This window comes from Diorhabda sublineata, chromosome X (genome assembly GCF_026230105.1).
Source record: "Diorhabda sublineata isolate icDioSubl1.1 chromosome X, icDioSubl1.1, whole genome shotgun sequence".
NCBI lineage: Eukaryota > Metazoa > Arthropoda > Insecta > Coleoptera > Chrysomelidae > Diorhabda > Diorhabda sublineata.
The window spans coordinates 31875901-32015621 of NC_079485.1; the positions used below are offsets into that span (position 1 = coordinate 31875901).

A 139721-nucleotide genomic window follows, 5' to 3' on the forward strand; every position below is an offset into this window, starting at 1 on the left:
TCTACATTGCATATCATATAGCAAGGTAGTAGAATTACATAACAATCCTACTAACGCAGTTTATTGGAACTGATTAACACTTCCGAAGACGCGTTTCTGCAAGGATCGCTTATTCTTATCATGCAATTTTCTCACAATGATCATCACTTGATTGAAGCTCCATTGACAATTTGTTCATTATTTCATAGAAATAATTCCTAGGAAAATCATTACATTCATAAAAATAATATTCATCCTGTTTATGCGTCAATATAATTATTAATTTATTGTGTATTGTGCTACGTAATTTGAAGGTGAAAAAATGTTTATACAAGTCCATATTCTAAAGTTCGCATTACATAGAAAGCTAGTGCTGGTCTACTAGCCTTCTGACATCAGTATACAATATTGTAATATTCCGCAGCTACTGAAGAAATATACTGATACCACAACCAGACTTAATAGTCAATCTTCGGTTAATCTGGATAGTACCACAATGAATATCAGCTAACAACAGAATCTGTTTGAGGTTTCCAAACCAGTCACTAAGTAAGACGTCAGTAAAAAAGAAATATTAGACGGACTCTGATACTAAAGAACTGCACCAAAGAAACTTATCTAATCCTTTATTGTTTCTTTTGACTTTTTATTTCTTAGCGTTTATATACAGTGTGTCCACGTAAGTTGACGGCATATGGGAGTAAAGAACCTTTATTTTTGACAATATCGAAAATTGTTATAAAGAAAAGATGTTTAGAATTAAAAATAGCTTTCAAATAGTCAACATTGTTTATGTCAGTGCATCCTAGAATAATTATGCATTAATGTTTAAACTTAAATTTCCAACGTAATCGCAGAGAAATTGTAGAAAAAAATATTTTTTTAATGTAAATAAACAATGTTGAATATTTGAAAGCTATTTTTAATTCTAAACATCTTTTCTTTATAACAATTTTTGATATTGTCAAAATAAAAGGTACTTTACACATTTTTTGATAAACCTCCTATACGACTGAAAAAATTTGACTCTGATGATTGAATTTTGATTTTGGACCATGCAGAATATTTTTTGAAAATAACGTTTTTTCATAAAACCACTAATAAAAAAGTTTTCCATATGCCGCCAACTTACGTATGTTTCTGTTGATGAAGTAAAAAATTAATTACTTTTTGTCAACATTCATCGCTGAATTTTTATTTTTAATTACTCAAATCCGAGATTTTTATCCAGCAAGTATATTTAGAATGAAGACTAGTAGTCATCATAGATCTATTTGTAAATATAATTAACGATATTAAAATTAATATTTAGGTAGAATTATTAAGAAATACTGTGACTGGTAGACTTTCCTTTAAAATTTTTAAAAAATCTAGTTCAGCTCCCATATTGGTAGGGCTAAGACCTTTCAAATAAATGTTCACTATTGATGGGCTGCCAAATGGATACTAAATAAGGTGGTGACTTCAAACTTGAAACATATACTTTATAGAGTGTCTACTTTCTAATACAGTGGTATTCTTTGAGCAACTACTACATCTCTAGGTGAGACAAGGTACTTCTGGGACCACCCCCGTCAGTAATCCTTCACTATTTGATATACTGCTACTCTCATACTTAATGTTCGGATATCTTAAAACGTAGGCAAGTGAATTTTTTCGTCGATATGTCACACTAAAGACCTTTTCGGAAGGTATAACTCGGATGCAGGTAGATCACCTATTAGTGGATCACGGATCGATATTCAGATCACGTTTTCAAACATCGCGTTCAATTTTCGGTGGAAATTTCAAATTTAAAACATCTAAATGTTCAATAATAGTCATTGAGCAGTTATCAAAGATTTGCCCATTCATACATATTTTGCACTGAAATTTAATACTAATAAGCTCAAATGATGGAAAGTTAAAAAGCCGCAAAGCTCAGTAATCAATGACGCTGCTCATCAAAATTAATAGTAGGAAATCATTTAAGGAGAATAAATAACTTTGAAAGTTCAAAAAATCATAGAGGAATGAAACAACCCGTCAGCTGATCACATTTACCCACCGGTCTACCAGGGTAAAAAAGGTCATCCCATATAACTATGACCTTATTAACTCGATCAGTTTCCAAACAACAATGAATGTGATCAGGATTAGCTTCCTAGCATTCAGATCATGATCAGGTTAATCTCAGAAGTCCTCGACTGAAATTTGACCGCTCCATTTTACCCCATAAACGTGCTACAGTGTTTTATGTGTTTGGGATTCCAGAGGTTCTTCTATGCTGATACGTTTTAATGCTGAACTCTTGTTCCATCACGATAATGCACCTACAAATTCGTTCGATATTATTCCAGAAAAATTTGCCGAATTCTTTCTGATCTATTGCCCTCATTCATCATATTCACTTGATCTGACTCTCCGATTACTCCCTCTTCTAAATAAAAAAATTGCCTGACAAAAAACGTTGGCTGAAACGTAATTCTACATCAAACTCAAATCGTTAAACGGTACACGTAATACGCATACACACGTAAGCCCACAGTATACAGGGTATATTAGATAACTTTGATAATATATTGTATTGAGAATAGAAAGGAAAATGCACCAAAAGCAACATTTATTTTCCATATTGATGCTTAATGTAGTGTTTTTCATTACTTAGGTACCTATTTATACGAAATCAATACATTGGCCGATCTAAGAGGGGAAACTTTTGGGCTGAAGCCTCCCCAAAACGTCTTAAATTTTTTTTCTAAGAAAGTAAATTTTATACAAATATAATTAGTTTGGAATTCATCAAATATAGTTTTCATATAGTCATATAGTGTAGCATGCCATTCGGTTTGTTGCGTTTTTCTTCAAATATTTTTTAATATTCCTTTGTTCACGTATTGTGGCACAGTAGTCACTTCGAATTTATTTATTCTATCATTCGAGTTTTTGAAGAAATTATTTCGAGAAATTCAATTAAACCTCGAAATTGATTAGAATTCTTCCTTTATCTATCTGCACTTCAAGTAAAAGTAGATTTAAATAAATTTGTGGTAATTTTATTCTTTATATTCGCTGGTAAATTTTCTTTACTTTTATTTTATTGTGCTCACAAAAATTTCAGTTATTTTTCTGGATTTCCTTTTGTGGCAAGCAAATTTTCTATAATAGTTTCCGTGTAAATTCGTATTTTCTATTTATTTGAGGAACAGATCTAATAGAATAAGACCGAGTTACTTCACTCCTAATAAAGTCCCTACTAACTATTATTTACAGAAAAAACCAAAAACTCGATGTCTTCACCTTGTAGACAAGTAAACCTACGATTAAATCGACTTATTTACCAAATAAGTTATTAGGCTGTCACATGTGGCAATTAAAGAGTTTAGTACAAACTTAGACCTTTAATATACATCATAAGTGGTTTGTTTATTATACGTACTTATATTTGTTTAGTTCATTTTTGGAAATATTCGTCATGCAAATTATTAAATATTTAATATGGATGCTTTCCAAGGTTTAGAAGATTTGTTTGATGAAGAATTGATAGAGGAAAAACAGAAAATTTCAGAAGAACGAGCTTATTCCTTTCGTCGTAAAATTGACAATCACAATTTTTTGTCCAATAATGAAATTTTTTGACCGTTTTCTTTTTCCTTTCCCATCAATTATTTTCAATATAAACTGTAATTTTCAGACCAACAAATATTTCTCCAACTAGTGACTACTTCAACATTAACCTTAACAAAACAAGTGCAAATATAATTGCGCACAGATCGTTGCCAACAGTAGACATAATTAAATGAAAAATACTTATTATTTAGTTCTGATTCAAACCAACTAGAGTGAAGAAATGGTAAACATTTATTCGACAATTAAAAGCTCCTACTAAAGTTATGTGGCTAATAATTGTTTGGCACTTTATTAGAACGTGAATAAACCGGCCCTAAAACATATTCCTGTTTGACTATATTCCAAAAAATATATACATATTCAGTTTTTTTCTATTTTAGAGCATGAGCTCCTTTTGACCAAATCTGTTCTTTCTACTCATTCTTTCTTCTTCCGTAATTTCCATCTGTGTTCCCATTTCCTTCTTCATTATATTTTTTTACCGCAGCTCTACAGCTGCCAGGTTGGGAGTTTCCACATAAATCACCAGACCAAACTCAACCTCAACTCTGGGAATCCAGTTGAAAGCTGCAACTATACCGGATTTCCATAGCCTTAATTTTGATATATAGACAAGTCTGAGTTGTTTTTAATTTATAACTGCTTTTGTGCGTTGTGCCCTTTTGGATACGCAGTTAATGCGAATTTATTATTTTTTCAATAAATTTGTTTGTTGCTTAAACATTTTTTATTGTTATTAGCAATAAATATTAATTTTGACAATCGTGTCCGGGAATAGTTTTAGATTGTTTAATTTTTATTACTTTTTAACGTCGTTCGTTAAAAATCTGGTGGCGTCCAATTTATTATTACTTGTTCACCCAATCTGAGTACCAGTTTTCATATACTTTAACTAATGCCGAATACCACTTCCTGAGGAAGAGTCTCCTGCCGGAGATTTAAGGTTATACTAGTTTCATTTAAATCGAGGACGCACATACAGCGACTCAGTGATCCTTTTACAAAATTTTCCCCTGCTCAGCCGCCCCACCAAAATAAAATTCTAGATCCGACACTACACTATTATAAGGTTTCCTTTTTTCTAATCCATTCGAAATGTTTGTACTTACTTTTTATCCTAACGTGTGAGATGAATTTAAAACACTCGGTATAATTTTTCACTCAACTCTCATAATTATCTAATTTATAACACTACCGCGAACTTAGCTGTCTTTCTTCCCCACGATTGTTTATCAAATATTATATTATCTTACTTCTTGACTGGGATATTTATAGGATGAAAATTTTCTAGAATATTCGATTTCCGAGAAATAACGAGAAAAAAGTCGCGCTCTATTTGGCTAGACAGATAATTTGTAATGACTTCTTTGTAGGTACTGTATCATTAATTGTTTATTAATAATTTTTTATTAATGATTTTTTTGTAGCATAGTATCTCAAACTATGACTTGTTACGATAAATAATTAAACATGTGTCACCTACTTTATCGACATATATCGAGTTCGAAAATTAGTGAAACTATGTTTAATAGCTATTATAAATTAGATTCACTTGAGCTTATTAATGATTAATATAGAATCACAATTGGTTTATTATCAACTGGAAATTAACAATTATTGCTTAAAAGAATTACATAGTTTGTTAAAAGTTTTAACTCAGCAGTTTTAAATGTCAAACATATTAAATTCGTAAATTTCAAGCGATGCAATATATTTAATTATGTCTGAACGTATATTAATTAATAATTTGAATATTTTGTAGATAACATATCGGGTTTTTCAGTACAGATTAACCCACTTTCAACATTGTATCTTGAAAATAATTCCAAAAATCTCATTTTTTTCAATAAGTACCAGTTAAAAATAACTGAGTAAACAACTACAATCAAAATAAGTAAGCATGGTGGTATGAGGTAAAAAGTTTCATTTAAAAAAATAGCTCGAAATGGAAATCATTATAAAGGATGTCTCATGTTACAGCCGACATACAGTAGATACGTCTAGGGGCGCCAAAAATTAAATTTAAGATAGCAGTACACTATATGAGACTGTAAAGGGCATTAAGTAATGCTATAAGGCGATCGAACCATTCTAGGAGGTTAATTAGGGGTGACCTAACCTTAAAATTTCACAGAAGTTTTTTATCTGTCCGTTATATTATAATTCGATAATTTATTTCTTAAACTCATTTTATTTATGTAATTTTCACCATTTTCAATGAAAAGTCGAATAACCATAAGTTTTCAATAATGTTGCTTAGAAAGATACAAAAAAATCGAGAGTTGACTATGAATTTATAAATAAAATTCCAATTCAGTTCTTCAAGTGATTAAATTGTTATACTTTTTTAATGAGTCGAAACTTCTCATTGTTGTAGTAATTTTTTTGTTGAGAAACGGTTACAAAAACGTGTCAAACGGTAATAAATGCAGATTGTTTGATGGCTATAAAATGATAGCACCGAAATCAATCCAAATATCAAAATAACCAGTTAAAAGTTCTCTTCCCTAATTAATTCCTTGTATTTTTCAGCAGTTATTACTAAAGTTAAGCTGCCTCTGGTAACCAAACGTTAACAGACTTTATTTAAAATTTTTGTTGACTTTGCATTTATTTCTGTTAAAAAACCCCTGGCGTGGGAAAAGATTATTCATCCAACCACATTATAAAATTGATTAAATTTGCGTATTCTTCCAGTTCATGCTGCTTATATTGACAGGATTCGTTCACTAATAATTTGTTTTGTTTTTCAGTATTTCAAGCTGTAATAACGGATTTAAAAAAAAATTACGTAAAGTTGTGCGGTTGTGTTCAAGTCAACATCAAATTCTAATATTTTTTCCAGAGTTTTCAGACGCTTCGCTTTTCCTCTTAAACTTTTACAGGATAATAATTATTTCAAAATATATTTTTAGTTGGAAATTGATACTCTGGATGCAACGCTCTCTTATATTTATTATTCTTCATTATTCTTCACGTAAAGTGAAAATATTTCAAAATTGTAATGTTTTCTGTATCGCATGTTTGATAAATAATGTCAAACGTGAGTCATACCAATGCAGTGAGTTGATTTATCACAGTTTACCACTTGACAATGGATCACTGAGTTTCCCAGATGGTCCTTAAAGTTCTCAAAATAGACGAGGAAAATCGATATTTACTTTTAACAAACATAAAGGATGTCTCATTCGATGTTTTTCACGAAAATGACACTCGGACGTACAAAAACGAAGGTAAAGGCAAATCAAAGAATATCAAAATGTTTCCAGACCAATACAGGACTAAAACAGGGAGATCCTTTATCCACTACGCTGTTCAATAGAATGGATACTACGTGAAATCGGTTTGAACAGAACAGGGATACTAAAACCAAGAACAACGCAGCTACTGGTATACGCAGACGATGTAGTAACCATTTCAAAATCGAAAAATGAGGTTAATAAAACCTTCGGAGCCTTTATAGAAATTGCAGAGACAGGGAATCTACACGTTAACGAAGATAAATCGAAATTCATGATAATGACAACCCCACAAATGAAAAGAACAAGTTCAAAGCTATGTATATCTTGATGTGGTTATCAAGGACGACGTTGACGAAATCTAGAAGCAAGGATGACGAAGGAAAGCGAATAATTGAAAGCTCTAAATGCAAATCCAGACAAGCTAGCTACATCTATACAAAACAATAATAAGTGAGCTACGGAGGTGAATCGTGGATTCTTAATACAGCAGAAGAGAGAAGTTAGATGTATGGGAAAAAAGAATACTTAGAAGGATACTAGGGAGTAAAAAGGAGGGGGATTTATGGCTGAGGAGAACAAATAATGAAATAAGGAATCTATTTGGAGAAGCAAAATAATAAGATCCAAAAGAATCGAGTGGTTGGATTACATACAGAGAACGCCAGATTTTAGATCAACAAAAAAAATTATGTACATAGAACAAGAAGGAAAGAGAGGAATTGCAACTGGAAAACGGAAGCAAAAAATAGGAAAGAGTGGAAGGGAATCACCACGCTATAGGCCTAAAAGACCTGTGTGAAACAACTATATATATATATATATATATATATATATATATATATATATATATATATATATATATGTTGTTCACTCTGTATATATTTCGTATGTAGTTATTTTCGTACATTTTTTTTCATCTTGATTAATTACAAAATTAGCGGTCAAATTATAGTGAAAAAAAATGTTTCATACAAATTTTTATAATTTTTTCGTTAATGATATAAACATTTCGCTCATATTGATTAATTTCTGATAAATGAAACATAATTATTTGGTAACCTTGATCATTTCTTGATATCCAAGGTTTAATAATTCAACCTTATATAGTTAACAACCAGACAGCGTCGGTAGGACCAAGTGATTAAAAGATCCCAGCAGTTGAATTATGGGAGGCACCACGAAAAATAATCTGCCTCAAATTGAAGGACTTGTTCAGCGAAATCCCAGCTGCTTTTATTTATTCATAAAAAATAATAAAAACATACTACGGCCACACAGGTGCGGCTTTTTTTGGTTGAATATTAAGTTGGTTTGGTTTTTGAATTACGATAAAGCTAAAAGCGTTGGATAAATAAATATATTTTCAAAATTTAAAAATCAAATTATATTATTGTGTCTTTGAATGGTCATTACAATAAAAATGGCAAATTTACTAAATCGTGAAGAAAAAATAGAACTTGTGTTAATTGTTGGAGACAATTACAAAACACATAGAGTGGCCACAAATATTTTTAATAATAGAAACATTAGGCATTCAACAATTACAAAAATTTTAAATAAATTTAAGGCTTGTGGAAGTATAGAACATAAATTTAAGAATAAACGCCGAAAACGGGTTGCGAATGAAGACACTAAGAAAAGGGCTTCTGCAATCCAAACTACTTCAGATAGTAAAAATACAGTGGCAAATATTTTGAAGGGTAATAAATCATACAAATTTGTACACACGTTACTACCAAGGGATTTCGATATCCGTTTTGAATTCTGCGCTCTGATCCAAGAAGTTGGATGAAGACCCGTTTTTTATAAAAACTATAATATTTTCCGATGAGGCAACATTTTATTCATACGAAACTGTCTCATCACAAAATTGTCGCTGGTGGTCTAGCAGTGATCCAAACTTTGTAATAAAAACTCGGAACAAATATTCTTTTAAAACGAACGTATGGTGTGTACAAAAATAAATTGGCTGGACTTTTTTTCGACATTCCTTAAATGCCGCACAATACTTACAATTATTAGAAAATCAAGTAAATGATTTTTGCACGACCTTCCATAGAAAGTAATTTGGTTCCAACAAGACGGTGCTTCCATCCATAGTACATTAAACGTTAGAGTACTCATTGAAAATATGTTCAAGGGAAGGCGATTCACAGGTATTCAGATATTTTTTGTCCTCCTAGGTTTGCTGATTTGACTCCTTTGACTTTTTTATGGGGTTACTTAAAACAGCAGATTTATCAGCGAGGACCATTTGATAATGTAGACCATATTGAGAGGATTATTTCTGAAGAATGCCAAAAAATTACTCCATATATGATATTGAAAGTAATACAAGAGATTGACAAAAGAACAATTAAATGTTTATAAAGAGAATGTGGATATGTCGAAGCTGTAGCATTGAATTATGTTTGTTTCTGTTTAATAAATATTCTTTGTATGGATTTTTAAATTTCTACTATATTATTATGTATTCGTTACGTATATAAAGTGCAAGGTTGTTCAAAAACAGTAATAAATAGAAAGGTTATCATATTTTTAACAGGTAAGAGAGATAAATTTTATCCCGCCAGAAAAATTAATACGGAACGAGTAGAAAATAGTCACAAAACCAAAATTTTCATAATAAATGACTGTAATTATATGTTTAAATATAACTTTTAATTCAAAACAACTTGGATATCTGATGATAGTATTTTAACTTTTGGACCATGCAAAACTTTTTATCAGAAATAACTTTTTTTCTTCCATATGGTTCCAACACACTGTATATCTGATGTAACGACCGAGATGCTCGGGGTTTATGTTATCAGTTCTAAGGTGCTAAAAACTGTGTTGAACAGCTTTAAAAGCTGTCAACGAACAACTATGTAGAATTTGTGTGGGTTCTTGGACATTCCGGTGTCAAGAAAAATAAAAGGAATGACGGGTTAACTGTACGAGTACACTACCGATCTTCCCGATTCTCGTATTCCCATGGGATGTTTTTTAAAATTCTAATAAATAGAGAAACATCTCAAGCATGCTTTTCGGCATCTCTATTAGTGGATTCCAGTGGTTTTATAATTCAAGTCAAAAAGCACAGTGGGTGGAAATCCAACACAGTTGCGGAGGGTTACGTACACGATTCAATAAAAAACAAAATGGATTCCCCGTAGTGAAAATATCAACAACTAGTTCGACTTAAAGCAACATTGTAAATATTCACGATCCTACCAACACTCCAATCCAAGTACTAATACAACTATAGACGATGTTATTTCTTTGAACTCGTTAAATGCTGTCAATTCAAGTAATGTAACTTCTTCATTTCATATTAGTAATACTATCAGTTGTACTTTCAATATTTTTTAATGGATACATGTCTTATTTTCATAATCAACCATTCGGGAACTTAACATAGCTGACATGGAAGGGGATTGGGTCTTTACGTAAATATTAAATAAAACACTAAGCTTAGTTGGTCATATTATTTTTCTTTTCTTTAATTATAAAATTAATAAATATCAAACGAAAATGTGAAATAATATTTTTTGTTTTCTAAGGATGCAAATCGTATGGAATCCATCATTTTCGTATGTGGTCGTAGGAAAAGTATCTTACGGTTTATTTATTATTGTGGTGGTATTATTTGCCAAGTCACCGATCTATTAATATCGTCAGATATTTCATGAAATACAAAAACAAGTAGCGGATAAATTATATTGAAAAATAAACGTCTGTACTTACGTACATCGATGAAAAACTTGCGTTCGGAATACGAATGATGAGTAATTCATGGCATTCATTACTATAATCGTTCGTTTTTATTTATTAATCGCCAAAACTCAAATTTTTTTGTATATGAATGGTAACTATAAGGTATAGTCAAAATATGTCAAACGTTTTATTAAAAATTGAAATTGAAATTGAAAAATTCTTCAACATTTTATGAATCATAAATCATTAAAATGATAAACATCAATATATTATGTACTGTAAGCAATAAATAATAATTTATACTATCAATAAAATTCAAACAATCGTTTTGTCATCTTGAAAAACATCAAATTCTAATGAAATTATTCAAAAAAACCAAGAGAAAACATCATAGTACTGGTGAGTAATTTGTGATATATAATCCTGGACAATGAGATATTGATTTTTGAGTAGAATCAGAATATGAAATCAGAAATTTCACACTACATTATACCTACGGAGATATTTGAGGCTATACTATCAAAAAAAAAGGTTCCAGATACTTTTAAGGTTATGTGTCTTTTCTAATAAATGGCCAATACTCATTTCAAACCTTTATCTTCTAATATTTTTTTATAAATTTGTGAATTCTGAATATAAATCATCTATACTAATATTGAGTCTATACAAATTTAGTTTATCTATAATTTTCTCAAAATTATCGAATGTGACCGGAGATAAACAGCTAATTAAAGAAAGCCAGTTAGTCTGATTGAAAACCTAATCATTTCTCTCTAAATATAAAGTTGTTATATATATATATATATATATATATATATATATATATATATATATAACATAAATAAATTTTGTATAACCATTGGACAGTCAACATCCATACTAACAAAGTAGTTATATACAAATTAATGTCCAATTAAGTAAAATTGTATAGTTATATGTTATACCTGATTACTTCAATTTTATTAAAGTTACAACACCAAATCAAGGTCGACGCGAAAAAAGGTTATGTTTTGAGAGCGCACACACTCTCATGTCTGTCAGTTAGTGACTTGACATTGACAGATTCGTTCAGAAACTCAGTGTGATATATCTAACTGCACTTAACAGTGAGCGCCCTCTGACTAAATAAAAACAAATTTGTGTGAGTCTAGTATAACACATATTAATGGATTTGCCTTTAAATGCTGAAAACAGGAAAGTATCTCAAATATCAACTATAATATCAAAGGAAAGTAGAAGCGCGAGTTACGAACCTGGATACTGTTGAACTTTTGTAAAATAATCAATTGTAAACTCAGCATTTATTTTATTATATATACTTATATCTTATAGTGGGTCCACACGATACAGACTTCCATAAAATTCTATAGAATTTTATCTGTGCAAACTAGACAGTACAGACAAATGTCGGTGCGATCCGAAAGTCGGAGTATGTATGTAAATCTGCGTATTTATCGTAGCTAAGAAATTTAAATTGTATTTTCGAACGAAAAGTAATGAAAAGACATTCTATCCAAATGTTGGGTAAAATTTTCTACTCCGACTTCATAGTCTGTTCAGATATTTGTATGAACAAAAGTCTGTATCGTGTGAACCCACCATTAGATTTAGACTACGATTTTTAGTTCAGATTTTGGTGAAGATTTTTAGTACAGATTTTGTTCAGCTAATATTGTATTTAAAAAGTTATTTGTTTTTTAAAAAAAGTTTTTCATCGTGAAAACACGTAATTTGGCGCAATTTTTTCTTATATAATATGTGCAGATTGGTTAAGAAAATTTATCATTTCAATGTAAAAAGGTGTGGGGTGCTTGATCAGTATTGTTGTAAATATTTTACGTTAATACAGATATAAGTTCAATCATTAGAAGCACCCCACGCAATTTTACATTAAGATTTTATCTTCTAAAGATCATTCAACCCTCATTTGAAGAACTATGAAATTATTATATTAACTTTCAGTACTCTTTCCTATTGTTAGTTTGCAAACCTATTATTTAGCTTGTTCTGTGCGTATATTGCCTCTATTCTAGATTCAGTGACTGATTCAAAACCTAATTTTGTATATTTGGTTATTGTGGATTGTTTTTGAGAATTTCTGTGAATTGTTTTGATCGCTATCTCGTTTGTTTACTATCTCATATTTCTAATTTCGATAAGATGATGTAAGAAGATCTAATTATTCTGATTAGTCAAACTCGTTTTTTTTTTCCCGGATTATAAGAATTTGAACATGACAAAAGTGTTTTTCGAAGATCACAAAAGAAGACAATGCATTCGTGTTTTTGTGAGAAAATAAGCATTTATCACATTATGATATATTGATAAAAGCGGTAGAGTAATAAATTTTTGCTATCCATACAAAACTAATACATGATGAAGCATCCAATGAATATTAAAATATTATCTTTAACATTAATTTTGTCTATTCTATCAGGATGCGTTTAGAATCTCTTCTATTAGGGGGAGATTGAAGATTAAGTTATTACGGTAGTCACTGACGATGTTATGAGCTAAATAATGAAAAAAGGTCGATTCCAATCGCAACCTGATTAATCGATTCATAAAAAAATCGAGGTCTACAATATCGATTTATTTATTTGTATTTACATTGTAAATATGAATCCATTTTATGGAAAATAAGGAAGATACAATAATAAACAATCTCTGGGATCTTTCACCGATAAAATCAATTTTTTAGTTCAGGGACTTAGATAATACTCATATAATATCATGGCTATCATTTTTTCAAGAAACGGAAACTAAACACACAATCATCTTACCAATTTTTGATCAATCAACCCCGGCAATAACGTAATATTATGAACACATTTAGTAAATTGTAAACGATTTTACGATTTTTATTCGAACAGAAAAAATCAAATGTCGATTTTCAATGGTGGAATATCGATTTACTGAATCGATTTAGTAAAACGTATCGATTTAGAAAATCTATATATTAATGAAAATACAAAGAATAGTTTCCACGTATACGAAAAATTGGACGTAGAGGTGATGAATAGAATAATAAAAGCAAATCAAATATAGTAGACGTACAGATTAAACAACTAAGGATAATAGGGGGGAAACGAGAATGGATAGGATGAAAAATGAGGTAATTATAGAGGAGCTGTACCAGGAATCAAAATAAGCTGACAGAAGCAGAGAGTTATAAGAATAGAAAAATAAGAAGACTCAGGAAAACTTGGCTACCGCAAGTGGAACAGTAACACGAGGGAAAATAATACAGCTGACGAATGTAGTAGCAAAATATTGGAAAGAAAAAATGGATAAAAGAAAAATGAAAACTAAAATCCCAATACTCTCTTATTCTAAAGTGCATAGAGGGCTCTAGAGAGGATTTTTTGAAACTAAATGAAGTTTAAAAATGATTTTTGTTATAATACAGCTTCGGGATTTTACCTAAAGAAATACTAATGTTAACAAAATATTGAGAAAACCAATCACATAAAGATCCGGAATAGAAATTTGAATGGGATTTTTTTATATCTTTTCATTGACGCAATTAATAATTACGGTTACAAATTGGCTATTAGCGTTGTGATGTAACGACAAGCTTTGCAGTTACGTTCACTGACATTGATTTGCATTATCCTTTACGACATGACTCACCGTATCCTGTCAATAAAATGAAAATCCAATTATTATAATTTTACTAGTAGAACAGCTTCCTATTATTGACAGTTTATTATACAGAAGCTGAGAAAATCCATTTTTTTAATGACATTCTATTAGTTTGAATTTACGGTTCTGGATATTTGAATAAATTAACGAGCATATCATTTAAATTTATTTATATAATACTTCGATAATACTATTGTTGCGGTTTGCTTCAAATTACATAAATTACGAAATGACGGATATCGATTTTATCTATCAAGGCTATTTTATGAAAACGTATAGACTACTCTTTTCTCGGGTCACGTTAATTTTTTTTAAATACTACTAATTATCGTCATACAGCTCCCTGTAAAGCAAAGGGCATCTGACTGTGTTTTATCAGTAAATATTTAACAAATCGTCAGTCCACGTGGACTCATCTTCGACACGTGACGTGGTGAGATTAATTTAATTCATAAATTAATATTCATAAATATTAATATGGGCGTTCTTATATTCTTATATTTTGAATATATTCGAATGTTTAAAAAAGGAAAACATTCAGCAATCTGTTAAAATTCAATCATAATAAGAATTGTTGAATTAACTACAGTAAATAAATTTTTCTTTTATCGAGTAACGTGGATCATTCACAGAACCAAAAAACATGTAAAAAAAAACTGAAATCAGTTGACAAAGCTACTCAAGATTTTATACGTAAGACAATTCATAGTTTATAGAGGGCGACATTAGAAGTAATACAGCAAAAGGTATCAAATTATCATAGAAACATTACGTCAAGTTTTGTCAGCATGTGGTTTCAAACACAAAAAAATTGGATCATCAAGGATAGTTCGATGGCGACAAGATAAAAGACTACCGAAGTTCTAATAGGCACATAATTTATCTACATGAAACATGGTTTGACAGTCACGATGTAGTAAATTTCGTTTGGGTTGTCAATAGTAAAAATTGCTGTTTGAATGAGCCATGTTCTGAAAGGAACCGCATTCTAATAGTCCACTCTGGAAGCAAAGACGGTTTCGTACCTAATGCGTTATTAATATCTGCTAAAAAAATTAAAAACTATGCAGCTGAGTATCATGAAGATATGACAGAAGAATTATTTGAAAAGTGGTTTAATGAACAGCTTTTACGTAATATTCTACCTCAGTCAGTAATCGTTATGGACAACGCATTCTACCACTCGCGGCAACTCCTTAAGATACTCAAATTTTAGTATTCCTCACAGCGGTTGTAAAAAAGGCCCAACAAATAAAGAATTGCTTACTGTTATTAAAGGTCTAATGGAAATTTATTATATTGACAAGCTGTGCAAAGAACAGGCTCATACTTTTCTCAAACTACCTCCTTACTATTGCATATTTAACCCTATAGAGTTAATATGAGCAAACGTAAAATCAGAATTACGAAAATGTAAACAGTCTCCAGAACTGAGTGAAGAGGTAATAGAACTCGTAAAAAAAGTTCGAGCAGCAGACCGCCAAGAGCTTTGGAAAAACTGTTATCAATGAAGAAGATGTGGTATCACCCTATTTACAACCCTTCATACTTCAATCAAATGACGAGTCTAGTTCAGACGATTCTGACTACCATAATTATTTATAAAAATACCTTTAAAACGTTATTTTTTCTTTAGTATTATTCATAAGAAATTTATTTTCCTTTAAGGTTTTTGCTTTGAAATTTCGTTTTCCAAAAAAAAACGAATGGGATACAAAAAGTTCACGTCTGGTACCCTGTTTAAACCAAACTCCCTCACAGGCAGGTACATTTTTCTCGTCTATTTACGTTTTATAATTTAATATTCAGATAAATATTGTCAAAAGTATTTATAAAAATAATAAATTCATAAACTGTGGTAGATCAAACAAAATTATCGGCAAGGGTTTTTATAATCTGCAATTGAAATTGGACGAACTATAAAACGATAAGGTCTTCATGCATCACTTTGTGGATTTCATCCCATTTTGTTAACTAAGGTTCTCCATTTTCTTCGTTTTTTGCTTTTTCTGTAGCCTCTTTCCACACTAACTTTGGTTATTGTATCGTTTAACCCTCACAGCTCCGATAACCTTGAAAATTTAGTATGTTGTAGAAGTAATCAAGCTGATTGATTTGATATGCATACATGGGGCGCGGAAATCACATCTTCAAATAGTTTTTTTTGTTCAAAATTACATATTTTTCAGAAACCGTTTATCCAATCAAGATGACATCATTATCTAAGGAATTTGTACAAAACTTAGTAGTCTTTGTTTAAATTTTTTATTATATTTGTATGATATATTTCCATATAAATTTGGAGCAATTCATTAGTCACTAAAGTGAAATCAGAATGATTCCACAGTATAAATTTTTCGAGCTTATTAGCAATCGCGATGCAATTATTGACCTAACCTAACCTAACCTAACTACACTTTATACAAGTTATCTCATTTCTGATGACTTTATGTTTAATTAGAAAATTAATAATTGAGTGTTTGCAACATATCAAAATTTCAATTTTCAAACCTAAAAAACTATGTAAAAATATATATTCTTGTTCAGCGTAAAAAACTGTACAACATACTAAATTTTCAAAGTCATCGGAGCTGTCAAGGTTAAACGTTACAAGTTTATTTGCTGCAGATCTTCGTCAATAGCTCTTCTCCAGGTGGTTCATAAGTTCTGTCTTTGTTTCGCCAATTGTCTTATAATTTAATGCAAGTTTGTTGCTGGTTTCTATAATCTATTTACATTTTCGCTTCGTAATCGTTACGTTTCTCTTCTTCTGTTTTTTTTTTAGTCAAATATTACGTCATCAGTAAAAAGTGGGCCCTTTTTTAACGAATCATCCTGTATTACAAAGACATAGAATATACATTTCGAACTATGATGGAACCTGAGCGATAAATTTTATACTGCTGAATGACTAACACAAAAAAATGACCCTGGCTCTATGTTATCCTGAACTGGCGGATTTCTTTAACGTAATAGTACGTAATAACAATATGATCATCATTTAGATATACAAAAAAACAAAATATACAAGGTTTCTGGAGTCAAAACAACATGAGAAACAATACAAAGATAGAATAATACAGAGCACTAAAATTATACAAAAACATTTTTACGGAGAATTCTTTACTAATTAATCACGCAAAACTATAAAAATGGGTAAATGTTGTTTTTGAAGGACCCTGAACTTTTACTTTTTTAAAAGAATTACTAACCATGTTTCGAGGTTTTATAGCTCAAAAATTTTCCATATTATATACGAAGGTATATTAGTTTTTTTTTATTATTCCACATTAATTATGAATGAAAAACAAAAAAATATTATCCATATTAAGTGTTCATGTTTGTCAATCAATTAATCCTATACAATACAAAAATACGATTTATAAACATTGTAATGAATAAATATATTTGTTTGATGTATGTTTGTAACCTACTTTAACAACAACAAACAAATAAATGTGGAGCACCACGAGGGGTACATTCGTGATTTGTCACTTAGTTTCCAATATCTAAATTTACTATGTCTACTATCATAATTTTCTAGTGTGAAATCTCGCATTACAATCAATCAATTTTTAAAATTATCTTCCATAAGGAGTATCGATAAAAGTTACCTACAGGGTCTTTAATCAAAGTCAGCAATGAGTAGAAATGGGCAAGAAAGTTTTTCTTTTATTTTCTTTTTGTTTCAAAATCCATCCTTCATCATCAATGTGATCCTGTCGAACAGTTCGATTCCAGATTAAATATTGCATATGTGAGATTTTAAGGGTTGATACAACGTTTTCTTGCAAGCCAATAGAATGTGGAGTGCCCCAAGGCTCAGTACTAGGCCCTATTTTTTTTTCTCTTTATAAATGACATCAGTAGTAAAATATGTCTATTTGCAGACGATACTAGTTTCCCTTGGAACAACCTTGATCTCACGACACTTCATAGGACCATATCTAGTGATCTAGATCACCCTTAAATCATGATACCATTCTAATCTCCTCTAAAACAAAAGTTTTATCATATAAAAATACATTGCAGCCCTTTTTATTAAATAACACCACCATCGACGTCGTTAAATATGTAAAATTCTTAGGGCTTGTTGTGGACAATTCTTTGAAATGGGAGTTACATATAATACGAATTAAGTTCCTCCTATTTTGCGCTAAAATCAGTTTCCAAAGAACTAAACTTAGCCACCTCTATAACAGTTCATTATGTTCTTATTGAGTACGTGTGGTGCGACTCAATTGGAGAGAATCTCTAAAAGATTCAAAATATCGATTATTCCTTCCTTATTTATCTTTGAATCTGTTTATTCTTAGAAACGCGGAGCACGACCTTTATCTACCTACTCCACTTTCAGAATTAGTTAAGTGCTCAATATTTTACAATGCAAAAAAATGCACAATCACTTGCCAATTGTGTACCTTCTACTCTGTAAATGAAACTATGAGACAGATGAAAAAGGTAATTCATTATGGATTAAAAGTGGCAGTAGAATTTTATTTTCACGACCGGATAGTGAGGCAACGCTGATCATAACCAATTTAAGTGTCCGGGGTCACGGCGGCGATTCAAGAGAAATGAAAACAGTGATAGATGTTTAGCATACTGCATGTGCAAATTGGCTGAATCGTGCACCACGACAATATACCGGGTTATTTTGTTGGTTTTATGGCAAAAAATGCATTTCAGATTCCCGCATCCACATTATATTAGAGTTTTCATTTTTCAATATGAAGTAACTTCTCAAAGCAACTTATCATGGTGGTAAAGAAGCTGCAACTATTTCTAATCGTGAAATCAACATTGGAGTCATTGTTTAGAGTTAAATGGAGATTTTTATAAAGAACGGCAATAAAATTTGATTAGAAATTTTATTGTCATAGTTCGTATATAATATCTGATTTTGAATTGCCAAATCAATCATTTCTACCCTCAAACAAAACCTTATCCAAGAAAATAACTGGATCAAACGATTGCACTATTTATCAAACTATCACTAAAACAACATTCGTAATAACACTGTCTGACGAAAGTTCGGAAACTGAAGGTGAACCAAGTCATCAATGACTGTTTTAAGTAAGAAATTGAAGAAAGTGAAACCACAGCTCAAAACATTTTCTTTGGAGCCATCAAAATTGTTAAAAACTTTTCTTCCTAGGCTTTCGCCAGACTTTTTGAAAAAGAGTTTGGGTTTTGCTGTGCCTAGCAATGGCGATTTTGGCGAAAGTTCAGGAGGCATGTAGAAATGAGATCTCGCAACAGTTCACCTTCAATCTCTGAAGATGATAACTTGATTATCGAAACACGCGTTAGACAGTGTAGCCGTCAGTGTTGGTGTAGTGTGAATAGTGTGTTTAGTATAAATATCACCAACGGTTCTGGAAAATCCAAGTTAATTATTAAAATTAGCCTCGTAATTTATACTAATATATTTCACAAAATATATCTTATTTTCAAATTGAAATATATTATCAAGAATCTTCTTATGACAAATATCAATGAGTAATATTCACTTTATTATAACATAAATGATATTTTTTATCTGACTGAAGTATGTAAAACATTTTGAAAAATCTCATTCACATTGAAATTCAACACTTACTGATGATAAATGTATTTACTGTAATCCTACAAATATGATAGTGCGGAAGCAGTCAATGCGTCCGTGTGCAATCAATTCCAATCCAAATATTCCCGGCGTTTTTTACAAAAACTGGTAATGTTTTGTTTGAATCGCAATTGTTTAAACAAATTATGAACAAATGGTTTTGTTGGCTCGAAAAAATTTTTTTGCGAATATGACCCATTTTCAGAAGATAAGGTCTTTTGTCATTTTTCCCTATTATGCATATTTAAAAATTTTTGAAACTCGAAAAATCGACGATTTCTACCAACTTTCGATAGTAATAACTTTTGATAAACTGAACATTTTTTAAAATTGAAAAATCGTACATGTTTTTTGAATCTCACTCTACAAATTGGTATATTTCGATATTCGTACAGGTCCGGCGTTTGGCACTTATCGCTATTGACAATTAAGCGCTTTCTCAACGTTACAGCGCGTGGCGACAAGCCTCGATCACCGCGCGCCGATCGCAGATAGCTCGGTTTGAATTTACTATCTACCTTTAAATAAAGATCAACAACAAAAGTTTGACATTAACATTAACACTATCATTCCATTACATAAGCTCTCTAAGTACACAATAACTTTTAGTTGTTTCATTACAAGTTGATTTTATTGTTATTGCTTTAAGAATTTATTAAGTCAATTGAGAAAATGAAATGGAAACGTTTCGTGAGTAGCAGTAAACAAGACAGTGCTTGTTTGTATGTTTTTTTCTGCTCGCATGGGCACATAGTAAAATAAAAATAAAATGCGCGCCAGAACCGAGCCGCCTGCTTTCTGCGCGCTGTGATCGAGGCTCATCGCCACGCGCTGCAACGTTGTGAAAGCGCTAAATTGTCAACCGCAATAAGTGCCTAACGCCGGACCTGCACGAATATCAAAATATACAAATTTGTAAAATAAGGTTCAAAGAACAAGTACGATTTTTCAATTTTAAAAAATGTTTAGTTCATCAAAAATTATTAACATTTATTATTAACAACAAGTTCAAATTTGTATTATACGGAAAAATGACAAAAAACCTTTGCGATTTAAATAAAACATTAGCAATTTTTCGAAAAAACGCCGGACATATTTGGATTCAGCGGTTCAATTGATTGCACACGGCAGCATTGACTGCTCCCAGACTATAAGATATATTTGATTGTGTTTTTGAAGATATATTGTATAAATCTAAATTTTATACAAGATCTTTGATAACGGGTTGATCATATCGCAGAATATACTAATTTTCCAAAGGATAAAAACGAGTTGTCTTTGAAAAAACGTGAGATATAAAATTTTTGAGAAAACGGCCTCATTTTCTGAGCAACTTATATAATTTTTTCGAAAGATTATGTGAATGTTTAGGCAGCTTCAAACGTAATCCAGACAAATCTTGGTAATTATTCTATTTATTTCAAAAAAACAAATCAAACAAACAAAAATTTCTAAAAACTAGAATGTTTTATATATATCTTGATTTTGTTTATAGTTTTATTGGAATTAATGGAATATTGAAGGAAAACATGATAAAAAATAGGGTCTCCCATTAAAAAAAACTGAAAATATTTCAACTGATAGATTAACTCATTGGATCTAGAATTATGTCTAAATTATTGTGCGTAAGAAGTTAATTAGGCCATAAAACAACTCAAAAGTTAGAAACAATTAAACACATTCAAAAAATAACTTTTGTTTTCATGCTCATAGGTCGTAGATTATTTTTGAATTATTGAAAACAGAACCTTAAAGAGGGGGAAGCTCATTAATAAAAGTTCATATTCCCAGAATTGTACCTTTATTAATTATAAGTTTAATTCTATACTGAAAATTGGCCTCCGCGAGCCATTAGGTTGAGCGTACCACCTCGAAAACGAAAATATTTTAAGGTACTTTAAGTAAATTGAAAAATTTTATGTTCTAATTACTTTTTTATTTGAATAAACTTTTCAGCAAACTAGACGATTGTTAAGTATTCAAAATTTTCGAAAACTCTCTTCATAATTCTAACCTGAAAGAATGTTTAAATTTTAGTAAATGTTTGTTCACTTTGTGGAGCCCTAAAAACCACAAAAAAATGGAATGAATAACATAAATACCTAGACTTTATGAAGAGCCTATATTGATAGACTATCAATAAGTGACATGATAATCATCAATAAACAATGCTTTGTGACTATTCTCGGCGATTCCTTTTTGTGCGGATCTTCGCAAACCTTTTCCACCTCTCTCACTCTACTTAAATGAATGGTTATTAGAAAAAAACAAATCGTTTAACATATTTATTAGCTCTACGAGTTAAATCTCATCCAAAAAGTTCCACGTCAAAAAATTCGTTCCTCAATTTGGACTATTTTAATGTTTTCAAAAAAAAATTATTCTCAACTTCGTAGATAACTGTTAGCAGAATACACTTCAGATAAAATGCAGACTGTACAAAAAGACTTTTGATAACGATGATAATATCATTACAACCGACAATTGTAGGAAGTGTGATAATGTTATATCACGCAATTTGTCTCCCCTTTATCTGATTTTTTTCAAATTTTAGGTACTACTTCTCATAGCATGTATGTATGTATACCATATACACTGCGACCCAAAAGATCTATTGTGTCCCCTTTTCTAGTGAATCCAGTGTTAACATCAATTCCATTCATTTTAAAAAATCTAGAATTTGGGACGGCTTCAATTACCAGAGATCTTCGTCTTCTATTTCATACGCACCCAAGTCTAGTGCTCTGGAGTTCCGTAGTGTTTTACACTTCAAAAGAATGAGGATAAAGGCTTCGTCTCGGTGCAACAAAACCTGCACTCCACATTATCTTCTAAGTCTAGCGTCTTCAGGTGTCTATTGAGGCGACAACACTTTATGTGTTGATATATTCTATGGTTATTGGTTTCCGAGAGTGTCTTTGCCTGTCTCAACCCCTTAGTGTTCTCTCTATTGTTCTGTAATTGATACTACAACAGGGTTTAGGTCCTATTTCAATGTGTCCTGGATTCTATTGAAAGGTAACTCCATTCTTTTTATTTAGCTTATCTAAGCATTCCTAAGTTTGTATTTTATAACATCGGTGCTTGGAACTCTAATGACTGCTTGGCTGTCAGAAAAGATGATAATCTGTTAAAGATAATTCATTTTTAGGTTGAAGTTAACACATTTTCCAATTCCTAGGCTTTTAGACTTTTTGTTTCTAGTCCTCATCATACCATGGCATTTATCTATGTTTATTTTTTGTATGTTGTTTTGATCCTATTTGCTTGTGTAGCTTTTTAAAAATTTAATATTATCAAATGATTAATTTTTTTGGTGCTCTCTGTATTTAAAGCAATTATTGATGAAATTTATGAAGACAGTGATGAATATACTGAATTTTTTTTTCGAAATAAAAGAACCTTTTGGTAAATAATTATTTTGTAGCTGGTTTTTATCCAGTTGCTGCCTCATTTATTCAACTTTCTCAGCATCCTCAAATGGATATGGCGTGACATATAAAAATAAATGTTATTCAAAATATGTTGGCACAATGAATGTTTTTATGAAAAATTATTTATGGATTTTTAAATTTATATCGTTCTCCTCTCCGTAAGGAGTTAATTTAAAAACAAAAACTGGTTAATTAACCACTTTGGCCACATTTACGATTTTCAAGTACAAAATAACGGTATAATAACGGTTATATAATCAGAAAACTTATCAGTAAAATATTACTGCAATTACGATTAGATCGAAACTATGGACATGCAAAATTACCTTGTTACTTCAAGAATTACCTTGAGATAATATCGTAATATCTATTTTTATTTTTCTAATATTCATTTCGGACTAAAGAACTAAAAAAAAACATGCATTTACGGTAGTCCCAACAAACTCATTTCAATTTTAAAAATCCCCACAATAGGAAAAATTAGTAATCAATTATAATATCATGTTTTCTAAAAAAAATATTGCATCTATATTTATACATGGTGTTTCTAAATTCATGCGACAAAATATGGGTGGTAATTACGCCGATGAAATTAAGGTCTTTCCTAAAAATTTCTTCGGCCCACCCTTTTCTAAATCATTTCTTAAAAAGTGATGACTAGAATTGAGTTTCAATTTTTTTCTAAAATTTCATCAATGCTGTAATAACTACAGCCCTCACTTTATTTCACATCAAAATCCTTTTTTCATATAAAAATATTTTGTATTATTAAATTTTTTCCCAAAACGAGTAGCCGGATATAAAAAGGACACCATAATTTATTGTTTCTTTAATACATTGAGTAGAAAACAGTAAAGATGTAAAATGTGATACAATTCATAATAAATGCTGAAAATACGACCTCTAGCCAAGGTACATGCGCGTAACTTACGTGTCATGGATTGACATACAACAAACCGTTGATATCAACTATGAGTGTTGAGTAGACTTATGATTCAAGATTGCTTATTTCGCCCCCGTATAATGTAATAGGATTATTCAAAAAATACCAATAGTTAGTCCTTCGCCAGTCACGAAAATTTCAAGTTTCTAGCTTTAGTTGAATTTTAGAGAAAAAAAAAATAAAACTCAATTTTAGTCACCACCACCTTTTAAGTGTGATATCTCGCAAATGGGTGGGCTGAGAAAATTTTGTTGAAGAGAAATACTTTATTGTCAAAAAATTTTTACAATTTGTAGACAAAAGCTGGCAAAAACTAAAAAACCAACATACAAATAACTAGATAATTTATTGTACACACAAAAAACCACAATGAATAACAAAATTATAGGTAATAGTAATAGGACATAATTAGTATATAAGTCCATAGCAAAATTAAACCTTTTTGGCAGTGTTCCCGGAATTAAAGATTATTATTAGAGCAGAAGACACTTTCTAGTAAATATGGCCTCAAATTATTGTGAAAAGCAGGAAAATATGTTATAGATTTGATTTAAATTGGCAAGTGATTGTGCATTTTTTTGCATTGTAAAATATTGAGCCCTTAACTAATTCTGAACGCGTTCCTAAGTGGATAGCCGTGCAACGAAATTGGAGAAACGTGATTACGAATTAGGCAAACGGATGCAACGATGTTTAAGGAAGGAAGAGTCAGAATTAGTAATCTTTTAATGAAGTCCCTGCTGTTTAGTCCTATTAAATATCTAACAGCTCTCTTTTGTAGTTTGAAGATTCGCTCAAATTGAGAGTCGCTCCACACGTTATAGGAAAGACCCATCTTAATTTAATACGAGCAATCACCTCCTGAATGTTGTCACATGAATTTAGAAACATCCTATATATTTTCATAAAACCATTTAAAATTTTGTTTCACCGTTACCTATGAGCAACCACCTCACCGCAGTATTACATTTAAATAAACAATGAACTCAATCCATTCTCTATAACTACAAATTCCTCTATTGCAGAGGCGATTAATTCATAAACGCTGCAGTGCTGCAGAGCTCTCAAATAAATTAAATAATAAATTAAACCAAAATAATTTTATTTTGTATTACTCATACAAAATAAAATTTTAATACTTCGCAGTCTCAGTGGATAAACAACTCTGTAAAGCCGACCTTTTGAATAATCTTCCCACCTTTCGATCCACGTTGTATTATTATTCATTTGTTAGAGCCGAAGTGCTCTGCGCGCTCTTTTGATGGCCACCGCTAAAATCCCGGCGGTCTAAAACAGTGTGACGTGATTTAACTGGAGAAGTTAGATGCATCCAGTCCAGCGCAACGCGTAATACACGAAGGTGCAATATAGAAGTTGAGAGATTTCGTAAATATTATAGAAATAACTCAAATCACTAAAAATATTTATACCAGAAACGGTTGATTATAGCATATTTCTTCCAGCTTTAAGTGTGTCCCGAAGCTAAATTAGTTTAGAAAACGATTCCTCAACATCGTTGAGTTACTGGAAGTTTTCAATGTGTTGAATCCAAAGACGACAAACTTTCTATAAGGTAATTTTATTTGGAAATATTGCAGAATTTTGGAAAGTAGAAATATGGAGAATCAACTGTATCAAAACGTGTTAGATAAGGCTGCACTTTAGCAACAGGGTAAATTTCTTTTAGAATATATTTTCTACATTATTTTGTACGACACTAGTAGTTGACATTTTCAATAATGAGAATTGCTTGAGTCAAAAAGGATATTGAATTTTTGGAATCTTCATATTTCAATTAATCTACAATTGTTACATTCAAACCATTTCTTTGTTTAGTTCAGCGCCATTCTGGAAGGTTTTTGAACCGCTATTTAGCAGTTAGACGGCTAGAAACTAAATTTTTCTCCCATATCTGTGTATGAAACGTGAAAAATTCATGATTACCAAAAAAATTCTAGAAAATGGTATGCGTATTTGATGGTGGGCGACTAACTGGAAGCTCAGTGATTCAGTAAACATCTTTATGGAAATACCAATGTTTTGGGATCCATAAATTTAGTAAGTCCCCCAATCCACTGATTCTTCTACTTGAATAATCAATAAAATACTTCTCCGAAGATTTTCTGGTAGTTATAACCGTTGGATATCTAGGTTTCCAAAAATATCCAATGAATCAAGAAAAAAATTTGGGAATCACTTAAAGATCATAAGAATTACATTTGTAATTGTTTTTAAACATTTGTTGAGTGGGGAATTTTGGGAATAAAAACCCAAAAAAAATGTTGTGAAAGAAATCCCCAAAAAGAATTTTAATTTTAAAATTTTAACAATGACTTAAATAAATTAAATTATAATCCAAATTCATACTTATATTGATGGGCTCTTTAAATATTTGATTTGAAGTTTCCAAACCTTTTGATAGGGAAAAAATATGAAATAAGGGAGTTTCCAAATATACTACAAATCAGCAGCGCTTAAGTCATTGGTAAATCATGTTATTTTTTATTACAATCAAAACTTGGTGAACTTGACATGAGATTTCACTTCTTAGTATATGAAAGTTTAATCCAATTAAAAATGTAATATTGATTTCCCTTTAGCTTCAAAATTTTTTCTCGTAGCTCTCTCCGGGGACTTCTGGAAAACCCTGTATGCTATGTGGTCAATTCTAATTTTAATATCCATTTATCTGGCGCTTAACGATTTTTAAAACTATGTATATTGATTAATCCAAATTACATGCATTAGAAAAGATAAGAAGATTCAAGGATGCACGGTCAGTGGTAAGATTACAAAATAAAAACTATTTTATCAATGTGTGTTTTACTTTTTCCCACATTCTCCAAATTATAAACTTAATATTTTGTTGAATAAAAATATTTTTATGTATTAATTTTTAAAAATTTTGTTTTCCATAACAATACGTGAATGAAGCGTATTGAAAAATAGTGAAAAAATCACCCTATATTTCTTCTAAATTTTCAAAAACCTAATTCTATCATATCAAACATTTTAGAAACACTCACAATTATATAATACGAAGAGGAGAATATTTCCACAGATATTTACAATTTTAAAATTGAAATCTCGAGATTAAGACCGTGTTATTTTGAATTTTAATCTTGACAGTTCGCAGGAAATGCTAGTGCCTAGTCAACGTTAATGTTTGGTTTACTATACAGTCATGAACTTTGGTATTACTGTGACCTTCATAGAAACATGATCATTTATTTTGACAATTGACATTGACAGTAACAACACATTTTTATTACATTACCGCCACGATTGGTAAGTGGCAGAACTAAACTTGTATTGCTGGAATTTAGATGCAAGTTGAACTTCTTATTGGGTATGTTTTGAGGTTAAGATTATCGTCGCTTTGACTGGGTATCATTTCAACTACTCTATTTTTCGCAAAGGCTTATTTGTTTCACTCCTTTTTCAAATTTTAGATCTGTTGCTGGGTTGTTTTCATCTTATATACTGGTAATTGGGTATATGGATCGAATTGTTGGTGTTCAACGTGCTTTATTATTGGGGCAAAGCAAATGGTAACTGGATATATAATTTTTGTCCAGAACAGAAAATTGTGTATTTTTTTATGGATTCCCAGCTTGTGCAATACAGTTACATAGATTGCTGATTTGGCAGAAAAAGTGAGGTCCAGCCTATTTTTGGTCCATAAAAAATTGATATTTTCAATATTTTTTTTTTCACATTTCGGCTTGAAAACCAAAATTTCAACACTTTTTTTGGCCAATAAAAAATCCAAAATTTTTTTCGTAGAATATCTTTTAGGTTAGGTTGGGATTTCTTTTCGTCATGTTTTCTTTGTAACGTTGCGTGAATGTCACAATGATTTTATAAGCGTCTAAAATTTTTCTTTCTATTGATAAAAGTAGAAATAATCAACCAAAATGTATGAAATTTTGATTTTTAAAATTATATCTCATGTTTGATGTGTCAAAAACTGAACAAAATGACAAAAATTCTAACTTTTGAGTTCAAAATATGATATTCGATTGTTTTATAATTCAAATTATTCGTTTTTGTTTGCACTTTTTGTAAAAAAAAACCAAATTCCTCAAAAAATAGAGTTTTCAGAGAAAAATGTGTTGAGATGTTGGTTTTAGACTTTTGTCTCAATTGCGTGAAAAAATCAACGAAATGGGAAAAAATTATTGGAAACATTAATCTTTCGATTTTTTGTGACAAAAAATAGGATGGACTCCACTTCCAAACACTTACCAATAGGACTATGCAGCGCCCGCTCTAGGGCCGGCTCACCCGGATATTTGTTCGGGGCGGCAAATCTAAAGGGCGGAATTTAGGTTGTTATTGACTTAAAATATTGATAAATCAGTTAACTTTTTCTTCAGTTAAAATCAACATAAATTTATATTTCGTATTTATTGTTTAATATTTTCTAAAAAGTATAAATAAAATAATAATTGCCTTGTTTATTTGTTTATTACTAGTGTGTGCAAATTCAACGGGCTCAAGGGATATGACAATGGGGCCAGCAAAGCCAAAGAGGCTACAAAGCATGAGTGCAATCTAGAATTATAAATTTAAATTCGCGAGCCTTCTACGTGCCATGTAGTAGTCACTTTCTCAATCTAATGGTTAAGAGAAACTAGATGAAAGAGTAGGATAAAGGCTTTAAAGCCTTTAAGGTTTCATTTTGGAGATATTTATGATGCCTTGTCAAGCATTTACGAAAAAAAAAAAGAAATTGATTACTTGATAAAAAAGACGAAGCCCCCGGTTTACTAAATTGTATAAAGCTGTATAAGTTTTTGTGTTCAGTTGTTATTTATTATAAAATATTAAACTGTATCGATCCAATAAGCAAGCTGGCGATTACGATTTAACATCTGCACTTGAAATTTTAGAAATCTGCAAAAAATTCTTCAGGGATCTGAGATCGGAAGAGTCCTTTAATGAAACTATTGTTGATGCAAAAGAACTAGCTGATGAAATTGACGTTGACTCTAATTTTGAATTAAAAATACCACGAACCCGAGTAAAAAAGAAAGAAAACCAATTTTCATACGAAGCCCGAGATGAACAGATCAAAGATCCTAAAGAAAAGTATAAAATACTTATTTTCAATTCTTGTATAATTTGTATGACTTAAAAAAATGCCTAAAGAAATTCTATTGAAACACTGCAAGGATTTGCAAATAATTTAAACTGATGGCATTCTGTTAACATAAATGGGATAGAACTAACGGAGGAAATTTCTGCAGTTTCTTCGCTTTTGGGGAAAAATGCAAGCATAAACGAAATACTGATATTAATAACAATTTACTCCAAACTTTCGCCTTAAGTATATTGCTTACTATACCAGTAACTGTAGCAAGTGGGGAAAGGAGTTTCTCTAAATTAAAATTAATAAAAAACATCTTACGATCCACTACCACGCAAAATCATCTTAACGATTTGGCCATTTTGGCTATTGAGCATGAAATAACTGATCTAATTAATATGAGAAAAGATAATAAAAAATTTTGCAGAATTTAAAGTGAGAAAAAATTATTTTTGTGATTTTAGCGAATTTCGTTAGGCATGTTACTTCTCCTCCCTTTTAATCATACGAGGTCTGGCTATTAAATAACGGGACTGCGCGCCTAGAGAGCGCCCTAGACGGGTGGGGTAAAAAACGAGTAATGCGTTGGGTATGTAGATATCTTGTTTATGAACGTCCATGTGTGACGAGAAACAGGAGCAACGTATCAATCTCAAATTTCTGTCCGACTCACTCCGACTGAATACCATAAATTGGTGCAAAAGGCCTATGAGGACAATTCTCTATCTCGTGAGTGTGGTAAGCGCTTTTGTGAAGGCCGAGAGAGCACTGAAGATTACCAGCGCCCAGATCGCCCTGTAACTGTTGCAACTCCGGAAACAGTGGCCAAAATCAACTAAATTATGCATGCAGAACGTCCAATAAGCATCCGGATGATTGCCTTGGCTGTAAACGCCGATAAAGAAACGGTTAGAAAAATGACAAAAGTCTGTACGAAGTTGGTACCAAAAAATCTGACTCCTGACCAACGGGTCTGCTCAGATTTCCTTGTTTCCCTGGTTAGAAAGGGACCCGATTTGAGTCGATGGAAGCGGTAAAGCAAAAGCGGCAGAGCTCCTAAAGGCGCTCACCAAAGAAGACTTCCAGCGCTGATTCGATCACTGGAAAAAAACCTATGGAAAGATGTGTGGCGAGAGAAGGGGAATATATTGAAGGGGAGCATTCGAATGTAGAATAAAGCCCAGACTCGTTATTTAATAGCCAGCCTGTAGAATGTACTTGTTTAGGAGTATTTGAAAGATATTTTTTTATATGTATTGTTTTGTTCAATTCCAGTAAAAGTAAAAATATTATAATTTTTTTTTCGTAGATTCCGGTGAAATTCTGTAAAGTAATAATTATAAATATCTTACTCATCTTAAACTATTGGTCTGACTAAAAAAATTTGTTTAATGGGGCGGCAATTTGACTTTTTGTCCGGGGCAGCAAAAAAGCTAAAGCTAAAGATTATGGTAGATTTCATTTAGTCCAAAAGAACTTAATACTTTCAGATTTCGAAAATTTTTTTCGATACTTTTACAAAAATTGTTTGATAGATTTTCAAGAAATTGGAATTATTTGGTTGGTTGACGTTAGTTCTAATAGAAGTTTTGTCACTTTCTTTTCGCTGAGGAAAATATAGGAAATAGCAATTCATATAAATATTTCCGGATTTCCAGTACATTTCACATGCCAAATCCATAGAAATCAAGGTTTGGCCGAAAAATATTTCGATACATTCATTCCTTAGTACGCCACTGTTAAAGGACACAAATAAAAATTATCATCAATTACAATCAACTATTGAAGAACGCTCCTCTTGTACTTAATTGATTGTAATAGATATGGAGCATTCTACATTATTGAATACTATTTTATTTATCGTCGTTTTATCGTCTTAAAGTTCAATTTAGATAATAAGATATTTCATGCATTAGGATTCTAAAAAATAAATATATTTCCACACAATAACCGAAAAATAAAAATATGTAGACTAAGCTAAGCAGTGATAAGTTTAAATACATGTAACTTGTTTTAACTATTAAATTATTTTAGTCAAACAATAAAATAAGTTCCATAACAAGTACTTGAAATGTAGGAGGTAATAAACAAGCTAATAAACATCTACGAAAAAATTGGTATTACTTGAATGTTCGTATTTACTTTTGTATCGTAGCATTTACGTAAACCGTAAATAACAATCGCTATAATTATTGTTGCTCGGTTCCATATCAGACGATCCAACTAGAAAACATTAGTCCGTACGCTATAAAATTGTTAACAAGCTCATGAAATTTTTAAAATATATGGAACAATCAAAAATGTGTTAACAGGTCCTATCTAGAGAATTTTGTTATATACTTCAATGCGAAATTCAAAACCATTTTTTGGGATTGACTTTATGCGGTAGTAAGTTCCGTCTGGTTATACAAAAAAATATTTCTACAAAGTTTCCGAAATTTTGTAGGCACTTTTCAGAGCCTCGCACAAATTTTTGTAAGCCTTTTCCATACAAGGTTTCTTGCCAGCTGTGTTTTCAACCAACATCTAAGTTGGAATTTCTAGAACCGTTGTATATACGTATGTATGGATTTAGGGTCTCGTATACACTGCGACCCAAGATTTACTATGTCTCCCTTTCTTGCTACGATACTGGAGAACCCATAGTTTACAGCTGATCCATCAATCCCATTCTTTTTAAAAAGTCTAGAATTTGGGACGGCTTTAATTGCCAGAGATCTTCGTCTTCTATATCAAACGCTCCCAGGTGTAGTTCTCTGGAGTTCCACATTTCGAAAGAAGATGGATAGAGGTTTCGTCTTTTGTGCAACAAAACCTGCACGCTGCATTATCTTCTAGATCTAGCGACTTGAGGTGTTTGTTGATGCAACAGTGCCCAGATATAACTCCTGTTAGTATTCGTAGATTGATACATTCTGCAGATCTACTCTGGTTATAGTTTCCCAGAAGAGTTTTTGTCTGTCTCAGCCGTTGTAGGTTGTCCCAATAATTGGTTTTGCTCCTATTTATCTTCTTTTCCATTGCTTTTCCTATTGTTCGGTAGCTGATACCACTGAAGGATTCAGGTCCCATGGAGGGACGAGTTTGAATTTTATATTAGAGCTCTAATGGCTGGATGGTTAGGTTAGAACGACAGCCTACTGTTTGCGGAAGTTTCTCTCTAGATTGAGCTGAACACATTTTTCAATCGCTGGAAAAATGTTTGTTGGGCTGCCCAAGCTTTCGGAGTGTTTGATTTTGGGCCCGTACACTCCTATTCCAGTTCCATCTACTGTTTTTGATCCATTCATTTCTATTCTTTTCTTGTATGGTGGTTTGATTCCACTTGCTTTTACAGTTTATTATTGAGATGCAGTTTTTCTCAAAGCTTAACTTTTTCGTTGTGACGTCCTAAGCATGTCCCAGAGCTGGTAATTATTTAGGAACCGTTTGCGATATTCACACTGAATACACTGTTTACACCACCACTACACCAACAATTACACTGTCTGACGCTCGTTTCGATAACCAAGTAAACTTTTACCTGACCTTCAGTCTCTGTACATATAGAAACATGTTCTTTCAGCTCATCATCGTTGAAGTGTTGACCACCAAGGAAAGAATTTAAGTGTAGATGTACATTGATTGTTTAGCCTCTTGATAAGAACTAAAACAGCAAATTACCTTCTCTGTCCCAAAAAACGTGCCGAAACTTAACTTTTTTAGAGACGAAAAGTGCCTCTATTGCATTGATCGCCATTTGATAAAGCTTCTTCCTCGGTAAATATCCAAAAGAGAAAATCATCCCCCTCTTCATTGTAACGTGTTACATACTGTGGACTGCCCATCCGTTATTTTTTGTGTAGTTGTGTAAGTTTCGAAATTTTGGTTTTTCAGAAACAATTCCATGAATTAGTGAAATTTGTAATTATAAATTGTGATTTTATGATTTTGCTTAGGCTTCTTTACAATTATTTGAACCAGTTCATCAGTAACTAAAGACTTACGTCCACATCGTTCTCCTTTGTGCACTCGATCACGTCCTTCTGACCCATATTCTTGCAATTGAATCACTTATTCATATCATTTTGCAGATTTACAGATATTTTTAACTTTTTCCATTTAGAAACAAAATCAAACTTCTGATGACGTCATAAGAGGCGGCATTTGTATTCTGCTGGTGCTGATAGGAATAGGAGCGGAACTTACATTGTGGATAAACTTCGTATTATGGTTTTTTGCGTTCACTATGATGTTAGATAATAATAAATATAATCTTTATTGTTCAATAAAAATTCCATTAGTTGAGAAATTGCTTTACTATTGTTATAAATCCAAATATCTTCACCATATTTCTTAGTTCATACTCAATATTTAAACTTATTTATGCCTCAATTACTTGGGAAAAGAATGTGGATATATCAAATCTTAAATGGCTTCTATTTCTCCTACCTATTAGATATGTTTTTTCTCTTTTCATTAATTCATCTCATTGTTTTACTATTGTTTCCATTAAAAAATTAGCACTATAACTCAATTAAATTAATAAATAAATATGTGACGAATATTTTGTAGAATCAATAAATTTTTGACAATTTTCCTATAGTAGGAAAGTGCTATTTATACAAAAAATTAGTAGTCGCAAGTCACTGAAATAGAATGTCACAAGTACAAAATATCAACTGTGAACAGTTGTTTCTAAATCGAGTTTTGTTCAGTAAAACATTTAAAATTCATTTAAATATGAATTTAGTATTGTGCAAGGCTTTCGCGGTTATCGTTCAATGTATGAAATTTTTTTCGAACGTTTCTTACACTTTATGTTTCGTCAACACAAGGGCTCAGCATCTTCAGAAGCTACGATCAGTTTTTATATAAATATAATTCATTTATATTTTTCCTATGTAGACACTTGAGTTTTAAAAATTATCATACGAGTATAGAGTAGAAAAATAAAAAAGTTAACATTGATAGTAGATAAAATAAAGAAAATACGAGTAAAATAGTAATATCACTTAAAGCAAATGGATAGAAGTAAGAAAATAGACAAAAAGGAAAACCAAGAGGGGTTATTGAATCTCCAAATTATTTCATATTAACCATAGTCGTGTTTTTTCGTTTTATTCGTAAATAAAACCTGATTATTTTTTCCTGTTTCTCCTAACGGATCCCTAATGTCATTGGTTCGTTTCAAAGCAGCACTAGACCTAGAAAAAATGTAACGGTAGTTGACAGGTTTTTTTCTCTCTCAAAAAAACACTCTTTTATTATTTATTTTACCGTTTCTTTTCTTCTCATCTTTTGAACGACTGTCAGTTATATAATCTGTTACATTATTTACCGTTTTCAATTTATATCTGTACGTTGTATTTCACACAAACGTTTTTTATAGTCCTAAAAGTCGAAACATCTTGAACAATTATCCAAACAGGATCGGATTCTGATTAGAAGTCAAATTATAGATCAAATTTTCTCCAAAATAAAAATTTATTATATCATCATCAGCATATATTCGTTGATATTCGTTGTAATATCAACTGAATAACTAGAAGTTGTAACATGAACTTTGAGAAGATAAAAACTAGCTAGAGATAAGTGATTTGTCTCATACCCTCTGGTATTAAGAGGAAGACAAATTTAGCTCCTTTTATAAGATCATGTCTGCTATGAAACATGGATCTGAAATGTATCAAGTTTTGTATCAAGTTAATAAGAAGATCCGGAATACCTTTAGAAATGTTAGTATCTCTATATTCTGATGTTGTTAGTAACTTTGAGGAATTGATCAGTAGTATGAGCGATGAAGTTTATTGCAGATCTCACAATCTTAAACAGGTTCCTGCAAAGTGTTTATATCTGAGATATGGGCCAAAGGTTTCTTAATTTTTCGCTTTTGATTTAAGATTTTTGGTGGCTAAAAGTTTCCACCTTCATAATGTGATTTACCATGAAACATTCTCTGAAAATGGAAAATGTTTCCACAACATTCCTGATATTGAAGTTTCTACTTTGTCTTTAATAAAGTAGTTTTCGATACCACGTCGTATATAAGATGAATATGGTAATAGATAGGTACTATAAAATAGAAATTTACGATATTTAATGCTGAGAATGGGGTTCTGAAAATTTTATCTTATATTAGAATAGAAATAAAACGAAAGTAGTAAAATGATTTTTTTAAAGTTTCTATAACCCTGCTTTTTAATTTACTATTATCAATACGTAATAAAACTAATGAAAAAATTTTAAAAAAATAGTTTAAACTTGTGATTTTAATAGCCGAAAAAATATTTTATAAAGCGGAAAGATCTTTTCAGTAGAAATAATACAAAATTCCAAAGATTTACTCAATTCAATAATAACAAAATCGATTTTATCAATTACAAATATTATTAAAAGATCACTTAGGAGGATAAGTGCGCGAAGGAAAATTTTATATATGTTTCCGTGATGATGTCAAACGAAATAATGAAAAAATTGTTGATGATAAATATTATCGTTGTACCTAATATATGTTGTCGGTTTGAAAAAAGCTCCAATTAAGGAAAAAAACTACAACCAAGTATTTATGTACCTAAAAGGCACGTAGCACTTTAATAATGGTCATGTCCCCTAATCTTTAGTATTGGCATCATCTTCCTAGAGAATCCCGCCCCCTCTCCTCGCAGTCACACGCTTCAACACGCGCTGCTATTGATGATGACGACATTGGAGTGGGCTCCAAGTAATGAGTATAAATATTTAGCCTACCCCACGGTCGGTGCATAGCGCTTAGATACGTAGGCACTTGTTAACTTGTGTACGTGACATTTCTGGTGTTGACGGTTTTTTAAATTTTTTTTCGAAAATGTGTGTTGGAAAAATTGTTAGTGAACTTGAATGGACTAATACCGGGCTAGATGATTTCGATTTTAACGCCGTAGAAAATTTTAGTCCGAACGCCAAAGTTCCAGAAATCCCTGAGGGTACCCAAAAAGACCGGGTCGATTACGAACAAGACGTCTTGGGGGTATCTACGAAATATGCGAGCGATTTATTTAATGCCGTGAAGCAATTGCAACAAAAATTCTACAAATCAAATTTTTACAAGTAAGTCGAATAAAACGAAAATAATTTCTATATATATTTAATTATTATATATGATCATAGTACACGGTGAATGTCTACGTGATCATATTTTGAAAACAACACTTATAATTATTGATACGATAAAAATTTCTTCAATGACTTTTGGCGGTAACCAATGTCAAATTTTCTAAATTTATTTATGTTGACCTACTTGATTCTCATTCTAGAATAAAAAAAAACATATTGATACTTGTAGATTCTTTCACAATTAATAAAATAGCAATATCAAGTAGATTATAAATATACTACTTTGGCCTACCTGATATTTGTATTTCGTGAATAATTTTTACCCTATCTATTGTTTTTTCAATCTAGATATAAAGTAATATCATTTGTTAATCAAGTTATCAAGAAAATATATTTGTAAATCTAAAAGATAGTCGGAAATTTTTAAAAGCATTAAAAATGATAAAAATACTTTTTATTTATCAAATAAAATCAAATGCAAATATTGATTTTACACTTTTTTTATTCCAGAATTCTTGTATATACAACCCAACCAGCGCACTTCATAACAGCTGTATCTGTGATTTTCATAGCGTATTTAATGGTACCTGGCAAAGCCCATCACAAAATGTCTCCGTTTTGGAATTTAATTTACTTGGGCTCGTTCAGCGCCCATTTTGGTGCACAAATATGGATGACTTTTGTCTCGGGGCTGGCTTTGTTCTTTTCATTATCTAGACATACATTTGGAAGCGTTCAACAAGTTCTATTTCCAAAATACTTTCTTCTGAACTCAGTTCTCAGTTTTATCACTCTTTTCGTTTTCATGAAAACCAACAACAGAGTCTTAATAGACACCTGGGAAAATTTGATACAGGTAAGGATGAACCATTCCTCAATAATTCTAATTGATCGTATATATACAGATATTCACTGTTGTTTTGAAAATAGTAGACAATTAAGTTTGAAATAAATCTGACCTTGTCCTTTTTATGTAAATCTTATTCATTGTCGTGAAATCTTAGTTGCTACTAAATTATACAACAATTTATTTATTACATTTAGACAATCATCTAATTATAATGCAAACGCTGTAACCGAAACAACTAAAATCTCATTTTGCGGTTTTTATTATTATAAATCTCTTTTTTTAAATTGAGTATAATTCATTATTATGAATTACAAAAAGACATTGACTTATCTCAATCAATGTACTTAATATAAACAAGATTTCCTTATATCACTATTAATTAATATATAAACAAATTGCATAATAATAAGAAAAGGAAGAGTATATTGAATTGAACAAAACACTAATACCATAATTACTCTATAAAGCCGTTGATAGTTTTATATCCGGCTCGAAGGACCAGACAGTATCACTATAAGAAGTACTAAACACTCTGTATTGAGTATATTATCAATGAATCTAAAAATTCTTATTAAAAAAAATTATTCTTTGTTACAGGCTGTATCAATATCACTTTGTTTCCTGGTGGAATTAGTTGTTCGTTTATACTTCACTCCTCCTCTTTTAAGACTTATAGGAATCAAACATAAGATTGAAAAAGAGGCCGGAGTAGGTTTGGAAGTGGGAAAATACGACTTGGGAAAGTTGAGAGATTGTCCGTACTACCTCAAAATCCACAAATCCTTCAGGAAGATTCATATGACCATTGCTATATTGAACCTAGTAGCGATGGCGTGCACAACATTGCATCTGTATTATTTATCACATAAGCTTTGTTCCATTTGAATTATGTAGTTGTTATAGCACAACGAAAACTGTAGACTGAATCAATCGAGAGGAACTTAGTCCTCTGAATAATGGAATTCAACACTAGGGAAGTATAATTGTCCCTATAATTCCTGTGGATTGTTACGAGTATAGTTTTTAGTTCTCGAATATTAATAAAGACATTATTTATTTCTGTACTGTCAGTATTATTAGGCTTTTATACTTTTCAATTATTTATTATAATAAATAATTTTCTTAGTAAATATTTTGTTTTATTATTGCACCATATGCTGAAGGAGAAACTTTTTTCAAAAGTATCTGATGAAAAATTCTTTTAGTACCAAAACCAGATCGATTACATAATAATACCATGATTTAATATATAAATTTTTAAAACAAAGTGACTCGTTCAAACACGATGGTGAAGTTGTTCTCTTTACCATAACACCAGCTGTTTTTACAAGGAGGTGTCAAAAACTCACAAGTCTATATGCAAGTACATATAACACATCACTCAATAAGTCGTGTGGCTAACTAAGAAAAACACAAAAATATTACTCATCAATGTAACGTCCTTCAAGAGCAATACAATCATTCCAATGCTTCTATAACTTCTCGATGCCGTGATTGTACAAAGATTTGACTTTTGCCTTAAAATAGGCTTCAGTTTCAGCAATTGCTTCTCCATTTGAGCTGAATTGCTTACCGGTAAGCATTTTTTTGAGATCAGCGAATAGCCATTAGTCAATGAAGGCCATATCTGGACTATATGGTGGATAGGGAATCAATTCGATGTGTAATTCGTTCAATTAAACCATCGTTGCCATCGATTTGTGAATCAGTGCATTGTCAATGGTTTTTATTCGACATACGAAACCGTTTTTTCTGGATTTTCTTATTCAAAGGATCTAACAACTCTTGGGAGTATTCGCTATTGACTGTCTCCCACTTTTGGAGATAGTCGATGAACAATATTCCAAAATACTGGAGCCATGACTTTCCGAGCTGACTGTTCCACCTTTGGACGCTTCGGACGTGGTTCACCGGCTACAGTCCACTCAAATGATGATCGTTTTGATTCAAGAATGAAGTGATAGATCCATATTTCATCCATTGTCAAATATCGACGCAAAATCTGATTTATTACATAAAAACATGACCAAACATTGCTCTGAATCATCAACACGTTGTTGTTTTTGATTTACTGTGAGTAAACGGGACACCTACTTCAAAAGAAGCTTTCTCATGGTCAAATGTTCATGCATAATCGTAAACACAATGCTTTCTGATATCTTTAGAGCCTCAGCTTTCTCATGCAATTTCAAATTACGATTAGATATAACCAATTTGTTGACTTTTTTTATGTTTTCTGTAGTAACCACCATCTATCTGTACGACCACGTTTAACTTCAACAAATTCACCTTTGTAGCCATTCTGAGCTTGTATAGTATTTTTTTCTTTTTCATCAAAAAGCAATGATAAATTAGCACACAAATTTGTTTTGCATCCATTGTACAAAAGTAGCTTCACTTAAATGGCGGTCACTTTTTTCCGACTAATCGAAATGTCACGAAATGTGACATATAGTCTTTTGAAAGTTGGTACTTCATAAACGTCATATGGATTTGACAATGGCAGCGCCATCTGTGTCTCAGTCACACGACTTATTGAGTGATGGTTGGGTTAGGTATATTTACGTCTAAATACAAAATTTTCGTTGAATTAAATAATAATACATTATTTGGGAATATAGCCCCTGCCAAGGCAGGATCTAAACATCCTTACCAGCTAATAAGCCAATATTTCCAGAGCCTTTTGTAGGAAACTTAAATATATGCCATCCCATCCCGGTGATTTGTAGGGAAAAAAGTACTTAACAGCTCAAATTACCGATCTGTAGTTTATTATCTTTAGGGCCGTATTGTAGTCCGTATGAATCGGATCTTAAACGCCAAGTGATTATGATTTGGAAGTGCGTTTAGGTATGACTCACAAGATGTTTCCCTCTCGTTCTTTGTGTAGCCGCCATCTGGTGTATCTTTGTGATACTTCCTCCAGCTCTGTCTTTTGAGATTTTTTCCATACTGCCTTCGAGCGTCGAGGTTAGGTCAGCATGGAGTTTCGAACGCTCGGCCTCTACGTAAAATGCTTAATAATAATTAATTGGAAAGCAGCTTATGACAACATTAATTTTGAAAGAATAGTTATATAAGTAAAACAATCCAAATAAACAAATAAAATATATTGGAGTAAAATAATTCCATCACGAATTCTAGATACGTCTATGGATTTATTTTTTGGTGGATTGTCTGTTGATGAAATTCCCATTAATGGTGTATATCTAGGAAGTTAAACAAAAAATTTTTAACATGAAAAATACAATAGCCAGATCACGAAAATGTTGTATTGTAAAAAAAGTACTAGAGAATATAGTGGAAAAGGCAATAAACATCAACCAAAATACTCTATAATGAATTTTATAATATTTTATACGTTTTAAGGACGGATCTGAAATATTTAAATTGAAGTACACATTTTTATACTTTCATAGAGCGTAACTCATTGGTGAAGTCCGTAACTATGGATTCAATAACATTACTGCTTTGCAGATTTCTAAGCTCAAAACGATGTAGTTGACATAGAGCTCACTAGATGTCAGCCACGTACTAAATCATATGAGTTTTTGTTGACGTATTTTGTCCTGTTTATTTTGAGTAGGAGAACCAAATTGTGTTTGTAAATGTGGTGTTCATGTCATGTTGTTAGCGTAGGGTGTAAGAAGTTGTAAAATTTAAGAATTATATAATTTGAAAAGTCATATCATTTTTTGTTATTAATTTTATTTAAAAGTAGTGTGAGTGACAGTTTTTAATAAGTATTTTTTCGAACTTCGATATATTATATTATTGTTTTTGATAAGCAAAAACAGGCTAGAGAGATAGAGAAAGAGAGGGTAAGTCATTTGAATAGGTAACCGCAATGTTTAACATTTTATATCATTGTTATTTAACAAATTTTATTTAAACTTTTATTTGAAATTGACATAGTAGATACTCTCCATTCTAACAATGCTATTTTAAAAAACTTTTTCCAATACGTATTTCATCTATTTAATTAACAATTAATCTAGTACCAATATACCAATATCCTTGAGACGAATCTACAAGGATCTGTTAAACTTAGTTTTAATCATCGGATGTTGCATGATCGAATCATATGAATAAATAAATATATGCTTCCAAAGAAAATATCTCGAGTTTTTTTAAAAGTTATATATTAAAAATTTATATTTATAATAATTCAGACAAGTACCTAGCATTCGTTGTTCATTTGTAATAAATTTACTTTCTCGTATTAATTTGTACAGTAAATATTCAAGTTTATAAATAAACAAAAGACTCAATGTGAACAAAAAAGTGTTACTATTCTATAAGCTGAGAGAAAATACAATATGAACAATGTATTTAATCGAATGGATAATTTATAAAGTTAACAACAAAGTACACCATCAAAAAGATTGTCAATTGTAGTATATCATAGGATATCACGATAGCGTCACTTAATATCTGCTCTATGTACACAAAGAACAATTTACACATCTGATTATAATCTACAGAATCCGCTGATTAACCTAAGCTCTGCAAACTTTCATATATATATATATATATGTATATATATATATATATATATATATATATATATATATATATATATATATTGCAGTAATTCCAATAATATGATTTGTTTATTAATACGATAATATGATTAACCAATAGTGAGTCAATTAATTGTTTTTTTTGTGTCTTATAAGCCATTGCATACGTGAATTCAAAGGAAACGACAAATTTTCTTATACTTAACTCGATATTTATACCGTTTATTTATTCAAGATATAGTGTAGTTGGTGAACAATGTTAATTCTCATTGACGAAATCTACTGTACTATTTTCAGTATTCCACCTTGTAGCATGCTCTTAATATTAACTCAAATATTTTCAGTATTTCACCTTATAGTATGACTTTTATAATAACTCAGATCTCTTCAGTATTTTACCTTATAGCATGCCCTTAGTTAGATTTCACGGTTTTTGAATATTCTGGTTATTATTAGTTTACATGAGGAATTTTTTGGGTACTTTCTTACGAATTCATCAATTTGGAATTCTCAAAATTTGACTAAAATTTATTATATTAATATTTTTAATAAAATAGAATAGAAAGAGGGGGAGATTACGTCGAAAGAATACCACAAACCAGATGAACAAAGTTTGGAAAAAACTAGAAATCAAACACAAAACAACACTAGACAAAACATTAATAATACGGAGCTGAGTGTCTTAAAAAAGAGCTCAGGAGGAGGCTAAATATTCATTATTAAACACAGCAGATTCCTAATAAAAAAAGAAGAAGAATATATCAGGAGTCAATTGGTCAAAACTAGTGGAAAGAAGGTTTTGATATTCATTGTTTTCAAACTTTGACTACTGGTATATTGATTACATGAATACACAATATTTACAAGTACAAAATAAATTAGTTAAAAAAAACTTCATATTCAAACTATGAAAAATAATTCTTATCACAAGTATTAAGTGACTCCCATTGTTCTAAGCGTGTCCTAAATCGTTATAATTTCTTATTGTACAAAACTTTTGAGTAATGTTCTATTTTGTTTCTTTACTTCCCACTTTATATTTTGAGGTAAAAAATTGATTGGTAAATCGATAGAAACAGTCATAAACTTTCAGGTTTTTACTTCTTTACCTTAATGGTTCGCCGCCGTAATAGTCGGTTTTCGCAAAATAGTGTAAGGAAAAATGCCGTAGATGAAAATTGGTGTACGAGCTGAGATTTATTACATTATAACATTAATTACCAAAAATCTCTTATTAATAATATAAATCATAATCAGGTGCAAGTTTTTTGATGAAATTTTTCTGTCAATATGTTAAAACACAAAAATAAAAGAGGCATATTTGCTCCAAATATTTGAAAATAATCCAGACTATAGAATTTTTACATGTTAATAGTATTTACGACTTAAAAATCTAGAGGAATTTGTTTGATGACCTTGTTTTTATTATATTTTTTAATAAACATTAATCTAATGAGTTCGTGATTGAAATAATGTGTTGCCATATATAAAATGAAATTATGTATATTAATATACAGTTTGTCCCGGGACTTGAAAGTAGTTTCAATGAATAATGACAATTTATGATAATTTTCTCCAGAATGTCTCTTTAAGGCGAACGATTCTCTTGACATGTGCAGTCCAACAAAGTAGTATTTCAGCCGAGGCGTACACAACATTTTTTAGACGACGTATAAAAATGTAACAAGAATTCTATTACATTTTCTCTGGTTTCTTCGAGTTTTTTGCAGTGTACCCTTTGTTATGTTACTTAAGGAAATTGATGGATATTTGTTGATGTGAACATCTTGTTTATTGCGAGAGTACTTTTAATCATCGAGAATGTAGATCATAAAGTAGAACTTTTCCAGATTTTAGATTTTTCTGAAAAATAAGCGAGCACTACGTTTTCTATTGGGTTTTTCGCCTTTTATGGTGACACCACTTCATAAAGAGCTCGTGGCGTGGATTCGAGTAACTCTTCATCGCTGATGTTTTCTTTTTCATCATAATTCATTGTTATTCATTAATTTAGACAAATCTTCGAATAAAACAAATAATTTTAGAAAATGAATAAGGTTATGCAAAATCATCGAAGTGAAACTGTCAACTGTCAACAATGAAGTGGCTACTCCAGAGCGTCCCGAAAGTGTTTTGCAGCACGGAACTGTCACTTTCAGTACATGGAACACTCAAAACGCAACTTTCGGTATGTAAATGAATATAAAACTTTCAGATGGCGTCATGTAAAAAATTTTTTTTCATGTTACAGCATTATTTTCACATCCACTCACTCTCGAGTTGTTTGCATCAAATCCCGGAACACCCTGTTGAGTGTACCAATGAGAATTTGGCACTTAAACACAATAAAAATAGTTTACCTGATATTTTTCAAAAATTTCATTTTTTCTATCGATTTTAGATACTAGCAAAATAATTCTTTCCCAGCTTTGGTAATAATGAAACTTTATTAAGTGCGTATAATATTTTTTTATTTAAGTTTAACGTGTCTCGACGTCGACAAATAAATTGAATAAAGGACTGTTACAAAAAAATTTGTCGGGCAGTCAAGTGTCTCCTTAAAGTTGGTTTTCATATCAAACAGCTGCATCCAGTGAGGATGTGCTTAACGACAACTTTGGCAGACAGGACGACATCAAATAGTTGTGGTTGATTCGGAGTCTTCTTATTGTCACAGCTTCTCTACTAATCAAAAGTTGTAAGCATGTGAGAAGTAGATGGGTAGATGTTATGTAATGCTGTGGTACTCTTGCTCCATATATCGCGCCAAGAGGTTTTTAAAGTTAGCTTCAGATCATTGGCAAGCTGAACTAGGATTTCAGGAGGACTCTTTAGCATGGCGATCTGCAGATTCGTTTGTGATGGAAACATGATGAGAGAGTTGCTATATCAGTTTGGTAGATGTGGTGAATGTTTCGGACTATTGGATTTGACTGTATAGATCTAAAAGAGTCAGTCAGTCAGAGAAAACTTGAAAGATACTGTACTACACGTCGGAGGCAATCGGAAAGAATTTATGAGTTCGTAGTTTGTAGTGACCGCGCAACCGACACCGGATTCAGCTTTGGACGCTTCCGTATAGAGAATTGGGTCGAAGGATTTTATAAAATTTTTAATTCTTGTTACTGCTGTTATTAGTAATACGTAAGTAGTATGGAAATATGAATAAATTTCTAAACATATTGATATTAGTCGGTATACATTATAATAATGTGGGTTGATTAACAGCACCTCACACTTCGTACCAATATATTATTGTTAACTGTATAAAATGTGTTTTAAATTCGAATTAAAAATACAGTTACGTTACCAAATGTAGCTAAGAAAATTACCTACCAAACTTAGTTGATGAACTCAATTAGCAAACTAATAATGAAGTATGAAGTAATATGGACCCTTAACCTATAAAAAACGAGCTGCATATTTTTATTTTGTTACTGTATTAAATTATTGTAATCTAGATTAAATGGGGGCTGCATTTCCCATCAAGACAAATAGGAGAGGTCAACGTGTAATCTGGTGAACAGCTTCACCAGCCGAAATAAAACAAAACGCAAAAAAACAAAAAAAAATCATCCCAAATATCTGAGAAAAACAGTTTTTCTTCTCTGTATCGGCTGTTTATTTCTTTTTCATTGTTCGCGTTTTCTTACGCATAATGCAGTACATATCATACTACCATTCACCATAAGTCCAGCTCTGCAGAGGAGTAATTCCTATATCAGGACATTTCACGCTTAACATAAAATATCCCCAAAATATCCAAAAAAATTTCTCTCTGTTTTTCAGTCAGGGTAGTTCTAAAAATAAGTATAAAGAGTCAGTCTTTGTAGATTCATCAATAAACAAAATACAGTCAGTTTGAACAAATCGATCATTCGATAATAAGCAACGGTTATTTCAAAAATCGTCAAGTTTTCACCAAATACAAATTTTTACATTTTGAGTTTATGTTTTTGCTCTTTTTAATGCGTTTAATGTTGAAAGAAAGAGAACCCAGTTGTTTATATATTTAGATACATTTGAAAACTTGAGTGTGATATTATTAATCTTTTAATTATCGCATTGGCGAAAATCACTTGTCAGTAGATGGCGCTGAATTTGGCTTCTGTAACAGTGAACAGAATACTTTTTTTATGTATTTTTATTGATTCTTGTAGTATTTTCTTTACTTTTGAAATTGTGTTTAAGAATCGGTGGAAAATGACTTAACTTAAATTGAATTAACCCTTTCTAATATCATGGAATCTATTAGAGTTAGAAGCAGACCACTAAAAGAAGGCGAAGCGGTTTTTAAAGCGGGACATATAGTATTTTGTGGCCTAGAAGGAACAAATTCAAAAACCATTAAAACTTTGTGTCTACAGACGTAAAGTCTAACTTCCCACTTTCTTGAGATAACAATTAATCTGAATGATGTAATTAAAGATAGGAGTCGCATTTGGTCATGTGAGTACGGGAGGAAGAAACTTGAATATCTACACGAAACTACCAAAAAGGGCACAAGAGTTTTATTGGACACTAGAATAGGATTTCAAAAACTCGTAGATTCATAACAACTTTTACCTCGTTTTTTAATGCACCTTATAGATGTGTGGTTATTTTATATCAGAAAAGCACTTTAAACAGTTATATTATTTTATCAACATGTGTCGCCTACTTCGTAATTTTCGCAAAAAGTAAACGATTGAAGCATCGTTGCCATCTTATTATATACATATTTTATAATTTCAACACAAACTTCACTGCAAAATCGAGGAAAAATTAATAAAATAATATCTCAATAAACTTGTTTCTCATTTCTACTTAGTTTTATATATATTTTTAGCATTTTCTCGTTAACAAACAACTGAAAATACATATTAAATTCATATAACAGTTCATGAAATAAAAAAAATTGCTGTCGTTAATAACAATCAAACCTTATCTTTCCCATATTGCGTATGTATGTATGATTCTTTACGCACTAGTGAGTAAAGTAAGTTTAATTTCTTGTTAGAAGAAACACTATAATGCTTTTATTGATTCCTCAGAAAGAATATTATGTGTTTATTAATATTTTGAACATTTTAATTAAATTGGAATTAATTTACAAAACAACACACGAATACTAATATCAAAGGTACACTTTATGCAGTTATTAAATTTGGCAAATAATTATTACTACATAAATAGAAAACCTGGGACCAACCGTATTTGAGCCTTGTACTTTAGTTGCTACGGTACGGAGACCTTAATAATACGTTTCTTTACGCACTAGTGCTTAAAGAATGTTTCTTTACGCACTAGTGCATAAAGTGAAGTTTTACGCAATCGAAAGTGTATTTACATTACGTACTTTACGCACGGTAGTAGAAAAACAAAACAATCAGAATACGCAATGACGTCAAGATCTCAACTTATTTTTAATGTAAATAATAATTCAGGACATTATTTTAAAATTTATACGTCCAAATCATATCCAAGTTATTTTTATCACAAAAATGAAATATTTTACTATTAAATTTGTAATTAGTCAATAAACAACATTATGTATTCAAATAGGACATAAAAAAACTTTCAATTTTATTTTAATGAGAAAATTAAGAAGGTAGCATTCTACAAATGTTCATATTCACATTTTATTCATTGAAATTACATTTCTATTTACACACCTTTTACTAATAATATCCAGAAAAAGAAAATCTGAAATTTTGATGTGATATTAATATATATATATATATATATATATATATATATATATATATATATATATTTATATATATTTATATATATTTATATATATATATATATATATATATATTTTCTGCGCAATTTCCGGCTATGCACGGTTCTTGGTTAGGTCGGTTGGAACGCGTAATCCTTAATCGCCCGGTTGGAACACATTGCGCAGAATCTTCACCGTTCCGAGGACGGTTTTTTGATGGGTTGGAACGAACCTAATAACGCTAAAATTGAATTTATTCTATATATATGGACCGCACTGTATAAAAATTACTTTTGGAATCTTTATAATCACGATAGCGTACATTCCTATTATATGACTTTGGAATTCATTTTAGGTATTTTAGTTTTAATAACTTACAACCGAAATTGACGCATTTCCTATTGTTTTTCGTGAATCTTTATTTGGATAATAATGAGCTGTACTGTAGTACTAAAGTATTGAATTTTTCATGATGTCTCAGGTGTTCAATACACGTGAGCTCTTACTCTTTAAATTGGGTTGGCCTGTGAACATACTTATGAAAGAATTGTGTGTGTGTTTCAAAATGTTCTTGGGGATACCAGAATTTTGAATTTATTACGGGATTGTCTTATTCATTTTTTTTGTAAATTTCATATGTTAACTGATAAAAAACGACTGTTACGAACAAACTGTATATTTACTTCTTCTTTTCATTGATTTTAAACCGGCTTACGACTCAATACCAAGTAAAAATTATATGAAGCAATAGAATTTTAATGGGGCACTATTTATTATTATTTTTGCAAAAAAGTTTGGTTTACAAATAAATGAAGAGAAAACAAAATACGAGGATGGTCCCAGAAATACCTGACATAGAGATGGCGGTAGTTGCTTGTGAAATTAAAAAGTACAAAATTTCAAGTTTGAAGACGTTATGGGTTTTCGTATTTGCTTGGCAGTCATAATTAATGAATGTTTTCAATGAATTTGAAAACATGGAAAAAATTGGTCATCGTCATGTGATACAAAACTTTTATTCGAAAAGCTTTAGCCCAACCAATATGAAAGCTGATCTAAATTCTACTCTGGATGAGACTGATCCTTCGTTATCAAAAGTAAAATATTTGGTAGCAGAGTTTAAATGTGGCTGTACGATGACCAGCCTAGTAGTAGTACGACTCCAGAAATGTTGAAGAAAATCCACAAAGCGGTACTGGATGATCGTCGAAAGTCCGCGAGCTAGCAGACATAGTAGGCCTTTCGAAAAGTACGGTACATTACTGAAAATATGGACATAGAAAGCTGTGCCCAAGATGGGTGCCGCGTTTGCTCACAATGGAACAAAAAACAGCGTCGTGAAGATGTTTCCATCGAGTGTTTGGCAATGTTTCACAGAAATAAAGCAGAATTTATAACCATCACGTTATATTTGAACCAAAGAATAATCAAAACAATGAACTGAAGAAGGAGAATCGGCTCCAAGAAAGCGAAAGACCGTTCCATCTACAGGCAAGGTCATGGCATTAGTTGTTTGGGATGCGCGTGGTATAATTCTCATTGACTATTCTGAAAAAGGAAAAACTATTAACGGCGAGTATTATGCGAACTTATTGCAACGTTTGAGCGAAGGAATGAAGCAAAAACGGCCGCAATTGGCTAAGAAGAAAGTGTTGTTTCATGAAGACAATGCACCAGCTCAGACACCAGTTATTATAATGGCCAAAATTAATGAATTAATGTTTGAATTGCTACCTCACGCCTTCTATTCGCCAGATTTTCCAAAATGAAGATGTGATATCGGCAGTTAATGTCTATTTTGAGGAGCTTGACGATTCTTATTAGAAAAAGGGTATCGAACTTATTGAACATCGATGGTAAAAGAAGTTAAAAGGAAATACGTTGAAAAATAAATATATTCTTTGTGCCTGAACTACTAGATGAAAGTAAAAATACGAAATGGAGTAGGGAGTAGACGATGGATTCCAGAAGTTTGGCCACCTCTGGTATATAGTTACAAAACAGTGACCTTGCTACTACAGCTGCAATTATATACAAATTAAAATGCGAAATTGAAATTTATTAAATAATTACCTAATTTACATCGTCCGATTTCAATTAAACATAATTTAGGAAGCTAGACATCGACTTGTGAACCCCAAAGAGAGATCAAGTTCAAAGTCTAATTAATTTATTAACCCATCAATGTGTAGCAAGAGTGAGTTACAGTTCAGGAATCAAAGTGAAATATTTAGATCGTTTTATAATTTAAAACAAACAAATTTATGTAAAGACTAAGAGCGGCCGTGATCGCTTCAAGCACAAATTGGCAGTCCGAACAACCACACCTCGACGATTGTTTCTGGCCGATTCGAATCGAACTACAATGCCACAGATTGACAGTCTGGCCAATTAGTACTTTCAACAGAACCAACTTCATTTGATTATTTGGAAAAAAGTTATCAACAATTATACGTGAATGAGTGCATTTTCATGAACATTTAAAGCCCTGAAACCAATATAAGTTTTAATTTTTTTTTATTCCCACATATTTTTTTTTCATAAATCCGCCGTAAAAACGAAGATTTTTAAAGAAATTCGTCGAAATCGGATGATTTTTCGACTTTCTAGAACCGAAAGTATAAAATTATCTAATTGAATTTATTCCTTACCTATGGACCACATTGTATATACCGTCATAGTTGACGCACATAAAATCAAGAAACGTGTATAGTGACATGTACCAGTAATAAAATTGAAATAATTCTATTTCAAAAAAAAACACTCCCACCTTAAACTTCGTTATATGAATAATCCAATAACTAACTTCCAGAAATTGATTCTTCTCTGAATTCCTTTGTTATATTATTGCAAACCAATTTTAGCATGAAGCTATAAAAAACTTTCGTTTTGCTGTTTTATAACTGCTCGGGTATATATTGTCGACTTTCAAGACAAAACACAATATGTCTACAAGCTATATAAAATAAATTATTTGAATATAATGTAAAAGAGAGCGGGTGATAATTTCAATTTTGTTCCCCGTTATTCATCTATTATACGAGGGCGATTTGATAGGCTAGTCACGTCACAATCGCTACGGTTATATGACGGATTGTATCTGTCATATAAAACTGACAAATATATTAGTTCCAATACTCATATGGAAAATGCTTTTGGAGTTGAATATGGGAAATAAACAAACATAACAGTAGTCAGCCTTCTGTATATTGTTATAAACCTTTTTGGTTACACTGTACGTGCAAAATGCAGTGGAGTTCCGTCTTTTTGGTAGTAAATAGATAGATCTATCCCATTTGGATGATTAACATCAGGATAAAATCTTTTCCGGATTTTATTGTTAATGATACCAGCCCAACGTTTACTTTTTTAGGATATTGTGTCGCTTCATCAGGAAAAACTATTTTGTTTATGAACTGCAAATCTGCGTTCATTCTGTCCATCATCAAGTCATAGAACTGTTGTCTTCTATCAGGATTATCTTCATTTAAGTCCTGAACCAATTGAAGTTTGTAAGGGTGGTTTTATTCTTAGTTAGATGTCCAGTTTCACGAACCTTTTTTCCAATTTTGCTAACTATAGACTGCGGAACGCGGTATTTATTATTAAAAATTTCACAAACCTAACCAAAAAAATATCGACTTGTGGACCCATTATAAATAAATGAATTAACATAAAAAAGAAATGTCCGATTATTAAAATCATATATACACCAAATATTTACTACGAATTTTTGGGGTCAAGTGAGAAAGTCTTTTAACGGCACACCTATCGGAATCATTTTCATTTTTGAATGCCAATCATATGTTGTCAAATTAATTTATTGAAAGTAAAAGCGTTTGATTACCACGGTGCTTCTGTTTCAACGAATTTTCTATTAATATTTATGTTGATGACTCTACAGTGTGTGTAATCGAAATTTTGTAATAGAAACCACACATTTTACAAAAAAATTAATTTACCGGAAAGAAATAATAGTTTTATATAAAAATTCGGCTTTTTTATTTAATAATCATTGCTTAATTGTGGTTACGTCATTGCAGTCTAGTTCAAGAAACCGCGTTGAACACCAAATGACCATCGACCTCGAAAACGTCTACAATCTTTGTAACGAATTATCGTAAATGGTACCAGACTTTTTAAGTCTAGAGAATGCAAAAATTCAATCTGATCCTACACAGAGCCCGAACATGTAACTATGTTAAAGAAATTATCCTACGGCGTTTTTTATATCAACCGATTCACACTTGTGGCTTTTGATATACAGAGTGACTTTTATGTATGGGAAGTCTCAATTATCTCGGAAACGTCTTATACGATTTTTATAAATTTTTGTGTACAACGGTCTTGTGATACGACCGGTAATATTGTGTTATTTACATTGTTGTCAGATCTTTACTTTGTCCGGAAAATAATGAACTTATTATCGTTTATTGGAAGTCACAATGGATCGTTTATCTGAAAAATAACGAATAGTGATATCCGTAGAAATCAACAAGAAACGTGTGAAATCTTTAATAATTTATATCCTAACCGAAATCCCATAACAAGATCTCATGTCAGTAAATGACGTAGAAAAACTGCATCAACTGAAAAGAAATGTTTAGAAGTTTGTGTTCTACACATTCGAGTACTAGACAAATATCCAGGGAACTTGATATTTCGTGAAAATTCATAATAAAAATTTCACGTGATAATAAATTCCATCCATATAAAGTAGGTAACGTCGGTTCAAGAATTGTCAGATGACGATTTTGATAGACGTGAAGAGTTATATTTTTCAATGAGTATTAATGGAAACGTAAATCGGCATAATTGTAGATACTGGTCACGTAACAATCCTCGTTGGATGCGTGAATCCCACACCCAATATCCCGAAAAACTGAACGTATGAGCTGGAATAATAGGCGATAAAATAATCGGTCCTTTTTTCGTTGAGGATAACTTAAATCATCCGGCCTATTTAGCTTTATTGGAAAATAGTATTATACCTGAATTGGGTCCGATATTTTCAATTACATTTAAAAAAAACTTCATTGTTACTAATTTTCCGACAATAAAAATATCCCAAACGATAATAAGATGGATTGGAACGCGTGGCTTTATCGAATGGCCCACGCCATCACCCGACATGATTCCTTTAGACTATTTCCAGTGAGGTCCCTTCAAAAACATCGTTTATAAAACAAAGCCTCCCAATATTCAGGAACTAAAAGATAGGGTTACCACAGAAATAAGAATTGAGTCCGGGATGTTGCAAAATGTACTGCAAAATTTTAAAAATCGCATGGCTTGTTGTATTGAAGTAAATGGACAAAACATTTTAAGTATCTGCCGTAATTGGTTTTACTGTATGTCTTCTAAAATTCGTAAGATTTCTACATCACAAACGTGGATCTACTTCTGACACAAACATTTGAAGATTTGTTGAAGGTTTTCTACGCCGTGATTTGGATCAATATTTTACTGCACCAGTTTCATTAAATTTTTTACTAATTTTCTGACACTAGACCTTGTAACGAGATTTGTATTAGCACATATATTATTAAAGAATACTCAAATTAAACGAGTTTTCGCATTCGTAGCCATCTAAATGTAACTAAAAAACATTAGATAAAAAGTAATCAGTATTTCTGAAGGATTTCGAAAAGCGAATAATATATAGGGTGATTTATTCCAAATAACTAAGCCTCATTATTTTTCCGAAAAAAGGAAAGATCCGACAACAATGTAAATACCACCATAATACCAAAATTTATTAAAATCGTACAAGCCGTGTCCGAGATAATTGAAGCGATCCACACATAAAACTCACTCTGTATAAAGGGTCAGTAGAAAGAAAAAAGTGTCAGGATACAAAATGAGAAGCGATTACGTAGCCAAATCAAATGTTTTTTTTTTGCCTTTATTGAAAACAAAATGTTTATTTATATAGTTTTGAAAGAATTACAAATTACAAAGTAAAAATTATTCAGCTTTATAGCAATATTACAAAAGAGACAATTCAATAATCTGAGTAGTAACTTTTGTTTTGGTACTGATCAATTTCGATTCTAAGTGGAGTAGGTATACAATAGTCCAGTCAATTTATTGAATTAGATCGTGATGTTCTACTGAAATTTACTCCGGTAGATTGGAAGCAAGTGTTTATATTGAAATTTCTAAGCTGGGCAATTTTTTTTCCAATACCGTATATAGGTGTGACAAACGTGTACTAAAAGTTTTATAATAGCGAACACATCTCATCAAATAGATAAACAAAGGAGATAACGGGTTTCGAAATGTAATTTACGCCGTGATCTTAGATAAACCAAATGTATCTGATTTTATCTCATTAACTAGTTAGATTTTTAAAAACTTTACTAAAACAAAACATTCTTTAAATTTGAGCAATAGAAATAAGTAAACTCAAATTTGTTTAAAATGAGTATTTTTTCAGATTTTGAAAAAATGTGGATAAAACAAGTAATATCTTAATATAGCTGTGCAATGGAATCCGAAGATGCACTGAAATATTATTTGGATGAAGTGAAAGATACTCAAAATGATATACATCATATAGAAGAAGAAATTCGCATACCCAACGGTAAGTTTTCATTGTCTTGTGCTAAACTATGTGCTATGTGTAATCATGCATTGTAAGAACCATTAAAACAGAAAAGGCGTAAAAATTTCATTACATCTTACGACGATTGCTACTTAAGTTTGAAAATATAGCAACACTGATGTGGATATGTCAAATCTGACATGGGTGTTAAAAGATGAGCCAGGTCCAACAAAAGTTCGCGCACGAAACCTCTTTTTTCCGAATAACTAAACATTTCATGTTTTTGAACGCATAAAGCATCGAATTGATGGGTCATCCACCGTACAGTCCTTGTCTGACACCCATGGATTTATTATTTTTCTCGCAGATCAAAAATAAATTGCGAGTTCAACGTTTTTCTACACCTGTAGAATGTTGATGCATTAAATCATGTTTTAGAAGCACCTCGATCGGAATGCATCGAAAAAAAAATTGGTTAAAATGTATGCAAAAATGTATTGATATCAATGAAAAACATCAAAGTCGTGTCCAATTGTAAATATTTGTTTTTTTGTCTACCTCAAAATTTAAGTAGCAATCCTCGCACTCCTTAAATGATCATTTATTTATTCACGAACATTTTGAAAATAATTTAAAAAAACAAATCTTTGGGCATTACAATTCCGGAAAATCATTTTATAAAAACCATCTGACATTGGGCAAACAGTATAAACCTTTCTTGCAATAGATAAAACTACCAAAAAATATCACAGGGGTATTATAGGTTACTAGAAGGTAAATCACGAGGAAAAAGAAGAAGAGTACTTGAACTGAAGTTATTAACAAGCATAAGAAATCTATTAGAATCAGTTGGAGAGCATCAAAACATCAGAAAGTTTCCAGGTTCATCCAAATCTACAAAATAGCATTCCATACAACAAATTTTGATTATAGTAAAAATTACACAGCGACTAAAATAATAAAAAACTAAATCATGGTTTTTATCCGGGTATTTTACAGTCGCCATTTTGTAGCGACGATAATGTATCGATAAGTGAAACTAATGATATTTTTTTGAAATACATGAAATATTAGGTCTATCCTGGCAAGCTCAAATAAAGATATTTTATATACTATAATAAACTTCCGTAAGGAAGCAAGAATACAAAAATTGTCTGTGTCCAATAGTCTTAGTGTGCGTTCACATTGGCGACGCTCAAGCGGTGAGCGATGTCATCGTGCGCGTTGTCCTGTCCAAATTGGTTAAGCGTCGTTTTAGTTATTTTCTAGCTTTCGAACCAAAAGGACGTAATGAATTTGGTATCCAAACGATTATTACTTATAGAAAGTACACGACTGCGAAAGTTAATTTCAAAGAAACGCAAAAAATACAAGGCGCTCATGAACTTAATAGAAATAGACTTGCTTATGGCGAATTCCATCACCTTTATCATGAACTTCGCAGTGATCCAATAAGATTTTTTCAGTTTTTAAGAATGTTTGATTACATTCTGGGAAAATCAATCATCGACTTCAAAAGAAAACAACTACGCGCTTCGGGTCCATACTGAATAAAAATATAAACATTTGCGCACCACAAAGCTCGAGCGGTGGTCTTTTACAATGTGAACACATTCATTTATTGCCAGTGTGAATGCACACTTAGTCTGAGGCCATCCCTACTCCAACTCACACACACACACAAAACTATCAAAAATCTGTTAATTTCGTTGTCTTACTATTGTTTTAAATAAACAAAAATAATTCAATAAAATACTGGATACACTAACTACACCAATTACACTGTCTGACGCGCGCGTTTCGATAACCAAGTTATCGTCTTCAGAGACTGGAAGTAAACAGTTTACCGTTAGGCTCTGAAGACGATAACTTGGTTATCGAAACGCGCGTCAGACAGTGTAATGGTGAGTGTTGGTGTAGTGGTTCAGTGTATTTAGTATTAATATCACCAACGGTTCCAGAAATTCCAACTTAATACATAACAAAGCATTTAACCTAATTTCCTCACATATATCCCGTATCTGTTTACTAGCAGTGCATGAATTGTGGTTGTACGCCATACGGTTCATCTCATTCTTGAATGCTTTTCACACGGATTTTCAACAATTTTCCAATAACATTTAGAATTACACGCATATTACATATCATTTAAATTATTCAGTTTTTTTGTACGTGCTCGCAACGTATCTGTTTTTTTAAACTTATAAATGAAACCTCGTAAGTGTTAACGATCATTCTATTTTTAAACGTTTTATTTTGGTTATCCTTCGCGAGAGTCACTCACCGGATGTAAATTTAAGTATTTGTTTTAGTAAAAAGTTTTAAAAATAAACAATTATATGTATCGTGAGATAATCACATGCCTCAACATAGAAACAAAATTCGTTAATTTCATTATTAACAAATCCATAGAAATATTATTAAACGGAAATGTAGGTGTCTCTCGTTGATAGAATTGTTGAAGAGAAAAAGCATAAAAAAATGCAAAACCTAGGAATTTCTGAGCTGTAAGACGGATCAAGATGCAACAAAGTGCATTCGGTTAGGGAGAGCCTCAGGAAACTTTTTAAACAAAAGTTATGAATAAGAAATAAAATTGTATTTATGCAGGGGAAAAAGTGGCTGACATCTGCGTCGTCTATTGAACTCCCTTGGAAATTCGTTATGAAATTGGTGCAATTTATTCATCCTGAAAATTTCCGAGGTCGCTGAACCAGAACATCTCGACAAAAAAAATGTCTACGAGGTACCTGATGCCCAGGGTAGCTGATATCTGAGTCATCTATTGGAGTCCTTCGGAAATTTGTCCTTTCGAAATCTACGAGGTACTTTAAGTCCAAAATGGGAGACATCTACGCGGTCTATTGCAGTCCCTTGGAAATTCCTTGGAAAATTGGTCGAATTTATTGATCCTGGATGTTTTCGAGGTCACTGTACCAGAATATGAAGACAGAAAAAGTCTACGAGGTACTTGATGCCCAAACTGGCAGACATCTGCGTCGTCTACTAAAGATCTTTGTAAATTCGTATGAACATGGTCGAATTTATACATCCTGGAGGTTTTCGAGATTGCTGAACACAATCATCACGACAAAAAATGTCTACGGGAAATTGATGCCCAGGGTAGTTGATAGCTGCGTCATCTATTGCAGTCCCTTGGAAATTCCTTACAAAATTGGTCGAATTTATTGATCCTAGAAGTTTTTGAGGTCGCTGATTTAGAATATCACGACAGAAAAAATTATGAGGTACTTTAATATCTAAATGGTAGACATCTCCGTGGTCTATTGCAGTCACTTTGAAATTCCTCACAAAATTCGTCAAATTTATACATTCCGGAGGTTTTCGAGGTTCCTGAACTAGAATATCACGAGAGAAAAAGTCTACGAGGTACTTGATACCCAAAGTGGCTGACATTTATTCATCTTGAAAGTTTTCGAGGTCGTTGAACCAGAATATCAAGACAGAAACGTATTATAAACAGCCTAAAACCTAACCTAACCTAAAGCCTAAAATTTAGTCGATTTGTCAATGAAAAACATATGAAGTCTAAGAAGTAAAAAATGTAAAAGAATGAAATTGTATTTGCAAAATTCAAATTTCATTATATTAATTATTTATATCTTATAAATTTTATTTCGTTTAAAAAATATATAAACAGGGTTTTTTTAAATTCTAAACACCTTTTAAGGGTGATAGGGGCGAGCCGAGTGTATATTGTTATAGGAAAAACCCATTTAAATTTATTTTGTACGAGCAATCACCTCCTGAATTTTGTCGCACGAATTTAGAAATACCCTGTACATATATAGATAAACAATGTTAATTATCGATAATTTTTTGTTGCCACTTATAGTTTGATAAAAAATTTAACCGGCCTGGAATTCGTGTCCTTGTTAATATGTTTTTTAATTCTTACGTAATCTTCTGTAACTAGTCCGTTTCCGATTACAGAAGCAGAACAAGCGACTGACTTCCTTCAAAATGCCGGTCTTGCTGATCTCTCCAGACTTTACCAACAAGGTAAAGAAATAACCGAAAATGTTATCAAAGACTCCGTAAGACAAAGGAATCTGAGCGAAAAACAGGCCCAGACGATAAGGTCTCGCGTCAGAATTCTAAATCAAACTTTGAGAAGTCGACAGCCACGTAGGAAACAAAGACAGGACATCAGAGACATATCATGGAATGCAGAGGTATTTTTGTAATTTTGGTTCAATGCATAAATTATACTATATTTACAATGTTGCCAGATTGTTCATTTGAGAATATTGTACGAGGTGTGGTTACTAAATAACGAGACTGGTGATATAAAACATTTTATTTTGTTATTATGGATATTTATTTATTATCACTTTGTAAATATATCCTTCTTTTGTCACTACATCGCTACATGCGAATCTTCTGTTGTTCCAAACACTGCAGGAAGTCATTTTCTGCCACGTTTTCTTTTACAGCTTTAACAGACTCAAATCTTGTTCCTTTTAATACAGATTTGACCTTAGGATAGAGGTAGAAGTTGCACGGTGCAAGATCTGGCGAATAAGTTGCATGGACTAACATTAAGATGTTGTATTTGTTGCCAAATCGATCGAGATTAACGACTTTTTCGATATTTTCATCCGTTTTTGATGTGAAAGTGCGACCCGACCGTGAATCATCTTCAACATTTTCTTGGCCATCTTGAAAACGCTTAAACCATTTGAAAACACGTGATCGCGACAAACATTCATTGCCGTACAATTGAGCCATACAAAACAGTTGACAGTCGCTAATAATTAGCGCATGCGTAGTTTTTCTGTAGCAGCCCTAGTCTCGTTACTTAATAGCCATACCTCGTATTAAAAAATTTAATATATTTAATCACGAAATATATATGAGTTTTCAAATCTTTTAATAGTATTTAAGAAATAAATATAATTTGCACGATGAAAAATGTGGCTAGAAATATTTTGGTAAACTATGCGGATCTCTCGATGATGACAAAATTTGGTCTGTTTTCTTTTGGCATTTCGCTAGATATTGAATTATTTTTCCTAAAAAGCATACCTACCATTGAATTGTCGATTTTCTTAATACTCTTTAGTTTGCCAATAAAAAGAAAAATACCGGTTTTACAGGACGTGCGCCTTATCAGTAGATGGTGTCTTATGAATAATATCGGTTTGTAATGTACACATTGTTTATTGAATAACCATACAAAAAAACTCGATATTCTAAGTATAGCTCATCGTATTCACTCTTTGAAACATTTTTGGTGCAATCCCACCAACTTTCGCAGCATGTAGTTTGGCTGTAAGAGAACCTGGTTACAGTTAACTAAACCTGGGTTGCTCAAGAGCTTCCTCATTTTTATGAATCTGGATCTTGCCGTTCCAATTCTAATCTTAATCTCTAAATCAGGGTTCCATTCATCATTTATTGTATATCCTAAGAATTTGAAACGATGGGATCCGTTTCTACCGAACCATCCTCAGTACTTTTAATATCTCTATTCTAAATCCATTAGCAAATAGTAGTTTAAAAATTATGAGTTTGCAAGTGTAAAGTCATGAGTATATACTACACCGCTCCCCTCATAACATTTCTTAATAGAATCAATAATCAAATGTTAAAGTAGCCACCGAGAAGCCCGGATTTCATTCCAATGTAACACTGTTGATAAAAAATTTTATTTTTATTCATTACATACATTTCTGTAGAACATCTTCAAAATTAATGAATTTCTTTTGATGATTATAAAGTATTTAAAGTTTGCACCTTTACTAAGGTAACCTATATCTACAGTTTGTTTACAAATTAATCCGATCTACCAATGCCGACGAAAATTCCAATGTTCACTTTCTTTAACACCAATTAACTCTTATCTAAATAATGTTTTGTGTTGAATATCTATTGTATTTGAGCAATTCGTAAATATATATGTATATATATACATATATATATCGAATATTAAGAATATTTTTAATATAAAACAAACGATGAGAATAGTATATCGACGATCAATATGTCAATTTAAATATATTGTTTTCAATCCACCTGTGCGATTAGTTGTTCCAACATGTCCCGCAGGGTAAGTACTAAACTAATAAAAAGATTTTAAAATTTAAAAAACGTTACTATAATCCATATAATTCAATATTATTTTGATTATTTTTAAACATTAATTGGAAAATTCAATATATTCATAGTTATATCCTCTGTAAACATATAGTTCTTGGAAGTTGAATGTCGATATGAAAATTATTATCTCATGCAGTTTTAGCATTATATCTAACTCTGAACTCATCTTCTGAGATTCCAAAATGTTATTATTGTCGTCAGAATTTAAAAGGTTTATGGTTAAAAAAATGTTGCTTCTTTTCTTTCCCCCCGAAAAGGATAATCAAAAACTAACCTAAAAACCACTTTCTTGAAAAACGTGAGAGGAAATGGAGAAATTTCTAAAAAAAAATGCGGGTATATCTTTAGGCCCCTTGACATTGTGTAAGAAATTGCACGCAATTCCCTGCAAGAACAAAATATTGCACGTCGCGTGTCACTTGTCATTGCATCATGGCTGCCACTAACAAAAATTCAATAAGTGAGTTAAACAGATACAAAATTTTTTCAGAATGTTAAAGCATCTGATCGGTTCAAAATGACAAGTTGTATAAAATAACCCAAAAAAAATTAAAACCGTATGGTAAATAAAGAATTCATAATTGGAATTTGTAGATTTTGAAAATTGTTTTTTTACATTAGAGATATCAAAGCGAAGTCTGGCAACGTTTTAATTTCTTTTGGAAGTAGGAGGCGGTTAAGTTACTGAAATAAAACCCTATTTTTAAAAACCGATCTTGAGGAATATCAGTGAAATATTTAAAACAGAAATTTTCTGACTTGATTTTGAATAAACCACAATTAGTGCTACTTTTCTATTGTCTATAAAGTAAGTTTTGGTCTATTAGTTTCAGGTAAAACGTATTAGTAGGTATTGCTATGAAATTATTGCTCTTATCATGCGTAAATTCTGCTGCATTATAACAGCGCATTAACCTCAAATATAACAACATAATATAAACACCTGTAAGTGAAAATATACGTAGCAGTGTAGGAGTCTGGAAAAATCAAGAATTAATTCACAAAATTCAAAATGCAAAGTAGGCTTTGAACAATAAATAAACCATCCTCAAATTTATACTCAAAATTATTTTATAATCGAAAATTTCAATTTTTTCGACAGACTTCAAGTACGGGGACCAGGTCCAGATCTGCCACTCCGGATTCACTAGATTCACTCGACGCCTTAAACGATGAACTTACATATGATGATGACCAACAACTGACCTCCTTACCCCCATTGTAAGTTCTAGTATTTTTTATCTATTCATTAATATAATTACGCAAATTGTCAAAACATCATTTTTTTAATTTACTTTCTATCGAAAGAGACTTAAAATCAAGACAATGTAACAAATTTGGAATATATAATTTTATTTTATTTAATGTGATGCACCCCTTTGGTTTGAACTTTACGCTCAATGAAAATAAAAGTGATAAAACAGAGACCATATAATATTGAGCATCAAAGGAATGTTGTATAATAATTTTTTAAAAAATTAGAAAATATTTTGAAATATAAATTCAGTACTCCTCAACTTAAACTTAAACTTAAATTTTTTTTTCAATAAATAATTATAAAAGTAATTGTTTTCTCATTGTAGCCCTCTGGATCTTCAACAAACAGGCACAAAAAAGAAAATAAAATCGACAAACAGTGAGCCCTTGCAGAGTAAAAAATTTTACAGAAATGATAGGTGTGATGTTGCCCATTTAGGTTCTGAAAATGTAGTTTTAAAAGGTTACCAAGTCTTAAGTGAAAATGGAACGTTACCAAGATCTCCTCGAGAAAGAAGTGGTAGCGATCCCACCACTGAAATTCACTTCCAACCCTTAAAACAAAGAAACTCAGCAGATGTTTTAAGGTACATAAATATTTCTAAATATTCCGAGGGTAAAACTGAAACGCAATTTTTTTTCTCCATTTCCATTTAACCTCACTCCTTTATATAAATACTCATCATTACTTCTTCCAACTAATGAAAAATACAAGGTGTGATTACAAAATATGGTGATTCAGAATTTTTATAACAGCAATTACTTACCCCGTATCTAGTTAAACTAGTATGTTTTACATCCTCATGTGTAGAGACAAGCAATTCCAATTAATGTGTAAGGCTTTGGATGTCGTCGTTTATTGCTTCAATGTTTTTTGGGCTATTAGGCCTTTATATAAAAAAATACTTGACGTTTCGTCAAATTTTGCGATTGGCATCTTCAGGAGCTTTTCATTGCTCTAACTGATTCTAACCAGTCCATCATCTGAGTTGACGATACTTCAGCCCCAATAGCCCTAGAAACATCCAACCAAAGCTGTTAAACCTTTTAAACTCTTCCTACTTGTCAGTCTACTACTATAGCCAATTTAGTAAGATCGTATTTGTCGTGAGGCAGTTTTGTTTCTGATTGAATAAAGTTTCATTGACACTACCAGCTTTAGCTCTAAAAATCCTTATCGGCATACTACTTAAGGTACTTATACTCTGAATAAAGTGTTAAATAGAAACGTTTTAACACCATTAGTAGCATTGAAGAGGCCACAATAATGTTAATAAAAGCCTTTGATAAATATTTCCGGGCGGATATGCAACGTTAGGATTATTATCACACCTCGGGATTGAGAAAAAATGGTGTTCTGAAATTGTTTGTTTTAGGGATAGACCAAATAATCTCCATAGTCCTTTATCTCGAAGTCATACCAACATATCGACTAATTGTAGTAAAGTTTATTTGAACCGAAGCGATGAAAATGAAATCCAAGCTGTAAGTTTCGAAGGGATGCTCAAAAAAGATGATAGCCAAGAGAATACTGTGATTACTGAAGTGAGATTGATTAAAACATATCGTTCTTCGTAATTTCTAGGTTTTAACATTTTTTTTCAGAAATGGGATAATGAAGGATTGAATATTGATCAATTAAGTGATAGTGAATACCAGTATTTGAAACCTCTGTTGTATATGGAGTTAGTTGCCATATTTGATCATTATAAGATTGTTAAAAGTTACTTAAAACGCAAGGCCAGTAAAAATAAAGGTGGTAAGAATCCAAAAAATCATTTCATGCATATACGAGATTAATACAAAAATTTTATACTAATTATAATTCATCTGATTTCAATTTTTGTTTTTAAGAAGGTTTTATGAAAAATAAATATGGAAAATATTTCAATTGAAGCAAAGCATCATACGATGTTTTTTGTTAATCTAGACACAAAAACGTACATTTTGAAATAAAAATCATATAAGAAAGTTTGTTTTTCTAATTTTTCGCAAATGAAATTTTATTAAATAAACTTTTTACATCTAAACACGTGACTGGAATATACTTATTTTCCACCTAACCTACTTTTAAAATAATTATAATTTATGTTACAAATGTTTTTGTTCATATTATTTTCAATATGTGAAAAAATGTCGATTTTGAAGGAATTTTTTGTTATTTTAAACTGTAAAAACATAAAAAATCAACATCAAAATTTTAATCCATTTCTTCAAAAAAAGTTGAATTGGGAAGATTTTTAGATTTTTTTGAGCCAAAAAACGAGATTTTTCTGTTTGTATTACTGTGATAATTCCTTGATAAAAAAATAAAAAGCATAATATGTCAGAACAGGTTAATTGTGACAGTGTCATCATGTTAAAAACTTGAAAAACTAACATTTTAATATTTTTTTCCTTTTTTGCTTGCTTTTTGTTTATATTAGAACAAATATATACAAATTTTATTCCATTGCTTCAAAAAAAGTTGAAATGGGATGATTTAATTTTTTAGAGACAAAAAACGAGGGCTTTCTCTTTATATCACTTTGATAAATACTTGATTAAAAATATAAATTATAATATGTCTGAAAAGGTCAATTTTGACAGTGTCTCATCATTTTAAATTGTTAAAAATATTTTTATATGATTTTTCAATTTGCTTGTTGTAATTTCTCTCCACTTCTTTCGGTCTCTTGCTTTTTCTCATCAGTTCTGAATGTTTTTCTCTCTAAGGTCTTCTCTCACTACTTCCCTTCACCGTGTTTTTGGTCTACCTCTTTTCCTCTTCCATGCAACTCGTTTCAAAAAAATACCAGAAAGAAGTTAAACAACTCTATTTTAGTCTTTTTTTTGTAAAAAAATCTTCACTTTTAGTAATTAACACCAAATGTTATATGATACTAAATCAGGTAAGTAGAATACTAGAAAGCCAAAAAATTTTCGAATAAAAGCCACTTCAGGCAATGGAGAATCGTCATGACAAAAAATAAATCTTCAAGTCCAATTTTTATATCTCTTTCTTCACTAACTTCTTAATTATGGTATAAACTAGAGTTTAGTTACAAAAAATTCCTTCCATATGTTTTAAAATTTGTCACAAAACTGAAGCTTGTTCCATTTGATTCTTGTATGCCAATCTAATGAGCGTCAAACCCACGAGTTTCTTTCTCAAACTGCTTAATAAATTGGAAAGTGACCAATTATGTTAAAACTGTTGGTTTTTCATTATGAATGGCTGGCGGTCCTGCTAATGACTTTTTTCAAGTGCTGTCATCTTGACTTTATTTTTACTTCATGTATTTCGATTTACTTGTAATTTGAATTCATTTTGTCAAGTAATAAAAAACTAAACTGAAAAAGTTTGTTTAGATCAGAACATGAAATTTCTATTTCCAATTGGGTTGAATGTATCAACTCATGGTATCATTTTATAGCAACACAATAAACAAAATTACAACGTGGCAACGACTAAAACATGTCATAATGTCTTTTACTTATCATAAAAGTTGTTAATTAATGGCTAAGGTGCTAAAAGTATGAAAAAGAAATTATTCATTTTATGTTAAAGATCCTTCTGAAAATATGATCTAATTTTCCTATTTTTTATTGTTCCAGACAAAAAATTCAACTCCTATAATATTCTAGTACATATTTCATTCACTCCAAACCTCGAGCTTAGTTGCCGACTGTTCTACTTATTCCTTTTCTCTTGAAATTTTTTATGGGTAATAATTACCCCTAGAAATAATGCTTTGACTTATAAAAAATAACAAATTTTGTCATTTTCCTGTTGTGTAAAATTTTATTTTAGGATTGCTTTTTCTTTCAAGGTGGAAATGTGTTTGGTGTGAATCTTTCGACATTGGTAATGCGAGATATGCCTCGACCAAATGATAATTGCATGGTTCCGGAAATATTTCAAACTGTTATCAAGCATTTGACAACCCGATGTATAAAAGACGACGGTATTCTGCGAATCGCAAGCCAAAAGATGAAACTGGAAACGTTGTGCAACGAAATAGAATCTAAATTTTATACAAACAGAAAAGAAGTCGAGAATCTGCTGGGACAAGCGACTGTTCACGAACTGACAGGAGTACTTAAGAAACTATTGAGAGATTTGCCCGACCCAATTTTTACAGTGGAACTATTTGAAATGTTTTATAAAACTAGCGGTACGTTTACAATATTGTAATCCACATTTTTTTGTAATTGTAATTGATTATTTTGATTTTTTTAGAAATTACCGATGCAGAACACAAATTAAAGGCTCTAAATTTACTAGTATTGATGCTTCCTATAGAGCACCGAAATACTTATCGATTATTACTCAATTTCTTTCGTAACATTATTGATAATGAAAAACACAATCGAATGAATTTACACAATGTTGCAATGATCACCGCTCCTTCATTATTTCCCCCAAGACTGCTATTACCTAAGTAAGTGTAGGCCTAAACTAACCTAACTAGGCTTAAATTAATTTCGAATTAACTTGTATTACCAAAAAAGTACTTTGCTCTTGAGTTAAATTCATTTTTTCACTCATATGGCTTAAAAATATTAATATTTAATAGTGGGATTACGACCATGAAGAACTTATTCAAAAAAATGTTTTTCTTAAAACCTATAACAAAGTTTCCCAAATGGTTCCTATATAAATAGACACACTTTATAGTAGCGATTTTATGTATGGAACCAATGGTATTATGCCCCAAAATATTTCATTAAATTGGAATTTTTTCAATTTTAACTAGAAGGATAATAATGGGAATCTTGAAAAATTTCAAGGACGTTTCTTGATGTTCTAATTCGTTTGTTCATATTTTTTTATATTTCCAAAGCAAGATATTAAAAAGAACTTTTATACGTTTATATTCCAATTTTGGTGAAAAAATTGGATTTTAAAAAAATGTAAAGATGGCAATATTATTCATTTGTATTTAATAATCAAAACTTATTGTAAATTTGTTCTGTTTTCAAGTTGATTATTTCCTTTTAGATTGGAATTGTTGCTTTTTTGGCTGTTTTGAATGTTTTCAGTTTTCTCTTTGATAATTTCTGAGAATTATCCTCATTTTCGTTGTAAAAGTTCTTATAGATATGAAATAGAACCATTAATGCCACTGTATGTTCTAAAGCCATTAATGGCACTCTATAATCTAAAGGTATTAATGTTAATGTGTGGTCTAAAACCATTAATGGCACTCTATGATCTAAAGCCATTAATGTTAATGTATGGTCTAAAGCCATTAATGACACTCTATGATCTAAAGCCATTAATGACACTCTATGATCTAAAGCCATTAATGGCACTCTATAATCTAAAGCCATTAATGGCACTCTATGATATAAAGCCATTAATGCCACTCTATGATCTAAAGCTATTAATGCCACTCTATGATCTAAAGCCATTAATGCCACTCTATGATCTGAAGCCTATAACTGTATAGTCTATAACCACTATTGTAAATCTAAAGCCAATAATACTTTACAATTGTTTATCTAATTTTTTTATTTTATCTAATAATTATTTTTATCTACATCTGTAGATATGTTTAATATTTGATTTATACAGATGCTAGCATCTAAAGTATGATCAAAACCCGTAAAAAAAGTAATTTCATACTATGCAAAACCAATATTATATACCCAAAGTTTCGTCGATCCCATTGAAACCTATACGATTTTTCCCAAATTCCACAGTATCTACTGTCCCATCGTTACAATAAGTGATCTCAGTGTTTATTTTCAGAGAGAATACTAAGTTAATTTTGAAACAATTATCGAAGGACGATTTGACGAAACAAATAAAAGATGCTGCATTGTGCTGCCTCCTAATGGAAACCATGTTAACAGCTGGCGATCAGCTCTGGACTGTACCTAAGTATTTAGCAGATCAAGCAAAAGAAGCACAGAAAAGAGCACAAGTCAAAAAGGATATGAGTAAAGATCAAGATAAGAGAATTGTACGTTACATCATTGAAGCAATTTTGTGCGGGTTTTGTGGTTTGGGAAGTAGAGGTGACGGAATAAGTAAAGAATCATTGTGTTATTTGTTATATTTCCAACTAACTCTATATTTAATTATTTAGTTTGCAATATTACTCATCATCTAGTTGAAGTTTAATCAAAATCTATTTACTATAATATATTACTTGGCTGAATAGAGGTTTGCGATGCTTTAGAAGTTGCGTTAATTAGGACTGTTCGCCGATAAAATTATATTTCGCTCATATTTTTTAAATATTCGAAACATTTCTCCTACAATAGTTACTGAAACCTTATTATCTGTTCATTTTAAGGGATCCTCTTTGATCTTATGGAATTGCTTCTTCATAAAATTGATTTTTCCATACTGAAGACACTATTTACCTCTACTATTATCAGAGGGTTCCTTCCATAGGTTTATATCCGGCTCAAAGGACAAATGTAGTATAATTGTGAATATTGGTATGGTGGTAGTAAACAGTATGTAAAATTGAGTGTTATATTAAGTTACAACTTAAACCACTGGCTTCATTCATACTGAACACATTTTTATAACTACACTAATATTCACACTGTCTCCTCCTCCGAGGCTTTGGTAGATTTATTCCTGCTCGAAGGACCAGTTTATGTAGTAGTGTAATTATATTATTAGTGTGTCTAGTATGAATGTAACAAATAATTCCAGGAGTTAATTAATAAAATATGATAATAAGGAGTAGCATCAAAACAACATTAATGAACAGAGAAATAATCCCATTAAAAGGTACAAGGTCTGTTCGAAAACAAAGAAACATTCTGGGAGTTTCAGACAAACATTTTAAGCGGAATTTAAATGGGAGATGTGCCCAGAACAATATTAATAAGAAATATGAAAGTCATAATGATAATAATGTTGGATAACCAAGCATCTCTTCTGTTATCAGTTTCAAAACAGTTTAAGAATGCTTGGACAAACTTAATTAACTGAATAGTGAATGTGAATACTCTGTTGTAGATATCAGAACATATTGAAGTAAAAGGAAATGATATAGCTGATTAACTACCAAAATATATACTTAAACGCCCTTTTTAGAGCCAAAACCTTTTTGTTGAATCAGCACTGATACAATATTAAAGAAAATTGGAAAATAAAAAACTAAGAAACAAGATTTTATCCTACTTGAATAATACAGTAGGATGAAAACACTACTGGATAATTACCACCAAAAGAGATCGGAAGATTTAAATCTGTAATGTAAAATGTAAATCTGCACTAATAGGGTAGTTGCATTTTTTAAAAAACGATTTTCATTAGTTTTCATTTGTGACGTCATAGGTTTAATAGAAACATTGAGCAGTTGTCTGCTTGATAATCACGAGGTTATCGTTGCCGGCAACTTAACATGTGCTGTTATTATACAGTTAATACTTATTAGATACGTATTAATAAAATATTTTTCTATATATTATGAATAAACCTTTAATCGGTTAAGTTCTTACATTATTATGTTATCACGTTAAAAATTGTATATTGTTGTAAATTCCAATTTCTTCTTATTATAAAAAAATTTATCAAAACCAAAGTTTAATAAGAAAGCTTATTAAGAATAACCGAGAGAATAATTGTCGTATTTACTTTATATCATATGTTCAGTGTTCATTTTACACCTATGACGTCACGAAATATGGCGGCCTTACTGAAATGTTTAAACTACCTACAAAACTTTTGATTTTCAATAATTTTTTTTCTCTAAATATCGATCAAATAATTTAAAGAAAAATGATAATAAAAGTTGTATATAAACTATCCAAAACTATTTTTTTCTCAAATCAAGCAAGTACCCTATTGTTTTAATAGTTCTCAAGAACATTGTCACTTAGATAGACATCTCATGAAATTCAAACTAGTGGACGAAGACACATATAGATTAAGTAGGCTAGAAGTAGAAATATTTATTCATATACTTGCTGATTGCAAGTCATTACAGAATCTTAGGAAGCATATTGCATAAGGCAGGAAGACTAACCTTGATTAAAAGCTATTGAATTATCAGGATATAAAGAACTATTAGTTCCAGAGACAGTACTGGAAAACTACGTGGACGAAGTCGTACAATATATCTCTCAATGAAACTTTGACCAATGAAGTATACAAGGGATCCGAAAATTCCCATTTTAAATTATTAATTCTAATCAACAATAACTGGTGAAATGATTTTATGTACTCTAAGACTATGGTGTAAATGTGTGTTACCATTTGCAAGTCTGATTACTTTGTAAGGTTTTTGTTAAATTTATTTTCAGTCTTCTCAATATCCTAAAAGTCCTAAAAGTGTACAAGCTTCTTATTTATTTAACAGTTCGTGATGGCAAAACTAGATCTTTGTGTGAGCGGTTTTTAGCTATGTTTCATTTGATAGTGAGCTTTATTAAGTATATGCTTATATTTTTTTATTTGTATCTATATTTAGTTCTTTTTCTGTTTGTTTTTTAACTTTTACAAGCTTTTGTCTACAAATTATAACAATTTTTTGACAATAAAGCATTTTTCTCTTTCTTTCCGCTTTTTAACTGTACTTCTATGTAATTCCTGTGTACATGACTGACTTGATAGTTACACAAACATACGAAGAATGCTGAAATAGAAAATATTTTTCTTCATTGTTCTCTAACAACCCTTATAGTAAATGAGCATTGCAATTTATCCAATATATTTTGTTTTAGCGTTCTGGTAAAACTAAATTGGTGAGAAGCAGTACTCAATACGAACCCGGTGCTATGAATTTACCGAGATTAAAGCGAGACTTCTTCAGTTAGTTATTAAATTTTTGAAAGTAACTCATTCCAATGTGTACCTACATTTTTTAACAGTTGGTGCCTCATTAATACAAATTAATAAACGTGTTGTGATTAACTATTTACACAATAATTTATACAATGAATACCTGTGCCAAAAATACAAATATGTTTTTATAAAAGGAGACTTTATTTTTTTTTCAAATAAAGGTTCTATTTTACTAAGTAGTTTCATTTTATTTTTTCCAACTTCTCTTTCTTTTTATGCGTTACTATACCCTAAACCTTTCTGCGGTATAGAAAAACACACCTAGAACAAAGAATTTCAAAAGATGAAAAAGTAGGATAGAAAATTACTGGACTCCTCCAGGATTTAATAACTCAAAACAATCCCTCCCTCTATAGATCTTGGCTTCCTTTCAGAACACGGTTATTTCTGGAATCATCAGATGAGCTAAGTCAAATAGAAATTGATCAGTACACATCCTGTAGGAAAGAGAAGCCTTAGAGCACCTAGGTACAGATTGCCTTGTCATCACTGAAAATGCTTCCATAGGGCCTCAATCTGCGAAAATTACTGAGGATTCCTTCAGGATTCAATAACTACAAACAATTCCTCCATCCGTAGATCTTGACTCCCTTTCAGGACACAGTGAATTACCAGGAGAAACTGATCAGTTCACATCCTGTGGGAAAGAGAAACCACTGAAAACGCTTGGATGTAACCTCATTGGAGCAGACGCAGGTACTGTAAGAGAGTTATAAATGATCAAGTGAGGAGGATACTTCTGATAGAGGTACAATAGACCTTCAGGTCGCAGTATTACTACTACTATTCCCCATATCTAGAATCACATCTGCGAATTTTGAGACAATATGCCTACTCCCAATACCGTTTTTCTTAGTGTAGGGTCTCAATCTGTGAAAATTAATGAGGAATCCTCCAGGATTTAATCACTCAAAATAATTCCTTCCTCTGTAGATCTTGGCTTCCTTACAGGACACAGTGATTTCTGGAATTACCAGGAGAAACTGAGCCAAATAGAAATTGATCAGTACACATCCTGTGGAAAAGAGAAGACTTAGATCACCAAGGTACTGAATGCCTTGCAATCACTGGAAACGCTTCCATGTGAGGACTTTCAAGTGTTTTTGTGACAATGTGTCTACTCCTAATAGTGTATTTCTAATTGTATGGCTTCATTTTGCCTATTACCAGATCAAAAGCCAAGTGTGAAGAGTATTCAGGGTCTCGGTCTAACTATTCTTTGATCTTAAAGGATGGCTTGTTTGTTACTCTGTTCAGTGACGGTGTGGTACGTTTTTTGTTTAAATAAAATAAATTGTGGGTATAGAAATTCTGTGATTCTACTCTGGAAAGTAATTTCTTTAAAAAAAATTGCAAAAATATTTTTATTACATTAATAAAATATATTTTCATTTTGTGATGTTCTTTATAAAGAATATCCCAAATCTTGAATCCACTTCAGTCCTTCTTTGGTGTCTTTCAAAGGTTTATATTCGAGTCCTATCCAATCATTGTATCCTTCCCTTTGGAGAATTTCCAGCACATATTTATAATTGATCTCTCCCTCGGTTGTAGGTTCATGTCTATCAGGAGCTTGGGCTATTTGGACATGGCCGATATGATTTTTTAATTCATGTATTGTATGTGTGATATTTCCTTTAATTAATTGTAAATGAAATATGTCCAACATAAGCTTTAGATGTGGGCTGTTTATTTTTTCAATTACAGAAACAGCTGAAATCAAAATATTAAATAAAACAAAATCAGTATGATACAAAAATAGTAGACAACCTATTCTGGGGCACAAATTTATGCATAACTCCATGGAAAAAATTAAAAGCTGATAATTTTGAAAGGGTGAAATCCCTTGAACCAAAGTTATTAAAACTTCTAGATTTAGAAATAGTGGTATTATGATAAGGCTGTATATTTGATGTGAAGGGGGTATTTTATCTGCCTCTAGTGAATCAAAAATTAATCTTATTCCATCGGAACTAATATAAGGACACTGAAATAAAATTTGAAAAATCTGTATATACACACACCTTTGTCATATGAATTCATGTAGTAATTTGGAATTGAGTATTTATTAATGGGCTCAATTAATCCAATCAAATTTTCCTTTTCCAACATTTTTGTTGCATACCTTAAATTACTTTCATAAAGAATATCATGGGCATTTTTATTCTCATCAACTTTTCCAGACATGATATGGATTCTAAAAAAAATATGAAGATAAACATCAGATTAAAATTTAGAGTAAAATTATTCAACTTACTTTCTCACACCCAATGCTTTAGCATATTCAATAGTTTTTTCTAAACTGTCTTTAAACTCTTTTTCTTTACCAGGAATTGCTGCAAACCCTAATTGCCCTTTCGAAACATCGCCTTAAATAAATTAACCATATAAACACTAGAAAAATTATTAGAATAAAATAAAATACCAGTGTAAATGTTGATAAGAATTTGCTCAATACCAGCAGTATTTTTAGCTGCAACAACTTCTTGCATTTCAAGACCGAATGGGAATCCCGTTTCCACGGCCTTAAATCCTGCATTTTTTGCCAGCTGGTAACGCTCTTTTAAAGGTTTGTCCGGAAACAAAAATGCTAGGTTTGCACAAAATTTCGACATATTTCTTGATGAATTAAGGGGAACGTTCAAAAACTTTGGAATTATATGTAACATTAAACGAATACAGAGGGTACCTGCTGCTTAAATCCAAAGTTTCGCATAAATATGGCAACAAACTTTGTTTTAAATTTACTAGAACTATATATAATGCTTATATTGATATTGCTAATTTTTTTACACAAATAATAATCTGATAACGAGAGAAGGACGATCAAGAGATGATAAATTTATAATTTTTATTATCATTTTTACTTGAAATTGTTTTGTTCAATTTTTCTCCGCTATAACATCTGTCAATTAACTTGTATATTAGAATATGTACTTCAAAACTCAGATTTTTTATTGAAGGGTGTATAAAGGATAGTACAATTCAAAATGTATCTAATAATTTCATTGTATTGTTATTTTATGTATATTCAGACTAAAGCTACGATCTTAATTTGAACGTCATCCTAATACTAATAAAACGTATCGAAAGCATGCCTAATTATCTGTCATTGTCAATTTGAGGTGCGTTCCGAATGTTAAGAAACTTATTATTTTTATGATACAATTTCCCTTTCATATTAAATTCAATAAAAAATGTTTTGACTCAGTTTGTAACATAAGAAAAATGTACGTTTATCGAGCTTACAAATTATATTTGAATTCAAAATTTGACAAATGACATCCATTTAAGTGATGACCCCTCACCACCGTGACGGAAAACGGAAGTGTGGAACGTAGTTTATATTAGAGGAGTGAAAGCTGTGTAAAATCATTATTTTTTATACTTAACGCTACTAATCTACTAAGTGAACATTAAATTCATTCTAAGGCCGTATTTGAAAGAAGAATTCAATAATCGCCTTCATTTATATATATTGGGCAAGTTCTACACCTGTATGAGAGATTCCCTAGCAAGGTAAAAAAATTGTTGTTACTACGTAAATGATGCTATACTTGTAATTTTAGTTATGGATTCTAAGCTGCTTTAGTAATTTACATTCTAATGCATTTTAATATTTAGGCAAGATGAACATGCATATTGAATTTTATTTCGGGTGTTTTCAGTACATTTTCATGATAAATTTTTCTGGAAGTATCGATTGTACCTTAAATCTAACTTTGCCAAAGTTTTTTATTAATTAGAGAAATTAGTATCAATGATTTAAGGTATAACTGGGTAAAAATGAATAAATTTTTAGTTTTTATCTATTAATATATTGTCGAAGTATTGCCACGACTATATTTTGATATTATCTACCTAGTTCAGGTTGCTTGTATTACTAGGTAGAAATTTGTGTTCACTTAAGCAAAATAATAATTAACAGTTGAGATTTTTATATGTTGTATCGTAAAATGCTCAATATACTATATAATGTAATAATAAGTTTGATACAAAGAGCTTATTTTGAAAATAAATGAAATTATTTACCTTAGCTATAGAATTTGGAAAAAAAAATCAATGTATGTACAATAATAAGTGTGTTATATTCAATTAGTAACACTCCCTAATCCACTAACACTAAAAGCAAATATCCAAGAAGTAAAAAAAAATTAACCTGAGAATAGATCTACACTAGTTGATCTGTAGAAAATTCTCATCTTACGGTGTTGTAATATCTATTGGTACGCTGTTGTAATATCTATTGACACATATAGTATTTGGTTTTTGGATTGTGCTAGTTGTCCAAAATATTATTTTTGATGCTTCATTTCTAATTTTACTTTCTACATGAAAAATTACATAAAAAGGGCGATTCCAGCAATTCTTAAAGATGTTGTACAACATAAATTGAAAGCCATTAATTGACAAGTCCCTATAAGTTTAATAGAACATTTTATTTTGATTGACAATAAATGTGATAAAAAAGTAACAATTCATATATTTAAAATATTTAAAGTATTTAATGATAGTTTAGTGGTTTATTTATATACATAATATTGTTTTTAAATAACCAGCTAACTAAAAAAGTTTAAATCCTATTCTCTTATCAGTTATACATAAGATATGTATTTTTATCAAAAAGATTTTCATTAAACTTTGATTAGAATAAAATTCTTCAGTGAAAGGTTTACATAAATACTTTCATAACACATAGTTGAATTATTTCTTATAGCTTGTTTTTTTCTTTATATATTATAGTTCGTACAAAGAAATTCACATTTATCATCATTCCTTACTTTATTTGGCCACATAAACTAAGTTGTTATATAATATAAAGACAGAATATGTGATGAGAAGTTGATTCTAAGAACTTGTTATTTACATTATTGAAGATGTGTGATCTGTTTCAATACAAGCAGTAGGACTTATTCATTCATAAATGTTATTAATAAAATGTAATGTTGGGAGATGCTAATTTCCCTAATTTTCATTTTAGCTCATGTGGAAGTGTTAAATCACTAGAATCACTACTTAGAGTGGTCAGGATCGATGTTTAGTTTGTCTATAGCATCGAGTATATTTCAAAGATCTACCCAGACAACGTGGAGCTGTGTGTTGAATTTTGCAAAATATTTTTGGAGTAGTCAGAAAACGAATACTTTAACAATGCACGAAGCAAGGAAGAGGTATCACTCTCATTCAAGATCCAAATCTAGATCTTATTCTAGAGACAGAAGTTATGATCGTAAGAAGCTCAAAACGCATTTGAATGGAAGAGATCGTGATGGAAAACGTAGAAAATTAGATTCTTACGATAGTCCATCATACAAAAAATCAGTCAGCAGTCAAAGAGCTCATCGATCAAGGCAGTATGAAAGAGGAAGTAGCGCCGAGAGGAGGTACAAGAGGAGTCGCAGGAGATCCCGCACTTCCAAAAAACATCGTTATTACCACGACAAAAAGAAGCATAGAAGATCCCTTTCAACGGAGCATCAAACTTCAAAAATTGCATCTGTGGAGGATGACGAAGAAGGACATCTCATTTATGAAATAGGAGACATCATAAAAAGCAGGTACAAAATTTTAGGTACACTCGGGGAAGGCACTTTTGGTAAGGTTGTCAAAGTCAAGGATTTAGAAATGGATCATTACATGGCCTTGAAAATAATTAAAAATGTTGAAAAATACAGGGAAGCAGCCAAGTTGGAGATTAATGTTTTGGAAAAATTAGCCGTAAAGGATCCCAATTGTGATTACCTTTGTGTAAAAATGTTGGACTGGTTTGATTACCATGGACATATGTGTATTGCTTTTGAAATTCTGGGATTGAGTGTTTTTGATTTTTTGAAGGACAATAACTACCAGCCTTACTTCTTAGATCAAGTCCGACATATAGGGTATCAATTATGTTACGCCGTTAAATTTCTACACGACATTAAACTAACCCATACAGATCTTAAACCAGAAAACATCTTATTCGTAGACTCTGATTATGAGTTGGTATACAATAGTAAAAAACGAAAAAACGTTAAAAAGGTTAAAAGAACTGATGTACGATTAATAGATTTTGGCAGTGCAACTTTTGATCATGAACACCACAGCACAATTGTCTCGACACGCCACTATAGGGCTCCAGAAGTTATTCTAGAACTTGGATGGGCACAACCCTGTGATGTGTGGTCTATCGGTTGCATTTTGTTTGAACTGTACTTAGGCATAACCCTTTTCCAAACTCATGATAATAGAGAACATTTAGCCATGATGCAAAGAATCCTAGGAGAAATTCCCATTAGAATGGCAAGGAAGACTAAAACAAAATATTTCTACAGAGGAAAACTAGAATGGGATGAAAAAAATTCAGCAGGAAGATATGTAAGAGATAACTGCAAGCCTCTTCTGCGGTATAAACAATCTGATGATACAGATCATAATCAGTTATTTGATCTCATATTTAAGATGTTAGAGTATGAACCTTCCGAAAGAATCACTCTGAAGGATGCTTTAGAACATCCATTCTTTGATAAAATCCCGTCCCACCTTCGGTTAACTGACTACAAGGCGAGTGTCAGCAGGGAGAGAAGTGTATCAACATAAGAAAACCAAGTTTTATTATATATACTTTTACGTATATCGGTGATTTAAGACAATTTGGGAAAATATCTATGTCGATACAATATATTATGTAGATATACTTACATTATTCAATGATTTGTTTATTGCACTTGATCCAGTAAGTATTGACTGAGATCTATGAAATATTTTTCTACGAACAAGCAAGATTTGTTTTCTTTTCATATATTTTAAATTGATATGTGATATATATATATATATATATATATATATATATATATATATATATATAAACAGTTACAATAGACGTGATGACTAATTTTTTTTAAATTGTTTTCTATTGTTTTGAAAATGTTTTTATTTTTAAAAAAATATTCTAGAAAAATACTGAACTCGCTATTTATTACTGTTATTATGTCAACCTTTGTAATTACACTGTCTGATTTTTTAAGCCTAATATAAGACTAAGCATTGTTGGTGTAGTGGTAGCATTAAATAGTGTCTTCAGGATAAGTATCACCAGAAATTCCAACTTAGTACAAGAAATTCGTGAAAAAGATGCTTTTTTTTCTACATTTAGTTTCCAAATTCGTGAGAAACAAAAAGCTTAAGGGGGCATTCTGGACTAGAAGCCTAAATTTTAGGCGTTTTTGAAACTAACGTAAAAAAATTTGTATCGACTTTTTAAGACTATAAAAAAAATCAGAATTTCAATGAATTACAAATCGGTAGAGAGGGAGCTACAAAAAAACGGTGCATCCTGGTTGACCTGATTCGAACCCTTGTATTGATCTGGAACAAATTGAAAAATTTTAAATGTAAAAAGAAGTCGTTATAACATTGACCTTGTCCAAAAAGAGTTCACAAAATGGCGTCGACATGAAAAAACCTAATTTTTCGCCCCTTTCGAATTTTTTTAAAATACTTCAAATTTATTTATTTTTTTTTTAAATCCAAAGGGGCAGACGCGATAGAGAGATATATAAAAAAGATTTCCTCCAAATTTTAAAGGAATCGATCGGGTAGAACTTGTGATATCATGTCAACCACTTCAAAAAAAGTAGTTTCCAGAAAAAAATTCGTTTGAAGTTTGAAAAACAATTCCAGTAGAATAATTCGTTCTACTCGACTGTTTAAAGACATGTTCTTAAGGGTCTAAGCTTTGAAAATATGCCAAAAAATCGATTTTTTTTTATTTCTGGACCAGAATACCCCTTAAGGGCATTAGCTTCTAATGATACCAGATTTTTGACGTCTCGCAAGGAAAGGGGATAAAAAATTTTTTTCTAACCAAACCCAACCTAACCACGTATGTAAACTGATGTTTTGTGCCTATATTTAGATTTTTTTGAACGCAAAAAAACTCACCCTAGTCCAAAAATTCCTTCATTTTCTTAATATGCTTTTTGAGATATCTAACGCAGCGTTGGTTTTTGTAGGTCTGCTGCTTCTTGAGAGTTTCCTGTACTTCTATAGCAAGTGGATACACAATTTTTTTAATGATTAATGAACTAATTAATTGATTTTCAGAGTAGGTAGAATTATCTTTATTTATCTTTACCACAACATCAGCTACGAAACAAATACAAAAAAAACTAATATAATAATAGGTTTATTTTTTAACAAAGTCAAAATCAAAGTCACACACTTCTTGTCAGTGTTTCCAACAATCAAAAATTGATCTTCCTAAAGTCCCAATCAAAAATCCCCACAACTACTATACTACTATAGATTAAAAAAATGTAAATAATTAACAATTTTACAAATACTTAAGGACTCTTGAGTTAATGACTTATTCATTTCTTCAAGTTCTGGATGATTTTCTTCAGATCAAAACTCGCTGGAGGATTTTGATAATACGAATTTAGCAGTTTCTTTCTGTCCAATTCTCTTAGCCTTTTTTGTGGAGGTGCTCTTGATGGACCTTGAATATATAAAATTCGAATATTAACATAGCGTTTAATCAAGACCTAATGTACAGAATAATGCACATGATACTGTACATTCATTCAAAACGTAGATTTGAGCATCAAATATAGTATTTCATACTTTGCAGACTTTTCTGAGAGTACATATTCATCTTATTATACAATGAAATTGCTCAAAGTTTTAGCAAAAAAACAATAAATGATCACTCATCAGGTAAATCTAATTTCTCGTCGGCCATGTTCAACAAGTGACTAATTAGTTGTGTTCTTACCTACAAGATGTCACCACTCGTCTCAGTATTTTAAAACATGCATTGCCACACGGTCCCAAAATGTAAATTGTCAACAAAATAATAATGATAATCAATTAATATAGAATGTGGACTATAGGTCTGAAAGGGTTAAACAAACATTTAAAATGTAATTACGAGGGCCGTTTTTTTTTCAACCTCTGATCACTCCGCGGGCATGCGCTGTAGGCGACTGCGAAGCTCTCGCACTACACACTCCGCCATTGTTCACATTCAGGCGTCAGTCGGCGTTGTGCTACAGCCATGTAAACATGTCCGCCATTACTGATGCTTTCATTGGAAAATGAGTCGTGTGTATGAGGAAAACTTCATGAGTAATGATGTTAAGTTTGAATGGTGTCGAAAGTTTGAGAATAGCCGTAATGATGTGCATGATGAAGGGGGCCATGGTCGCAAATCTGTCGTTTCAGATGACCAGTTGACAGAATTGTTAAAGAAAACCACAGATTCGCCATTACTGCTTTGTCTACGGTATTTTAAGGTCTGTTTTGTACTCTAATTGAATTTATGAGCGGCAATTTTCTTCGGTGATTAAGTCTAAAAGTACCTTTTGGTGATAAAATTATTGTTTTATATCAACTTATCTTTTATTTATAGCCTATCGGAGGTTGAGAAAAAACCGACCCTCGTAAAAACAATTATAATTTATCGTAACATTTGCATCATTCAACAAAAAAATAAATTATTCAACTAGCGAAACTTTGATAACACGAATTCAAACAGAAATTTCCTTTTTTTAGAGTAAAAATTATACGGGGGGTATATTCGAGATACTAGAATGATTTCAATTCCGACAAGAAAAGCGTTGGGTTGTATTCGAAGGAGAGGCTATTTTGGGGTATATAAATTTTGTATAGTTTATAAAAGATGGTACCGTCCGTCGACAAAGGGTGGTTTAATGTTGAAAATTGGTTGATACTTGAGTATTTCTAGTAACTTTTTACTACTGTCATCATGCCTATTGAAATTTTTTTTGTTTCACAACATAATCGATGTGAATCCATTAATATTTCCAGATCTTGCTCTAAACTGGCAGATTTCATACAATACTTACAACAATTTCGAAATTATACAAAAAATTTTTTCCCCATTTGTCTTAGGTTATATTTATTGAATCATAGTTAAGAGGCTTAAAATAGGTAGAAGCCATGATTAACATTTCAGGATGTGTTCAGCAAACTATTCTTTTTAAACTTAAAGAAGAAACAATCGCATGTTCCTTACTAAGCAAATTCTATCTAATGAGTTGTTTATATTTATAGGTGTGACCATAGAAGGAATCTACTGTGATGTATATAGTGGCAAGCAGATGCTACTAGAGGTAATTAAATAAGTTTAAAATTTGTGCACTGACCTTTATGACCTTTAAACCATTTTGTAACATCCCTAATGTACATTGACAATACAATAATTGTTAACATGTTTACAGTTTGGAGGTATTCTTATAGAAGTGTCCCTTTAAGCATTTTTTTTGTATCCAGAGCCGATTCAAGTAGAGAAACTTCTAAGAATCAAACCACGTCATTTCGATATTTAAACTCAACCAAGTTGGAATTTCTTGTGGTGGTATTTATACTGAACATATTATACTGGCACTCACCTTTGCACTGTCCGGTCTTTCGAGCCGCATATAAATAGAAAACTCGAAAGAGTAGGGGGTGTAATTGCGAGGGTTGCCGTAATGCTAGTAAATGGTGTGTTTAGTTTTGCTGGCAGTCGAACACGCTAGAAAATTTGGTATACAGTATATCCATAAACTAACGTACGATGAAAATTTCAATGTAACTATTTTTTTTGTAAGAAAGATCTGTAATACAGATTAACTAAATGTAATACATCATTTTTCGTGAATTTTGAGTTAATTTCACATTTTTTTTAACTCCTAGAGATATGCAATCTGTTTAGCAAAGTGATGAGAGTTTGGTTTGATTTATTGATTGGTTCTCATTCTTTCATTATATACCAAAATCTACATCAAAATAAACTTCATAGTAACGACTATGAGGAGTAAAACTATCAGATAATTATAGTAAAATCACGTTTAACTGCACTGACGCACTGTATTTGACGCTCAATCAATTGATGGTTCTATGAATGGATTATAAGCAGTTTTCGTGTTGAATTTGTAGCCCCTTCAGTTCAATATTCTTCATTTCCTTCGGTCCTTTGCTACTTCTCTTCACTCAGTCCTTCCTACATCACCTGTATCCATTTTTTGGGCGTCCTCATCTTCTCACTCCCTCTACTAATATTCCCTCAATTCACAAAGTAGCATTCTGTCCTAACCATGTTGCTCTTTGTGCCATATTTGTCTTATTTTAATCCAACAACATATTGATTGATGAAGCTAGGAGGTTTTGCGCAGGACTGAAGGAGTTTAATGACATATTGGAATACATTGCTTGGGTATTCATTTCCTCAAAAATAACATTGTTCCAATGTGAACTTTTGCGCTCACAGATTAATTTAATGGAGAACTAAAATTGCCTACGACGGCTCAGCAGGTATTCTCCGTGATGGTTGCCATTTCGAGTCAAATTGTGCCTAGGAAGACGGTTTGTTACCTTAAATTTTAGATTTGACTTAACCCCAAAGGAATAAGACCATAGGTGTTGAATCGGGACTGCTTGGAGACTTATGTCACATGTCCTGGAGATCAATTTGCCTGTAAAATCGTGGAAAACATCTGTGAGAAGTTGCCGGACCCATATTCTTTGGTTATAACCATGAAAATTTTGCAGTTAATGCTTGAACTGTGTTGACATCGCAGTCAATATACGGTCACTTCAGGCTAATGTTTGTATTTTGGAATGGTTGCACTCCAATAGCGGCAATTTTGCTTATTGACTGTACATTACGATGAAAATGAGCTTCAACTGAAAACAAGATGTTGGTAAGCGTTTAAAGGAAAAGCACGCTTCCCAAATAGAACGAGTCTACGTTTTCGACGGCTCCAGAAGACCATGAACGCCTGGATTTTGGTTTATACTTCTTAATCTTCTAACTCCTCGACCCATATTCCATTCAGTCGAACACTTGTCACATTATTCAAGTGGCGAATATTGCAGAATTTTCTACGTGCTACAGCCGAATAACCGTTTAAAAGTACATAGAAACATTTAGAAATGAATGTTTTTAGTATTAGCAGCCGAAAATATGCTCATTATACTCTAAAAATGTGCAGACGCCAAACAGCATACATGTGCACTCGTCGTTCTGAGAATACGAGTTGTGAGAGACAGACCGATGCGCTGACGCGGCAAAAACGAAAGTTTCTGTGAATTATCTGATTCATTTATCTATAACTATCAAGAGAATTGATTGAAGCGTATATTTATTGTTCACAATTCATTTTTTAAAGAAAATAAATTTTTAGTTTTCCTTTTTCAGAAAACCGCACACCCCTTAGGGCGGATCTGCTTGTCATAAGTATTTTTTTCAGACTTTTTGGTCCTCTTTCGTAAATATTTGATCAATAAACAGATGTGGCAATTTCTTGCGCGTTTTAACCTTAAGTCCTCCATTAAATAACCTACAAAACTTATTTCAATCAAAATTGACAATGACATTGTCATTGTGACATCCATGACAGATCTATCATAGACACCATAACCCACAGATGAGTAAAATAGACCATGGTTACATATATTTATTGATATGAAATAAAATTTTACTCTTCAGACCGTTTGCCTACATTTACAAAAACTTTTTGAAGATGTGGTCGAGGAATACTTTTGATCTTTTCTTCAATATTGTTAAATGTTAAATTTTGTGGATTATTCTCGTAAACCACGGTCTTAAGAAAACCCCACAATAAAAAATCAGGTGTAGTTGACTCGTTTTGAGACACCCTGTAATATTTCTTTACATTCGTATAACGGAAAAGATCCAGTTGATATCGGAGGTTATTTGGTTATTTGCCTTGTATCACAGATTATTTATAAAGAATAGTAAATTGAAATTTCATAAATAGTAGATTTATGGACGTACTGTATATATCAAAGGTAGTAATGAACTTAACCAGTCGAATAGTAATTTTAGTATACAATGGCCTTCTTTACTTTATTACAGCACTTTGAGGATCCTTTCAGTTCTTAATTATCTTCAGGGTTCCCGCGTGTTTTATGAGATTTTTTTAAAAATATATTTCCTTTTTGGTGCTCGAACACATCCTTGTTTATTTTCGCCTTCATTTTTGACTGTTATTTCTTGATTTTTTTTGTTTTTATTGTTGGGTGCTTTTATTTCTGGAAGTTTAAAAGCATTTAATTTAAGTCATATCTCCCTTTTTTTATTTGTAATTCCAAAATACGTGGAGTGTATTATTAATTTTTTCATGTTATATGGCTCTTTTATGAATTAAATAAAATTAATGATTTTATTTTACGAAGACTATTTTCACATCTACGTCTGCTGCTACTATTTGTTTCTAATATCTTTTACAGTTAGTTGGTAAGGCGTTGGGTGGTACTTTACGAATTGAACACATCGGTATTTCTATCTCTTTAATCTTAATTATTTATTGAATTTTAATAAGACTGAAATTTTGATATTAAATGTAATAACAATTTAATTATTATTTTATGATAAATCGTCCTTTTTAATAGAAAATATGTTTAAAAAACGACGTTTTAACCTACTTCGGTATTCGTCAATTTTCTATAAAAAGGGACCTAAAATCAAGACGATTCATCACAAAAAAACGTATAAAAATGTCTAAGAAATGAAAAAATTAAGAAAATTATTATTTCATTTAACCATAACCTTTCAAATGACAGTTTAAAAATATCATTAATAATAACTGCAACTCCAAAGTATTGAGGTGTTTTCTTTAAAAGTGTTTTTCAACATATGGAACAAACTCGCTCAAAAATAAAAAGTTTTGGGAAAATGCGGTTCATCCAAGTGTATTTTTTATTCTTTAGTTTCATCGATATCAGTTTTTTAGAAGAAATTGAAACCAATCGGACGCTATGACCACGACGTTTGCAACGATCAATTCAGTCTTTACTTGCCACAAACTCTCTACCGGTCTCTTATTTTTTGAACAAAATGCTTATTTTATATCGTTTTTTGACGAAACCACATCGACAATACAGTTTAAAGGAATTCAAAGCAGGTCTTCCTTAATATTTTGAGTTTCTTATAATATCTTCGTTTTCTGTTACCTCTGATTTAGCTCTTTGTTGTTTCAACATCAATCTCGCAAACAATTTTCTGGGCGCGTCTTTTTTTATTCATAATACCGTAACACGACAGTAAATAAAGGGTTGGTCCAACCAAAATGCACGATATTAATTGTAAATAAAACAAAAAAGTTATCTTAATATTTTTTATAATGATAGAAGGATCCATGACAATTATGTGTGAAACAAAATATCGGCCAAATGCTCGCCACGCTTTCGGTGGCATACCTCTATCCGATGGTCCATATTTTAAATGACTCTGAGACATAATTGAGGTTCAATGTCGTTAATGTGCCGAATTACATCGTCCTCTAGCTCTTGAATTGTTCTTGTCTTATTGACGTACACTTTTTCTTTAAAATATCCCCAAAGAAAGAAGTCCAACGGTGTCAAATCACATGATCGTGGCGGCCAATTAACATCGCCACGACCATTGAATTTCTCGCGCAAAATAGCCATTGTTCCGTTGGCTGTGTGGCAAGTGACACCATCCTGTTGGAACCACATATCGTCCAGGTCCATATTCTCAATTTCTGGCCACAAGAAACCCGTTATCATCTCGCGATAGCGAACACCATTCACAGTAATTGCACGGCCGACCTCATTTTCGAAGAAGTACGCCGCCAGTCCATAAACTGCAGTCACGCCGCCAGTCACTCTTTGTGGATGCATCGACTTTTCAACAATCACTCGTGGATCCTCGTTTGCCCAAATGCGGCAATTCTGCTTGTTAACGAATCCACTGAGGTGAAAGTGCGCCTCTTCGCTGAAGATGTCACCATTTACGTCTGTCTGTTCAACCAACCAATCGGCGTTTTGACGACGCTCGAAATGGTAAGCAGGCTTCTGCTCTTGAGAAAATTGAACCTTGGAAGCGTGTAAATTCAAATTCTTATTCAAAATTCGCATCAGTGATGTTCGTGAGATGTTTAATTGTTGGGCGCGACAACGAGCATGCACAGGTATTTTCACATTTCCTGCAGACCCGGTTTGCTGAAATTTGCGCACAATTTTCCCGATTGTGGACACATTTGGTCGATTATGTTGACCAAAAAAATAACGAAGTGCACGAAATGCATTTTGATTTGAAGTCCCATTTTCGTAAAAGGCTTCAACAATCTTAACGCGCTCCTCAATTGTGTACCTCTCCATAGTTGAATTTGTCAAACACTGAAACAAAGAAACGTCAAATTAATTTATGAAAAAAACTTGACGTTAAGGTGCGACTCACAATTAACATCGCGTGCATTACAGTTGGACCATCTTTTATAACAGAAATCATAGGGGGTGTTCTGAGTAAGCTACAATTTCCCAGAAAAGCGGTGTGGTTGTCTAGCGGTCGTCATATGACGCATTGGTGGAAAATTATCGATATGGGCATAACAGTATTACCAGATTTAGATGATTACGAGTCATTAGAAGAAGAAAAAATCGTTTGGAGGAGAGAGTAATGTTATGGCAACATTTTTTTAATGCTTTTCATTAACTAGGATATGAGACTATATTTTGGATTTATTATTAGATCCTTGTAAATTGAACACGTTTTATAACTAAGAAACGATATAAAATGATTTCAAAATATAAAAAATTCCAATATTTTTGACGGTTAGTGTATTTGCCAAGCAATCGACATATAATTTACATAAACTGAGTTATATCAAAAATATTAGGTCGAGATGTGGCTATTAAATAACGAAACTGGTGATATAAAATATTTTATTTTGATATGCGAATATTTTTATTGTTCGAATTTTTTTTTCTGTTAGTTCCTTCGGGATGCGCGCGCTTTTTCTTTCACACCTTCAACAGACTCTTTTCTGATAAGTTTGAGTCATTTTTAATCGCAATCAAAGTGTCAATACAATTATTTTTGCGAGCTATTTTTTCAAATGTGTCAACAGTTTTGCACATACTTTTCGCACGTTGAAATTTTCGATCAAGATTAACGACTTTTTCATTATTTTCATCCGTTTTTCACGTGAATCATCTACAATATCTTCTCGGTCATCTTGAAAACACTTGAGTTACGTGGACGCGACAAACATTGCCATACACTTGCGACTACCTTGCATTATAAAATATTTGATACAAATAGACATTTCTCCGAACAAATTACCTCAGTAAAACGATAATCCGTCCGCACCTGACCCAGGAAACTCCCAAGTAACCTTCTTAATGTCCAAATAGGAAACAATTGAATTAATCCTCCCCAATATACCTGACGTTGGGAAAAATCAAAACCTTCTACTTGCTTTTTGTTGCATACTTATACGAACCCAGGCGAGGCGTTTGGAAACGTGTATAAATTCATTCTATCTCGAGACATCGAAGCGATCAGATCTCGAACGCCGATGCTTCCACAGACTTAGTTCGCGCGACGTAGTTTAATATTTCGTTGTATACATAGTTTGGTTGGTGTATTATGAGAAGTTTAAGGTATCGAACTTTAGCGCACTACCTTCGACACTAAGAATAACGCCAATAACAGGTGACCTCGACGTGATTAGCAACAGTTAACAAAGTTATGGGCGCTAGTCTTAGTGTCGAAGGTAGTGCAATAAAGTTCGATAACTTAAACTTCCCATAATACACCAACCAAACTATGTATACAACGAAATATTAAACTACGTCGCGCGAACTAAGTCTGTGGAAGCATCTCGGCGTTCGAGATCTGATCGCTTCGATGTCTCTAAAGTCTAGACAAAACGAGTTTCTTCTCGATTTCAAACGCCTCGCCTTGGTTTGTATAGGTATGAGGCAATGAGCAGGTAGAAGGTTTTGGTTTTCCCAAAGTCAGGTATATTGGGAAGAAACAATTTAATTGTATGCTATTTGGATATTAAGGAGGTTACTTGGGAGTTTCCTGGGTCAGGTGTGAACGGATTATCGTTTAATCGAAGGAATTTGTTCGGAGAAATGTATTTTTAAACGCAAGTTCACATGTCGTGGTTGCTACTCTTCAATAAAGTTTCATGTGAAATTTTACAAAAGCCCGTTTCTTCATTTTTATTTCAAAACTAAAAAAAATAGCATTTATACGAACTAAGGCCACGGCTACATTTGTTTCTCTACAGACATGTTAGAAAACGCATTCGAATGATTAGGTTACAACTTAAAGAGTTGACAATCGCTGACCTTTGGAGCATGCGTACTGTGTCCGTAACAGTGCTAGTCCCTTTATTTAATAACCACGCCTCTTATACTAATACAATTTTTGTTGTTTCTTTGAATTACTCTCTTTTATATACACGTACTTTTCATTTTTGAATATTCAAATTTATAACTGTCAGTTGCAGTATAGAAATTTGAAATTTCAGTCTTAGTAAAACTATATTGTCATATTAGGTGACTCTCATTTATATTACAAAACGTTATAAATAATTATATAACAAGATTTTGGGAAAAATAGACTCACGAAATATTCGTTTTCATCAATATTTCATAAATTTTTCCCTAATTCTTCATTTTTTTTTTGTAATTGTAAATATAAGCTAGCTATGTTTTTCACAATAAAATTGAGTATATACACAAAATATTTTACAATATTGTCTTTCAGCCTGTTTATTATTTTCTAGAAAAAACCCAATTTAAATTTAAACTCGATGTAACATAAATTTCTAATGAATTTTAAATGTTTCACAACACTGTTTAATCATAAAAGAAAATGTAATGTTTTTTTTATTATATTATAGCACAATGTAGAATATAAAACTGTTTATATAGAAAATTTAACATAATTCATTGGTTGTGTATAAAATAGTGATATATTACAGAAGTTTTTATTAAACACAACATCCTTTTTCAAAATATAGAGGGTGTCTCATAAATAATATCGATTTACATTGATCGACAAAAAGAAAGCCTCAATATTCGAAGTATATCCCACAGTTCACCAAAGGAGCGTCCATAAACCACTTGGTCATATTATAGTTCTTTTGAAACCCCTCCCTCCCTGCACGACTTTTCCAAGACCCCACCCCCTGTCGTGGTTTTGTTTCACAATATTTCACGTTTTCTATTGAATATTTATTGAGAAAATTTCATTATTTTTAAAACAATGTATTCATGATTTTTTAACGTTTGTGTGCCAAAGAAAATCATTTTCTTCAACAAAATTTCAGCATCCCCTCCTCTTGGCCGAGCTACGTGGTTTATGGACGTTCCCTATGCTCTGAGACCTTGATGAAACCATTCTTTAGCCTTAGCATCACCTTTGTATTCAAGAATTTCGCCTTAGATCTGAATAAATAGTAATCTGATGGTGCAACGTCCGGACCAAATGCTAGTTGTGGTAGGAGTTTAATATAATGCAGTATATGGTTGATAATTATCTTGTAAGAGAACCCGCTTCCGCTAAGCTAAATTCGCATAATTCTCCAACAAAACCTCAAACATTCCTATCAACTGTACTATATACCTCCTCGGCATTGATAACTCGACCATTTGGAACGATTTCGAAGTACATTGAACCTTCATGATTCCACCAGACACACAACACGGCTTTCCTCTCGAATCGACTTCTATTTTCGATGGGATTTAGTAATTATCTTTTTCTAACCACCGATTTTCCATGTTCGGGTTGTTTGGAAGCATCTAAGAAAACGATTATCTTTCGGCAGAGCAGGGGATATTTACACAGCTCTATTCGACGTTCCGCTTTAATCTTGGTTAATTCGATGGCACTATACGATAACTTTCATCGATCTTAACCTAATGATTTGGAAAGGCGATCTTCAGAAGATCCAAAGGAGTCCGATAAACGGCGAGTGCTGTTACTAGATTTGTTTTCTACTGCTTTCATTGGAACCCCAATATCCCACAGGAGAACGGCCTGAGTTTGAACGAAAACAATTTAACTAACGCTGTGCTGTTCACTCATTAATCTTAGGCGCATTGTGAAATTTTTGGCAGCGCAGCACATCATAAAGCATCATCGGCAAAAATTGTGTCGTACAGTGTGGGTTTGATTTCTGAGTCATATTCGGATGCCAAGCTTGATTACTATTACTACTTCATCAGAAAACAAGAAAGAAAAAGCGGTGAATTAATGATCAACAAATTAGTTCAAATAAAAGCGTTGTGTAGTATAGCGAAAGATTTATAAAAAAACTTTCGTCTCAATAAAACGGAATTCGACTAAGTTCAAATGATGATCCAACCTCTTATTTATTTTGAAGAATATAATGCTCAAAAACTAATTGAGACTGAAGGAAAACTGGATTACCACGCACCAATTCTATCAAATTTTCTTCTCGATCCATTGCAAAACTTTAGTATGCACCGCGACACAGTTTTGGTGCCATTGGCCCTGCGCCAAAATTTATGTTGCTACGTGCTTCTCTATATTTATTTCAATGTGAACTTGTCCCCTCAATATTTTTCGTTCATTAATATTCCATTCAATGCCTTGATAATTGCAGAGCAAGTTTCCATTATGAGTTCCAAAATGTGAGGAGCAATAGCGCACGTGAATTTCAGGTCTTCTAATCCATGCCAGATGATAGGTCACAGACAATATTTTATTTGGATAAATCGCTTCACGCATTTTAGTATCCTTCATCGCAATTTCGAGGAGGACTAAATCCAATAGATAATCGGAACTTTCTTGGTCCGTTCTCAAAAAGTTCCTGTGGTTCTCTGGTTCCGAATCACATTAGGTTCGTTCCAACCCATCAAAAAACTGTTCTCGGAACGGTAACGATTCTGCGCAATAGAGATTACGCGATCCAACCGACTTTGGAACCGTTTCCGGGACGGTCTTTTCGATACTTGATTGATTGCAAGTACAAGAAACGTGCATAGCCGGAGATTGCGCAGAAAATATCTATAAACAGTTCTGATAACCGTTCCAAATACGGTCCCGACTAACAGGTTAGAACAAACCTATAGAAAGTTTGGGGGATGCTCATGAGTGAAGTGGTTTTTCAGTTTGTATCATTCCTTAGACCACCATCGTTTCGTTTGGTTGTTTTTCCGCTTAACGGCAACCAATGTTGAAGCGAGGAAGCCCAAATCTGCATTTGACACCTTGATTGTAGTCTCAAAAAACACTACTTGATTTGTCAGCTTCGACTGATGAGTTTTCATCTAAAGATTGAGGAGGTTCAAGCATTTGATTGTGTACGGCCTACTTCAATTAACTGTGTCTTCCCCTCCAATAATCCCTTGACAATATATTTCAAATTTATCGCATTCCGTACTATTAATTATAAAAACGTACTGCGTCGTCAATAAACAAAGAGAATTATTGAGAGAAAGTGAAGCATGTTGAGGCTTAGGAATTTTTATATATGAAAACAGAAATTACTTATGAGACACCCTCTGTATATTCCAAAAATTTGATCAAATCAATCCCCAGATACAAAATCATTTGTACAGGCTTCTGATGATATTAATATCAATTGAAACTGATGTGAAATGTGTGATACAAATTTTTAAGGATTGGTGAGTATCAGCAGGAAAGACGGCAGTTCGAAAACAACACTGTATACAACAGTATAATAGTATAATACTAAATTGTATTTATTTTAAACATAGACTACCCCAATAATCAATAATTGAAATACTTTTTGGTTTTTTAACTTTATTACAACTTAGGACTACCAGCGAATGGAAAGTGGCAAAATATCTATTAGGATCGACGATTATTCAGGATTCTGCACTCATTTGGCATCTTTCGACAACTCCAAAAGAATCGAAAATTGTTTTCAATACTTTTATGTTTCGAAGATGGTTTTCGATTTTTTCTTAAGGGAATTGAAAACAATTTTAATTTTGAAAGACTCAAAATCAAGGATTCGATTATTAATTCCAAAATTATCTTTCGAAAATTGGAATGCATAAACGATTTTTGGTAGATTGGATTTAAGAAGTCGTTAGTTTTAATACGAGGATTATATCCCAGAAGTACAACGTAATCTTTTAGCTGAATACCCTTTTCCCAGCGATGTTTATAATGAGAATCGTCAAGCTCCTCAAAATAGCCATTAACTGCCGACATAATTTCTTCAAACATTCGATCACAGAGTCGTTTTTTGATGTCTTCTGTTGAATTAAGTATAGATTCCGGTCTGGAGCAATTAGACAATCACGTAGATGTCTTCAGATTGTAGATAGACCGGAAAAGTATGCTTCAATTTTCAAATTGGTCCTCTTTTATTTTTTCGTGGCAATAATATACGAAAAATCTATATTTTTCCTTGTACTTATTTGGTAATAAATTCACGACATTTCTAGTAGCATTTACCAATTGGTTTATGTTTTGCGCAACCGGACATCATCATCACTGTTCATTTCAAATATTTTTCAACGATCCATAAAATATAATACTAGTAAATTTATGACTTCTGTCGCTACAATAAACAAATAGTCATTGTCAAGTAAATGAATTGTTTTGAATTATATAATAGAAGGATGGTCCCAGAAGGTCCTGGCTCTACAAAGAAAACACGAAAATTTTGGGAAAAAAATTTATTTTCCATTGTAATCGCTTTTTAGCTCTTCCCAGCGATGTTCAATAAGTTCGATACAATTTTTATAATAAGAATCGTCAAGCTCCTCAAAATAACCATTAACTCACGACGTCATCTCTTCAATACTGGAAAATCTTTGACCATCAAGTGTGAGAATAGAAAACAATCTGGCTAATGGATTGCATGAAGTAGCAATTCATACTCTATCTCATGAATTTTGGCCGTTGCAGAACGGATGTGTGAGCTGGTGCATTAACACTTTCTTCTTAGCCAAATACGACCGTTTCTGCTCGAGTTCTTCGCTCAAACGTTGGAATAAGTTTGCATAATACTATCCGTTGATAGTTTTTCCTTTTTCAAGATAATCAATTGAATTATCCTACGCGCATCCCAAAAAACCGACGCCTTGACCTTACTTGCAGGTATAATGGTCTTTGTCTTCTTTGGAACCCTTTTCAGTCCATTGTTTTGTTTCGGTTGTGAAGTGATGAACCCACGTTTCATCCATGGTTATGAAACTGCGCAAAAATTCATCTCTATACCAAACACTCAATGGAAACAACTTCAAGATGCTGTTTTTGTTTCATCTTGCGCACAGTTTTCTCATGCCCAAAATTCCAATTAATTTGCGATGTATCGCACTTTTTGGAATGCCTAACTTTGTGGTCTTGCAGTCTCACCCAGAGTAAAATCTAGTTCAGCTCTTATATTGGTTCAATTAAGGCCTTCTTTCCCATGTTTTCAAATTCACTGTAAAACGTTCACTGTTGATGGCTGCCAAACAAATACGAAAAAACGTGGCGTCTTCAAACTTGTATAGATTGTGTACTTTCTAATATTTTTCGAGCAAGCTACCTCCATCTCTAGACCAGGTCAAGTTTTTCTAGGACCATTCTCGTTTATATTTTTCTGCTTTTCTTTTGCTGGAGAGTCTATGCAATTGTATAGTCTAAGGTGACAACAGGAATACTGAGGCAAATATTGACTCGAGATCAGCGTATACTTTAAAAACTTAGGAAGGAAATTCCAAATTATTTATCAATAGATAAAGTGAAAATTTCTGATTAAAAAAGTAATTGAAGTCTTTATTAGAACGATCTCGCCAATTGCAATTATTTTTTTAACGATTTTTGTAAAAAAATTTCATTAGTTTTCGATCTGTTCTACCCGCAACTAATAATTATTTCATAATTTTATTCTTAAGGAATCATTCTGATTTTATTGAAAATCACAATTATCAAATATTTTCTCAATTTTTTGCAATTTCTTCCGCATTGTGTCCACTACCTGTACATTTTTTGGTTCAGTCTATGAAATAAATACAATAGATGAATTAACTAGAACTATTTTACCATTTAGATAAAAAACATAGTTTTAATAACATTTATTAAGAATGTGAATAGAAAACGAAATTTTCCGTCTTAATTTTAGTATACAGGGACTGTAGTAAACATTAAGTCTTTATACAAACTAAAAATTATCCGTATCTAGTTTCTTTAATCACTTTTGGAAAAGTTTTACAACATGTATTTTTTTAAAGCATTATGCCTTGTTGCAAACTCTTATTACATAACACTATGGGGCTTAATCCACGAGATTATACTGGAATACAAAGGAAGTTTCGTACATTACCTACCATCTTCAATTCATTTTTACAAAATGGTTGTTATTTGAAGTAAATAACCGTAAAAGATGAACCGATACCCGGGAAACTTGAATGTACTTGTATGCATTCATATACTAAAGAGCTAGTACATCAAAACATTGAATTTTTTATTCGAAAAGTCTGTTTGCTGTTTGTTTGTTGGCAGTTTTCAATAATCGGCAGTTGTAGTGTATTTTCAATATTCACTTTGACACTTGGATTCATTCAATTGAATTGTCTGTTCATTCCAAGACGCATAGGAGATACCAAGGAAAGGATGTACAGTGTGCAAACGTCGATTGATTATTTCTATTACTGTACATAATTATGGAAAATTCCAAAATCAAATTCAAATTATAAATTGACTTTCTTCGACGTGAAAATACGATCTTTACCTCCAACCCTCACGCGACTTTGTTTCTATTATAAAAAAATATGGAATCAAAGTTTAATGCAGCAATTGAGAAAAATAAAATAAAATCATATTACAGAAATTCGCTACAACTAAAATATAATACAAAATGTATATAGGTGCTACGCCACTTTTAGGCCCATAGCTTGTAAATAATTCCTTTCGACTCTTTCCTACTTTTTGCTTTTGTTTCTTACTCTCTTAGATATTCCATCACCTCTGTGTACTATTTTGGTCTTCCATGATCCATCAGTTTTTTGTTGCTTCAAAATCTAGCTTTCTCTGGATATGACACAGCCCCTGTATTACTTTGTTTCTCCAAGTAAATTCCGTATCTTATTTCTTCTTTTCAGTCATAACTCCCCCTCCTTTTACTCCCTATTATCCTTTCGAGGACTTTCCCATATATCTAATTTCTATCTCTATAGATGTAGATTCGCCTTTTTGGAGCATTTGGTGCTTCCAATTATTTACTTTCCTTCGTCATCCTTGCTTCTAGATTTCGTCAACGTCGTCCTTGATAACCACCCCGAGATACTTTGAACTTTCTTTAAGCTCATTGCCTTTTCTTCGTTCTGTTCCATTTAAAAACTTCTCATAGATTCTTGGAGTGGTGTGCAAAAGGTGAAATACAAAAAATTAACTATGAATATAATATATAACTGCCTTCTTACCCTTGCTAACATATCGAGCATGATCGATCTAATCACAACCATTATTCTTTGTTTAAAGCCATTTAAATCGAAAAGTTCAGCTTCGTATACAACACCCCATAGAAATAAATCTAATAATGTAAGATCAGGTGATCGCGCTGGCTATTATATCGATCTTCGTCTCTCTATTCATCGGTCGGATAATATTGCATTAAGACACTCATGGTAATGTGATGGTGTTGAAACTATTACGCATTCAAAAAAGTACCAAACATTAACCTTTTGAGGTTATTGGGTGTTTCCTCTCGTCCAATGAGGATTGACCAGCAAATAGACGATTATCGTGACCTTCAAGTTAAAAAGTGCACTCATTAGAAAACATAATGTCTTCTAATCGGATAATATCGTTATTCAATATTCCTCTAAAATAATAAGTTCTATCAAAATCAAGATCAGAATTGAAATGGATCGAAAGGCGTTTGTCAAATACTCCTCCACGTAAGAATAGGATTCAGGGAATGTTATGTGGTCAGTACTGCTGTACGGAGTGGAAACTTCGACTTTGAAAGCTCAAATTATCAAAAACCTTTTGAGATGTGGCGCTATAGATGCATCCTGAAGATACCCTGGACTGACAGGTACTCGATGTATGTGGGTTTACCTCGTACTCATCAATTTGATTTCATCACTCAGTGTATTTCTACTTCTCTTTTCTAATATTCCTTATTTCTATAACCAAATATTTGTAAAATTGTTATTTTATGCATTTCCATTAATCTAACAGTTTTTCGGAAACGTATTTTTAATAAATTCCAACTAAAAATCTCGACTATATTATAGCGAAGAATTCTATCTCAATTGCTGCAATTATTTTGTAAAATATAACGTGTTTAAATAGAGAATTGAGAGACCTTTCCAAGCTTATAGTTTCCATTTAAGAAATTGGGAAATTTCACTCGTAGGGGATTTTCACGTTGAACAATGTCAATTCGTAATTGTGGGATTTCTCAATAATATGTACGGTGACCGAAATAAAGAATTTATTCCTTTCGGTTTTTACACACTGTATAATAATTTACATAATCTAAAACGTTGCTGAAGTGAGGTTATAGTTGTGAGCAGTCGATTCTGCTTTTTTTCATAAAAAAAATTGTATTCACATTCTTATATTCAAATATACTTCACGGTTATCAGTGCTACCAATAAAATCATATAGTAGAAAGTGAAACTAATCAACGTTCTTTTCCAGTGATTCTGTATCGAATGGGTAACGACTTCTACATGAAATCTACTCGGAGATATATTAATTTGAAGTAAGTATTTTTTTTTTCGATATATTTTCCTTAAAATATTCAGATGCGACAACGAGGTAACTTCAGGTACTTATCAAAACTGAAACTTCATTATATCCAAACATTTGAAGACTTATCGTTGTTAAAATCAAAGTTTCGTTTTTGTTTTAGGCAAAGACTGGTGAAAACTCTCTCGAAGTAACAAATTCCATACAATTGCTCTTGAAAACTGTTATAAATTACCTAAAGATGAAGAAGTACCCCTATATTCTACATTTATATATATAGAAAAGTGTATGCTTCTCCAAATGATTTTGGTGAGTAAATAATCGATTTATTCGAACTAGATCCTAATAAATCATTTCCAAAATCCAGTCCTTTGCGTTTATCTGTATATAAATGGTACAGTGTAAATTCCAATACCAGTTAAATCGTGTTTAAGTTTAAACAATTTTATGATCTGTATTTGTTGTACTGAATATTTTGTTAACTTCGATTAAATCCACCGTCAATTGCATTATTTGGTCCTTCGAACCGGATACGGAAAGCTCCAAAGATCAAACAGTATAATTGTGAGTGTTGGTGTAATAAGTTTAGTTCAAATATCAGAAATTTCAACTACTGACAATCACATTCTGGTCCTTCGAGCCGGATGGAAATCTCTAAGGACCAGGTATTATTGCTTAGTGAAACACTTTATGTTTACGTAGAATAACACTGTCTTGTACTTCCTGCCTTCCATGGGTTCATATGCGGCTCCGAAGGACTAGGGTAATGTAATTAGAAGTATCTAATCCAACAAAAAAAAACACAAATTTTGGGAAAAAATATAGTACGTAATCTCCTTTTATCTTCATACACTTCTAGCGATGTTCAATAATTCCGGGAATAGAAAATAATCGGAGGGGGCTAAATCTGGCGGTTAGGGTTCAAACTTTAATTCATTATTTTTGGCAATTGCAATAACAGATGTGTCAGCTAGTGCATTATCTTGATGAAACATTTGCTTCTCAGCCAAATGCGGCCGTTTTTGCTTGATTTCTTCGCTCAAACGTTGCAATAAGTTTGCATAATAGTCGCCGTTGATAGTTTTTCCTTTTCCAAAATGGACAATGGAAATTATGTCATGTGAATCCCAAAAAACCGACGCCATGACCTTGCCTGCAGATGGAACGGTCTTTCGCTTTCTTTGGAGCTGATTTTCCCTTTTCAATCAATTGTTTTGATTGTTTTTTTTTTTTCGGGTTTGTAGTGATGGGCCCACGTTTCATCAATGGTTATGAAACGACGTAAAAATTCGGCTTCATTTCTGTAAAACTTGCCAAACACTCGCAATGGAAACAACTTCTCGATGCTGTTTTTGTTCCATCTTGTACACAGTTTTCTCATGTCCAAATTTTCTGTTAATATGCGATGTACCGCACTTTTTGGAATGCCTTCTATGTCTGCTAGTCACGCTCTTTCAGTCGACGATCATCCAATACCGCTTTGGGGTTTTTTTAACATTTCTGGTGTCTTTACCTGATTTGGTCGACCACTACGATGCTGGTCTTCGCATGTCCTACGTCCTAATTTAAACTCTGCTGCCCAATATTTTACTGTTGATAACGAAGTATCAGTCTCGCTCAGGGTAAATTTAGTCCAGCTCTTAGTATTAGTTCAACTAAGACCTTCCTTCCCATGTTTACAAATTCACTAAAACATTCACTATTGACGGCTGCCAAACAAATACGAAAAAACATGGCGTCTTCCAACTTGTATAGATTGTGTACTTTCTAATATTTTTCGAGCAACTACCGCCATCTCTGTTATGCCAAGTACTTCTGGGATCATCCTCGTAACATCAAGTGTTAGAATTTATGAAATTTTTGATGCCTGCCTGGTCTTTTAATCCTGATATACACTTTCTGAAGGCTAGCGAATGTTGGTTCAGTGATAATAAAGTTCAAATTTTTCACTAAGCCAGAATTCCTGGAACTGTTGACGATATTCCTACTGAACATATTACAACACCACTCAAAATTATACTATCTGGTCCTTCGAGCCGTAAGAGATCAATATCCGGTTCGAAAGACCTCGTAGTCTGCCCTTGTTGATTATTATGTATGTAGTTTTAACTGTACCAGTTATATTGAGCTTCAAATCGTATTACATAAAACCTGGTCATTCAAATTTTGTATTCCCGTTTTGTATGGTAACCACATTATATGTTTAACATTTGCCACACCAGTAACTATACTCTTTTAGGTGAAGGAAAAATTATGTTTACGATTACATGATTTTTTCTTGCTACGTTGTATCTAACACTGCAGCGGTATATTAAAAATTATTTCCCATAATAATGATGACAATCTTTAGGAAAGACGATGTAGATGTATTGGGAGCAGACCAAATATGTATCAACGATTCTACGGTTTTTTCTAGTAATTTTTTATATTATAGTAAACTCAACTTACAAAGACGACTCAGTAAACACACGAGAGTAGTGTAGTAGTTTTGGATACTAGTTTATAAGAGAGTTGGATAGGGAGTTGAGGACGACATTTGATCTGGCTGCCTCTTTAAGTTGAGTGTATTATATGCCATTATTGTAGCTTTCATAAATCTGAGCTAGGAACAGATTACACAATGTTTAACCCTAATAAGATATTTTCTCCAGATTTATTTAATTATCCCTATTCCACCAACTTTCCATTATCATGGTTCTACTGGAAGCATATAATATGTAATACTCTTATATGGACAGTTGGTCTCGTTCGAGACACTTTATCTTTACTGCGCGTGCTTGAGATTGCGCAGAACCTAGTTGGAACCTCGGAGGATAGAGAAATCGTTAGCATTCTGTCTTTCTTAGTCGGAACAGCGGCCACTTATAGAAACTGTCCATATGGAAGTATTACATATATGACTGGAAGTACATTGTACTGGGTGGACCAATAAACCAATCTATATACACATTCTTGTTGTGTTGGAAAAATACTAAGTCTTACTATTGTGAAAGTGTAAAAATTTTTATCCTTATGGACAACATTTTGTTACATAGGGAAATTTGAAAGTTCAAAAGGTTTTCAGAGGATTATAGAGGACTCAAGTAAGAAATCTTTTGATAAGAAACACTGAATAAATATTAATCTGCCCTCAACAATTGGTTTCCAAATATCGATTTAATCAAATATATCTAAATTTTTTTCTTATTTAGGTTATATCATCTTCCGAAGAAGCTATTCAATTTTAATCTTTGTTTGATAGTACAAATATAAAAAATTTTAAATTTACATATTTTTATTTATTTATTACATTATTTTTATAAACAAATGTAAAATCAATTTTAACTTTGAAAAATAATAAAATAATTTTTAATTATCCCCATCTTTTATTTATCATGTCGTTATGAATGTATTTAAAAAAAAAAGAATTTGATTCAGGTACGTACTGCTGAATCAACAGGAATTTTTTGAAAATTGGTTACAAGTTTTGAGTTGTGTGTAAAATATTTCTGTCCTTTTCTAACGCATGAGGACTTCTGAAAAGACCTCAAAATTTCTGGAATGATCTGGAAAGTTACAAAATGAGTGCAATTTATTATGATCGATTTATAATGCTCAAAAAAATTCTAGAATGATCTAGAAAGTCCTAAAATGAATGCAACTTATTGAAAGCGATTTAAAGAGTTTAGAAATTGATCTGGAAACCTCCAAAATGTGTACGAGTATTTATCCAGAGGAACCAAGTCGAAGTGATGTACATGTAAATATTCTAGAGTGTTCTTGCACTGGAAATTTCGATGTCTGATGTTATATAAACAGAAATTCAATTAAAAAATTTATCCTGATCTATTAACCCCAGCAACGCGGGGTTTCGCTGCTAGTATTTATTAAAAAAATATATATTTTAACACTTTATACTCGCTACAGTGATACCTTCATAAAAATCCATCTATATCCCGATGTTGTATATTTATCTGGGATACACGAACGTGCTCTACGCGCTCTTTCTGTAACATACGTTACCATTCCGGCAGTATTAAACAGTGTGGCGTGACTGTTGAATTTTGTTGCATCCAGCCCACCGCAATGCGTTATACACGAAGCTTTAATTTCAAAGTGAATATATTTTTTCCGCGACTATCCGAACTATTCTTTTGAACGATTTCAAATAACAATATACTATAATAGAGTTTGTGTGATTTCGTAAAGTAGTAAAGGTAAAAAAATAAAGTAATGCTTCGTTATTTAATTTTTTCGTGTGTTTATGTCAACGATCTCATTATTTAAGCCCGGAAACACATAAAATCAACGGAAATTTTAAACACGAGGTAAGTTGTTTTTTGAAACATTGCCACAAGCCGCCACAGATTCACACTTTTATTTTAATTAACATCACATTAGGAAACATTTTTTAGAAATTTAAACAAAAATTCGCTTTGTTTCATGGTTGTATTCAATCATTTTTTTATTTATAGCAAAATTTTTTGCTAGAATAATGGTTTTCTACAGTACGAATATTGGAGCAGCTGATCTGCATTTAAAAATCATTTATTCCTCGGTTTTGAAAGAGCTTCAATTTAAAGAATTTTACATAATTAGATGGTACAAATTAAAACAAATTTATTGACTCTTTGTTTTAATCAAAAGCTTCCCGTTTTTCTCCCAGATGTATACGTTTTCCGATAGCACGGATTTTCTTATTTTTTTTTTCAGTTTTTTGAAGGGCTCAATTTATTTAATAATATTTTTCTGATAGTACAAATAAAAACGAAGCTAACCATGTGCGATTTTTTATTAAAAAATGAATCGTTATTCTACCAGGGTATTTCCAGTGATTACATAGTTAAGATTCCGAACAACAGTGAACGTGATCCGATCACAGTTCCCGGAAACCCCTTTAATATAATAATGGTGGTAGCACTGAGTTTAAATTTAAACATAACCATATCCAACTTTTGGGAAGATAAATAAAAATATTTATTTTTTTTACAATCAATTATTGATCAAACCGGAAAATATTAATAGGATTTAAATGATTGGCACATATGATTAGTTAGTGCAAACATAAATAAACGACCAAAAATGACAAGCCAATGTAGGAGAGGTTAGAATTATTAACTTATGACTAATACTTAATTCTTCAAATTAAAACATTCCAAAGAAGACTGATTAGAGTTATTAAAGATGTTTGAATTCCTGTTAGTTATTTCTACGATAAGTTATGTTTTTTCCTTTGAAAATACTCTCCTTGGTTGCTATGATGATGTCTCTCCAGGAAAGAGGGTTTCAATTGAACAATATAGATCAAAAGAAGAATGTATTAAAGATTGTTTTTCGAAGTATTATAGGTTTGTATATTATGAACTTGAACTATATTTGTGATTAATATTTCTTTTTTGTTAAGGTATGGTTTTATTTACAATGAAGGCAATTGTATGTGTGGAAATTATTTAGGAGAACAAGTTTCGAATGGAACTTGCAGTGAATGTCAGTCTTGTGACTTTAAGATGAATTTGACCGACACTTACTTCACAGGAAATTTAGGTAAAAAACTGTTTTATTACCTATATCAAATTATATATCGAATGTTTTATTTCAAGTGCCTGGACCTCCAAGGAATTTTCAAGTTTTCAACATAACAGAAAATCATGTAAGGATAACGTGGCAAGAACCAGAATCATTTGTTGAAATTATTAAATATAGAATTAAGGCTATTGTGATACATACATATTCCAGTTATTCTCCCTATAGTCCAGAATGGATGTATTCCAATAATACATTTCAAACTGAGCTCATCACATTGTTACCAGCAACAAAGTACAACATAACTTTATCCACTACTTCTCCAGACGGTGATGGAGCTTTAGTATTTAGAGTTATAGAAACAAAAATTGGTAGTAAGTATACTACATTCATGTTTCTATTCAATGATTATATAATTGTGTTTACTTTAGCTCCTGATAGTATACCAACTAAACCAGTTATAATAGAAAACCGAGGACATCAGATAGATGTAAAATTATTACCTACGCCCAATAATAATGGTCCTATTACTGCATATAAAGTTATAGTTATTAATGAAGATGCAAAACAAGATTTTGATGAAACAATACTAACTTCTTACAATGAAGCGAATAGAAACGGACTTTCATATTATATAACTGCAGAGTTGACTCCAAAGGTATAATATTCAGAAGAATTTTTTATATTGTGCAATCTGTTTACTTTGTAGTTTATTTTCTTATGTTATTATTTTAAGTTTTTTTTGAACTGTGCTTTTATACATCATTTAAAAAATTTATTTTCTATACACATACAGTGGAATCTATAACTCAAATGTCAAGAGAAATGCAGAAAAATATATCACAAAAAGAATCAGATAAGTTACAGTCCAGCTGCAGCTTCCAGGATTCTGCAGATACATTTAAATAACATCCAAACGTGTCTGAACAAATGAAAATCATGACAAATGAAACAAAATCTGTTCAAGTGACTTTCACTCTAATTATATGAACAAAGTACAAATACCACAAGCTACCAACACCATAAAACAAAAAAACAATAAAAAACAACCGAACTACCGGTAAAAATGAAGAAAATCTAAGAGGGGTACATACAAAGAAGGCAATTGTTTACTCCAAGGCCGCCAGTAGATTGCCTAAGTATACAAATGTCTTCTAATTTTAATAAAAATATCAATTCCATAATAAAAACTGATTGATACTTCTTTGAATTGTAATGATTTTTTCATTATTCTTTAATATTATCCCACTTCTGACACTAATGTAATGTTTTTCTTCTAATTTATTTAAACTGTTTTTAAAGGTGGGGTGAATTTATAAACACGGTGTTTCCTACTTACTTAATGTATACACTAAACTAGACACTTTCCACTAAACTATGCACTAAGATACATATCTTATTCTTAACATACTAATCTATTTAAACACCCTGTTTACTTGTTTATCTCATTATGTTACTAACTTCCTTACTGCCAGAAATAAGCGCCTATTTATACAAAACAGATTTATCGATAATTCCGTTCTACAATTTAAACAAATAAAAAGGCCATTTTAGTAATTTATTATATAAAAACGTCCATAACATACAGTATACAGGTTTATAAAAAGCTCGCTTCATAACCGTTCTTGGAAATTTGTGTCTGGCGCGTCCACAAAATTTTAGATTCTATTAACATAATCGAACAGTACCGGTTTCGCGGTTTATGTCGTGGCCGAGTTTTTAACAGAATAAATGTGCATAAAGCAGCAGGTAGACTTTAATTTTAGACATAGGTTTGGAATGCCTTGTATAATTTTCACAATTTTTGTTTAGGAAATTAATAATATATTCACTGTTGGTGATGGTCAAACCTATGGAAGATATTACAATGCTCCATTAGATCCCGATGTGAACTACAATATAATTCTAGCTTTGATCAGTAGATTACATGAAGTAGAAAAGGTTGTTTACAGTAGCGGTGCAGTAACTGGAAGTGGAGTCTCAATTCTAAATGTATCTGATGATCAAATTGTTGGTGATTCTCGTACTGTTATTATTGGATTATCAGTAGCAATTGGTTTACTTACATTCATGTTGATTGCTGGTATAATTGGATTTATTATTTTGAAAAGTAGAGTGGTTAATAGAAGACACAGGCTCTCGGATAACCAAGAACTAACCCTTCAGGGTCCTATGATAGAAGTGGTAAGTTTTTTCGAATTTTATACTAACTGGAACTAGTAACCAAAAAGAGATCTTGTAAAATCACTATTTCCAGGAAAACAATGGTTACATTCATGAAGATGAACATGTTCCTGTTAACCACTACAGAAACCTTAAACAAAAAGTGAGAACTATTCCTTCCAGCCAATTGAATGTGGAGCCAACTAACTTACTAGGAGTTGGCAGATATGGCAGAGTCAATAGTGCTAGTGTTGTAGAAAACGATAACATAACGCTAGCAGCTGCTTACACCATTCAAGACAAAAAAATGTCGCAAGAAACTAGAAAAACGATGCTTCAAGAACTTGATGTGCTCATCAAAGTTGGTAAACATGACAATGTTATAGGTCTAATTGGTATTTGTGAAACTTCCCATGTTATGTATGTTGTATTGGAACATGCATCATTAAATCTCAAGGATGTTTTGCTGGGAAGCAGGGACTCTCTACCCGGAAGGTTTAGTAGTATGTCTGAATTTCAGGCATTGGATACTGCAATACAAGTAGCAAGAGGAATGGCTCATCTTGATCACTGTAAGGTAATTTAATGTTTTTTCAATATTTTTCCTCCTGATTCTTCCTGAAATTTATCACACTACCTTATTTTATCAACAATCAGAGCAGACTTCATCATCTACATTATGCTGGCTTTAAAGATGTTATATCTTTCCTACTACAGTTTTTTTTGCCTGAAGCATCTTCTTGACTATGATTTCAATGGAAAGGTTTTCTGAAACTAGATGAACTGGGGTTTCATCCTACTCCCTACAGAATCTATACTAGTTTCTTCTAAACCTATTCTTATAAGATGCTTCCTGAGGCAACACTACACTGCAGTTGATAACGAATGTTATTCCCTCTATCTTCCAAAACTCTTTTCCTACACTGTAAAAAGTTTTCATGTCAATAAAAGGCGTTTTTTCTCCTTTTATAGTCTTTTCTTATCAGAACCGGATTTCCCAATACGCCCTATGGGTTCAATCGCCCAGGGATGGTACTGTATGAGGTTCATGTTTGTGGTTCTGAAATTTGAAGCCATTGCAGTAGCACTAGCTTTGCTTTTATTATGGGTTGAATAGTTTTTTTTTCAGTCCAACAAACGTGAGCTCACTTTTAACATATAAAATTGCTAAAAGTGTATCAAGACATACTTTTCTTAAGTAAATTTCTCAAAAAATTATAAAATTGTTCCCAGGAGTGGTGTTCAAACAATTAACATATAAACCTGATATAATTTTTTAATGAAGTTTTTTAGGAAAGTAACTTTAATCAGATTAAGGGGAGGAAAAATACTAAATACGGCTCTGCCGTTTATCCTCTTATAACTCACATTAAGGAAGTTCTATTTTTTGTCATTCTTATGTTAATTTTGATAGTGAATCTGTCTGTAAGATCCTCAAACAAAAGCTTAGTGATGATTAGTGAGTATTTAGTACCAGCCCTAAATACTGTACCTTACGTGGTAATTTGTACCATTTAATGGTATTACTTTTAGAAGTGTTGTATCGCAATAGCTTCGTTCGCGTTAGATAATTTGAACACATGCCGAATGTATTCTGAATATCTTCTTCACGGCCTTACAGCTTCATATCTAGGCCTCACATGGTATCAAATTTAATGAAACATTTACCATTTCAATGACTTATGAAGTAGATATTGTATTTATAATGAATTATTTTAGATTATTCACAAACAACTATGTGCTAGAAGTGTCATAATAGCTCCTGGAGGAATTGCGAAAGTCACTAGCTATGGTATCGCTCAGTACTTCAGCCATAACAAAATTCCTGATTATACCAGGTGGACAGCAGTAGAGGTTTTCAAAAACTATCCACCAAACACAAAGAGTGATGTATGGTCTTTTGCTTGTTTGATGTGGGAAATATGTGCACTAGGTGAGTACCACATCCTGATATTTATGTCTTTTTCTTAAATTACCTTCTCAAGGGTGCCATTGAATTGCGCCCGAAATAAACGTAACCCTAGAAGAAGAAAATTTTTCAGGAGTATTTTTAGACTTAAGTTAAGCATTTAATAAGGTTTGCTTGCTATTTAAAATCAAACGAACGAACCCGTCCAGCTCCTTTTCCAACTTATTGAAATCGTATTCATCAGATAGATTTTTACTAAACTTGGAAACAAACATATTAATATAATTGTTTTACTTAGGTGCCACCCCATATGGTAATGTCGCAAACAACAATGAGATTCCAGAAAAGATTGTAAGAGGACTTCGTCTTCCACAATTACAGTATATCAATGACGAGTTGTATCAACTTATGTTGGACTGTTGGCAGCTAGATTATGACGAACGTCCATCCTTTATGCAACTAGTTGAATCTCTAGATAGTTTTAAGAAAAATCCTACCGTACCATACATCAACTTCAATACTTATCCGAACTTTCAATACGATCAATTTTATCCCGACATGGAACTAGCTGTTCGACCAGTATTCTAAGTTATTCTTCAACTTGTACTTTTATATTCACTAAACTGTATTTATCGAACGTTTTAGTCTCTCTCTATTTAAATATTTACCTCAGTTTTTGGGATCTAACATTGTATTTTATTTATAGTAGTATTAACCCATCCCTTTTGATGGTGTTTATTATCATCTCTCTTTTTTATATTGTCTATTTTCTTACACAAGGAAACAGTATATTTATTTCTCCCTCAAAAATTAACAAATTTAGTTTAGTTAACAAATGCAACTTATTGTAAAATCGCGATAGAAATTTTTTGCCGGTGGATTATTACTTGTTAAACTATCCTGTAAGTTACTAAAATTTTTCAAATTGAAATTCCAAAATTCACTATGTTTAAATAATATTTTTTGTTGAAACATTCGCTTGCGCTGAACCGAATACCTGTTTTCGAACGTATTTTCAGCCCTTGATAAAAATTAAAGACCAATAATGACATATACAGCAGAAACGTCCAAAACACAAAAAATGCTGGAAACAGCTGAGATGAGAATACTGGGGAGAAGATTAACGAGTGGTTATTAAATAAAAAAAAAAGAATGGAACAACCATATAAGTAGAATGACAGAAGATAGGGTAGTAAAGATCGCAAGAGACAAATCGCCGGCCGGGAGGAGAAATGTCTGTCGATCCCGGAAAAGATGGAGCGATAATATAACTTAAAAGCGCAACAAAAGAAAGAAACAGGCAGAATTGCTTATAGAAAAGATAGAAGAAGATATAAATGATAAATATTACTTCTACACTTCCAGAAGTGTATAACTTCCTCCGCTTTTCGAATCTTTTAGCAGATTCAGAATATTTCAAATAGCTTTTGAGATATAAGCAAAAAACCAAATCCTTTTTTTTTTGGTTAAATTGTTTATAACTTTTGTTAATTTATGCGAGCGCATCTTTAATTCATTCAAAACCTTTCTACATGCGATTACGATTCGAGTAACAGGATTTTTAGGAGCCGGCGAAAAAGTTTTGACCTAAAAAACTCTTATTGACTAGACTATTTCTTTGGTTGTGATTTAGATAGTTTTGTTCTGCATACTGCAAATATTTTATTTTTCTCAGCTTCCGAATGAATTTTATATTTAGCTCTAATTTCTTAAGTGGTGTTCATTTTAAAATTAAGATTATACCAAAATAATTAGTTTTAAACTTTTTAGTTGTGTAATGAGTCGATACATTCCTTATTTATAATTTTTTATAAGTTTACAATAACCAGTGGATTGGAATCTATATTATGTAATTTCTTGTAATATTTTACCTGTATTTCTAATTACAGTACGTAGTTTATATTTAGTTTTTATATTTGTGACAATGTAAGAACACACTCCATGAAAAAAGAATAAACTTATTAAATTACATTTCTTGTTTGAATTTTACAAACCACCTACCGAAAATCGGGGTGACATTCGACAAAAGGGGTGTCATTTATTAAAAAGGATATTTTCCAGTTGAGTTAAACTATAAGACCAGTTAAACCAATTGAGATAAATTGGTCTAGAAATTTGAATAAATCGATTTTTTTTGAATATCTTCAAAGCTTAGAACGTGAACCAATCGGTGGGTTTCCGTTTTCGGAACTCCAGTCGTTTCATGTTACACAAGTTGGTATCATTAGAAGAAAATGCTCTTAAGGGGGTATTCTGGTCTAGAAATTGTAATCGATTTTTTTGAATATTATAAATGATGAATAATATTACATATAAATAATAATGCATGAATTAATAAATCCTAAAAAGCTAACTTATATTGTCCTAAAGCTAAAATAGATATTATTGAACCTAACTGTCTTAATATTGATAACGCAATAATCTTTTTTAAATCAAAGTCAAAATTAGCCCCTAATTCTGATATAAAAATTGTTATTGATGAAGGTTAGGTTAGGTTATCAGGGTGATCTCCACTTTTCAGCCGAGATCCATCAGCCCATTGTGATGCCCTTGCTGTTATTGATGAAATAAATAATAAAATTAATATTATTTCATAATTGAATGCACAATTAAAACGAATTGATAAATAAACTCCCACAGTTACTAAAATTGAAGAAAGGACTAAAAAACAAATAGGTGCCGGTGCGTAACTTCTTATGGTACCATTTTCCTAACCCGATATAGTTACATATTTACCTAGTAAGTGCATAAGGTCGATGAAAATTGGTAAAAAATACCTACCAGTAACTGATTTTTTTCTTATCCTTCTTGTTTATTTTTTATATTACCCCTACTTTAGTTAGTTTGTCTGCTATTCTATTTTTTTCCATTCCAGCGTGTCTCCGAAATTATCTGGAGGGTAATCCAGCTTATTTAACTGGTCCAAAAGTCCAAATCAACTTGGATCTTATGACATTGGTTGTTTTGGAGCCATCCATATCCAATTTCATGGTATTTCGGTTCAGTTATAGTTTGGTATTTTCAATCCATTTATTTCTACAGTTTAGTATTGAAGCTAAACTTTTTCAGAATTTCACCCCAGAGAATGTTTAAATAAAAATTTGATGATTATAAGGGAACACTATCCTTTACAAAAGCCATTTATTTATTATCTATAGAAATCAGTTTTCATTTCATGAATTATACATAACAAGATGATTTAGTCTTTTTAAAATTTGTGTTTCTCACAATTTTACTACTACAGAATACAATTGAAGCTTAAGACTACCATAACAAGATCATCTTAGATACCCTTTCTTTTATGTCATGACTATTTGATCGATAAACCAAGATGCAATGTCATTTGCTCGCACCCCACAGATTCATAGAGCTTGTTTTAAACAACTAGTAGTACCATTGAATGTGTGCCAGTTGTTTTTCTCTATTAAAATGTACGTTATATTAGAATCTTTCCTGTCCCATTATCTGAGGTCCATTTTTCTGCACCATTTGTGCAATTGGTACAGAAAAATCTGAAATGAGAAAAAAATATCATCTATTTGCCAAGGAGAGTCAAGCAGGTGCAGTTCCATATATTCACACACATTACTTTGACAAAGATAATACTGAACGAACTATTTAGTAAAAAACAGTCATTATTACACTATATCCGGCTCGAAGGACCAGACAGCTTTATGATATTTAAGCTATTAGTGAAAACATATTTATTTTTTTCAAATAAATTTCGTGTTATAGAAAATATCAAGTGGAACAAACTTAATAATTTGTTAGGTTAGGTAATGTTGATTTTTACTCGCTATTTTTGGATATACCTGAAGAAAAAATTGAGTAATCTCTTTTTAGTTTAGATTGCGAATACTTTTATACTGTATAGCCCACCAATTATCTAGACAAATTTGGCATGCTACCATATTTCAACTCCATACTAATCGGTAGAGCAGAATAACACATTTATTTTTGTTAAATCTTGAATTTTTGAAAATTACACTTACATGGTGACGAGCACCAAGCAGATTTGCCTACTTCTTTAGTATGTTACTAAAAGAATGGAATATTTCTTTAAATACTAATGTAGTATCTAAAGTATAGATATGGAGTAATTAACTAAAGAAATTTTTAAAATATCCTTCTAAGAGTAAAATGTTGTAGGTGTGCACCACGCTGGAGTATCGGCAACGATTTCTCTACCTTCTGAGGTTCTGCGCAATCTCAAGCATGCTCTGTATAAATAAAGCGTCTCGAACGAGAGAGATGAATATTGTCAGCACTGTTTTTTCCCATACCCACTGTCCATATAGGAGTATTACATATATGAGTAATCGGTCTAAAATATACTCCTACCACCTGGTAGGAGTATGTTTAAGAGAATAAATTGGGATAAGTTTGATTGAGCTTTCTCTTCTTTCCTGGCAGTCTCTTTTTGCACCTATTGAAATTTGTGATAGGAGTGATCCCTTTAACATTTACTCTGATAAAGAATTCCGAGAACAATTTGGTTTTCCTAAAGAGTCTGTGTTGTATATCCTCTATATGATAGGTCCGTACCTTGAACATGATACGGATAGGAACTTTGCATTATCACCAAGAGTTCAGTTTCTTTGTGGTCCAAGGATCTTTCAGATAGTTGCTGGGGATAAATATTCATAGAACAGCTGGCAGGGTTTTAATAATATAATAAATGGTTGGAAGGCCTTAAAAGCTCTATACTATGATATGCCTTTAGGACAATGTAGTGCTGAGAGAGCATTTTATAGATTACTTCGTTTTCCAAATCGCATAGGTGTAATTCAGAATACTATGTCCTCTTGCTAAACAATGAACTGTTTAGCAATTGAGGAATCATTTCAACAATAACTTTTGTCTTTTCATCAATTTCATAGTCCTAATTTTCACCACCTGTTTTAATTCCTACTCTTTTGTCTCTAGACATTGCTTTCTACGCTTTTGCCTTGCATTCCTTCCATAAAACATTTAACTGGTCTTGTGTTGTGTTCACTGTTGCCTCGGCATTAAAATTAGTATGGATATCATCTCAAGTAATTCTCTTTTTTTATGTTATTGCCATTTTTTTTATTCAATAACACCAACATAAAGTTTCATCACTTCAAGAAATAATGCATTGTCACCCCTTGAGATGTGTTTTCTTTTTCTTGTTCTGAAACCATTTTTCAAGACAACTTACTAAAGGAGCCTACTACAATTTAGGGAATGTCACAAAAATCCACTTTCTACCATACTAAAATGATACAATTACAAGGTTTTAATTCTTAACACAACACAAACCACTGTTTTCTAGTTTCAACTGAAGAAGTATTCCCTAAATGAGCTCTTCAAACAAACCTCCAGAAGTATAATACTTCTTTAGTCACATACTCTTTTAGTTGCAACTAAAGAAGTTTAACTTCTTTATGTAGTATATTTTATTAATTTGGTGCTCGACGCCACAAATGACATTCTGCTCTGCTGAATCCTTCTAATAACTTTCATCTCACCTACAAGCTGAGCAAACCAAAATTTCAGTATATTTTGTAAACGTGGAAAATATTAGATAATTTGTAGTGTTTTGCTTACACATTTCTAAAAAAGGTTTTCCTTGTTTCCAAAATACTATCTCATCTAATTGACTGTAACACGAATGAAATAAATCAAAATTTAATACAAAAACTTTAATCAAAAATAAATTAGAAGTGTTTCTCTGATAACAAAATAAATTGAAAATTCTCAACTAAAAACATTCATCAATGTTTCACAAAATAATAAAAATTTTAAACAGAACAAACAATTAAACAAAATAAATTCTATTTTCAGTCAAATAAACTTGTAATTTATCACATTGTTCAAAAATGAATACAAAGTTTATACTGTATCAAAGAATTTATGTTTTAATGCCTTCTTCACAGTAATTCTTTCAGTGGGTTCATACACCAGCAATTTTTTTAATAAGTCAAACAATTCATTATGAGCCGCAGTGTCAGCTGTTTTATAATTATCCAAAGGTTTGAATATATTGCTTCCTTCTAAACTATGTTTATCATATCTCCATAACAGTTGTCCTTCATGAAAATATGGAGCTGGGCATCTATTTATCATAGACAATGGAATCTGACCAAAAACTTTTTGCATCATAGCTAGATGTTCTATGTTGTTTCTCATACCAAATAATGTTCTACCCATATATAGTTCAAGCAGCATACAACCAATGGACCATACATCACAAGATTCATTCCATCCTAAGCACATAATTACTTCAGGTGCTCTGTAATGGCGAGTTTGAATAATTGAAGAATGTGGCTGATTACTTGTAACAGCGCTTCCAAAATCTATCAATTTTATATCACTTTTCTTAATCCTTTTGAATATTTTCTTTGTGTTCTCATTATAAAAAACTTCATAATCAGAATGGACAAATAAAAGATTTCCAGGTTTGATATCTGTGTGTGTGATTTTATAATCATGCAAAAATTTTACTGAAGAGCACACTTGGTGAGTAATATGCCTTATTTGATCCATTGGATATGGTTGAAAACCATTTCTTTTCATAAATTCATAAACACTTGGACCCAGCATCTCAAATATTATGCACTCATGTTCAGCATGTTTGAACCAATCCAACATTTTTATACAATACTTTGCCGATCTCACAGGATCTTTCCGCATGATTTTTCTCAATATAGATATATCCGATCTTCCTTCAACTGTATTTTTAAGATTTTTAACCACCTTCATTGCCATCATTTCTTTCTTCTCAAGATGTTCAACTTTAAATACTTTACCGTAAGAACCTTCACCAAGAACATTTATAATTTTATATTTATCATGTAATATATATCCTTTCCGGTAATCAATGGCCAATTCCGCATCAGAATTGTCCTGGCTGTTGGCATGACTGCATTTAACTCTCTGTTTGTTATAATCAATTTTTGGAAGACTTACAATGAGTTTTGATGCACCAGTTACTATCGAGTTCTTAATAAAGTCAATATCACTTTCAAATCGTATTTTTTTACTTATTTGATCATCTGAAGAGGATGTTGAGTCACTTCTTTGTCTTATATTTGCCATTACAGATCCTGGGGTATTCTAAAGCGTTTGTAAATTTTTCAAAAGTAAATCCAGCTACGTACTGTAGAATTTTGAGAAAAATTGAAGATTCACTACTATAAATTTGATGTCATACTAAGCGAAAATAAAGTTTTAAAACTTTATTTTGACATTTACCGTGACAAAGATACAGCTCCAGCCGAGAACAACCTTGTCTTCTTTGTAAACACAAGTTACAGGCTCAAAGACTGGAAATAAATAGTACAATCATTACAATAACATAATTAATTTGAATTGAACTTACTCTTGATAAGAATTGAGGAAAACTTTAAGGAATATTTCAAGTTATACTTGGAGCGAAAATGTAAAGTGGTGACAAAATAAATAAACAAACAAAATTATGTATGACATCCACCATTCTCACCACCTATCTTGATGTACTACCTACTATAATATGTAATATAAACTATACCCCATTAACAAAACAGAGACGAGTAACGTTATTTTAGTAAGGAACTGTTAATTGTAAATATTATAATAAATCTATTATAAAAAATAAGGGTAGTGATATTAAACAGATTTGAAAACTTGTAATACAAACGCAATTTGAACATTTATAATACATATTTAGGAGCTAAATCCTTGTTAATTCACACTTGTTGTGAATCATCTCTAACAAAAAAAAATAACAGATCGTTACTTACCCATTATAAAAGAAATATTTATATTTAACCGAAACTAATAGGGTTTATAACTTTTTAATTAATAAAATAAATTTTTTTAAGTATATTAACAAAGTGTTGAATACTATTGTTTGATTTTGCAATGATAAAATATGATTTAAGGGTTATGTGAACGTTAACTGTAGCATATAAATAAATAACATAGATAAAATTACATATGTGAGTATTTATCGATGAAACAATTGTGAGACTGTAATTTTCACGTGTAATTTTTTTGGGTAATTTTTTGCCAATAAACAAAATGAGGTATCGATAAGAATCTAGACGATGCAATTTGTGTAAACGTTTTATAACATAACACCAAAATATATTTGTGTTTGTTCTATGTTCTAAGTTACCAATGATCATCTGTGCTTTGCGCAATTACTGGTGTTACAAGTGCTATTTTTAATAATAAATCACATGATAATGATATTCGGCAGTAAAGTTAACTGGGTTTATTTTTCTTTTGTGTGCTGATAACCAGAATGACCTCTGTAGAGATAAATGACCCCCATGAAGACGACGATGTTTATATAAACTGGTAATACTGTATAAAATTTTAATCGTTCACAACACTATCTGTTGACTGTTCTAGTCTAAACTTATATAATTTTTTCCTTACAAGCTTAGACTTTTACTGTGTGTGTGTGTTAATTAAGTGTTTGATTTTTCAAGTCTTTGATAACTAATTTAGTGCATTTTTTTTCATTCGATCTGGCAGCAAAGAGAGGAATGCTGAGACCTACAAAGGACTGCTTAGCTCTCAGAATTCGTATCAATTCTTTACATCAAACTTGGAAGTGGTTACATCAAACTATTGCTCTTCACGACTACCTCATTGCATTGACGTCAGCCTCTAAGAACGTCTCTTACTGTTCCTTCTTAACACATTAAACTAGTTTTTGAAGGCACAACATCTGTAAAATTAATACTGTTTGAAAAACTAGTTTTCACAATGGCATTAATGCAAAGATTCTCTCCAAGACTTACGACCATCATAAACCGCATTAACAATAAATCCTATTCTACCTCTACTGATCAGAAGATTAAAAAATCTGTGTTTATCTCGCAATCAAAAGATGTTTATACCAATTTAGCACTAGAAGATTGGATGTACCGAAACTTTGACTTCAAAAACCATCATGTTTTAATGTTGTGGCAGAATAACCCTTGTGTTGTTATTGGAAGACATCAAAATCCCTGGCTTGAAGCAAATGTAACTGAACTACCCTATATTAGTGAACAGGGTGTTCAACTTGCTAGAAGAAATAGTGGAGGAGGTACTGTATACCATGACCAAGGTAATTTAAATCTCACATTTTTTACACCCAGAGAGCATTATGACAGAAAGTATAATCTGCAAATCATCTCCAGAAGCTTGTTTAGAGAATACAACATGAAAGTGGATATTTCTCCCAGGGAGGATCTAACCATAAGGAATTTTAAAGTATCCTTTTAAAATTTAATAAAAACTAATTTATACATAGTATGTATTCATGTTTATATCTACTTCTCTGTTATTTAATGTAAAAATTGATATTTATTTACATTTCCAATTATTTGGGGACCCAAAAACCCCAGAAGAAGATGTTTACGTATTTTTGGAAGCCAAACAATGAGATGCAGAGTCATGCATAAAATATCTTTTATGATATAGGTGCAATGTGGTCGAAAAGCCAAGAAACAATTCCCCGAACAATTTAAGATTAACAACTAATATTTAATTAATTTAATTTATTGATTCTTTGGTATATTTATATTAAATACATTATTTACTGATACAATTACATTGTTCCTTTGTGCTTCTTATTGCTTCGTAATCAGTTTGTAGGATTAGATAGTGAATTTGTTGGTATAGTAGTAGTATTCAGAATTATTATTTGAGCTGCTCTAAGATTTTTCTATGCAATGTTTCCTGCCTTAGTGATTGGATTTATTTTAACATGACTATGAAATTGCTGTTTGGTGCTCCGGATAAACATCCTCTTCTAAAACTTTCTATTCTTGATTCAATAGTTTACTTTAAAATCAAATTACATATTTCAGAATGTAAATATTCATGACAATAGATTTGAAAAGACCTCAAGAATGACTTTAATCAAATAATTTGTTTTTCAATTTTTTTCTTAACAAAACCAAAGCAGGTTTCTGGAACAGCGGCGAAATTGGGCAGAACTACAGCCTACCATCATTGCACCCTTTTAGTCAATGTCAACAAAGTGGATTTACATATGGCTTTACAAAAACCGGAAGTAAGTCTTTAGAATATTTCTTGATAGATTCAAATAATTTCCATAAAAAAAATTAAGTTTAATTACGGATTATTGGTGATATTCATAATGGAACAATACTGCATGTTCAGTATTCTCCACTTTGCTCTCCTGCAATATCCTTTGATCCATTGGGACAGATTGAAATTAATCTTTGGTGAGTTTGTTAGTTGTATTAGGTAATAGAAAATAGCCAAAATTAAAAGAATCATTTCAATGATAAATTGATAATACTCTTTTTTTTCAAAGGCTGATATTAAGACCAATGCAACAAAGTCTATTAAATCAAAGATAATGAATTTGTGTGAAGAAAATCCAAATGTTGAAATAAATAATTTGATGAAAGCTGTTGGTTGGGAATATATGCGAATGCATCCTTTAAAACTCGTCGATGGAGGAATGGAGTTGGCTAACAATCAAAATGGTTTTCAGTTGGTTAATCCTACGGACGGGTGGTTCCCAGGTAAATACATATTTATGTAGTGTCTAATTTACTTATTAAAAAAAATTTTAAACAAACAAAAATTTAGAACTTGAAGCATTGTTATGAAAAATTGGATTAAATATTTCGTATCTTATCAGTTGACATTAAAATTTATCCAGTCATTTGTTTATAAACAACTTGACACTACATTTATATTTTTGAATACTTTGTCTTCAATCTTAAATTATTCATTCACATACCATGTTTGAATAATTAGTTAAACATTTTTTTATATTTTGAAAATTAAAATTTAAATTCAAACTAAAATCTTAAAAACTAAAGGGTTTGGTGTACTAACTCTAATATATTTCCGAGCTTTCGAATACTTACGTATTTATCGTCTGGGAATTATTAGTTAAGGATTGCGGCGTTTAAATTTCGTCGATTCTTTTAAAAAATATTAAATCCATCGAATTAAAAAAATAATATTCTAATTGACTCTTGATATAAATATTAACGTTATTGATTTAGCCACAATCCCACTAAGTAAACTGTCATAATCTAGCTGGTAAAGATTGTGGCTTTCACAGAATTTTCTCATAATTTCTAACAACATTTCCACTTTAGGGTGTAGAACTATATTTACAATATTTAATAGTTCATTTAATTTTCGTCAATTTCTTCGTATTCATAGCAACATTCTTTGCTTTTCCATGTTTTTGGGTCTTTCTCTGTTTCTTTTTTGTTGTCCTTTGGTTTGCCAAACTTTTTTTACTTGTCTTGAATTGCCTTTTCTCTGTAAATGTCTTAACCAGCTCAATTGCCTTTATTCAATGAATATTATGACTGGTATTAAACAGCAGCTCTTCTTTAAAACTATCATTTCTTGTCACTCTTTTCCCTCTTCTCAAATATTTCATCTCTGTAGCTTGTATTTTAGTTTTTTGTTGCTGATTCAGCACCCATGATTCGTAACTATATGTTGTATGGCCATAAATATAGTTCGAAATACCATTTTGGTTTTTCTTTACATTTCTTTTTTTATTTATATACTATCAAAAAATGCTTGAATTTTTTATATCACAAACCACTTTTGTCCATTCACTTTGTCTCTTTTCAAATCCAGAATCAAATTTCTGGAACCTTTAGAAATTCATTCGGAATGGCATGACAAAATGACATAATGATAAAATTTCTTACTAATAATCAAATTGATTTATATTCAGGTTTAACAGAAATCCGAAACCAGTTAGTCAGCTGGGAATGGCATTATGGTAAAACCCCCAAATTCAACATAACCAAGTCTTTCAAGATTCCAGATTCTTTAGTGGAAGGTTACGGAATCAGTGAGGATCTTAGAGTTACCATGGTTGTGGAAAACGGTAAAATAAATGATATCAGTCTTTATGTACCACCAGGTATTTCTAGCCAAGGTTTCTCTGGCAATGTTAATGTCATTACCAGTCTAATAGGTCATAAATTTTCTGAAGCTACTCTCGGTAGTCTTGAGATGATGATCAGTGGGTTAGTAAATGAAAAAGACAGATTTGTTTCTGAGTGTTTGAAGCAAGTGATGACGTCTGTCTGATATAGATCCGACAGGACTACTTGAAACTAACAGTATAGAGTTTCAATTTTTCCTGTCTGTACCAAAAGAACTTACCAAAATTAGTGTATATTTTTTCTGATAGTTCTATTTTTATAATGTCAAAAAATTAAGTGACAGTTATTATCTATTCGACCAATAACATGTTAATGGATTAACAATTGAAGAACGCCCACATTATGTCTACACAACGTCGAAGGGTTGAGTAAATTTCCATTTTATAGAAAAATTGAATAGTAAAACAGAAGTAGAGAAAAGGGGAAAAATCTTTATAAATGAAAAGTGTCCGTTGAAAAGGGTTGATGCACATTGGATCAGGGCGAATTATTTTAGGTTAATTTACTACATTATCTTGTACAACGCAAGTTGTTGAAATTTTTCAACCTTGCATGTACAATCCGGTGATATGGATCTCTAAGTAAGACAGCTCCTATGAGGAGAGTAAAGTTTTGGGACTATACAATTTACCCCAAAATATTCTTGAAATCGGTTTTTAATTAATAAGATAATAAGTTTTGAATACATAAAAAACGACCGGTAACTAATATAGATCCACTCCAATCCAGTTTACCAAGATTTCAGAGAGATTCCATTAACCATTTCTCTTTTGTTTAATACAAAATCTTTGAAAACCGGGGAAAATGAACACTTGCACGTTTGAATAGGGCTAAGAAATCTACTGACTTTGTTTCGTTTAAAAAATGTTCCTACCCGTTCGAATGTCAAAAGTAGAGTTAATCTCTAATGAATCGCGAACATAAAAACTTGTTGTTTTGGTTGTCTACGTTGTAGGAAAATTATTGAATTTTATATATTTAATAGAAAACCAAAGAAGTACACTTCAATTCATCTTCAATAGCTACATATCCTTTTTTTATACCAATGCCTTTTTGGAAGATTTTAGAACAGTTATTTAACGTATACAGGCGGACACTTTTTCAACTTTTTTCCAATATGAAATACTTCTTACCTTTATCCTCCAAATGTACAGCACATTCAGCACTCAAACGAATTGTCAGAATCAGCTGGGTTCATTTAAAAATGGCCGCCGTCGGGTAGGATTTTATACACTATTCCTAGTTTTATTGCAAAATGGCTTTTTAAAGAAGTTGAAATTACATCCTGGAAACGTGGCTTAGTTTTTTTTTTTCGACTAAAGCTCTTTTCATCTAATAAAAAAGGGATTAACTCCATTTGAAGCTTCAAGTTTGTCCTTTTACCCCGCAGTTGCCATAGGGTTAACACTCATAACATTGGAAATTAAAAAAAAACGTAAGGGTTCTAAATTTTGTAAATCGCTTGAAAGCTCACTTAAGTGCACTAAAAGTACTCAGTTTCAGAAAATAATCAAGAAAAACTAATACTGGTATTACGAGAAAATCAATTGTTTACCCCACAGCCGCCATATTAACTTAGACAACTGTTTTCTTAGATATAGTTATTGTAGGTTAGAATTGTGCTTCGAATGATTTGATCTGCTGAGACTGCCATCGATTGAGCTCGTATTCTTTGGGTAATAAAAAACGATATATGAAAGTATCGATGTTTCACAGATAATAATCGATGTTCTTAATCTTTTATTATAAATATTTGATATTTATTTCTTAGTATCGAATTTATTACAAGGTTTTAAGAGCTCTTTCCTCTCAATTGTGTCAAGTTTTATTCTGTAGTTGTGGCACGTTAACATCTATTCTATAGGTATTTTTTCGATACAGTGATATTGTTAGGTTAGAATCACTTATTTAACTAAATATCCGTAGAATAATGTATTTCAAGTAGAAATGATGTTTCATCTCTCATTTTCATTAGTAAACAATATAAATATGATGCTAGGACAATGAGATATATTGGAATATCTATTTTTACCCGGTATTTTTCGATTTTTCCTTTCATATTGCGTGATATGTAAGTAGAATTGTACTAATAAAATAAAGAAAAAGAGCATTGGTTTACCATTAACTATCTCTCTCTATTAAACCAAAATTTTTTGTCGCTCCCACCATTCGAAATTTCTCCGTGATTCAATCAGAATGGATATAGATTTAGAGTAATATACCCATACTTGTATATGGACAGTTTCTATAAGTGGAAACTGCTTCGACTAAGAAAGACAGAATGATAACGTTTTCTCCATCCTCCGTTTCGATTCTGTGCGTTCTCAAGCATGCGCAACCTGAACGAGAGAGAAAATAGTCGCCATTTTAATAGTGGGACATTTCTTCTCGTTTATAGAAGTATTAATATATGAATATACCCTTATCAGCACTTGAACAGGTACCCTTATCTCTATCTTTAATATGAACTCTATGGTGTTATTGAATTAAATAAGTAGGGGCAGTTTGTGTAGGAATACTGTTGGCGATCTTTGAGTTGATCAATGTTTTTTTTAATATGTTTATGTATATCTCTGTTATTAGTTTCACATATTTATGTAGATTAATGTCAAGTTTAAGGAATGCTCCGTATAACCGGTGAACAAGAATTAATCATATCATTCATTTGTTAGTGTAGTTTATACAGTAGTATTTGATTTGATTGTACCACATTCAGGATATTGTCAGGTATCTGAATATTTCATATCCTGCCTATATATTGGATGTGTATTATTATAATTAATCATTTTTTTTATTTTTGTAATTTCTGGCTGTATTAATTTGGAGCTGTTGTGCCTTAATCATTTATATATTATAATATTATATTGGTGAATAAATTTATTTCAAATGTTATATTTTTGTTTTATTCCTTAACCATTACAACTAAAACAAATATTTTCTACAATGGATGCAAATTTGGGGTAAATCATGAATCAAGTTTGAGCACCCAGTTTAGATTCCGATTCCCGCTGATGAGGTATTATTATACACGAACGTGCTCTAGGCGCCCTTTCTATGATCTAGTTTCCATTTTAATAAAAATAACTAACTATAAGTGTTTAGGGATGTACTTATAATCGAAAGCGTCGAATAGACAATGAAAGTAAGGTTTATTTAGGTTAATAAAGTATTTTTTATTAAAGTAACGAATATATTTCAAATTAAAATTCTAGATGGTTGTCCAATAACCACTTTACATGATCCTAATATTCTACATCAGGCTCATACTGGAATAATAGTCGATGTAAATGCTCGAGGAATTTGTTGGTGTTGTTGGTCAATTCCTCTACGTCTGTTTACTATGAATCTACGCGTTTCTCTTCGTTATCATTGTCTCTGTTGATTTCGTTCATCTCGTACCTCTTGTGATTGTGATTGACACGCACATCTGCATTGTTTTGTTCGCCTGATGTTTGTGCTCTGATATGCATGAGATTTGATTCTTCGTCGACTCAAATTGGTCCCTTTAACTCTTGCTGGCGCTGCTGAATGTACATTTAACCTTCGAATAAATCAACTTAACATACTTATTCGTGAGAAACAGTGACTCAATTCAATTCGTTTGCTTATTATTTGACTTACTTTTCACAATAAGAGAACACGTACACGTTTCTGTTTTGATTTAAAAGTATTGGCAAAAAATGTTAAGTACAACATGTACAGGTACGGTAATGGCTATTGTTAGCGGGAGCTCACAATATGTGTTTATTAATAAATAATTATTGCACTGGAACTTGATGATAAATTTACGATGAAAGTAAAATTAACATGAGAGTTGCACAGAAAAATCAAAATGATGGACTACCCTTACTATTTAGGAGGATGAAAAATAGATGTTGTTCGATTCTCAGAGCTACCCGATATCATACAAAATTTCATGAGAATCGGTAAAGTCGTTTCGGAGGAATTCAATCACAAACACCACAACACGAGAATTTTAAATATTAGTTATAATATATAATAAATATTAATTTTATAGCGAATCTTTACTGGAATCAAAAAACAAATTTACATTTTAAAGATAAATTAACTCCCAATATCAACATTAGGAGAGGAGTCAGACAGGGCTGTAAACTGTCACCTCTACTTTTCAATTTACCTTATATTCCGAGAGGCATTTGGTGAAGATGTTAAAGAAGGTATTTTTAATGGAATATGTAACTTGATAATCTGATTTCGATTAAAAACTGATAAAAAACAACATAGGTCGAAACTTCAATATATTTCTACTTTTTTCAAAATACTAATTTTCAACCAGAAGAGATGTAACATCAAAACAATTCAACAAGAAAAGCATAAGAAATTGAAGAAATAAATTTTTTTTATAGAAATGGCTTTTGCAAGTAGGGGAAAAGCTAGACAGGACAATTTAATCAAGATATTTATGCCAATAATGATTGGATTTTTAGTTGTGATCAAAAAAGCATTATATTGTTTTTCATTCTCACTTATTGTGACGATTGAGCTTGGAAGGAAATGGGGGTCAATGATCTAGAGCGATTCCTTCAAGTTGAATTTGAAAATTAGTTTTCGTTCAAATCCAATTTTTATCTAATCGATTTTAAAAAGAAGAAAAACTCAAAGGTGTACAGTGTTTTTTGTGTCAACTTGTTTTTATAGAGAATTCAAGGTCATTAACCTGTAGGGTAATGAATAATTCTATTTATACGATAAAGATGAATGTACGGAAAAATTTTAAATAGCACGTACTACAGTTGTAGGTACTATATAGATCCTCATAAAATTATACTGACCCCTAGTTTAAATTATATTCATTGATAACATACAAAGATCACATAATGGAATTTTCTCAACCTTGAAAACACTTATTACGTTTATTTGAATAATATATAGAGTGTCCAGCAGTCTACGTGCGATATCTCATGAATAAAATATAATTGTTGACTATATATAATGCAAATTAAGTCTCCTTAAAAAGTATAAACATGAATTTATGTATATTTTTGCACTGAAACGTCGTTGGGTAGGGGAATTTTATCTATCTAATTTATCATCTTGGATTTTTTCGATTTCATAATAAATTTTGTGGAAAGTATACAGAATCAAAATTGGAGTTGTAGATTTTTTTATTACGTTTTAGTTATAATTATTTTTCTATTTTCATGAAACAGAATTTGGAAAAATACACTGTCTGACGCGCGTTTCGATAACCAAGTTATCGTCTTCAGAGACTGAAGGCAAACAGTACACCTTTCTGAAGACGATAACTTAGTTATCGAAACGCGCGTCAAACAGTTTAATTTTGACCGTAATCAGTGCGTTCCTACTGTTATAAAAGAGTCAAACTTTGGAATATCTTCTTTAATAATTTTGTAGTAAAGTTATTTGATATGGAAAACTAAAAATTATTAAGTATTTAGCAGAAAAAATCATTGATGTGTACCTATACATAACAGTATATTATAGGAACGAAATATCTTCTTTCTAGAAAATAAAGAAGCTGTACTTTGATCAATATTTTTTTGCTCGTATCAGTTTATCCTATAACATTAACTATAACAGATAACATTAACACTCGCTTGTGCATGTTTGTCTGGCTGACTCTGATATTCCAACCTCCTTGACCTCAAGATAATTGTTATGGCGATTTGTAAACTATGAAATACACGACACCATCAGAAAATTTATGGGAATTTTATTTCGGTTTTTAAATAATTTTAAATAATAATAGTTTTGCAATTATCATCATCTTAACATTCAGCGTTTGTGGAAAACTTTTTTGAAACAATGTTTGAATATAAAACCGCTGATGACTCTAGTGAATTTTTCACATTCATATTTAATATACTGAACAAATTATAATAAAGAAACCATTGAACTCTAATCAATATAAATAATTAGATAAAACTGAATTTCAAAAAAGTTTTTGTAACAATATTTTCCAAACAAATTATTAGGCAGTCACGACTGTCAAATTATGTCATTTAGTATAAGGAGTTTTCGGGTTAACCCGATCATGATCTGATTGTTCGGAAAGTAATCGCAATCCATTCCATTTCAAATCCCACCTAGTCGATCGTCGTTGTTGTAGGTTTTCTGAACTAATTCACTAGCCTAATATTGACCGGTGATAGGGAATAATACAGTCGCAGTTCATAATCACAAAAGCTGTGTTTGGTTTGCTTTCAATATTTTCTTTTCTACCTCTCTCGTGATACTGGCCAGACGCACACTTGGTAAGCAGTTAACGAGACAAACAAACCAGAAAATCACCATAACCCCAGTCCTGCAGAGACTTTTTCCTATATCAAGGCCAAACCTGGAATATCCCTCACCCCACGTGAATAAGGTCCCATTCACAAACATCCCAACGAACCTTTCTCTCTTCCTCTCGTATTCAACAAGTAACGCTCTAATCTAACATTGGGTGTATCGCCAAGGAGCACTGATCAAAGGTTACTACCAAAAGATCAGTTTTTGACGATTTTTCTCACTTATCCACCCTATATTGTGTAACAAACAGACTCACGCAGTCTAGGGTGGACAAATAGTAAACGTTTATTCATCAATGGAAAGTTTTGCTTATCCGGTTCTGTATTTAATTAGAACTTGATCAGCCTGATCCAAGAATAGTATTCACCAGAATAAATAAAAAATGTACGATTTTTAAGAGGGCGTGAAATGTATTAGATCATGGTATGTAATTAAACGTATTTGCCTGCTTCAAATCGTTGATCATAAGTAGGAAGAGCTCAATTATTATGTAATAGACAGGATCAAAATTGTAATGACAACATCTGAATCCATAGCAATGAAAAAAAGAGCGAGAAAATAATTTTCTACATTTATTATTATGAGGAATCGAAATAAACATTAGATGCGCAAATCATATGGTTGTATGTAGCAGATTTACAGGAGATGATAAACAATATATCTCTAGAGCCCAAAATGTTCGAAAAAAATGCCCAAGTACAACGATAATAATAGAAGGGGAAGTGAAAGTAGTAGGACTCATTATTTTACAAATTATTTGTTCATGAACATAGTGAAAACGATTAGAATGTTTTAAAATAGCACCGTCTGTATCTACATACTGCTGCCAACAAGTTTTCCAGTTTTCGTACGCCTCCAGGAATGCCTGATCCAAAATGCTGTTCTTCTCTTGCGCCACGACCTGTTGGACCACATCAACCATGCCATGGTGCTTCCTTTTGAAGATCGATTTTTATTCCCGTAGAACTGCCAAGAAGATCCTGAAAAATCGCTTTGCAGTTGACGTTTTGCTCCTTTGGCAACACTCGTTCACTCACACTTTCCTTATGACCAAATTTTTAGTCACTATCCCAAAAACTTGGGCTTGGGGAAAAATTTTTTCACTCGCGATACATTTTGGTTGGTTTTGTTGGGAACAGTTTATGTCACTCAAAAATACTCCACGTAGCCATGGCAGCAACATCTTAATCATATCGTGAGCTTTGTTGTACGCTTTACCAAGCTTTACAAAAAATCTATTCGCGTATTGCTGCTCAAGTAAACGCTCAATGATTCTCCGTGACATGACGAGGTGTTTCGCCAGGGATTCACAGTACAAACGGCCACGAGCTGACTACCGATTTTTTTCCACGATACCGATATCACTTTGTCCTATCGTCCGCATGTTCGCTCAGGAAAAAACAGTCCTCCTAATTCCTGAACATATTCTGTAGGTTACATAATGATAAAGATTTGTAATTGAATCATAATACAAATTAAAATTTTGTCAAAAAGTTCTAAGTAGTCGTCGCGTCGTCAAGTATTAATGAATCACTTTAGCTCTTAACCAAGTGGACGTTTCATATTCTATGAATGCTATGTTTCAGTAAACAATTCTTTTACCTGGATTAACTATTTTCTATAGATTTGACCTCATACGCATATGGAATCTGGCGAAGAACTCTGGTTCTACAGCTCATATTGAAGGAACGTTCTTTATTGAATTGATACTTACCAAATATTTTTAGTTATTTTCGACTGCATCTATTAACGTTCATTGAAACACAATATATAATTATTATTCTTTTAATTTACAAGAAATGACATAGTTTAGCGAAAATATTCTGCTGTTACAGATTTCAAAAATTATGAATATTAATCCAAACAGTTTTGTTAATGTATTCTATTTGGACAAAACACATTAACCTCCTGTATACATATAAATATATTTCAAATTATGTGTTATATGGCACATAGTAAATTATTTCTCTATTTTTGTCACCGTATTCCTAAATCATTACCTTGGCATTTGCAAAAATATTAATGTAGTAATTGTATCTAATTATGTTTAAAAAAAATATTGATCTCAATAGAATCTACATCTAATTTTATAATAAATCGAGTACCCCAAGACAATTGAAGTGTTGATGGAAATATTTATCTTTTAAACATATTTTGAGCATGAAACATAAGGTAGCGAATTTCTTATCAAATTGCATGAAAATATATAGAAGTTATTCACGAGATTAACAACTAAACATATTTTTTCGAAATGGTTAATTAGTTACACCATCTTTTACCATACATAATTTTATATTTTCCTTACCTATTATTGGCAGTAATATCCGACTATATAGTTAGTTACAGTCCAAATTAGATACTATAGATATATAACAGCTTTGATTTCTCTCGAAACGCCACAGTAACCATTTTAATTGGTGGATTAAGCGTTTCCTCACTATCCGGACGTGAAATTAAATTCCACAGCTGTTTCCAATCGATAATCGTGTGCGTCCCTCTAATTCAGTTAAACACATCACTCAATAAGTCGTGTGATTAACTAAAAAAATTTTTGCCAAAAATCGATTTTTATATCAATGTAATCATTTCAACGGTTATCTAACTTCTCGATGCCGTGCTTGTAGAAGAATTTGACTTTTGCCTCAAAATTGCTTCTTCATTTCTTACCGGCGAGCATTTTCTGGAGATCAGCGAATAGCCAGTAGTCTCTGGTGGTCAGATCTGGACTATACGGTGGATGAGGAAGCAATCCGAAGTGTAATTCGTTCAATTTAACCATCGTTGCCATAGACTTGGGAATCAGTGCATGGTCTTGTTCAAACAATTGTTTTTTTCTACGACATATGAGGCAGTTTTTCCCTGATTTTCGAATTCAAAGGATCCAAAAACTCAATGTAGTATTCGCTATTGATTATCTCTCCCTTTTGGAGATAGTCGATGAAAAATATTCCACGCGCATCCCAAAATACTGAAGCCATAACCTTCCCAGCTAACTGTTAGGCTTCTGGTCGCTTTAGTTGGTCGCTTGTTCACCGGCTGTAGTCCACTCAGATGATCATCGTTTTGATTCGGAAGTGAAGTCATGTATCCATGTTTCATCCATAGTCATATACTCAAGCAAAAAATCTGATTTATTACGTGTAAACATAGCCAAACACTCCTCGGAATCATCAACACGTTGTTGTTTTTGATCGACTGTAAGTAAACGCGGCACCCACTTTAAAAAAACCTTTCTCATGATCAAATTCTCATGCAAAATTGTAAACATACTGCCTTCTGATATCTTTATAGCCTTAACTATCTCACGCAATTTCAATTTACGATTAGATATTTGTTAACTTCTTTTATGTTTTCTAGAGTAACCATCTAACGAGAACGTTCACCATTATCGGTAACTCTACAACTAAGTTTAAATTCAGCAAACCAATAACAAATGGCTCTTTTTGGTGGAACAGAGTCCGAATAACACTCTTGAAGCTATTGCTAGGCTTGTACAGTATGTTTTTTTCATCAAGAAGCAATGATAAATTAACATACTAAATTGTTTGGCTGTCACTTTTTTCTGATCAATCGAAATGCCACGAAATTTGACATATAGTCTTTTGAAAGTTTGTACTTCATGGATTTGTGTATTAATCACATGACTTATTGAGTGTTGTGATACCTTTTGAATATTTCTCATAATTATCTGTCTATTTGTAAACAGCTGAAAAAATGTCTGAAGGTCGATGTCAAAATCATCATCATGTAAGCGATTTTGACAGGGGTAAAATTGTAGCTTATCCAGATGTTAGATTATCGCGTGGTGTTAATTATACTTCAATGACGCTTTGGCATTCGTAGATATTACGTGTAGACAGAAGAAGATACATGAATAAGAAGAAAACCAACCGGTCAACCTAGCATCAAGGCATTTCTAAGTAATAGTTTGGAGGGTACTATATGTACACTACATTAGAGGATCTTCCACGATTGGTGTTTTCTTTAATTGCGAACCACTGTTGTTAATATTTGAGTGGGTGTAGATGAGCCGCCACCGTGGAGAGCAACGTAACATGGGGTTTGTTGTTGAAATACCACGTGCACTGGACTATTGGAGTATTTGTTTTGGGGGGCCATTGCTTATAGTAGTTTCATATTTGCTCGAGACAGTATGATAGCGTAATGTTAATAATTTCCTACAAACAAATTTGTCATTTTAAATGGGCCTTTACAAGTTCTTTGTTGAGCATCCAACATCCAACTTTTCTAAGAAGCTTTCTCTAACGTTGCAGTGGTCGTCAGATTTATATCTCATATGGGTTATTTGATGGTGAGGAGACAAATTTTCAGTATTTTACGCAGAAAATCCACAAAATTGAAGTTGTTTGGAATGAAATGCCACAAGCTATCATGTAAGGCTATCACATTACTAAAAATCAGGGTCGAAAAATATTTCCTTCTGAGTGGAACAATAATCACTGATATTAATCATGTATTTCAATGACATGGTAGCAATCACTTAGTTTTAGCGTGGTTATATTTTTTTAAATAGTTGTTTTTTTAACGATTCCATAGGAATTTTTTATATTTATTTATCTACACGTAAACAACTGTAAAATGTAGGTGACGTAATTTTAACGAATAGAATGATAAAGATTGTTATTTTATATAATTTCATAACTTTTGAAAATATTTTTGTGGTTGAAAATTAATACGATTTAGTCTCAAACATTGTTATTTGAATATTCTGTAAAATGTTATATCTAAAAGGAAGAATATACTATAATATTATAACAACAGGAATTACAACATTTGATAAAATTATGAAAAATCCCGAAAACTGTCAATTTTCATATGTGAGACCAGAACTAGAATGAAATTAATCGATTGTCTGAACAACTCAAAATAGCATAGCAGTAGAAACAAAATATAGTCCAGTTCCCAGAGGATTTCACCTTACAAAAGGTGGGGTAGAAGATTTAATTTTTTTATTTCGTTTTAATGGGTTTGAAAAGTAAAATAGAGAAAATATGACTAAATCTGGGCTCGGAACTGGTAGCCGAAAAACCTCGAAATTTTCGGACATTTTTCAGTTTTTTCGCAATATCTCTCTTTTTTGGCTCGAGTAAAAAAATAGTTTCTATACAAAGTTGTAGAGCATTAAATTCCCTAAAAATTTCATACTAAACTTTTTCTTTTATGACCATTTTTCTCAAAATGTTAAAGAAGCAAAATAACGACTTTTTTGTGTGTTATTGCGATTCATGCATTCTTTGATTCTATTTTTGATTTAGTTTTTTGTCGAATAAGGTTCTCCATTTTGAGAAAAATGGTCCATTTTTGAGATGCTGTAGCTCGATCCCTATTATTCGTAGAAGAAAAAATTGAATATAAAATTTGTAGAGAATTTAATTCTCTACAACTTTGTATAGAGACTATTTTTCGTTAGAAACACTAATTTTCCAGATATTGCGAAAAAAAATGTCTGAAAATTTCGAGGTTTTTCGGCTACCAAAAGTTGTTCCCAGTCCAGATTTAGTCACATTTTTCATATTTTACTTTTTAAACCCATTCAAACGAAATAAAAAAACAAAATCTTTTGTAAGGTGAACCTCTTTTTTGGTCTCTAGGAACTGGACTAATAGATCTAGAGACAAATACGTTATGTCAAAAAATTATTACGATCTTTAGTTAAGTTGAAATTTATAATGAATACACTGTTTGCTCTAACACTACACCAACACTCACAATTACGCTTTCTAACGCGCGTTTCTATAACCAAGTTATCGTCTTCAGAGACTGAAGGCAAACCCAGTTTACCTCTCTGAAGACGATAACTTGACTATCGAAAGGCACCTCAGACAGTGTAATCGTGAGTGTTGGTATAGTATGAACAGTGTATTCAGTACGATCTTTAGGGCTATCACACGTTATCCTTTTTAAGTAAAATTGTCAAAAACTATCTCTGCTAGGAAGTCACAAGTTAATAAATTTATTCAGATATTTCATATATAAAACTTGATCTGTTCCAGAATTTTCCATTTGCTTCTATAAGTACGTAGAAAATCAATTTCTCCACCACTTTTAAGTATTATTGTATAAATTTATATATACAAATTAATATATACAAGGATCAGCCGCGAATTTCCCAAGTTAAAATAAGAAGATTAAAAATATAAACTTGCAGTAAATGGCTAATGAAATTGAAAATTTTTCCATGATACATTTTTTAAAAGTATGTGTATTCAATATGGTATTAATTTATGAACGTAGCCAGGGCTTTCCTTAGGGTGTAAAGAAAAAACTAGAATACCCAGTATGAAATATTGATTCAAAAATATTCAACGTTTATAACCTAAACGAAATTTGAGCTTCAATGAATTACCATTATTGACTAAATATTTGTCTCAAATTTATATCTTTCATCGGCAACTCTTATTTTTATGTATATAAGAAGGTTTTTTGTTATTCTTAACCGCATCCAATCTTTATCATGTCAAGTTATTCAACTGATTCTATTTCATATAGTTCAGCTTCACCAAAAATTTGTTATGCTTTTTCAAGAAGTCTAATAGCATATTGAGGTGTTTGAGGTGTAATCAATGACTATGCAGGTAAGTTCTTCACAATTCTGTTACGTAGAGGACGAAACCTCCAAAGCATTTTTTGGGTGGCAGTGTATATGACACCCTGATTTACACATACATACAAGCTCTTCTCAGAGATTAGGTAAAATGTGATCACTATTTTCCGATTCTCACTAAGAATATTTGCTACACGTCCTACAATTTGATACATTTTTTAATCTACCTCAATATTTTCGCCATTTTTTTCTTCATAGTGTTTTTTCAAGACCTCTTTATATGATTAGCACATTTTATTTGACTAGTTATATCATTAATTTTTCTTTTTTCTAAAACAGTCATGTCAAAGATACGGCTCGCGGGCCGCTTCTGGCCTCTGGGCTCTATCAATAAGGCTCGCGATCGCAATGTGTCACAGAAAGAAGAATCATTTTTTTAGAGCTTTTAGACTTCATTCGATTCCTCTATGGATGTTTTAAATACTTGTACTCTCAAATCAACGGCGTTGTAACTAAATTAAAACAGAAAACATCATGGAATTTTGTGGAATTTCACTGTATAATTAGGAATTATTGGCATCCAAACATTTAAAAATGGACCATGTCGTGCAACCTATAATTAAAATTTTATAAAGAGCAGAGGACTAAATCACCGACAGATCATGCAATTTTTACAATATTTGGACGAAAACTTTTCTGATCTCCCTTATTTCAGCAAGTTCGTTGGCTCAGTCGAGGAGTAATTTCAGAAAGATTTTTTGTATTAAGCGACCCTATTCAAGCTTCTCATGTTAGAAAAAGTTGATATTGACAATGACTGGTGGATTGATTGTGCCTTTTTGGTAGACATGAATAAACACTTGACTGATCTGAATATAAAGTTGATTGTCACTCAAAGGTATTCATATATTCAAGCCTTTTAAACAAAAATCAAACTTTGAAGCATTTCCCTCATTTAAAATCGGTAAAGTGAAACAAAAAAATTGGATGAATATTCTTAACTTCTGCAAAATTTGATTACGGAATTCAACAATCGTTTTAAAGTCTTCCACAAACTGAATTAAATGGAATTCCAAATTTTCAACGATCCATTCAATTTTGAAGCTTCACAGTCACCAGTTCATTTGGGTAATTACCCGGAATTAACAAAGCATGCGGCACGCATTCTCTCCATGTTTGATAGCACCTATTTATGTGAGCAGATGGTTTCCGTTATGAAACTAAATAAGAACAAACATCGCACAAAACTTACGAATGAACATCTCCAATTTCCAACGAATGTGATACCTGACATCAATGAGCTTATCAAAAACAAGAGACGTCAGGTATCTGGATCCTCGAGCTCAACATAATTACCTACCATCTTTTATAACTTTGATATTTATATACTTATATAAATATAATATATAAAATTTTATAATAATTAAGTTAATTTTTTTTATTTTTTCAATTTGACCCACCTACGAATTCAAAAGTTAATATATGGCTCTGTGCAAAATTGAGTTTGACACCTCTGTCCTAAAATATCCATCTTAGTTTTAATTAGGTATTAGATATTCTCGTGAATTGATATGACAGATGTAAATTGTTCTTATAACAAAATCAACCAGACCAAAGTACCCACCCACCGTGGCGCACTCTGGCTACGTTCATGGGGCAATTTGTACAGTTTCTTCAAAAGTTGTTTTCAAAGAATGTCTTATTTAGACTGATATAAATATTATAGCTTACATATAAAATATATTCTCGATTAACGAACAATCGTTGATATCGGATAGACAAGTTTTTGAATGATTGAATTACAGAAACTTTTCCTGCATCTGTTATTCAGATCAGTAATTTTTAAATTGACTATCAGCTATAAATAACAATATTTTCATTTAACCACGGGTTTACGAAAAAGTCTTAAAATTTTCGTAATCTAAATGATAAAGTTAATGCATTTTTAATAAAATATCAAAAACAAATCAAATCATATGAGTGTATTAGGATGGGGTACGTTTTTTCAACATACCCCTTTTTTCGTGTACCCCAAAAATGAAAAGGAAACTAATCCGTTAGCTATGATATGTTTATCAAACAATCTAAAGTTTCCATGCAGGTTTATTCCTGAGAAATATTGTCAATAATAACTATTATGAACTCTAGAAAATTCTCTTTAAATCTTATGTATAAAACGAATCATATTGTGCTTCCTTCGTATTTCGTCAGTAAAATCACTGATGACATCTTTCTTGGACTACAAATGACATAAAATTTCTTGATGATTTGAATTACTCGGTGACCAACGTAGTTCGAGCATTAATTTTGATAGATATAATAATGATAATGAATTTTTGTCACAAATAATCGTTGATGGGACATGAAAGATATAAGAAATGGAAACTATGAAAATAAACTTCACCATGGCCACGATGTTCTTTAATAATGCAACAAGCTGCCAACTAAAGCGGCCTTCCACTTTTCTCAGACATTACTCTAAAAGGGCCGTACTCGCCTAAATTTTCAATACCGTTACTAATATTATAATACGTTCAGCAGTTAGGATAAGTTGTAATGTTGTTGATCAATTGATTTCTGTTATTTTTCACCAATTTCCGTGATTTTCTTAACTGGCTCTCATGACATCATTGATGTAGGGTATTTTCGAATAATTAACTGAATTTAATTTTGATTTTTGTCCAATTCCAAAAAAGGAATAAACCAAAGCTTTTTCTTTAGGTCCATTAAATAACGAGACTGCGCGCCTAGAGGGCGCCAGTAGTGCGTTGGGTATCTTTATATCTTGTCTATGCACGTCCCAAAATACGTTTCCGTCACTATCATAGTATTTGTGCAGTAGCGGTTTGAAACGAACTTATCAATATCAATTTCTCCTTAAATTGAAAAAAACTCCGACTGAGTGATATAAATTGTTGCAAAAGCCTATGGGGACAATTCTCTATCTCGTGCGCGTATTTTTGAGTCGTGTAAGGGCTTTAGTGAAGGCCGAGAGAGCAAATCAAAATTCAAGGTAATGTTGATCGTTTTTTTTCGACTTTAACGGTATCGTGATGACTGAATGGGTTCCAGAGGGTCAGACTGTCAACCAGATTTACTATTTGTCAGTTTTGGCAGCACTGCGAGAACAAGTTCGTAAAAAACGGCTCGAGTTGTCGAAGAACAACACCAGATTTGGCATCGTGCGACTTTTTTGTTTCCGAAGATAAAATCTCTTTGAGAGGGACCCAATTTGAGTCGATGGAAGCGGTAAAGCAAAAAGCGGCAGAGCTCCTGAAGACCCTCACCAAAGAAGACTTTCAGCACTGCTTGGATCAATGAAAAAATGTATGGAAAGGTGTGTGGCGAGTGGAGGGGATTAAATTGAAGGCGAGCATTCGAATGTAGAATAATTTTTATAATAAAACCCTTTTTCGTAACCTGTGTCGTTATTTAATAGTCAGACCTCGTAGAAATGATTCGTATATTATCAAAAATTGTTGTTCAGTGTTTTAAATGTAGATAATATATCAGCAGAAAATAATAAGTACAATAATAACAAGTTATTGATTTTGTGACCAAATGAATATTTTTTATCCAAAGAAAAATTTTTGACAAAATTAAATTCCGAGGAGCTATTATTTTGTCCAAATTAGATTTGGAATATTTTTAGTACCCAATCAAATATTAAAAAGTCGTTTTTCCATAAGGAGATTCCATATTTTTCTAAATTTTTGTCAAAAACAAAAAAAAACTAGGAAAAGACTTTTTTTGTCAAAATTTAATTGGGATAGGCTTTTTTAATTGATACTAAATTAAAAAAAATCATATTTTACTCAAAACATATTTTTTTAAATCAAATATGGAAATATCATTTTTCGACATAATTAAATTATGGAAAGCCTTTTTCTGTACAAGCTAAATTTGGAGGAAACATTTTATAATGAAATAAAATGCGGAGAAGCATTTTTCTGTCCAAATTAAATTTAGAAAAGCCATAAAGCTTGTGCTTGAATCAAATTTGTTTGGGAAATTTTTATGCAAAATAAATTTGAAACCAATTCGTAAAATTGAATATCCTATGATTCCACGAATTCTTAGAATTATTTTCACAAAATTCCCATATACCCAGTTCAATATCAAGAGAATGTCATGAGCGAATCTTGAATATGTAAATATTCAGTAACAAATAAATAAAAATATTTTTCAGTCCTTCTCTGGTGTCTATGCAATGTTTTGACCCTCTCTTTTTAGTCTGCAGAGAAAAAATATGAAAGGTGCTCCTTGCTCCTTTGGCTTCTTTGTTGTTTTATAAATGGCCTTCCTTCATTCGGGCTTTTTATAAATGCCTGGATTCATTGCTACTCTTAGAAGCTATCGATTTTATTACCTTAAGGATTTGCAATTTATTTTCATGAATAAAAGCCGAAAATGTGTACAGCATATATTTATAAAAATAGTCAACACATCCCTTTCGTTTCTTGATGATTTATTTATAGTGTTTTTTTTATTATTTGAATGACTATTATAGGTTTACTTTTATAAAATATGGTAACCCAATTATATCAGGTTTACTTAAACTATTACAGCGCTTGTTTCCCCATAAAGATAAAACGGTTTCTAAACTAAATACTAAAAAACTCAAAAAGAAATAACTCAGCTATATTAAGGGTACATAAAATAATTCAAGCTTCATTTTTTGTTGAAATATTGAAGACTTACAGACAATTTTTTAAGTGATATAATAAAAGAAGGTGCCTATCCAATAAAGAAGATATTCATTCGGTACGAGCAGCGTAGATAAAGATTCATGAAATGGGATTAATTCTAAAAAATAGAAATGTATGTCAGAAAGAATATTGGGGCGAGATCTAGACACCGCAGACCCATTTACTAAATTTGATGAGATTAACAGAAGTATAAATATATACTGGAAACAAAGGCATCGACAATCCTCAACATGATTCTCGAAACTGTCAAGGGTAATTTGATGAATTAATAACATGATAGACCTAATATTCTAGGTTGGATTTATGGAGAAAGTGGCGTGATGTTTATATATCGAGTATCACGAGGATATGAACTCATATTACTTCGAATTGTTGTTTAAGTCCACACTGCAAAGTTTCAAACATCAGTTTAATATTATAATTCCACTTCTAGCAATCGAAAAGCGATTTTATATGATGATTTTGCAATTAAATCAGAGATAACGCAATTATCAAACTGCATCGAGGTAATTACATTCAATACATTGTGCTACCGTGTCATTGTGGACTTAATCTTATACAGATAATTTCCACCTAGATGAAGAGTTATTTGGTGCGTTAAAATTTCAAATTACAGACTACGTACAGCAATAGATGGCGTTACCACATTTGGTATCACATTCAACAGAGAAAAACTACAATTTTTCAGTGGTTGCGGCTATAAAAGTAGTCGTGGTATTTATTTATGTACTTCAGGATGTTCAGAATGTTAGATGGCTCTAGCTGCAAAGGATCTTCGTCTTCTATGCTCTGGGGCTTCGTCCTCTACGTAAAAGAATCTATACGTTGAATTCTTTGTTGAACGTAGCATCTTCATGTGTCTAACATGAGTCTTGTTAAAATTCGTAGATTATTCTTTCCAAGTTGATACTTGGTTATAGCTTCACAGAAATATCTATGCCTGTCTCAAACCTTGTAGATTGTTCCCGTAACTGGCTCTACCCCTATCCACCATTTTTTGTAGTGTTCTGTAGCTGATTCCACAAAAAGATCTACGACCTATGAAGGGCTTTTCTGCAAGTCCGTCAGCATATTCGGAAATCTTCTTACCCAGCACATTTAGCTTGTCCAGATATTCCCAAACCAGTTTGGATGTCATGATTTTAGGGCTTAGAGCTCTCACAGTTGATTGGCTATGGGAAAACATCAAACTAGTCGTTATTCGTGATGGCTCCATATCAATAAAGAAAACTAAATCGTTTCAAAAAAGTACTTCGCAATAAATATTTTCTATTTGTGAAATATCAAACACAGGACAGATGATAAAGCATATTAAAATATAAATAATTTGGATCTCTGCGCTTTTGGAACTTGAATTCGAATGTTTATATGTATCGATAATGCAGCTGACCAATTTCATTTTTAGTTTGTTTGGCTATAAGAGAAAGTAAACTTCTGCATTCTTTATATAATACACATTATTATTAAGTGACATATTTTTAGTAAAGTATAATATTTTTACTTTCAAGGTAAGTTTTTGGAAAATAAATAGTTTTTATTGTGAAATAGGATATTGTATAAATCTGGAGTTTTTTTATGCTTTTATTTCTTAAAAATACTGAAGATATGGAATCGGTTTATATGTACTAGGTACAAGTGATGTAAAAAGTTAAAAAATAATGTCAAATAATGCCAAACAGATTCAATTTGTGGAAAATATTTGTTTCAAACTTTAGAGACATGTGTGGAGTGAAAAGTTTCTGTAATTTTCACATTTCTCCTTCAATACAGGCATAATAACAACAATTTTTTAATGAAAATAGTATAACACTCAATAAGTCAATTTTCAACATTAAAAATTATTAATATTTTTGGCACACGACCGTAACAATTGTTTTTTCTTGGAAATAATATATATATATATATATATATATATATATATATATATATATATATATATATATATATATATATATATATATATAAGACTAAAACTCATTATTTCAAGTGAAATCAAATGTTGGCTAGATTTGTCACGTTTTCGAAATCTATCTCAAGTATTGCTCTTCACATCATTTTGAATTGAAATGAATATATTGAACAAAAATTCCTCTAAATCATCAAACAAACAACATGAAACTCAAATAAACATGCTATGCCTTCTTTGATTATGCCTTTACGTAAAAATATGCAAACTTTTATTTTTGTCTAGTAAAACAAAATGATGGAGCTACATATCAAGAAATCACATTGAAGGATTAACTTCTAGAAATATTTTTTCTGAAATACAAGATTCTAAAGTGGAAGTATGAAAAAGTTATAAGGCTCAGTTTATAGAGCATTTTTTCCTGAATCGATATAAGTTTGGTGAATCTCTATATCCAACGGTTGGGAGATTTACGAGTATGCAGAGCCAGGAATAAAAAAGTGAATATCAGAGTAATAGGGGAATGTACAAAGGTTAAACCTGACTCATTAACACCTTGAAAGAGACAAGACACATTATGTTTTATTTACAGCTTAATTATTCTATTATTAGATATGGATGAAAGAATTTTCATTTTAATTGTATATGTATTTCCATCTACTCAACTAAATTGTACAATTAAAAACCTAATTAGTTTTGAAAAATAACTCTACATTTGATCGTTTATTTATTAGATACCCAGGATAACGTAGTCCAAGGCAAATACAAATTTGACCCGGCCTTATAATTTTTATGGCCTTATCGAATGAATATTAACTTAATGCGAAAAAATATGTTATCTTTGTTGAAGTCAATTAACCAACTTGATCTCTCGACGGCCAAATACGAGGTCTGGCTATAAATGACGAGACTGCGCGCCTAGAGGGCGCCCTAGTTGGGTAGGGTAAAAATCGAGAAGTGCACGTGCCAAAACACGTTTCCATCACTATTATATTATTTGTGCAGTAGAGGTTTGAAACGAACGTGTTTTTTTCTCGTGCAGAAAACGTGTCGTCAATCTCAAATTTCACGTTAAGTTGAAAAAAAATTGTTGCAAGAGGACTATGGGGACAATTCTCTATCTCGTGCGCATGGTTTTGAGTGTTGTAAGTGCTTTAGTAAAGGCCGAGAGAGCACTGGAGATGATCAGCGCCCAGGTCGCCTTGTAATTGTTTCAACTCTGGAAACAGTGACCAAAATCAACCAAATTGTGCGTGCAGATTGTTGAATGAGTATCCGGATGATTACCGAGGCTGTAAACGCCAATAAAGGAACGGTTAGAAAAATGAAAAAAGTCTATACGAAGTTGGTGCCAAAAAATCTGGTTCTTAACCAAAAGCTCTTGCATCAACGGGTCTGCTCAGATTTCCTTGAAAGGTTAGGAAAATATCTGCTTTGAAAGGGACCCGATTCGAGTCCAAAGTAGACATCCAGCACCGCTTCGATCAATGGAAAAAACGTATGGAAAGGTGTGTGGCGAGAGGAGAGGTGTATATTAAAGGGGAGCATTCGAATGTAGAATAATTTTTATAATAAAATCCTTTTTCCTAACCAGTCTCGTTATTTAATAGCCAGACCTCGTAATGAATGAGATCGTATAAATGCGAAATTAACCATTAAAAATTCGGTAGGTACCAAACTTTAATATTAATCACCAAACTGTTAAAATTATTGGACAACATAATAAACAAACAAATATTCGAGGTGGATGGTACAACAAAGTTCGTTTCGAAAGTATGTAGCGTAATAAATCATAGTCGCGCAAATTGGCACAGACCTTCTTCCAAAATTTCAAAAACATTAGACAACAATGACCGTAGTATAAGAATAATATTTTATAAAGGATTTTCATTATTTAAATTAGACCAAGTGTAATGAGAAAACAGAGGTTGTTACATAATTGATGTCGGTTCCCATATGCGAAAATTCCAATGCCCAAATTTAAACATGTCGTATCTTTTTGAGGCTAGTGAGTCAGTCAGTACAGAAGTAGCAGTCGTAGGAGACGATCGTGTGTTTACGTTTCGTTTGTTTGTTTTGTTTGGATTTGACTTGTTTTCGATTTTTGTTTCGATCCGACATTTTATGGATGAGCTAGTTTTCACTCTACATGTGTTTTTTTACCAGTCTCTAATTCCATACAAAGACCAAATTCTTTTCATTCTTTTAATCATTCTCTCTTTGTTTATTGACCTCGCTAGTTACATACACGGCTTATCTAGAAAACATCAAAGTGCAGCAGAAATGTTATACATTCTTAGAAATTCTTATTTATGTTTAATTTATCTGCAATAAATGCAGATAAAGCAGATAAATTTAACTTCATATACATTCATTCTCTGTTCAGATCTCTAACAATAAACTTGAAATTGGTTTAATAAATATATTTTATGAAAACGAATTTTTAGTTAAGAAAAATAAAATTGGCGCAGTCAGTAGGATTCGTGCAAGTCGTGGGAAATTAAAATTGCCAAAAAGTTTACGAACAAAATTTCGGATCGTACGAAATAGTTTAGTGACTTCACGACTTCAACGGTATTAGACTAGCAATTATGGTGTAATAGCCAAATAGCGAACGGCACCTGCGTGGGGTATTGGGGTTACAAGGGAAATAGTAGAAAACCAACTCGCCGATTATCTGACTCCTTTGGACCATAGAGTAGAGGTTTTATCAGACGCACTATTACTAGGTGCGATTGAAGGTCATCGCCTTTGTAAAAGTTTGACCATCCAATCAATCCCAGTCAAGCTCCAATAGTTTCCCACGATTGCCAAAGATGTGTGAGCTCTGGCATTATCATGGTGAATCACTAAACTTTCCCGATTTGACAATACTGGCCGTTTTTCTTTGATTACTTCATCCAGTTTTATTAATTGTTGTCAGTAAACATCAGAATTGATCGTTTTGTTACTTGGAAGGAGCTCAAAAAGCACAAAATCTTTGTAATCCCACCAAACTGACAGCATGAGCTTTTTCTGTTGTTTTTCAGCTTTCGATGTGGTTTGTGCTGGTTCATCGTGTTTGCTCCATGTTACTGTATAGGACCAGTGATGATTCTTTTTCAAGGAAAGGGTCGTTTAAGGTGCATATCCCAAATATCAAGCTTCTTAATTAGCCCAAGTGTTTTTCAATTGTTGTGTCCGATACATGTAGTGTCTTC

The 139721-nt window shown here is 31.8% G+C and overlaps 6 protein-coding genes across 16 annotated transcripts; 5 read left to right on the forward strand and 1 right to left on the reverse strand.

The window, feature by feature from the left end:
- The first annotated feature begins 35992 nt into the window (after positions 1 to 35992).
- LOC130451701 (transmembrane protein 205) lies at positions 35993 to 38305 on the forward strand. Its single transcript, XM_056790887.1, has 3 exons — positions 35993 to 36319; positions 36836 to 37181; positions 37773 to 38305. The coding sequence occupies exons 1-3, from the start codon at positions 36078 to 36080 to the stop codon at positions 38058 to 38060; spliced, it is 876 nt and encodes a 291-aa protein (XP_056646865.1). The 5' UTR covers positions 35993 to 36077; the 3' UTR covers positions 38061 to 38305.
- A 2436-nt stretch (positions 38306 to 40741) lies between these two features.
- Positions 40742 to 70301, forward strand: LOC130451702 (rho GTPase-activating protein conundrum-like). Of its 3 annotated transcripts, none has more exons than XM_056790889.1 (11): positions 40742 to 40996; positions 53845 to 53991; positions 57907 to 58148; positions 61178 to 61296; positions 61659 to 61919; positions 62709 to 62877; positions 62938 to 63091; positions 65145 to 65489; positions 65555 to 65756; positions 67070 to 67283; positions 70009 to 70301. In XM_056790889.1, the coding sequence occupies exons 2-11, from the start codon at positions 53895 to 53897 to the stop codon at positions 70099 to 70101; spliced, it is 1896 nt and encodes a 631-aa protein (XP_056646867.1). In that variant the 5' UTR covers positions 40742 to 40996; positions 53845 to 53894; the 3' UTR covers positions 70102 to 70301. The 3 variants fall into 3 exon arrangements, with proteins under 3 accessions (XP_056646867.1, XP_056646869.1, XP_056646866.1); XM_056790891.1 differs by having other exon boundaries at positions 40747 to 40996; positions 67070 to 67350; XM_056790888.1 differs by having other exon boundaries at positions 40747 to 40996; positions 67070 to 70301.
- A 34-nt stretch (positions 70302 to 70335) lies between these two features.
- Positions 70336 to 73097, reverse strand: LOC130451703 (putative hydroxypyruvate isomerase). Its single transcript, XM_056790892.1, has 4 exons — positions 72555 to 73097; positions 72387 to 72498; positions 72154 to 72326; positions 70336 to 71842 (listed from the first exon to the last, which is right to left on the reverse strand). The coding sequence occupies exons 1-4, from the start codon at positions 72796 to 72798 to the stop codon at positions 71535 to 71537; spliced, it is 837 nt and encodes a 278-aa protein (XP_056646870.1). The 5' UTR covers positions 72799 to 73097; the 3' UTR covers positions 70336 to 71534.
- A 346-nt stretch (positions 73098 to 73443) lies between these two features.
- LOC130451704 (dual specificity protein kinase CLK2-like) lies at positions 73444 to 98944 on the forward strand. 8 transcript variants are annotated; one of them, XR_008910781.1, is made up of 6 exons: positions 73459 to 73648; positions 75111 to 75687; positions 80186 to 80244; positions 95541 to 95604; positions 95755 to 95900; positions 97831 to 98944. XR_008910781.1 is itself a non-coding variant. In XM_056790893.1 (2 exons), the coding sequence occupies exon 2, from the start codon at positions 75164 to 75166 to the stop codon at positions 76706 to 76708; it is 1545 nt and encodes a 514-aa protein (XP_056646871.1). In that variant the 5' UTR covers positions 73459 to 73648; positions 75111 to 75163; the 3' UTR covers positions 76709 to 76891. The 8 variants fall into 8 exon arrangements, 1 of the variants encoding a protein (XP_056646871.1); XR_008910779.1 differs by having other exon boundaries at positions 95755 to 98944; XR_008910780.1 differs by lacking the exon at positions 80186 to 80244.
- A 1525-nt stretch (positions 98945 to 100469) lies between these two features.
- Positions 100470 to 107136, forward strand: LOC130451705 (putative inactive tyrosine-protein kinase Wsck). The gene is made up of 8 exons (XM_056790894.1): positions 100470 to 100918; positions 100975 to 101114; positions 101171 to 101467; positions 101525 to 101751; positions 102906 to 103277; positions 103351 to 103833; positions 104976 to 105189; positions 105464 to 107136. Exons 1-8 carry the CDS (start codon positions 100755 to 100757, stop codon positions 105751 to 105753), a joined length of 2187 nt encoding a protein of 728 aa, XP_056646872.1. The 5' UTR covers positions 100470 to 100754; the 3' UTR covers positions 105754 to 107136.
- A 5965-nt stretch (positions 107137 to 113101) lies between these two features.
- On the forward strand, positions 113102 to 119960 carry LOC130451706 (lipoyltransferase 1, mitochondrial). Of its 2 annotated transcripts, none has more exons than XM_056790896.1 (5): positions 113102 to 113472; positions 113653 to 114378; positions 115076 to 115183; positions 115451 to 115664; positions 116852 to 119960. In XM_056790896.1, the coding sequence occupies exons 2-5, from the start codon at positions 113887 to 113889 to the stop codon at positions 117211 to 117213; spliced, it is 1176 nt and encodes a 391-aa protein (XP_056646874.1). In that variant the 5' UTR covers positions 113102 to 113472; positions 113653 to 113886; the 3' UTR covers positions 117214 to 119960. The 2 variants fall into 2 exon arrangements, with proteins under 2 accessions (XP_056646874.1, XP_056646873.1); XM_056790895.1 differs by having other exon boundaries at positions 113116 to 113472; positions 115073 to 115183.
- Positions 119961 to 139721: the final 19761 nt, after the last annotated feature.

Bases quoted from the DNA above. Each gene is read 5' to 3' on its own strand.
- LOC130451704 (XM_056790893.1), top strand. From the start codon at position 75,164: ATGTTTAGTTTGTCTATAGCATCGAGTATATTTCAAAGATCTACCCAG.
- LOC130451701 (XM_056790887.1), top strand. From the start codon at position 36,078: ATGTGTGTTGGAAAAATTGTTAGTGAACTTGAATGGACTAATACCGGG. The intron at 36,320-36,835 runs GTAAGTCGAATA...TTTTTATTCCAG, and splicing joins TACAAATCAAATTTTTACAA to AATTCTTGTATATACAACCC. The intron at 37,182-37,772 runs GTAAGGATGAAC...TCTTTGTTACAG, and splicing joins CCTGGGAAAATTTGATACAG to GCTGTATCAATATCACTTTG.
- LOC130451705 (XM_056790894.1), top strand. From the start codon at position 100,755: ATGTTTGAATTCCTGTTAGTTATTTCTACGATAAGTTATGTTTTTTCC. The intron at 101,468-101,524 runs GTAAGTATACTA...TGTTTACTTTAG, and splicing joins TATAGAAACAAAAATTGGTA to CTCCTGATAGTATACCAACT. The intron at 103,834-104,975 runs GTAATTTAATGT...GAATTATTTTAG, and splicing joins CTCATCTTGATCACTGTAAG to ATTATTCACAAACAACTATG.
- LOC130451703 (XM_056790892.1), bottom strand. From the start codon at position 72,798: ATGTTACATATAATTCCAAAGTTTTTGAACGTTCCCCTTAATTCATCA. The intron at 72,327-72,386 runs GTAAGTTGAATA...TATTTTTTTTAG, and splicing joins AAAGCATTGGGTGTGAGAAA to AATCCATATCATGTCTGGAA. The intron at 71,843-72,153 runs GTGTGTGTATAT...TTTTGATTTCAG, and splicing joins CATGAATTCATATGACAAAG to CTGTTTCTGTAATTGAAAAA.
- LOC130451706 (XM_056790895.1), top strand. From the start codon at position 113,887: ATGGCATTAATGCAAAGATTCTCTCCAAGACTTACGACCATCATAAAC. The intron at 115,184-115,450 runs GTAAGTCTTTAG...TTTTTTTCAAAG, and splicing joins TGGCTTTACAAAAACCGGAA to GCTGATATTAAGACCAATGC. The intron at 115,665-116,851 runs GTAAATACATAT...ATTTATATTCAG, and splicing joins TACGGACGGGTGGTTCCCAG to GTTTAACAGAAATCCGAAAC.
- LOC130451702 (XM_056790888.1), top strand. From the start codon at position 53,895: ATGGAATCCGAAGATGCACTGAAATATTATTTGGATGAAGTGAAAGAT. The intron at 65,490-65,554 runs GTACGTTTACAA...TGATTTTTTTAG, and splicing joins AATGTTTTATAAAACTAGCG to AAATTACCGATGCAGAACAC. The intron at 65,757-67,069 runs GTAAGTGTAGGC...GTTTATTTTCAG, and splicing joins CCAAGACTGCTATTACCTAA to AGAGAATACTAAGTTAATTT.